This window comes from Cydia pomonella, chromosome 26 (assembly GCF_033807575.1).
Source record: "Cydia pomonella isolate Wapato2018A chromosome 26, ilCydPomo1, whole genome shotgun sequence".
NCBI lineage: Eukaryota > Metazoa > Arthropoda > Insecta > Lepidoptera > Tortricidae > Cydia > Cydia pomonella.
Window position 1 is genome coordinate 6,552,030 of NC_084728.1, and position 120,959 is coordinate 6,672,988.

At 38.1% G+C, this 120,959-nt stretch overlaps 5 protein-coding genes across 6 annotated transcripts; 3 read left to right on the top strand and 2 right to left on the bottom strand.

Annotated features, from left to right (window-relative positions):
* Positions 1-5,161: 5,161 nt before the first annotated feature.
* Positions 5,162-55,466, bottom strand: LOC133531958 (adenosylhomocysteinase-like 1). 2 transcript variants are annotated; one of them, XM_061870412.1, is made up of 11 exons: positions 35,882-37,247; positions 27,531-27,688; positions 25,800-26,002; positions 25,102-25,240; positions 18,767-18,937; positions 17,495-17,627; positions 14,854-14,980; positions 11,774-11,851; positions 9,064-9,243; positions 6,972-7,139; positions 5,162-5,527 (listed from the first exon to the last, which is right to left on the bottom strand). In XM_061870412.1, the coding sequence occupies exons 2-11, from the start codon at positions 27,652-27,654 to the stop codon at positions 5,369-5,371; spliced, it is 1,482 nt and encodes a 493-aa protein (XP_061726396.1). In that variant the 5' UTR covers positions 27,655-27,688; positions 35,882-37,247; the 3' UTR covers positions 5,162-5,368. The 2 variants fall into 2 exon arrangements, with proteins under 2 accessions (XP_061726396.1, XP_061726395.1); XM_061870411.1 differs by lacking the exons at positions 27,531-27,688; positions 35,882-37,247 and adding an exon at positions 54,886-55,466.
* A 188-nt stretch (positions 55,467-55,654) lies between these two features.
* Positions 55,655-84,732, top strand: LOC133531839 (uncharacterized). The gene is made up of 7 exons (XM_061870230.1): positions 55,655-55,875; positions 58,135-58,252; positions 63,450-63,604; positions 64,744-64,847; positions 66,832-69,503; positions 83,796-83,870; positions 84,338-84,732. Exons 2-7 carry the CDS (start codon positions 58,141-58,143, stop codon positions 84,634-84,636), a joined length of 3,417 nt encoding a protein of 1,138 aa, XP_061726214.1. The 5' UTR covers positions 55,655-55,875; positions 58,135-58,140; the 3' UTR covers positions 84,637-84,732.
* Positions 84,733-84,815: 83 nt separating this feature from the next.
* LOC133531961 (uncharacterized) lies at positions 84,816-90,854 on the top strand. The gene is made up of 2 exons (XM_061870415.1): positions 84,816-84,925; positions 85,306-90,854. Exons 1-2 carry the CDS (start codon positions 84,869-84,871, stop codon positions 86,428-86,430), a joined length of 1,182 nt encoding a protein of 393 aa, XP_061726399.1. The 5' UTR covers positions 84,816-84,868; the 3' UTR covers positions 86,431-90,854.
* Positions 90,855-95,752: 4,898 nt separating this feature from the next.
* LOC133532205 (uncharacterized) lies at positions 95,753-115,844 on the bottom strand. The gene is made up of 8 exons (XM_061870770.1): positions 115,351-115,844; positions 114,397-114,464; positions 114,147-114,282; positions 112,280-112,391; positions 112,016-112,175; positions 98,879-98,998; positions 97,497-97,637; positions 95,753-96,682 (listed from the first exon to the last, which is right to left on the bottom strand). The coding sequence occupies exons 2-8, from the start codon at positions 114,451-114,453 to the stop codon at positions 96,614-96,616; spliced, it is 795 nt and encodes a 264-aa protein (XP_061726754.1). The 5' UTR covers positions 114,454-114,464; positions 115,351-115,844; the 3' UTR covers positions 95,753-96,613.
* On the top strand, positions 100,097-102,627 carry LOC133532201 (differentially expressed in FDCP 8 homolog). Its single transcript, XM_061870755.1, has one exon. It carries the CDS (start codon positions 100,445-100,447, stop codon positions 101,768-101,770), a length of 1,326 nt encoding a protein of 441 aa, XP_061726739.1. The 5' UTR covers positions 100,097-100,444; the 3' UTR covers positions 101,771-102,627.
* Positions 115,845-120,959: the final 5,115 nt, after the last annotated feature.

Here is a 120,959-nt window from a genome sequence, read left to right on the forward strand (position 1 = left end):
TGCTTGGAGATTATAAATAACTTTAAAGAATCCAAAGGTCTTGTAAAATAATAAGTATGTAATGGTAACTTTTAATTCTTGCCAAAAAAACAAAGTGGATGCATTTACTTTTAAACAAAAAAATACCTTAAATCATTGGTTTAAAATCGCAATGAACATTCTCAAATAACACTACGTGTGATTTTATACATTTTTATCAGTGTAATTGTTAAAAATTCCGCTAGATGGCTTGACAAACATTTGACAATCCAGTTATATATTCTGACAAAACCCACTTTGTCCGTAGAAAAAGGCCCAAAATTCAAATTTTCTATGGAAGAACCCTTCTCGCCAAATTTTTTTAAATTTGCCGCCTTCTATTGACGAAAATGGCTTGCCAAACTATAGTTCGATTTTTTAAGTGGTCAAAATTGCAGGAAAAGTTCTTAAGTAGCATTTGTGGACCTTAAAAATCCCAACAACATCACAAATTTTATGTAGCCTAATTCAGCAATCTATTCAGCTGCCAAATATGCAGCTACAATATTTTATTTTACGCGTCTCAACATTATTTTGTCTATGGTTTATCTATATATAACAGTTTAAGTACTGGGAAATAAATCATAAAGAACAAATGTATAAAATACTACAATTCCTCCAAATGCAAATGCTGAATTCTAGAACGGCCCAACGAGTTGGTTTAGGCTGCGTTCGACCAGAGATAAGCGGGGATGCATAGCGAGGGATGTGTTTTTGTTTCCCTCGCTCGCTTCATTTGTGTTCAATTGGTTATTAACAGGGAAGAATAGCTTTGCGATCCTAGCCGAACGTACATCACTTTCAAATAAATCACTTTGATTTTAATGTCGATCGCTTCAGCATAATATATTCTAGGTTTATAGGTTTCGCTTGAAAATCACATCAAAATCAAAGTTGTAAAGATTTAGTTCGTGGAAACCGTTTTCTCCCGAAATGTCAATTTCATCTAGTATGTACAGTCAAACAATTAGAATCCTAGGCCACTTAAGAACCTTGTCGCTTTAACTACTCTATACATGACATGCATCACTCAATAAGCACTGTCGTAGAAGTCATTATGACATGGTTCTATAGTGGCCTAGGAATCAAATTGGTTGACCGTACGTTCGGCTAGGATAGCAAAGCTATTCTTCCCTCTTAAAAACACACCTCGCTACACATCCTCGCACATCTCTGGTGGAAACGCAGCCTGAAACGGCCGTCTTAGCGGCATCTTATGAAATGCGAGTTGGGCATGTAAACGTGTGCTTTTCTCAAAAAGTGCGAAGATATTGAAAATTTCAGTGCCGAGAAGTAACAACAATAGTCACGTGGCCACTGACCCCATTACAGAAAAATGTGTACTTATTATTATGTGACGTTCCACTGAAAAAGGTTCCTTATGTCGAATGGAGCTTACGTCGCGTAGCACCGCATTATCATCCGTTTTTCTTTAGCATTAGAAAGAAAGGTAAGCGTTTTTGACGTGCGTTTTATTAGAAAATAAGTTACGGCAAATATGTAACAATTGGGTACTTGACACATGTTGAATATTATAACAAAATATTGTTAGAAAATGAGCCATCCATTATAAAAAAAGTGTAATTCAAAAAATTATATTGAGATTATAAAAAAATACAAGGCTCTAAAGTCTAACAAAAAAGTTTTTTTTGTCTTTCAAAAATGGATTAAATAATGGTACCATACTATTCCATACATTTTATTGAAAAATAAATTTTAATACAACTATACACATAAACGCAATATTTCAAGGTCAAAATGGCAATTTCCCTGATCTTCCATACATTTAGGACCGACTTCATTATCATTTTGTTATAGGCGTTTCAATCGTCGAGTGCGAGCGTCAGACTTTAACTCTCATTTCTGATCTTTGTCCTATAAAGACATTTGATCCTCAGGAAAATCAAAATCGTTTGACATTATTTACAAAAAACTGTCAAGTAACCAATTATACACCGTGGGCTGGTAAAACCCGACAGATTTTAAAACGCATTCCTGAGGTCATGAGGAGCAAAAAAATTTATATTTTGGGAAAATTCGGCAAAAAAAAAATTTATCTGACAAAAAAAAAAAAAATCTCCATACGACACGTTATTTCTTCTTACATCTTATCGAAATAAAAACTAATTAGTTACAACGAATAACTAAAGTTTTTTTTATTTACACTAAAAGTTGGGAGTTTCTTATAAAACGTTTATGTCTGCCAACAGGTATATCTAAACCAAGTCACATAGTGGCAGCGTCGCAGCCAAAAATGCGTTTTTCACTAAGTTATTACAAAAATTGACATTATCTCTAAAACAAGACCGATTTCAGCAAACTTTGTATCACATTTTAGTCTCTAAATGCGGTCAAGAATACACCTTTAAAATTTGTCGGGTTTTATCAGCCCACGGTGTATATCACATACGATCATATACATTCTTTTGCTTTCATACATAATAGTTACTGATTTTTAAAAGCCGTTTTTTTTTCGATAAATATACCTGTCAAGATTGTTTACTTTTTCTAATCCTAAAAATAGGAATATAGTATTGGACAGTGTTGGCCATCTGCTAGGGTCTCCGGTTCACTTTGTAATGGTTAATTGTTAATTCTAATTAACGTTCAGCCAACACTGGTATTGGAGCGTCGTTAATAACAGCGTAAGCGCCCACCGCCATAAGGTCCTTTACCCGTGGGACGTCACATATTTTTTTGATAGTAGATGGCGCCACTTTTTGATATTAAACAAATTTAACACATCAGTGAAAGAATAAGTATCAGAGTCAAATGGCGTTGTAAAAGTTTTAATCATGTGTCGAAAGATGGCAGTAAATTTACTCTGGCTACAAAGTTTACTTTGCCAATCGGCCTCTATTTCAAATTATCTTTGCTATTGTTGACTGGAAATTTCTTAAAAATTAGTACATTACCTATGATACAAGTGCGAAAAATAGGAAATTCGAAACGAGTGGCGATAAATTAAAACACGACCGAAGGGAGTGTTTTAAATCGACACGAGTCGCACATTCTATTCGCACATGTATCGTACAACGTTTTACAGTACATATGGCCTTTTAAATGTTCGACACAGTAACGTAATATGCTAATTTTCGCACTAGTGCGGTAAAGTAGCACCATATGTACTGTAAAATCTGTTATAGGTTCAGTGGCCAAATTACGGAGAAGCGATGTTCCCTCTATTCTAGTACTTATATAATAGGTTTAAAAGGGTCTACCTTGTTGAGACCTAGGTATTCAGCATGCTCGTCCGTGTTTCCAAGGTATGAGAAAAACGTTTTATATTGTCTTTAGTAGTTATTTTTAACGGTTTTGTTACGTCCTAAAGTAAGGCCAATAAAACGAGATAAAAATTGAATACCTGGGGGGCTAACCAAGTTGACAATCGTACATTGACTAATGCCAAACGAAAAGTAAGAATTATGGAAGGTGGATGTAAGGAATGAAATCTCCATGTACCAAAAAGTGTCATCAAAATACCTTAAATAGGTGGCGCTACAATACCTAGAATACTTGAAAATAAAACAAATCATAGACAGCGCACTTCACTCAGTCAATAACGCCTAGGTTCTTAGCTACTCTAGCGCTACTCTGGAGAGATTTGGAACTATTATTTATAGCTGACAGCTGGACACTTTTGCATCAGTTCTGCCTATGGAGATTGCATTCCTTACCTCCACCTTCCATAGTAAGAATGTATCAGGATGACAGATGGCACGAAATGTCACAAGACAATTTCCATAAAATAACTAGAGGGAAGAATAGCTTTGCGATCCTGGTGAAATAACGGTACTTTTCCTATGAAATTCCATTGCGGGAGAAAACGATTGCACTAACTATATCTTAACAAATCACTTTGATTTTGATGTCGATCGCTTCAGCATGGTATATTCTAGGTTTATAGGTTTAGCTATAAAAAAAATTGTATTCCAAATTACGAAAAAAAAGGAAAACCTATAAAGCTAGTTTTTCATTGTGTTAATAACACACTAAAAAGTCATGGAGAAAGGGAAATATTTAGAAGTGTAAAAACATTTTCTCATTTTGTATAGACGATCATGTTTTTTTTTTTTTTGCGAAGCCTATAGACCTAGAATATATATCGGCATCAAAATCAAAGCGAAACCGTTTTCTCCCGAAATGGAATTTCATAGAAAATTACCGTTATTTCGTTAGGATCGCAAAGCCATCCCTCTTAACGTTACGATTCGCCTTTCCTATCAACGATTATTATCTTAACTAGGGCCCCTGAAAGTTTGTTTATCTACACACATATCATAAAACCTCTATAATAATGCCTTCAAAATCCACAACTAATTTATTATCTGTGATGATGTTGTAATTGCTTCATAACTACAGCAAAATCGATGTGGTTATACATTCAAATTTGGAACATCTCTGAAAAAAAGCAATTCGATTTGACCTCTATTCTAATTGTCGAGATGCCTTATTGTTCGAAATGAAATGTCAATTGCATACAATTTTGACATATCTCGCATGTTAGTTTGTATCGAATGATACGGAAATAGGCCCCCGAATCTAGTTTGTCTCTGAATTTAAAAAAAATACCGATATTTGACGTACAGTTTATCTTTTAATTAGTTTTAAGTATAAAGTGAATATGTTTTGTTATTTTTAAAGTAAATAGCAATAGTTTCGTGTAAAATGAGCGATAAAAATATTTCGGTGACGCCACCACATATCCACGAGTTCCGCCAAGAGAGTAACGATGCCCCAACGTTGGCTGTAATTTGGGATAATTGGGAATATATTATAGAAAGTTTAAAATATGTGTGTAGATAAAGTAGTACATGTAACTTTTTTTTTTTTTCATTTATTTTTCAAAGGCACATATACATAATCAATTTTAAAGTTACTCGCCAAACTGCTTATGCGGTTTGTTGGCGAGACAGCGCTCATTTTTTACATTTTTATGCACCTAAAAAGGTACCGTACTTAACCCCTTACCGCATATGCAACCTATATACTCGTATATGGCTGATATAATCTTCTACTCTATTGACAGCTATTTGAGTTCAAATTTAAAACTATATTTTTTTATGACACGTTAAGGGATTAAGTTGCTATCATTCTATGCTTACATGCCCTAAATTATACAAGTACATAATTTTACAACTGTACATAAATAGGCATTAAAACACTCGTGTTATCCTATTTTTTATTATGTAGCAGTCACATAAACTACTATTACATTATATATCTAGTTACATTAGCCTCACTTTAGGTACTGTTTCTGGAAATGTCTTATTTCATACTCTATTGCAATACAATAAGGTCTATTATCGGTTCAGTGGCCATATTACGGAGGAGCAATCTTCCCTCTATGCTAGTACCTATAATAGTTCGGTTTAAAAGGGCCGACCTTGTTGAGACCTAGGTACTTGGCCTGCTCGTCCGTCAGCTCTGTGAGGTGAGCGTCGAAGGTGGGTAGGTGGAGGCTGGCGACGTATTCGTCCATTTTCTTTGGAAGTAGGTATACGTCAGCCTGAAATCAAGAATTAATATTAAATAATTAATGATAGTGTTTTTCAACGCTGAAATTAGAAGTTTCTGTAGACTGTTACACTACTGTGTTACTCTACATCTATTATATATCTTTAAAAATATGCCACTTTTATTAATTTTGTATTTTTTCATAAGTTTTGTGTTAGACCGCGGGCCAGTAGCATATTTCGTCAGCCATTTTACCACTTTATGTCCGCAAAGTACGCGTAATGTGTCAATTGCGTAATCCGTTTATGGCGTTTCAGGCGTTTCACCTGATGAAATGCTACATGCAAAGTTTCATGATTTGTTATTGCTATCATAAAAAGGTAAAGCGTTTATTTTTTCTTACCACCGCGATATAACCGGCTGACGATTTTTTTAACTCACAACAGCATCTGAACTATCATCTGACAAAGTATCAAACGGGAAGCGATGACAATTTTACGTGTTTCGGTGGCTGCCATTCCTCAACCCCCCCAACGGAGCGGCAGCTGACGTCCATGTGGGGTCCTCATACATAGCCGTTAACCACTATACGATTTTTCGCCCGGGAGGCGATTGGTCATGGAAATCTGTTCCTGGCTCGCGGTCTATTTGTTCCACTCAGAATCATGAGCTATTTCGATCCCAATGGAATACAAAATGTCCCAGGGTTTTTTTTCCTATTGTGTTACCATTTCCCCATATAATTTGTATGGCGGTAACAAAAAGGGAAGTTTGAAAAATGTAGCAGTTAGCTGCAACGTACGTCGAACTAAGTTGCTTTAATTCCAAATGATAATTCGGGCTACGGGCAATTATTCTTTAGAACTAAGCATATGCTCATTAAAAAGATAAAATGTGAAAAAAAAATTTTTGAAGACAATTTTAACTGCGTTATTAATTCTTGAGTATTTGTGGAAAATTCTCTGTAACATTTATGCTTGAAATTTATGCCTTAATTCATAAGCTATCGAATGATTATTATTTTTTAAATGTGCGATAGGTAAATGGACAGAAAACTTTGAAGGGGTGCATTTTTTAAAATGGTTTAGATAAAACATCGGTATGGGGGGTGATTTGTCGATTAAATTCATACTATACATGGTTAACGGCTCCACTATAAGTGCACAAACACATTGTATGCTGCGTCAGTGTACGCTATGGCTATATAATGTGGGGCAAACTTACTAACTTCAAATAGTACATTACGATACAAGTGCGAAAAATAGGAAAATCGAAACGAGTGGCGATAAACTAAAACACGACCGAAGGGAGTGTTTTAAATCGACACGAGTTGCGAATTGCCTATTCGCACATGTATCGTACAACGTTTTACAGTACATATGGCCCTTTAAATGTTCGACACAATAACGTAATATGCTAATTGTCGCACTAGTGCTATAAAGTAGCACCATATGTACTGTAAAGTATATTTTGCACCAAAAATATACAAAACTCACCTTGTATCGATGTTGTGGTGCGTTATACAGCTCTATTAAAGCCAGAGCCTGCGTAGCGGCCGTGACAGAGACAACAAATGAGGGAAGAGAGGAACAGCACAGGTTCGCGAGACGACCTTCGGCGAGTAGTACTATGCGTTTGCCGTTTGGCCAAATTATGTGGTCCACCTGTAAAAAAGCGTCAACATTAAAATACAATAGTTAAATACCAATTTTTTTAAGATACAAAATTACGATCACTCGGCTAGAAAATGTTGATAACTTTTGCATGATTACTTGAAACCGGAGATTTCTTCTCTCTGAAATAATTCGTAGTAACTGAAAATAGTAGTGCCCCATATTTCACACTACGCAACCGTTTTATACAGTTTCTCTCACCTGGCTCCTCACTCGCTCCCACAACAGGTCCGGTGTCCGCAGAGCATGCACATCCACTTTAATGTTAGAGTGCCCCATATTGCACACTACGCAACCGTTTTATACAGTCTATCTCTCTCTCACCTGGCTCCTCACTCGTTCCCACAACAGGTCCGGTGTCCGCAGAGCATGCACATCCACTTTAATGTTAGAGTGCCCCATATTGCACACTACGCAACCGTTTTATACAGTCTATCTCTCTCTCACCTGGCTCCTCACTCGCTCCCACAACAGGTCCGGTGTCCGCAGAGCATGCACATCCACTTCAGTGTTAGAGTGCCCCATATTGCACACTACGCAACCGTTTTATACAGTCTATCTCTCTCTCACCTGGCTCCTCACTCGCTCCCACAACAGGTCCAGTGTCCGCAGAGCATGCACATCCACTTCAGTGTTAGAGTGCCCCATATTGCACACTACGCAACCGTTTTATACAGTCTATCTCTCTCTCACCTGGCTCCTCACTCGCTCCCACAACAGGTCCGGTGTCCGCAGAGCATGCACATCCACTTTAATGTTAGAGTGCCCCATATTGCACACTACGCAACCGTTTTATACAGTCTATCTCTCTCTCACCTGGCTCCTCACTCGCTCCCACAACAGGTCCGGTGTCCGCAGAGCATGCACATCCACTTCAGTGTTAGAGTGCCCCATATTGCACACTACGCAACCGTTTTATACAGTCTATCTCTCTCTCACCTGGCTCCTCACTCGCTCCCACAACAGGTCCAGTGTCCGCAGAGCATGCACATCCACTTCAGTGTTAGAGTGCCCCATATTGCACACTACGCAACCGTTTTATACAGTCTATCTCTCTCTCACCTGGCTCCTCACTCGCTCCCACAACAGGTCCGGTGTCCGCAGAGCATGCACATCCACTTCAGTGTTAGAGTGCCCCATATTGCACACTACGCAACCGTTTTATACAGTCTATCTCTCTCTCACCTGGCTCCTCACTCGCTCCCACAACAGGTCCGGTGTCCGCAGAGCATGCACATCCACTTCAGTGTTAGAGTGGCCCATATTGCACACTACGCAACCGTTTTATACAGTCTATCTCTCTCTCACCTGGCTCCTCACTCGCTCCCACAACAGGTCCGGTGTCCGCAGAGCATGCACATCCACTTCAGTGTTAGAGTGGCCCATATTGCACACTACGCAACCGTTTTATACAGTCTATCTCTCTCTCACCTGGCTCCTCACTCGCTCCCACAACAGGTCCGGTGTCCGCAGAGCATGCACATCCACTTCAGTGTTAGAGTGCCCCATATTGCACACTACGCAACCGTTTTATACAGTCTATCTCTCTCTCACCTGGCTCCTCACTCGCTCCCACAACAGGTCCGGTGTCCGCAGAGCATGCACATCCACTTCAGTGTTAGAGTGGCCCATATTGCACACTACGCAACCGTTTTATACAGTCTATCTCTCTCTCACCTGGCTCCTCACTCGCTCCCACAACAGGTCCGGTGTCCGCAGAGCATGCACATCCACTTCAGTGTTAGAGTGCCCCATATTGCACACTACGCAACCGTTTTATACAGTCTCTCTCTCACCTGGCTCCTCACTCGCTCCCACAACAGGTCCGGTGTCCGCAGAGCATGCACATCCACTTCAGTGTTAGAGTGCCCCATATTGCACACTACGCAACCGTTTTATACAGTCTCTCTCTCACCTGGCTCCTCACTCGCTCCCACAACAGGTCCGGTGTCCGCAGAGCATGCACATCCACTTCAGTGTTAGAGTGCCCCATATTGCACACTACGCAACCGTTTTTCATCCTCTCCATGTGTTCGCGTGTGACGACTCCCTTATTGCCTGTCGCTGTTATTACAATGTCCACTTGTCTTATCACCTGCAATGCAAGATGAAATCGTATTACATCTTCTTCTTCTTTATTTGCCATGTCCTAACGGACGTCGGCGACCACCTTTGCCATCTCTTTTTTTTTTATACTACGTCGGTGGCAAACAAGCATACGGCCCGCCTGATGGTAAGCAGTCTCCGTAGCCTATGTACGCCTGCAACTCCAGAGGAGTTACATGCGCGTTGCCGACCCTAAACCCGCCCCCCCCCTCGTTGTGCCATCTCTCTCCTGTTCTTGGCCATTAACATAGCATATATATTATTTATTGGCATATATATTATTATATAGTTTTATTATTACAAGCTTTTAGTTGCCCTGTTAGTATGTTACTTACAAGGAAAGGTACCCAACTGTCCGGTTCCGATTTGGTTTATATTTATATATATTATAGAGTAGTTTAAAATAACGGTCATCTTTTTTTTTTTTGCCCAAACTCAACCTATTGGGAGAAATTGTCATCCGAAGTAATTAAAAAATTACTAAATCTTTTAACTTCTACAGAAAGTGATGAATTGATGATCAAGGAACTTGCAAGTTAATGGCTTGTTTAAGTATATGTTTGAGAGCAGGAAAAAAACTCAAGTTTGCCTAAAAAAATACCCGTCTTTACGTGTATCTTTAGCGATAAGATATTATAAAACTTTTAATGTATTTAAGGAAAAAAATATTTTCAGCCGATATAACAAAACACGTGCTCATTTTTTCCTGCTCTCAAACATATACTCAAATCAACCATTAACTAGCAAGTTGCTTGAGCATCACTTTCTATAGGAATTAGAAGATTTAGTAATTTTTTAGTACTTTGGAGGACAATTTCTCCTAATAGGTTGAGTTTGGGCAGCTAAAAAAAATACGTGTCTGTTATTTTAGACTACTCTATAACATATATAAATATAAATCAAATCGGAACCGGACAGTTGGGTACCTTTCCTTGTTAGTGTGGCTAAATTTGACCCACTTCCCGATTTCTCTGAAATTTTGCATACATATGAAAATCGGATGAGAATGCAATATTATGATGACAATGGATCTGATGATAACTTTGTGATAAAACAACGCAAACTATGTTTGGGGTTGTTAGAATTGTCTCGATGAGTATTAGTTGCCTGCGGAAACAAAAATACAGTCAGCATAAAAGATTTCAATGTAATTATGACGTTCACTGCCTGGCCTATCAAAATCGCTGCCAACTTAGCTTGGTCTATTTCATCTTTTAATTCATACTTTTTGACTTGGATACCTAAAGCCAGCTTTGAAAAATTTAAAAAACGCGGAAAGGATCTGTAAGGCTAAGATGGTCGTTATTTTTATCATCTGTCGTCATGCCTGTCACGTTCTAACAAGTATGTAAGTGCGAAAGAGACGCATGACAATTGATAAAAATGCGACTATGATACCGCCGCTGATCTAGATATCCAATTTTTTTTTAATACGCGCCTTTCCTACAGACAAAGTTCATTAGCCAGAGCATGTGTATAAAACTTTTCAGAACTTTAAAGAGGCGATTATAGTCAACAATATTCATTAAGTCGTTTATAAGATTATTAGTATGGAATGTGGAGGTAAGGAAAGAAATCTCCATATACCAAAAAGTGTCATCAAAAACCTTTAATATGTGGCACTACAATATCTAGAGTACTTGAACAAAAAAATCAAATCATAGACAGCGCAATTCACTCCGTCAATAACGCCTAGGTTCTTAGCTACTCTAGCGCTACTCTGGAGAGATTTGGAACTATTATTTATAGCTGACAGCTGGACACTTTTGCAACAGTTCTATCGTGGTTTTCATGATCGAAAACGGATTGAGATTATGAGTTTCATCTTATTATTATGTTTGTCAAATCTGTCACTGGATTTAATTCGTGTAGCTACCGCTGACCTGGCGCTAGTTGCGCACGCTTAATGCCGCACCACGATACGATCCGACCGGACCGGTACAGACTGGACATTCGTTTCGTCCGTGCAATTTTATTTAGTGTTAAGTATGTTCGTCATGTTTATTTTATGTTTCTTTCCTTTTTTCTGTTACCTTCCGTGACTATTTCGCACTCGATGGTCTCATCGGAAGATCAGCGCTGGAAGTCGCCAGCAACATGCTGAGATGAGGCCATTTCGTGACACTTTACTCTCACTATGTTCTCTTTTATGTCTGTCTATTACTGTTTGTGTGTTTATGAATAAAACAAATTCTATTTCTATTTTCTATTTCTATAAGAGATTTCTCTCCTCTTAAATCCACACTCCATAATTATTAGGTTACCTCTATGGAGTGTGGATTAAAAGGAGTGAAATCTCTTATGGTAGAACTGTTGCAAAAGTGTCCAGCTGTCAGCTATTAATAATACATAGTTCCAAATCTCTCCAGAGTAGCGTTAGAGTAGCTAAGAACCTACGCGTTATTGACGGAGTGAATTGCGCTGTCTATGATTTGAATTTTTTGTTCAAGTACTCTAGGTATTGTAGCGTCACCTATTTAAGGTTTTTTGATGACACTTTTTGGTACATCCGTAGTTACCTCATTTAATTTTACAACTCTGAAGCCATCCATGGCAGCTTGTAGCGCGCAGATCGGGTCTATTTCTGTCACGTACACCTGTAACAGTACATTACGATACAAGTGCGAAAAATTGTAAAATCGCAACGAGTGGGGATAAATTAAAACACCCTCGAAGGGAGTTTTTTCAATCGGCACGAGTTGCGAATTGCCTATTCGCACATGTATCGTACAACATTTTACGTTACACACATTTTCGACATAGTTACGTAAAGTGCTAATTATCGCATTAATGCGGTAATAGCACCAAATATACTGTAATAGTACATTTCGATGCTAGTGCGGAAAGTTAGTCAAGTGGCAAGATTCAGGACGAGTGAAGAATGACATTTCCGCACGTGTATCGAACGATGTTTTTTAATACAGTTGCGAAAAAGGAAGAAAAAATAACAAGTATTTTTTTATGCATGTGCTATAAGACAGAAACAATTGTAAATATGAAACATTGCACTATTATTACCTCAGTATCCTTATTTACAATTATTTGTGTATCGTATATTTGAATTGTATAAAAACAATATCGAATGTTGTCTTTGGAAACTTGAAATATGCTTGCAGTAAGAAAAAAGCGGCCAAGTGCGAGTCGGACTCGCCCATGAAGGGTTCCGTACCATTTATGACATATTAAAAAAAACTACTTACTAGATCTGGTTCAAACCAATTTTCGGTGGAAGTTTGCATGGTAATGTATATCATATATTTTTTTTAGATTTTTCATTCTGTTATTTTAGAAGTTACAGGGGGGGGGGGGACACATTTTTTCACTTTGGAAGTGTCTCTCGCACAAACTATTCAGTTTAGAAAAAAATGATATTAGAAACCTAAATATCATTTTTGAAGACCTATCCCTAGATACCCCACACGTATGGGTTTGATGAAAAAAAATTTTTTTTTTAATTTTTATGACGTATTAAAAAAAAACTACTTACTAGATCTCGTTCGAACCAATTTTCGGTGGAAGTTTGCATGGCAATGTATTACATATATTTTTTTTAGATTTTTCATTCTGTTATTTTAGAAGTTACGGGGGGGGACACACTTTTTACCACTTTGGAAGTGTCTCTCGCGCAAACTATTCAGTTTAGAAAAAAATGATATTAGAAACCTCAATATCATTTTTAAAGACCTATTCATAGATACCCCACACGTATGGGTTTGATGAAAAAAGATTTTTTGAGTTTCAGTTCTAAGTATGGGGAACCCCCAAAATTTATTGTTTTTTTTTCTATTTTTGTGTAAACATCATAATGCGGTTCATAGAATACATCTACTTACCAAGTTTGAACAGTATAGCTTTTATAGTTTCGGAAATAAGTGGCTGTGACAGAATCGGACAGACAGACGGACATGACGAATCTATAAGGGTTCCGTTTTTTGCCATTTGGCTACGGAACCCTAAAAACGCCTCTTTTTGACAGGCGTTTCGGCAGCTATTCCGTTCCATTCAGACAACTTATTAAGAACGGTTTTTCAATATACAATATTAAAAAGTAAACGTGTTATAATGATGAAGAGGTAAATAATAAGATATGAAATATGTATATTTTTATTATTCTTACATTAACAGTAGGTGTTTAAGTTCATTACGACTTTTAAAGGAAACTAATATTAACACTCATCAATAAGTACCTAATCAGGAATTGGAACAAGTATAAATTACAAAAAAATTGAAAAGCACTAGTTCGCGAAAACCAACTTTCCGCACGCTAAACAGCAACGTAAAGAAGCTCTTTTTGAGCGACTGTATAAAAAAAAATTGTTTATATTGTGACATAACTGCAATTTTCCCTCCGGCCGCGATGGCAACCGAGTTTGGTAACCAGTTGCTGAAAAGTATTGAATATTCTTGTTAGACAACCAGTTGCCAAAGACGAATGTCTATTCTTGCTACACAACTATAGTTGCCAACTAGGAATTTGTCAAGTATAGTTACTTAATAGGAATGATCATTCTCGTTTCATAACTAGGAATCAGACGCTAATTAGACGCCATGCTACTAAGGCCCTCCGCTCACGAGGCTACTCTCAAGCGACTTGCGTCTCATACGCGTATGCTACGCGTCGCTCGCGAGCCTGCATACAAATTCACTTCGTTCCGCACACGACGAGACGCGTCTACGACGCGTTTGCTACCAGTCGCACGCGACTGTGCTTGCCGGTCGCACGCTACTCGAGTCGCACGCGTTGCAGACGAAAATGGTCGCGGATCAAAGATTTAACATTCAATTTGTCCAGGAGGTGGAAAATTATCCATGTTTGTATAATTATAAGCTTGTATAGTAAGTTTGTATAACGAAAGCTCTACAAATTTAATTTTTTTTCAATGTACCGATGCACCCAGAATCTTCTTTTACATTTCCGTTTATTTCTACTGTGTGTATTGTTGATATAGCCACAAACTGTAACCAGACGTAGATTTTAGTGCTAGGAATTGATACTAAAACAAATTGTTAATGTAGTGTTAACTACCACACCGTAAATAATTTATGAAATTTTTTCAAGCCGCAATGTACTGCGTATACACTAATCTGACACATATCAGTTGTGACGTTTTAAAGGCAAAGTCATCATGTAGGTAGCGCTACATTGCGTGCTGAAATATTTTATATGGAAAAAAACATGTCGTTAAATTTTAATAAAACATATGAAAGTATGTTTATTAGGGTCTATACTAACTACCCTTAGCGTATGTGGTTATATCAAAAATACACGCTGTATACATATAATACATAGAGAAGAACATTGTCTTCGTCGCTACTGTCACTCGACATTTCCGCACCAATTGAGCGGAGAATAACTTTGGTTGAGTAACAAGATTTTTTTTTCTGTTCCGGCAACTGGTTGCGAAACTACAAGGAGAAAGATAACAGTTATGTAACGGGAACAGTCATTCGTCTTTGGCAACTGGTTGTCTAACAAGAATATTCAATACTTTTTGGCAACTGGTTACCAAACTCGGTTGCCATCGCGGCCGGAGGGACTATTTTAGGGTCTTAATGGGGTCTCTCGCTGTAGAATTGAGGATATTATGGGTCCACTTACCACACACCCCAGTGCCTTAAGAGCTTGACAGCATCCCTTGCCGACTTCCCCGTACCCGCACACTACCGACTGCTTCCCGCCGAACATGAGGTCTGTACTCCTTTTTAGAGCGTCTATTATGCTTTCACTGAAAAATAATAATAATATTATTATTATTTAATAAGCAGGCATTTAGGGTCGGCAACGCGCATGTAACACCTCTGGAGTTGCAGGCGTCCATAGGCTACGGTGACTGCTTACCATCAGGCGGGCCGTATACTTGTTTGCCACCGACGTGGTACAAAAAAAAAGGCAGGCAGTTTAACAACTGATATGACCTGTATCCAGTATTCATAAAGATAGTTATCATGAACGAGTAGTAGATATAATATGCTTGTCTATTTTATTTTTAAACTGGTTCACTTTTGTGCTGAAACCACATCTTCTGGGAGTTTGTTCCAAGCACCACTCGATTGCTGAAAAAGTGTTTGTATTGAATTGAATTGAATTGAAAATATTTATTTCGGATTTTACAACCATCCATATTTGTTAGTATAACTTAGGAACTAATGTTAATTTTGTACTTATTATAATATTACAACTAAAATACCTAACCTATTTTCTAAATTTCAAAAATCCTATAACTTGGCGAATCCAATGCGCCAGTATAGGATTCTCAACCCTCTCTGCAATTACTTCCAGAATGCTGTTGGTACTGCCCCTAAGCCTGCCCATCATCGAGACGATTCGCTTTCGTATAATCGCGTGAAAATCGTCTGTATGGGCCTCGGCGAACATGCGCGATGCACTACACCATGTGGGCAACCCCAACAACATTCTGAGTGCATTATTATATTGCACGCGCAGGGCATTTAAGGCTTTTTTCGAATACTTCACCCACAGGCTGCTCGAGTAAAATGATTGATTGAAAGCTTTAAAAAGCACAATTTTTACTTCTCTTGAGCATCGAGCAAACCTGCGGGCGAGCATGTTAGACCTTACGGCCAATGCCCTGCGCTCCCGCTCTATATCTAGGTCATCATTAAGGTCTTGCGTTATAATATGACCTAGATATTTCACTTTATCCACAAGAGAGAGTGTGGTTCCATGCAGCACACCCGGGGGTACAGAGCTCGGCGTGTAACTTCCAGCCTTAAACATTAGCACCTGACTTTTCTTTGGGTTGTACTGCAATCCATGTGTCTCAGCATACGTCTCACAAACCGCAAGCAGTTTCCTAAGGGCACTGATAGACGGACTGAGCAGCACCATATCGTCCGCATAACTAAGATTGTTGGCACAAACACCATGTATATAGCAGCCTGTATATGTGCTACTCAGTTCGTCTATCAGCTTGTTTACATAAAGGTTAAAAAGCTTGGGAGACGTAAGCCCTCCTTGCCTCACACCACACTCGAGCTTATACTCTGTAGACATACTATCCGCCCATCTCACCTGGTTCAATTGATTTTGGTACCAGTATTTCAGTATATTGGTGTATACCACCGGTGTGCCTGTTTCCTTTAGCTTTTGCCACAGAATGTCATAATTAACGCGATCGTATGGGTTACTGTCAGACCTATGCCTTTCCAGCTTTAAGACGATCATAATAATATATAGCGACTCCGTGAGCTATAGAGCTTAACTTAAAACTGAATAAATTAATAGTTACGCCATTTTGAAAAAAAAAACTGAACAAGTGCGAGTCGGACTCGCCCGCCGAGGGTTCCATACTTTTTAGTATTTGTTGTCATAGCGGCGACAGAAATACATCATCTGTGAAAATTGCAACTGTCTAGCTATCACGGTTCATGAGATACAACCTGGTGACAGACGGACAGATGGACGGTTTATAAAATACCGGTAGGTACCGGTTTTTTTTGGGTTTTCCTACGAACTTTTAAAAAACACGAACGTTTTAAGAACTTAATTGTTATCTAAAAAAGCGGTTTGTTCGACGAGCGACGAAACGGCCGGCCGGCCTGGTGGTGTGCCACGTAAACATAGACACTGACATAGGAATAAACCGGTTAATTTGACAAGAACTGTTCTCATAAAAACCGGTTTAAAATAACAATTTTTCGAGCGAAACCGAAATTAAAAGGTATTGCGCTAAGTACATGATAACGATTTGGAAAAACCTTCACTAACGCTTTAACAGGACTAATAAAACCGTGCGCATTGGAATATCTGCCATGTTGTAACCTAATTCGGTAATAATAATTTAACATTGACATATCACGCCAATGAAATACATGAGGCGGGGACAGATGGAAATGATGCTAAGAATGAAATCATATGATGGGAATACGCCCTTCACAGTGTCGTATTCCAATCATATCGGGTGGGTCGGGAGTTGTTTCAATCAGGTTGTTTCATGCACAGATTTTAACAAAGTACTATAAAATAAACATACTCTAAGATTAAGATTAATTGAGTATTCGTACATTCGAACATTCTTTGCATTTTCTAATGGCTACATTGTTAGACTTTTAATACACGCCAAAACGCCAAAAACACCGAATACAAGTTATCTGCTTTGCCCGAATGTTGACTGGTAGAGAATGCCTTATTATAGCATTAAGTCCGCCTTTTGTACGTATGTATTTTATTTTGAGCAATAAAGAATTTAAAAAAATTAAACAGACTGAACTTGACTCACCGGCAAGAGTAGAGATTATCAAATTTCGTTTTTGTGACAGAATCATTGACATTCATGGCGGGAACGCACAACTTTCCTGCTTTACTTAGCTGGTATAGTCGATGGACGCCTGTCACGCTCTCTTCCACTATGCCTGAAAAAGACGAAAAGTATAATTAGAACATTGAGGTATAGTACTAGAGTCGGCATCTCTAACAAAATGTTTCCGTACCTCAATGAAGTGCCAGCACTTCATTGCGTTTAGTACGTCACCGGCTACTGGCGAGATGCTACGAATGTGACAAAATTAAAAAATAATAATATATATAAAAAAATGCGTTTGTGCATTATGAAAATGCATTCTAATAATATCAAGAAACATAATAAAATTAATATAATAATAATCCAAAGCGAAAAAACTCTTATTTTAAGCTCATTTAGATTATTTTGAAACGTCACTTTAAAGACTCGCGGTGGTACGCCATTTTCTTTGGCGCATAGATTACATTTCGGAGATGTAACACGCAGGTACTAATGATTACCTATCTTATAGTTTGCAGAATATATACACAATAATGATATATTACTCTTTATCTCGTAATTTTTTTAGTGTGATATGACTATTTTTAAAGAGTATATTATGCTATACGCGCGATTTGATCAAAATTACTACGAGTAAGGGAGTCAAATAGAAAGAGTATTATGACTATTTTTATAATTTTTAATGTCGTCCGCGTCACATATGTAAAACAATTTCAATACACTTGTAAGGAAATAAATACACTTTATCTAGATACTTTACAGTGCGTTTGGCAGAAATTGAACAGTTGTCATAGCAGTTTCGCCTCTGGCTAGTTATACAGCTATGCTTATTCTTTAGCTTGGTGACAGATGTCAAATGCTTTTCACGGTTTATAGGGACCGTGCGCGTTGGAGGGTCTGCCATCTTGTAGCCTGAATCGGAACCATAAACATGCACATGTACACGTCACGTGTTTTCTTGTGCATAGTAGGTTCTGCCATCTTGTGGGCCACATCGGAACAAAAAACAGCACATTTACGCCTCGCGCCAAAAATCTGACGGCTCCTGTGCTGCCTCCTACAGTTCATGCACGCTCCCTATCTTATAATTTGTTTAAAAGCGGCGGCATGTTTCTTCAGCATCAGATGAATGGTATCTCCTCTGTCATCGAGGATCATGTTTTGCCAGGTGGCGCTGGGGGCGCGGCATATACGCAATTGGACCATTAACGACGAGATTCAAAATGGCGGCCACATTGAACTATTAAGTACCTTTAATCTGTTTGAAGGCAGCGGCATGTTTCTTCAGCATGAGATGTGTGGCGTCTCCTCCATCGTCTAGGATCATATTCGGCTGCCAGGTGGCGCTGGGGGCGCAGCATTGGTCGATGCACCACCAGAAGGCTTCCTCGCTCTCGCCTCGCCAGGCGAATACTGCGAAACCTGGACAGTGAGAAGCTCGTTACTTGCTTAGTTTAGGTACATCTTAAAATACAACAAGATCTTATAAATTAAACCTAGTAGCTGGTTCTAGCGTAATATTCTTGTAAAAAATATTACGCTAAAACCAGTTCAAAAGATCAATAGGTAATTCCCAGAGCTTATTCGTGTAAAGTGAAAATGGCAGAGATACAACATATTTGTGAAACTTATTTCATGACATTAAACTTATGTTGTTATTGAACCCGAGTAATTTTGTAAAGACTTGAGTCCTTTAAAGAGAACTCACAAACTTTACTTTACATTGTACAATTTTTTTGTAAAACGCATTGTGTCCACATGAAATTGGGTTAGGTACACATCATTCAATAACAGCTATTTTCTTTTGTATTCATTTAAATAAAATCTACAAGAAAAATCGACCAAGTCTTTATCCAAAGCCTTTTAAGTAACGCAAAAAAGACAACAAAGAACTCGACTCGGGACTTAAGAGGCTGTCAATACCTAAAGCGCGCACACTGTCTATTTGTATCGGAGTAAATGAGATAGCACTGTCGCATGTTACTGGGCCTGGGCAAGGGAATAATAAGAAAAATATTTAAATAAAAAAAAGTGGATTATTAGTGTAATATTTTACTCAACAGCGGTTTAGATATAAATGTTTTGTAATTGTGATTTTAATTGCAGACCCATAAGTCAAAACAATAAAGACATAGAACCGTTTAATTGTGATTTTAAGACCAATCTTTGCAATTATTTTCTATCGAGCCGATTTCGTTCAATCATGTATCGAGTACAACCACGGTCTTTGAAATATAATTAATATGAACATATATTTTTCTTACTTGACTAAAACAAATAGTCTTTCTTAAAAAACTGTTTAAGTAACATCAATTTCAAGGACATTGGGTGTTGACAGCCTCTTAAATAATCCTAATTTTTTCCAAGCGCAGTATCATGAAAACAAGTAGTCAAAACTCAAAAGATTCGACTGGACTCTACTGTATTAACTTTTAAGAGAGTTTTATACTTAATAAAGGCTTACTTATTTCTCTATGGTAATATTCAATAATAGTGTCGTGGTACTCCAATATAACCTCAACATACCTACTAATCGATGCCGTGAGAAGTAAACACAATGAGATAGTACAAGACACGCAAACTTCGTATCGTAAACAATAGTTCTAACAACCACTGACCATTTGTAGATCTTATGACATTGGGTTAAGGGTCAGGAATAATCAGGTATATTCTCAGTCAACTGAACCGACAAACACTTGTAGTAAAACGATAATGAAGGAGATATCAATCATGGAAAATGTTACCAGCGGATTCGCTGGAGCTGGAACCTGAACGTTACATATAAACAAAAGCTCATTCGGTCCATTTTTATATCATGTTATGATTTATGGTTGTAATTATTGTATACTAAAGAAATTAAGAACAACCTTACTCACCGGCAGGAACACAACACTATAGTGTGCACCTTACTCATAAGTTTTCTGTAAGGTGGAGGAACTTCCCCAGTTACGCTCTGCTCTAGATCGCGAATGATATCCGTTGTGCTGTGCCCTACCACACAAAGCGAGATGACATTCACAGTGCCCATACCGACCGGTCTAGCCCAGTGGTTAGTGACCCTGCCTATGAAATTGATAGTCCTGGGATCGAATCCCAATAAGGGCATTTATTTGTGTGATGAGCACAGATATTTGTTCCAGAGTCATGGATGATTTATATGTATCCAAGTATTTGTAAGAATGTCTCTATAATATTTATTTATTTATTTTTACCTCTCTTTTGGATGTAAATAGGCAAGTGAATCTCAGTCAAAAAACAGAACTTACCAGCTTCATTATGCGTGCTTTAGATATTGCAGACCAACCATCCGCGCGCGTAGCCAAGTTGTCCATCGTTAATAAAAAAACCAATCGAAACTTAAATTAAAAAACGTGGTTTTTCATTCCGATATATTTTTCAATTTGTTTGGAGTTTGACGATGTTACGGTTGTCGATGTAGGCCCCCAACGTGCGCGATTGAGCGGCGATATGCGTACTTACTAGCGTATGCCAACGCTGCTGTGACTTCATACCAGGGACCGGAAAACCCGTTCATTTGGCTTACCCGTTCGAATGGGTAACCCCTTCATATGATAAGCTAATCGTTTGGGTAACCCGTTCAACCGGTTACCCAACAATAATGATTAACCCGTATTATTCAGATTAACCTAATCGTAACAAGTGGTTACCGCTTACAGGAGCTGATTCGGTTTGTGTTTTGCGTGTACTAACCGGTAACCTTTCGGTTTAGGGTAAGCCTTACCCCTCTCCCGCGCCTTTCCCCCACCGCTGCGGCACCGCGGCAGAGATCGGCATTACGTTATTGATTCGATAGTTATATTGTAACTACCGACGTAAAAGTACTTTTCGTTAATGTTGACTTACTATATAGATGCTTATTTGTATCCGGTTTTAGTAAGATGGCGGCCACACACTTTGTCATAAAAATCATCATTTTTAAGTTTTAGGGAGTTCCGATTTCGAAAATGATGACGATTTTGGAATCCAAGATGGCGGCCATGCAGTAAGTCATAAAAGTCGTCATGTAAATCGGTTTTTAGGTTTATGGGAGTGCAGATTTAGAAAAATATGACCATTTTGGAGTCCAAGATGGTGACCATGTACTATGTCATAAAAATCGTCATGGATGTCGTTATATAGGTTTTAGGGAGTGCAGATTTCGAAAATCATGACTATTTTGGAATCCAAGATGGCGGCCATGCAATTTGTCATAAAAGTCGTCATGAATGGAGTCCAAGATGGTGACCATGTATTATGTCATAAAAATCGTCATGGATGTCGTTTTATAGGTTTTAGGGAGTGCGGATTTCGAAAATCATGACTATTTTGGAATCCAAGATGGCAACCATGCAATTTTTCATAAAAGTCGTCATGGATGTCGTTTTATACGTTTTAGGGAGTGCGGATTTCGAAAATGATGACCATTTCGAAGTCCAAGATGGCGGCCATGCAATTTGTCATAAAAGTCTTTATTGATGTTGTTTTATAGGTTTTAGGGAATGCGGATTTCGAAAATCATGACTATTTTGGAATCCAAGATGGCGGCCATTCAATTTGTCATAAAAGTCGTCATGGATGGAGTCCAAGATGGTGACCATGTACTACGTCATAAAAATCGTCATGGATGTCGTTTTATAGGTTTTAGGGAGTGCGGATTTCGAAAATCATGACTATTTTGGAATCCAAGATGGCGGCCATGCAATTTGTCATAAAAGTCACCATGGATGGAGTCCAAGATGGTGACCATGTACTACGTCATAAAAATCGTCATGGATGTCGTTTTATAGGTTTTAGGGAGTGCGGATTTCGAAAATCATGACTACTTTGGAATCCAAGATGGCGGCCATACAATTTGTCATAAAAGTCGTCATGAATGTCGTTTTATACGTTTTAGGGAGTGCGGATTTCGAAAATGATGACCATTTCGAAGTCCAAGATGGCGGCCATGCAATTTGTCATAAAAGTCTTTATTGATGTCGTTTTATAGGTTTTAGGGAATGCGGATTTCGAAAATCATGACTATTTTGGAATCCAAGATGGCGGCCATTCAATTTGTCATAAAAGGCGTCATGGATGGAGTCCAAGATGGTGACCATGTACTACGTCATAAAAATCGTCATGGATGTCGTTTTATAGGTTTTAGGAAGTGCGGATTTCGAAAATCATGACTATTTTGGAATCCAAGATGGCGGCCATGCAATTTATCATAAAAGTCGTCATGGATGTCGTTTTATACGTTTTAGGGAGTGCGGATTTCGAAAATGATGACCATTTCGAAGTCCAAGATGGCGGCCATGCAATTTGTCATAAAAGTCTTTATTGATGTCGTTTTATAGGTTTTAGGGAATGCGGATTTCGAAAATCATGACTATTTTGGAATCCGAGATGGCGGCCTTGTTTTTTGTCATAATAGTCGTCATGGATATCGTTTTATAGGTTTTAGGGAGTGCGGGTTTTGAAAATGATGAGTATTTTGGAATTCCAAGATGACGGCCACGTACTATTTAATAAAAGTCATCATGGATGTCGTTTTATAGGTTTTAGAGAGTGCGGATTTCGAAAAAGATGATCATTTTGGAATTCATGATGCCGACCATGAAATATGTCAGAAAAATAGTCATGGATGTCGTTGTATAGGTTTGACGGAGTGCGGATTTCGAAAATCATGACTATTTTGGAATCCAAGATGGCGACCATGCAATTTGTCATAAAAGTCGTCATGGATGTCGTTTTATAGGTTTTAGGGAGTGCGGATTTCGAAAGTCATGACTATTTTGGAATCCAAGATGGCGGCCATGCAACTTGTAATAAAAGTTGTCATGGATGTCGTTTTATAGGTTTTAGGGAATGTGTTTTTCAAAAATGATGATCCTCAACCATGTGTATCGTAAAGAACTCGTCATGACATTTAAAATGAGCTTAAACTCGATAGCATTATGGGAAGTCATCGATGACTTCCATTGACAACTTCCGATTTCACTATCAGACCTTCGTCACCGTGTGTATCGTAAAGAACTCTTCAAGACATTTTAAATGAGCCCAAACTCAATAGCATTACTAGTAGTTATCGATGAGTTCCATCAACACCTTCCGATTCCACCATCAGACCCTCGCCACCATGTGTATCGTAAAGAACTCGTGAAGACCTTTAAAATGAGCCCAAACTCGATAGCATTACTTGTGGTTATCGATGAGTTCCATCAACACCTTCCGATTCCACCATCAGACCCTCGCCACCATGTGTATCGTAAAGAACTCGTCAAGATATTTAAAATGAGCCCAAACTCGATAGCATTACTAGTAGTTATCGATGAGTTCCACTGACACCTTCCGATTCCACCATCAGACCCTCGCCACCATGTGTATCGTAAAGAACTCGTCAAGATATTTAAAATGAGCCCAAACTCGATAGCATTACTAGTAGTTATCGATGAGTTCCATCTACACCTTCCGATTCCACCATCAGACCATCTCCCCCATGTGTATCGTAAAGAACTCGTCAAGACCTTTAAAATGAGCCCTAACTCGATAACATTATTAGTAGTTATCGATGAGTTCCATCGACACCTTCCGATTCCACCATCAGACCCTCTCCCCCATGTGTATCGTAAAGAACTCGTCAAGACCTTTAAAATGAGCCCTAACTCGATAGCATTATTAGTAGTTATCGATGAGTTCCATCTACACCTTCCGATTCCACCATCAGACCCTCTCCCCCATGTGTATCGTAAAGAACTCGTCAAGACCTTTAAAATGAGCCCTAACTCGATAGCATTATTAGTAGTTATCGATGAGTTCCATCGACACCTTCCGATTCCACCATCAGACCCCCTCCACCATGTGTATCGTAAAGAACTCGTCAAGACCTTTAAAATGAGCCCGAACTCGATAAAATTATTAGAAGCCATTGATGAGTTCCACCATCAATACAGGAGATGTGCACAGACAGCTAACGATAAAGAAAGTGACTATAATAGGAGTAATAGGTACTAAACAAAAATATACCAAAATCAAATTACCATATTAGGTAATTTGCCTTAAACTTTAGCATGTGTTTTGAAATCTACGTTGTGCGCTACTTGACTTAACGTACACTTTTGTTTGAATTAGCAATATTAGGTCGGCAAATTACAAAGCCTTTGACAAATACCGACTGCCGCCGCGCCGCGCCGCGCACTCGCACGTGCACGTAGGGAATGGAACCGCCGTGTTTCGCGTCGGGCGCTACGTTAATAGACCATATGCAGTTCACGTAAAAGTTAAAACAGCTTGTTCGTATTTAATCAGCGCTTGAAGCGGTAACCCTTTCCCGGGTTTTTAATATCGGTAAGCGCTAACCTGAATTAATTCAAATAAAAGGATTACTTTCTTAACCGGTAAGCCAATCAAAAGCTTACCGAAATGAAGCGGTTTTTGGAACACAGCTTTACAATAACCCGGGTTTTTGAACGGGTTAGGGTAAGCGGGTCCGGTCCCTGCTTCATACTGCGTGGGACGGTGGCACTGTGAGCGGCTAGTGTTTCGATGTGTGCGGGTTGGGGGTCCATATGTGAGTAGGTCTGTAGGTACAGCATATGTTGAAGTACCTGCGTGTGCTAAGGCCGCTGCCACTTCATTCTGCGTACTATAGATGTTGCAGGCCGCCCAACGGACAGTGGCACCTAATGCGGCGAGCGTTTCGATGAGCACTGCTGTTTGGGCGTTGATGTGTGTGCAGCCTACGATCTGTTCAAAGAAAGGTATGCTCGTTAAGATCTGCAACGGAAAAAATATGCTTTCGCAGTGCCCAATTTGAGAAAGTTAACTGATTTATTGAAGCTTCCATGACGATTGCATTAACGATATTCTGCGGGAAGAAGAGCTGAGCTGCTCATTTCATTATCAAAATTCATGCTCTTCAAATCCTGATCCCTAGATTTCCTGTTCAGCTGGCTCTATTCTCTCTCTCTCTCTCTCAAAGGCATGCTCTCTGACATTGACAAGACTGGGACGGATTGTTTTGTGTAGTAACAATGATGATACTGTAAACTTACCTTTGCATCTTTGAGAGGCTTATCTTCCTTTGCCCTTGGTCCCAAAAGTCCCAAAGCCATGATACTAGGCATCTCCTGCTCAACTATCTCTATTCCTCTCCGCCCAAACGCATGCTGTTCCACGTTCCTCACGCAGTAGTTAGGGTTGGAGGTGCCAGCTGCGATGGCATTCTCATGGGGCTGGATGCCTTAGTCTTCTGATGAAGACCCTACTTTCTCTATGTTACCTCATAAGGCTGATATTTACTTACTTTAGCATCCTTAAGTGGTTTGTCTTCCTTAGCCCTAGCCCTTAAAGCCATGATACCAGGCATCTCCTGCTCAGCTATCTCTATCTCTCTCCGTCCGAATGCATGCTGTTCGACGTTTCTCACGCAGTAGTTAGGGTTGGGTGTACCAGCTGCAATGGCCTTTTCATGGGGTTGGATGCCTTCGTCTTCCTCTGAAGATGACCCTGCGGAATTATGGTCATTAGTTCTGGACATAGACGTAAGAATACTAAGATGGGAAAAGTACCGTAAATATTGCCAACTGAACCAGATTTTCCTTGGCTTGAAAACTTAGTGATACTCTTCTATATTATATTTCTAAATAATGAGGGAACGGTGACGGTGAACTTGATAATGTTTACAGTGTGTGTGTGTAAAAAAACTGTCGTAGCTACAAATTGAACGTGGTTTTTGAAAATAACAATATTCTTTTGAATTTATTTTATTTCATTTCTGCTTTTTATAAATTTGGATCACTGCACATCTTCTCCACGTGAGATACATACCATACTTTCTGAAATAACCTGAGTAACTCCGACCGATCCGATTAAGGTAACTGATGGAAGCCCGGTCATTGTCATTTAGCCAACATATTAGTATTAGCATTGGCAGAACGCCACAGGTTGGTTTGTTTCCCAGTCCAATTCAAACACTCAAATAATCCTACAGCAGTACATTTTACTACTAGTACAAAAAGAAAACCATATAACTGAGAAATACGTAGTTACGATATTTATGGCATTTGTCGCAAGAAACGCCCGGCAAACTGTCGCCAGCACATGGCTCAAGAGTTTTTGCAGAATAAAGAGAGTTCGAGTTAGACTTTATTTATAGCTTTTATGCGTACTATGCTTATTCACGACAGGTTGGAGCTTTCCACTAATGTCACTTCACTTACGAATACTGCTCTCTTAATACATATTTGACATTGGTATCGGCACCAGACTTGAGGTCTCGCGCCCAACAAAATGTCATACATATAATTATTGCAGGATTTTGGAATTGGTGATCTTTTTGACCGACTTCAAGATTTCAAAAGGAGGAGGTTAAAACTAATACAATAAAACCCTAACATGAACAGTCCCCCAGGTCTGTCCCCTGCGGAAGGGTGCCCATAAGTTAGAAGGTGACGCCTGGTGTTGCAGGCGTCCATAGGCTACGGTGACTGCTTACCATCAGGCGGGCCGTATGCTTGTTTGCCACCGACGTGGTATTTTAAAAAAAGGTTCGAATTGATAACCTCCTTTGTTGCTTTTTTTTTTAATGTTTCTTACTTCATAACTCCGTCATATCTGCACCGATAAAAAAAAATTAATAACCTCCTTTGTGGTATTTTTTTTTAATGTTTGTTACTTTAAAACTCCGTCATCTGAACTGTTTTTTTTTTAAATTGATAACCTCCTTTGTTGTATTTTTTTTAAATGTTTGTTACTTCATTTCATAACTATAATTTGTTTATATACAGATTGGTCCCGTTTTTGTCAAAACATCTGTTCTGATGATGGGATCCATGAGGAATCGAGGAAACTCTTCAAATGTGAAAGGCATACATATAGTGTTTTTTGTATTTTCATCAACTAATCAAACAAGAGTAGCATAGTGTGGCGAGGATACAGGTACTGAAAAAGTGGCAATTTCAAGCGTGGAACTTGCATGACTGCGCTAAAAGTAACCCTTCCGATGTCATGGTTCTTAGCAAAATAGACTACTTACAAACATCACTCCTCCCAGAGATAACCGAGTGCCGTTTCTTCACTGAAGGCTTCTCTCTTGCGTCCTTGGGCTCTTCGACCACCGTGGCCATGCTCGTCACTTTGAGGATACCTTTCTCGGGCATTTAGTCGGTTTCCCTAACACCCTTATTCATACAACTTTATAAGCCTGTTTTATTAGTAAATTTATGTTCTATCCCTTTCTTACAAATACATAAGTCAAAAATTATAGTTGAATAAGTTGTCAGTAATAAGTTGGAGGGGGGGGGGGGGGGGTTTAAAATCTTCTCGGGTCAGATATATGGGTTAGAGCGGGCGTAGCTTTATTTGACGTTCATGAGCGCATTGCAATATGCCTACTTCCATAATAGACTCGTAGCTTTATTTGACGTGCATGAGCGCATTGCAATATGCCTACTTCAATAATAGACGCGTAGCTTTATTTGACGTTCATGAGCGCATTGCAATATGCCTACTTCCATGATAGACTCGTAGCTTTATTTGACGTTCATGAGCGCATTGCAATATGCCTACTTCCATAATAGACTCGTAGCTTTATTTGACGTGCATGAGCGCATTGCAATATGCCTACTTCAATAATAGCCGCGTAGCGTTATTTGACGGTCATGAGCGCATTGCAATATGCCTACTTCAATAATAGACTATCTTTATCTTTACAATGACAGATAAGCCTTTAAGCCTCAATAAGTTATTAGTTTAAATTTACCTACGACGTTTGAAGCACGGCGTTGTCCCCGTGGTCTCGGGAAAGACTGGCTAAAGTTGACCGAACATAGCTGCGCGAGTTTAGTCGAACTACCCTCACTTGGTCTTGTTTATAAACTTGAACGTTTTGCGCACTAGGGATGTTACTCTGTCGACACACAACACTAACGATATTCGATTTTACGACTGTCGATATTCATTTCCGCTTACATTTACTGATGACTGGATTCCACATGATGATGAGATCGATGGAGACAACGCCGTCCTCGAAACAACGGAGGTACATTAAAAACTTAATACGCGATTACTTCCCGTTATATAATTTAATAAATAGTTCTCATATTACCTCTATGTTCTGCCCACATTAGTCCCGACCAATAAGTGAACGTCCTGTTCCAACTAATCTGCCACAACTGCAGTTGGCATTGCCACTAAATCTGTATGCCATTAAAACGTTAATGCTTAAAGAGCGAATGGCATTATGCAATCGCTGAAATCGGGATTAATATGGATGCAAAAGTATGAGCCCCGATACATATGTCATCGTATAGACGAAGCACTTTTTAAGATTCTCCCATTTCTACAAAAATAATGTTTTAGATTTAAAAACGTAATAATGTAATGTGCATTTAGAGATATTTTACAATAACAACATTTCTACGCAAGAAGTGAAAAATAAAACAATGTTCTTTTTAGGGTTCCGTAGCCAAATGGCATAAAACGGAACCCTTATAGTTTCGCCATGTCCGTCTGTCTGTCTGTCTGTCTGTCTGTCTGTCTGTCTGTCTGTCTGTCTGTCTGTCCGAGGCTTTGCTCCGTGGTCGTTAGTGCTAGAAAGCTGAAATTTGGCATGGATATATAAATCAATAAAGCCGACAAAGTCGTACAATAAAATCTAAAAATTTTTTTTTTTTTAGGGTACCTCCCCTACACGTAAAGTGGGGGTAAATTTTTTTTTTCGCTTCAACCCTAGAGTGTGGGGTATCGTTGGAAAGGTCTTTCAAAACTAATAGGGGCTTTCAAGAAACACTTTTTGATAAAGTGAATATATTCGGAGATAATCGCTCCGAAAGAAAAAAATAAATGTGTCCCCCCCCACCCCTCTAACTTTTGAACCATAGGTCCAAAAAATATGAAACAAATCATGGAAGTAGAGTTTAAGAAAGACATTAAATGAAAACTATAGCGGATATGATCAGTTTAGCTGTTTTTGAGTTATCGCAAAAAGTTTTCCCTTCATAGTAAAAAGACTTATTTTAATTAGTTACTGATTATGCAAATTTGCCTATTTGTTTAACTCAGGTGAAAGGTACCGTTTCATCCCTTGGTTAACAATTTACTATACTTTAAGCTCCAGTTTAGCTTATTGTGACGGAAGAGTAACTACGGAACCCTACACTGAGCGTGGCCCGACATGCTCTTGGCCGGTTTTTAAATTATTTTGAAAAATGCTATATTACTAGGAAAAGCATGACTGCCAATGTACTGACAGTTTTGCTTCGAATCCATGCATGCAGAAGTGCAGTAGGAGAGAGCAATATGATGTGGACGTTTTTTGAAAGTCCATTCTTCTACAATAAAAGTCTCATGCAATTTTACTGTACGATGTGACCCAAATTGAGTTGTTTAATCTACATGTGTAAAAATTATTAGAATAAATAAAATATTTGTTTTTCTCTAGACGAACCCCACTGCATCGGCGCTAAAAATTATGAGCAAGAAATGGCATTTTTTAATAAAGATTAGGTGCCCCTATTGCTCGGATTCAGAGTGATAGTACGCCTTCGGAAACCATGTCTCCAACCTTTACTCGCTTTATGTATTCCTAAAGTAGAAGCACCAAGTGACAAACATAGGAGTCAGGTAGGTATCCTAATCTAAATACCTGTGAGGTTACCCCCATAACTCCAGAGCACGGTTATTTAACCCGTTTACTAACTAAAACAAACTACAGATGGATTAAATCGCCTATAAACGTGGTATGTTGTTAAAACGCTGTCTGGATAATACGGAAGGAATTATGCAATGCTTATCCTAAACATCGTAGGAGCAGCGACAGATTATAGGGATATTACATATTTATAACTTAAGCTAATACTCCTCCTCATTCTAGTGATTTTCATTTTTCCGGTTGCGTGCGTAAGGAGCCCGGAGTCCGAGACACTACCGCGAAAAACGAAATTTGAAATCTCTTTATCTACCTCTCTATCGCTCCAATATGCAAGAGCCATAGAAAAACAGATAACGTTCTTTGATTTTTCATTATTGGCGGTAAGCCTCATGGTTGTGGCAACATTATTCCACGAATTTGCCCAAACACTACTTTTATGAAAGCGACTGCCTGACCTTACATCCCAAAGAGGAAATTACTCCTACTCTTCTTTCACACTAAATATAAATTGAGAAGATCATTTCGTAAATATTTAAGTTAAAAAAACTCATTATTATAATCGAAATTGAAAATTTGAATTTTTCTAGGAACGCAGTTTTTCTAGGCCACCAGAAAATTTAGTTTTAGACTAAATCTTTAAGCTGCCTATGCTAATTTAGAAACTGACAATTGTCTCGTCCGGTACTTTCATTCATTCATTTACTTTTACTATTTCGATTAATCAACATTCAGTATAATATTGAATCCGCAAATATATAAAAAAGTTTTTTCCTGCCATGCGACCAGACCCTCAAAACTAAAAACAACCCATAAGAGTGGCCAAAAAAATACTGTCTTAGGTATATACATAAGTAAGCTTTCTTATTATAACTAAACATGTGCAAAGGTGCAAATAATATCTAAACATGCACTTTAACGTCTTGATAACAGAGCCTTTGTTCAGATATTTGAGACCACCTCGGCCGCTCCGATATATCTGATGGCGATTACAACGACATGAAAGCCGACAACATGTATAACAATTAAAATAGCCTTAACAGTTTATCACTAACGTTCAAGTGAACTTGTCTACTTCTAGACAGATAAATCAATGGCATAAATAATGCAGCTATTGCATAACCCCGTCCACGTTATCAGGTCAACGCGAACTGCATTCACGACGAACTAAATACCTACAAGCTTGTGGTTTTACTCGCATCTATAAAATACTATTGGCACTGTGAGTTAATACATTTACCGCCATGAACCCCCTAGGTGGGTTCATTTTGTACTGGGGCACTAAAAGTGTTACTTAATACTATATGCCATATGAGACTAACGCAGGTCGCGTCTGTGAAAAGTCATCGCTTTTTACAAGCATTTATGTAACTTGCAACGTTTGTATGTATGTTCGGGTTAAATCATGCAAGCTAAATTAGATCCACTTCCCATTATTTTTATTTTCTTTATTGGAGAAACAACAGAAGCAAGTACAATGCACTCCTAAAACGCTCTCACTAAGAAGTATATATCTGGCATTATCTATGAAAAGGGACCTTATTGTCGATGGCGCTTACACCGCACTGCGTCGCGCAGGATTGTATTTGTATCGGAGCATCGTTTATAACGGCGGAAGCGCCATCGACAATAAGGTCCCTTTTCATAGATAACGTCACATATATACTTCTTATACTTTTTTGTCACCTAAATAGTGTTTAGTTGTAATTTTATAAAATGTATATGTATGTTAGTCTGTAAGGTATTTGTAATATGGGCCTTGTTGCCTGAATCAAATTTTAAATAAATAAATAAATAAATAACTAACTATTACTAACGTAATGCTACAGTAAACTAAACTAAACCTAACGCTCTCTAGCGACTAGATGGCAATAAAACAAATTGCATAAAGATATTAAATTGTCTTAGCTAAAATTTCAAGTATTTGATTTGGAAACTTACTCTGCTTGTATTGAAAATGTCTGCGGCGGTGAACAGTTTATTGTATGAATTGCAATTATTCGTTTAATCTAAAACTTCACATACATATGTAAGTCGGGTGACAATGCAATATTATGGTACCATCCAGCTGATCTGATGATGGACATAGGAGGTGACCATAGGAATTCTGTGATGAAACAACGCAACCTAATTGTGTTTGACTGTTTGTTTGTTTAATTGTCTCGGTGAGTATTAGTTAGCTGTTGAAAGGAACGTACAGTCAGTAACAAAAACTTGTATCAAAAACGAAAATTTTGACAAAAAAGTGTAATAAGTGGGCTGCCGTACCTGAACCTGAACTATGCACATACATATTTATTTCTTTAATCTTTATGGCACATTAAAACACATTGTACAAAAGGCGAACTTAATGCCATAACCAAACATAGAAGTTTTTGTGACAAAAACGAGTGCTGGAGAAAATCAAAGACATCAACAAATAACAAAATCGATAAGTCAGTCATAGATTGATAATTAAAAGTTATAAATTCTACTTTCTGTAATTTACCGGGAAATTTCAAGAATGCAAATCAATGACAAATCCGACTATAATTTATTTATTACATAAGTATAGTAAGTATTTAAAAATAAAAACGTAAACTGTAGAATACAGTGTCAAAAAATAAGAAAACAACCTATGGGTGTATCAAAGAAGATATGGAACGTGTTGTGTATTTCGCGTTAACTATATTTTTATACAATGTTAAAAATATCTATAATGCTAAGGTAACATCGATAATAGACATGTCGATATTTGATTTTGTCAATCACTTTATTTTGCCACAAAAACTATGTCTGGCCAAGGCATTCTCTATACCAGTACCAGTCAACCTTTAGGCCAAACAGATATGTGGTGTATCAAACGATCTATCCCTCTATAATAAAAAAAAAACAACTCCCTTGAGTTTCGAAACTACTAGGAAACCGAGCTTGTTATTAATAATGGCAATGCACCGAAACGCCTAGGGTTTCGAGGCATTGTCATTATTAATGACAATCGCAAATACTTTTTATAAAAAAAAATATGATTTATTAATCGCCAATTCTTAAAAAAGTTAATTGATATTATTTTTTTATATGAAAAAGGAAATGACACACCGATAATTTCCAGTAAGTAATCCATCTTCACAGTATGTAAAAAAATAAACAATTGGTCAACTTTGAATAACCTCCACCCAAGTTCTCCCTGGCCTTTTTATAGGTCAGCCTGCAAACAGGAATAAATGCACACACATGTATTATTCATGAATGTGAAAAACTACGTTTATTATTTTACAATACAAAGGTAATTGATTCAGTTCACGGCTCACTAATTGCATTGTCCATAAATAACAGACTTTCTGACAAAAATTTCATTATAAATACTGCCGACTGTACTCGTTTTTAGGACATCCATTTCTTTCTCTCTCTTCTTTTATAATTTTAGATATGGATGCGATTCTGAGTCTAAACTCAATAAGGTTGCAATATTTGACTTAAACAAGCTAAAGAATAATGCAAGTTAAATATAAATATTAAATTAAAAAAATTGGCACTAAATTCATTTTATCCCAATATTCCCATACATCTATTTGGAAAAGAGCTGATACTCTTCAAACTGATATATTTTTATGAAACATAGCTAAGAACCACCGCAAAAAAACTCACTTACACGTAAAAAACCGCATTGAATCGAAAGCGGCCCATCCGTTGGAGAGCTAAGATGCCACAGACAGACAGACAGACAGACAGACATTGGCGTCAACATATAACACCTCTCTGTTTGCATCAGGAATTTAAAAAAAGATGCACTAATATTTAAATATCAAAAAATGTGTAAATTAAAATGAAATAAACCCCAAAATAGGTTCAGTAAGGGTCGTATTGGCGGCGCTTCATGTAGACCCGAACCCGATCAAGTAGTTAAGGAAATTGCTCATTTCCTTTATAAAATGTTCAGTTAAGCTACTTTTTTACTAGACTTGACAAGGGCCTGACAAGGAGGCGAATAATTTAGAACTATCGGTTTAAGTTTCCAATTGAAATGAAAAAAATAGGAGTAGTCGTAACAGCTGCACAATCTTGACTAGTTGGCTGTTGGTTGGATAGTGTTGGTTGTTGTATGCAAAAATAAATAACCTAATATAAGCCACCTTGCTTACTATCCGCTTCCAATAATTTGCCGATTAATAAATGTGCCTGATTTATAGAAGCGTTCCTATAGTTAAAAATTCTAATTCTAATTTTAAATATATTTCAATTAATACTCCTGAATTTCAACCAAACCACAGACGTGTGCGGTATTGAATAACACCGTCCAGCTTATTAATAGGTCAACCTACTGTTGCTCAAACAACAAATGCGAGCACGATATACTGAATAATTCCAAATTTATCCACTTATCGAACGACAAGCTGAAACCACGCGATTAAATATTCGAAATTGATGTTTCTTCGAAACATTATAATGATTTCTGAATCTCTCTGTATAGCTTTTTGAATAAGAATAACAGGCAGTGTAAAAGCTTTTAAGGTCAAAAGAGGGTAAATATTAAAATCTTGCAGCAGGTAGAACCTCAGATTCGAACACCTGATAACAATTCAATACAAATATTCTTTATTGCACACAATACAAAAAATAACCAAAATAACAAATAATACAGCAACTCAAAAAGAGGTAAAAAACAGACGGGTCTTATCTGCTGAAAAGCGACAAACATCGACAAAGTTTATATTTAACCCTCTATGACAACAGTCTAATTTTATTACGATAAAACTGACTGCACTCATTTTCACTATCGCATAATATATGACCACGAGCTATCGATAAATAGAATCATATAATAATTCCCACGCGTTGTTGCATAACACCGTCCGCCGTGTTTATAGGTCAACCTCCATCTGCGCAAACGTAACAAATACCACGATATACTTATATACTTATTAGCTCTGTATTTATCCATTTGATATTGTATATGTCGCTTATACTTTATCGTGGATGTCAGCCATCGCAAGTTTTACCGTTAGGATAAAGCACGACCTAAAGTGAGGTTTAATTAGGGTGGCCAGATGTCCCGTATTTTACGGGTTGACCCGTATTTCAGGCGAGAGGCGTATTTGGCGAAACCAATACAGGACAGTAAATTGTAGCGTAATTTTACCATACGTAATAATACCTATTTTGATATTTTTCTAATTTTCCTTTCCAATTAATAAAAAAATGGTTATGTTTTGTAATCTTTAATATTGTTATTTAAAGTCTGTCATTAAGAAATTGTAATTGTAAAGGTTATTTAAGTTCTCAAAAAGTGCGAGATTACGAAGCAATGAAATTAAATTAGTTTGATTACATTATTTGCAATTTCTATTGAACTTCAATTAAATGCATGAGACTGTAAACTGAAATAGATGTCATAAGTATTTTTTTATTAGTCCGTGTGTCTGCTGGGCAAAGACCTCTCCTCTCCTTTTTCAATCCTCCCTGTGCTGAGCAAAATCCCGTCAATCCCGCTGAACCCTAAATACGGAACCCTAAAAAATACCAAGTCCTCTAGTGGCAGAGGCCGAGTATAAGATTGTATGTAGCCACTTCTAAAACCATTCCTTGACAAGTGCGATACTTTGCCCACGGTTTCGAAGTCAATTTTGAGAACTCTCATACCAATTGTAAAATAATTTTGTGTCAATGAAATGAATAACCACTTAATGGAATGTGTCTTCTATTTCAAAATATGCATCGAAACTTCACAGGAGTCACCAGGAAAACATTAGTACTCATACTTTCAACGGTTTTCAACCGCTTTTACCGATTTGAACCGATTTTCGAACGTAGAACGTATTGCAATTGCAACATACACGGACCATGGTCGCGGTCAGACTAGACTCAAACAGCCAGCATTCTCAATTACATTAACCAACACAATTTAATCATGCAATTATACCTAATATGCTAAGACCTAATCAACAGCGCAAGGGAAGAACTATTCAGTAAAACTAGCAAATAGAGTTTAAAATCGAATGGCTGATTATTTAAAAAGTAAAGGGGCTAATACACTGTCCGTGCAACAACTGTCTAACTGTCAGATGCAAACTGCATTACCGGCCCGAAATGTATTGTATATTAATTGAATCATTATTGTCGTAACACTGACTTCGGTAAATCTTATACCTTTAAACGAGCTTTTTGTATACGGAAAATCTCGGAAACAGAAAATTGCTCATTGGGGGGTTTCGGGGGCGAAAAATCGATCTAGCTTTTTTTTTTTAAATGATCGGCGATTGGCTCTAGTCACACCTGATGGAAAGTGAAGCTAGGTTTTATACGTTCTCCCAGATATTCTACACTGGACTTAGGTAGTAGATATGGCAATCGTTTATCATAAGCGCATTGTAATATGCCTACTTGAAAAATAAACTATCTTTAGACGTCAATCGAATAGCAAATAATATACGAAAACATTTGTTCCTTTAACGTTATAAATCAATATGGTGGGGACTATGTGTTGGTTCTTTGAGCCGCATCATACCCAAATTTAAAATTGGATTAATAAGTGTAACTGTACATTTGTAAGAATCTTAACATTAAGCATTTATTTTACTTGCAAAAGTTATATTTGTCGGAACTGTACGGCTACCACGACTTTGACACTGACATATATATAATTTCTATAGATCTCGCTCGCACTAATATGCCACTACGAGTGACATGCGAGAAAATAAGTTACGCAGTACGCACTCGCTAGCGAATATGTCAGTGTCAGGTTACTGTCATGCTCGTGGTAAGGCTACTGAATTAATGAAAAATCGAAATCTGCACTGCTATTGTCAAGACGTTCATGTTCAGATATTTTTGGGCACCTTGGCTGCTCCGATATCTCTGATGGAGACTACAAGGTCGATAACTTAACAAAAGCGGCTTACTTAACTAATACATATACTGATAATTAGACACATCAGTATTTGTTTAATAATACTAACAAATCGGTATGAAGAAATTAGCTATGGTATGTTACGCTTTAAGTCCTTCACGGATTTTGACACTGGCAAAGTCAAAAAGTAGGTCTACACATTAAAGCAATGGAAACGGGAATTCATATTATTTTCATCACACTTGCTCGAAAAAGATCTTGTTTCATGCAGGTGTACTGAAGGTCAAAGGCCTATATATTCCCACGGGAGTTATAGCTTTTTCTTTTAATTTTGTCACTCATCTCTTCATACGAACCATGTAAGTTTACTTTTAAAATAATAACGTTTATAATTTTATATTTTTGTTTATGTTTAATATTATCTAATTCCATTAATTTAACAGCCGTTTAAAATATTTTTACATAATTTCCAATCGTGGCTGAATGCCGAATAGGTCTGTGCCTTCGATACCTAACCTGTCAAGAAAATACAAAATGGCGGACGAATGTTTGATATCTCACCGTATTTAAGAATTATTTCGCTTAAAATTAAGTTTTTTCTTCACAAGTGTGATGAAAAACATTGTGTGGAACTCCGGGGGTAAGAATATTGCAAACTCGGGTATTTAATTCCCTCCAGCCTGCAGCTGTCGGGAATTACCACCCTCGTATCCAAAATTTCACTTACCCCCCTTGTTGCACAATGTACTATTATATTATGGCTAAATGATAATCTTTTAATTCATATCAACCCAACAACTCCGCAGGGAAGAGGAAGCTTAAAAAAATACAATCTGTATATTCAGTAAAAAAAATTACCCTCTCTTTTTAATCGGTTAAAAACACAAAAAATAAGAAGCCTATCGATCCTCATAACACCACTTCTTCCTGTAAAAATCCAAATAATTCAACCATTAAACCTCAAAGAAAATAACAAACCAGCACAGCTCAATAAAAAAACCGCAAAACACGACACAAATAGATTTCCGAGAAAAAAAAATCGATACACAACACCGCAGTCACATCACTCGCGTTCACTTTAAAAAAAGTTTGCGTTTTAAAATCTTTGTTCTTAATTTGAAATTGAAAACGTTCGCCTCGCATAACGAGCGCCCAAAGTGTGACCAACAGTTGATTTGCACCGCTGTTAAAACTATTTGGCGAGGTTAGTGTGGCGTAGGCTTCTGATTGTCAGAACATTTTTCGATTGTACAGATACAAACAGAATGGATTGTAATAGAGAGGTAGTCTATGAAAAAAACGTGCCTCTTAGTTTGTCATCCATCACAAATGGCGCTATTGGGGCTGTACTGCGACATATGTTTTGCGGTCACTGTCACCTGTCAAATCCGAAGCACGAAATTGTCTTAGATTGCATCTTACTCAATCAATGTATCTTTTGACAGAGAAGTAGAACCATAAAATGTTAACACTGGCCGCTGCTCCTTTTTTTAATGATTAAAACATGGTTTTGGCGTTTTTACTACTACATATTTTCATTATTATAGAAACATTTGGGTAAGTAACCTAATTACGTTTTATACAGTGCCTTATTGGCAAAAGCATTAGCTATTTCATCGTCCAACCTTAACTGAAATTATAATAAATAATAATAATAATAGATTATTTATTGTGCACACATAATGAAAAGGGAATACAGAAAAAGAACACACATTACAATATAGAAATTATTATAAAATTATTATTTATTATGAAATAAAATTTCACATAACTTTCGAACTATGCCTACTAAAACATACCTGAATTTTGTCGTGTAAAAAGCAAATACATCTAAACTGAATAATGAAAAAATTTAATACTTTAATACTTAATACTTAAAGTCAAACTCAACTACTCACCTAAATCTACGGATTTTATTTCTTCATTTTTCCCCATTTTACAAGCGAACAATTTTAATCGACGTCCAATAAACTACTGTCAATCAATTGAACTACCTATCATAGAAAAAACAACGGATTCCTATCTTATCCACTATCGCTCTATCTATGAGTTTGATGTTATTGTGAGTTTACTATACACCGAGTCATACATTGCTTAATTCTTTATTTAGTAAAAAAAGTTTGGACTAACTTCTTAATTTGATTTTGAAAATCAGATATATATAATTATAGGTACTAACACTCCTAACTAAATCGGTCTTATAAATCAGGGGTCACTAAATGGCGTACCGCGGTCAGGATCCGGGCCGCCGGCCTTTTTTGTGATGTACATTACTTATACATTTGCTTATTTAATAAACTCGAGTAGAAAAACGGATCACGATGATCATTTTATTTTAAGAACCGGACCCCTGAAGAAACTAAATTTAAGTAAGTTTTGTTCTGAAGAAACAAAAATAAATTGAAAGCAGTAGGTTAGAGACGTATTTTCATTAATTTCGTTCCAGTCGTACAGTCGCCATCAGATATAACGGAGCTGCCGAGGTGCCCAAAAATATCTGAACACGCACTCTAGCGCCTTGACAATAGAGGCGTATTAAGATATTTGTGAGCAACTTGGCCGCTCCAATATATTCACTGTACCATGTTTCATTCTATTCGTGTGTGTCAACTCTACGCTGCAGTATTCAATGCTGGTGATAAAAAAGACCCCGTAGTAAAAATGCCATAAATCGGCACATTTCGTAAAGGGAATCGAATGTCGTGAAGTTAACACAGTGTGCGTTTTAGCTAAAGTCGATAATCTATAAATGAGGCCAGACCCCACTAAAACAACCATTCTCTGTTTCAATGTATTATTTCTTAAGACGTGACCAAAAAGGTCGCCAACAAAGCTTCCGATCAAGGTGACCTTGCTGGTTCCGAAGCCGGTACAGGCACTTTGCCACTAAAATTAACTTTCCACTGCGGCAAGCAACAGTCTACGCAGTTATATACTAACTAAAATACTTTGCATTCCCCTGGTTCCCTAATCAATAAGCATAACAGGCGGTCAAACTATAGTGTTATATATGTACGTATTAATTGGGATAACTTTACAAATGACAGCCCGGAACAAACCCTATAATTTTAGAGAAAATTAAACCAGAGACACGCCATTGACTTACCAAGTGTAAAGTCAAAACTTCGCTACGTTTAAAGAAAATAAAAGCAAGTTTTTAAGGAGTTGAACATTCTTAGATTCCGTTTTCATAATTTTCTTTATAAATGGGGACTAAGAATTAAATCCGTGTTAAATTTTAACTCTACCGTTAGTGGAAGTAGTAGTTTGTTTTGATGATCGATGAGTCAGTGAATAATAAAAATACATAACTTAGTAAAACAATAGTAATGAACTGTAAGTATAAAGCATAAATAACTTTGAGAACAAGGATGACTGAAAATTCAGGCAGACACAGGGAAGTTACAAGTGCCACAAAAAGAGTGATTTAATGATATGGCTGTTCGGCTCAACTTCACTCTACTGGCAAAATCGAAACGTGTCAAATCAAAACACGAAGAGACACACGGACATTTAAATAAAAATTAACACATTCTCATTTTGACGCACACAAACATATCACACGTGGAAAAGTCTGTGTCTGTATACGATTTTTTGCAAATTGTGCAAGGTTTTTCACAGAGGGGTAAGTTACTTAAAGGCTACTCCAGTTATTGTATGCTCTAAATTTGATCCGGACTGTACAAATTTGATATTGTAAGCATGTTTCGGAGCCCACTCATATCCGAGGCTAAGAACCACTTCAGGTCGCTCAGCCATAGTAAGTATGGAAATGCATTTTGGGATATACGCAATTTGCGCGACTTAGCACTCAATAATATCTGACACGAACTTATATGAGGCACCAAGATTGTGTTACCATGTCACACATGGAAATGTCTGTGTCTGTATACGACTTTTTACAAAGTGTGCGAGGTTTTTTACAGAGGGGTAAGTTACTTAAAGGCTACTCCAGTCACACAATACAAAGAGCAAGCTCTTACATGCAAGTGAAGTTTGATTTCATTTTCTTGCACCTGTCATCAGAATGTCAGTCAATACCTTCAGAGAGAGAAGGAGCGTTGGTTTGCCATCGAGTTGTCAAAACCAAGCTTCACAGACCAGAGCTAAATATTTCAAAAATTAAGAAGAACTCCATACAATACATCCCGACCATGAAATTCAAGAATAACAAATATTTAACGAAACATAATATTTGCGTTTTCTTTTATCACTGACGTTGCAGGTCATTGGCTTGACGGTGTCAAGATATAAGAATCTGTAAAAGGTTCTTAAGATTTGATAAAATAACTAGGTATATAATTGCTGAAGCCATCTGGAAATTGAATTCTACTCTTACATCAGTATGGTACAACGTGCTCACGAAGAACCCGAAAGATTAACAGTGTATTCCTTATCATATTTAAAGACTAAAATATAAACTTTTCTGTAATTCGCCTAATTTTCAGAATTAATACCAATTAAAACAAGATCAAAGTGATGCCATAAGTATTCCGTGAACAAACTTATTTTTATTGTTACTTAATTCAAAACGCCTTTTTGATGGCCTGGACTATGGGGCTTAGTATAAATAATAAATAGCCTTATTGTAAAATATTAAAGTGAGAAGTAACCATTGCAAAAACTTAACGAAAAATTAATTTGGTATTATTTATTATCTACCTACTTATGGCGGCATGTATTGCAAGTGCAACCCTATGAGGTACAGCAAATTACGGCCCAAAGAATCTGGACCTTCCTGGATTCAACGGGCATTAATAATGAACTTTCAAGGGCCGTCACAATAGATCACTGTTTGGTCGACGTGGCACTCAAAGGCCCGCAACACCTCAATAATATTAATCGGCTTTATATACAGGGTCACTACCCACTAGACCAGCTACAATACGGTTTCCAAAAATTTATTTTGCAATCTTAAGGCCGTTCTCCAGTAACTTTATCTTTTCGAACCCTATTTTTTTGACTTTCACTCCATATAAAAAAAATCACGAACATAGGTCTAACCCACTTTAAAAATTGTAACATTTTTTACACAAAAGCTAAAAATATGAAAATTGCTTCTAAAAATGAGCAATAAAAGCTAAAATTGATCGAACTCGTTACTTTGTTTATGTTAAAACTTAAAAAAAAAAAAAAAAAAAACATGATACCATACCGGGCACGCACAGCGGGCCTTAATGTGGTCAGTCGGTCTGAATTCATATTGTCCACTGCCATGGACATTTTGATAAAATGCAATGAAGCTGTCTCCACAGTCTTCGTCTCCTAGGACGACAGAAAATTGTTTTACAAAAAAATAAAAATACTTTATAGTCAAGGTTAAGATATCAAGGTCTTAAATATCGACACGGACCAAAGTGCCTTAATAAGTGTACACGACCTTATTGCCTACATTTCTGTACGGTACAGCTACAGATATTTTTCCTGTTTATCTGTATCGATATTTTAACGCTTGACTGTACTTACATCGGCTGCATGGTATAACTAGTTTTAAGTACCTAATTATAATCAAGCTAGTAGCAGTAAATTGATTTAAACCGAAACAAAAATAGTAGATAGTAGCATGTAGTAGATATATCAGCTGGTTTAACGAGCTCTAATGAAGTATAATGAAGCCGACTCTATAGTGCGCGAGCCTGCCTGCAGCGGACTGCAGAAAATTGATTGGTCAAGGCGCGGACAGGCGCCATACTTGGATTATGTACTGCACCTTAGCGCTTAACTTAATAAATTGAGTTTTAATTGCATTTTGATTTATTTATTAAGTTTTAAATTTTAGCATTTTACCATGTTCTGCGTCTGCGACAAACACGTTAAAATATATCGGAAAATATAAACCATAGACTACAGAACTCAGAATTCTAGAACGTATTTCAAAGAAAATTGATTAGGCAAGGCGCGGACAGGCGCGAATCGCCATACTCGGAACTCGGATTAAGTATGTACTGAACCTCAATCGCGTTTTAATTTTAATTTTTTCATCAGGTTTCAATTCATAGAAAAAATATTTTGAATGGACTATTGTCAATTGTATCATATTCTACAACAAACACGGTAACGGGTTTAACTACAGAACTCAGAATTTAGGATCTAGAACCTATTTGATATCGGAAAAGCGGACAGGCGCCATACTCGGATTATTTACAGAGGACCTGACGCGAACCACGTTCGAGGTGTTGCCTCTCTGTCGCACTTGTAAATTCGTAAGTAAGTGTGATAGGGAGGCAACACGTCGAACGTGTTTCGCGGTAGGCCCTCTGAACCTTAGCACTTAGGGCGGTTACAGACTAGCGATTTTTTCTGCGCGTGAATGGTCGTTTCAGCGTTATGCGCCGATTATGTCGTCCGATACCTCCCTGAAGGGAGGTATGAGAGGCCGTGTCCGCCTTTCGGCTATGACGGCTGTGGCGGGTCGCTCCCCACCGATGTGGGGACGTCAATCGTCGTCGTTTTGGGGACGACCTTGCAACTGTAGTTGGCCAGCTCTTCACTACCGATCGTTACCCAACCCTATGACCCTTAGCCCAGTAATACCGTTTGAGCGGGTCCGGGCAGCTGGCGTGAATCGAAACGCGCCTACACGCGCTTCCAAAAACGAGCTTATAGGCGCGTATATAACGCTATAGTTTGAAACTGCCCTGAATCGATCGCGTTTTATTTGAATTTATTACTTTAAAAAAAATCTTTAACAATCGTTTTTATAGCAAAACCGACGTCTATAGTTTAAGTTTGCGGCATCAAAAATACACACTGTGTTGCACTACAATAGAGCAACAGCGGGAATAACCAAACCAATATCCATCCAATATTGATAGGTACGTACGAGTATATGGGTCAGACCGTTGGCTAAACAAAACAGTTCTAAAAAAGCTTTTTACGAGCGTACAGTACACAACACTGGCCTCCTGCCTTCCGACGGTTTCGTAACTGAAAAGTTTTGCTGGACTGTCATTCTGACTTCCACCGATGAACAGTTGCCAGAAACAGTTGTAAGATCGTTCAGAAGGCTATTAAGTTATACGAGGTTTAAATATAGATAGATAGATAGATAGATAGATAGAATACTCTTTATTGGCACACCTCAGTAAAAGATACAGCTTAAAGAAAACCAATTGATTAGTGATAGAGGCAGACAACAGGCGGTCTTATCGCTAAAGAGCGATCTCTTCCAGACAACCTTTGGGTAGCGGAAATATAGGTTCTGGACTAGACTGAAATTGTGATGAAGACCAGATGAACTACAAGCTCACCAAAATACTACAGAAAACATCTAGACACCGACTACGTAAAATAGTTAATAAAGTTAATTACAGGACTTAACACACTAAATAAACACCTACACAATATGGGTAAAACTGACAGCCCCATGTACAGACCGTGGAAGAAGAGGAAACAACAAAATACATTCTCCTACACTGCAAACAGGCAGAATGCACTCTTGAAATTAATGGAAAACAAAAAACTATGGCTACCTTGGTACCTTTAAAACTCCCTGGCCAGAAATAGATATTTATGTTTCAAGCGGTAAACTGCTACTTTAGAGCGCGAGGCGATGTTAAATAATATCTTGGGACAACTTTTCTTGGTTATTACGAATCGATTTCTATTGCAAAATAAATCATTCATTTCCTATCTTACTTCACAAGTTATTAATCATACAGAATCAGTCATTCCCAGGAAATAACATTTAAAACTTGTTCTTACACAATTTTAATTAAAAACGTTTCAATCTACGCGTTTCGCAATTGAATTCTAGGTTTCATCAAGAGTCTTAATCAAGAGACCTAACCGTTATGTTACAAAAGGTCCTAAATGCCAATACATTCCAATGAACTTAGGCCCTTTGAGGGCTCTATACTCTATTCCTATTAGAAGGATAACTTTTTTTTTGTTAGTCTAGTGTCCCACTGCTGGGCAAAGGCTTCCCCTCGCTTTCTCCACTCGACCCTGTCATCGGCATTTTCCCATTTGGAATTTCAAAATTTTACAAACCTACGTTATGATGATGTAATCCTGTTATACCTCATTAGGGACATAGGGCTCGCAGAATTCTCCATTTGTCGCGATCCTGAGCGGCTACTTCCAGCTCTTTCCAGCCGAGTCCAGTTGAGCCAGCCTCCTCAACTGATCGCCTCCATGTGGTACGAGACCTACCTACGTTATATGCCTCAATAATCCATTTTATGCCAAAAATGCCTCACATCATTTTGGCAGAGCTGATACTCTTCAAGCTGCTGGATCGATTTCTATCAAACATAGCTAAGAACTACCGCAAGGAAACTCGCTTTCACTTAAAAAAAACCGCATCGAAATCTGTCCATCTGGTTGAGAGCTACGATACCACAGCCACACAGACATTGGCGTCAAACATATAATACACCTCTTTTTACGTCGGGGATTATAAACTGGTTCCTTAAAGACCTTTTTTAAGGAAGGACCTTTTTCGTTGAAGATTTGAAGAAAAACATCTCCAGGAAACCGGTCCCCACCCCTTTGGGTTAAAAAACCTCTCTTCTAAAAACCAATCTTTCCCGATTCATATGATTAGGTTGTCAAAAAGTGAGCCCGGAATTTTTGGAGGCAACCCGGAAAGCGGACAGCTAAGGAGCATTCCATAAAATAGTGTACAGTCTAGGTATTAATTATCGATACGGACAAAGTGCCAAAAATATGTATACACGACCTTATTGCCTATATATATATTAAGGTAGTGTATACATATTTTTGTCACTTTGTCCGTATCGATATCTAATACCTTGACTGTACCGTTGTCCCGTACAAACGTGAATTTTCTGAAGATTTGCAGGTACAAGAGTTTCCTTTTCTGTGACTAATGGTCAAAAATATGCGCAGAAAAATAATCGCCTGCTTTAAACGCCGAAAAAGAAGTCGCAACACAGGAAATGAAATGAGTCCGTACGGGGCACAAGTGGAATGCTCCTAACGGTTCCTATACACGATGGCCCAGCTGGACCAGCGAGATGGCCATGCGATGGTTGAGAGCACGCACTATGGAATGGGCCACATGTAGATGTGTACGCACCATCGCTGGTGCACCATTGATGTGCGGGCGAAAAACCGACACAGTGGCCATCCGATCGCCACCCGCCGCGCAATCAGCCATCACCACTACCTTCTCTACACGCTGGCCCATCCTAATGGGCCAGTATGATGGCATTGATGGTCCATCGTATAGAGGAGCCATAAGATGAGAACAGGAAGCTAGCACACTTTTTAACTAATACAACCTATGTGAAAACAAAGTAAACTTTAATTGCTGATCCATTTAAGGTTCAAGCTAATTTTAGTGTTGGTAGGAACTCGAGTCTTTTGAGTCTAAATTGGAAAACTCGACTTGTTTTTAGGAGACTCAGAGCTTAAAAAACTTCCAAGTCTTTTAAGTCCCGAGTCGAGTCCGAGTTATTGAGTCTTTTTTGAGCGCAACTTAAAAGAACTCGAGTCTCCGAATAAAAACTCAGTCAACAATATTAAAGGTTTTACCTAAACAACAATAAAGGAAATTGGCGTTATTGTATGATTTATGTTATGTATATCCATGAATTTTACATAAAGACAAGGCATTTCGAAGTTATTTGTAAAAAAATTACAAGTTCCCCAAAAAGGACTCAAGTCTCTACAAAAGACTTGAGTCTCTAATAAGTTGAAAAGAACTCGAGTTTCGTCTTAAGAGTCTGAAAAACTGAGTCGAGTCTTAAAGCAGAGGACTCAAAAGACTCGAGTCCATACCGTATAGACAACCAACTAGCTAATTTGGTTGTCTATACGGTATGAAATGGACAATGTAAAGTAAACCCCTAGCTCAGCAATCAAAGTCCGTGACTGTACGTAACAAGAACAAGTACAAAAAGTATAAAATACAATGGCCTTTGAACAAACTTATGGCATTCGAAGTTTCTAGAATCCTGAACAATCACAAAAGGGCCAAGAAGCCCTTCTGAACAAAGTTTGGCCATTCTTTATATACACGATGGGAAAGGTCAGCTTTAGAAGTCACACGAACACTCCGCCGCCCCATACAGTAAAGTTACGCTTTCATTTTAAAACGATATGCTTAAATTTGATTAAACTTGGAATAAACATTAATGTAATATAATCTGTCTGGTCTACGAAGCCTACAGTCAACGGCGATCAGTTCGCGGTGGCTATTAATGCCAAACGCGAGCAGCGAGCACGCGCGGGCTCGCGATTTCTAGTGGACAAGGGCCAGTGCGATTTCAATTCTCGCCACGCGTCGTCTCGTCTCGCCCCTCCATAGAAAACCAGCTTAACACTCCGCATGCTTGGTACAGTCAAGTGTGAAAATAAGGGCGCACTTACAGGGTGGAAGGAATAACGGTCAAGGTTTGCCGCTCGCTTAATCACATGACTAGGTATAGATAGTTCAAGACTTCAACTCGAATCGTTGGTAGGCTTAGTGTAGCAATCATGATCCTATTACGTGTACCTACTTAGTAATATGTCACTTTAATATACAGAAAATTACATACAAACTGACCGGATCGGCCTAACTTAACTTTCTATAGAAATATGACGTTTGATAGCCTGGGTCGCAACGTATTTTTGTCCAACGCAATAGCCAACAGGCAGAGTTTGGTCAGACTATTAGACTATGTGCGGAAAGAGAAGATTCGTGGAACTCGTGCAATATATGTAAGTACATATAAGGCCTGCTTAAACCGGCGGAGCGTAGCGCAAAGCACATTAAATCATTAAATTTATCAATGTATATTAAATTTATCAATGTTTATTTATTATGTGTGTATATTTCCTATTTGAATTACAATACCTACAATATCTGGGACACCGAGCTTTGCACGGAAAACATATAAAAACACAAAAATGCGCGTTTTCCCAGATATAAAGACAAGTAGGTAAATTTCTACTCGAGAATTGCTCGTTTAAAGGTAAGGTAATAATAAGATTAAAGCCTTTAAGGGAACCAATACATTCCGACTCTTCTCTTTCCGCACAGACTCTAGTAGGTTTTCAGTTCAGGTAGAGATAGAGACAGAATAGGGGAATTTCATATTGTTTAATAAATAAGAAGGCACCTACACTACCTACTTAAATACTTACTTACTTACTTCACTGGCTCAGTGACCCAAACAGGATCTTGGCCTCTGACAAAAGAGAGCACCACTCTGCCCTATCCTGCGCCACTTCAGGCCAGTTGGGTATTCCGAGGGCGAACAGGTCTTTTAGGACTTCGATATTAACCTGAATAAGATTTTGGCAAAAACGACATTTTTGGTACAAGCTTTTATCGCTGACTGTACTTTTGTTTCCACAGGCAAATAAAAATCATCGTAATGCTGACCATACAACATCCTTCCTAGATATCGTCCAATCGGCACGACGCTGCCGATTGGATAAGTTAGAACTGACCGTGGGTGGGAGTGGATTGGCATGACAGTTATACTTGATGCCCTTGATGGCATATTCAAATTGGACCGTGAATGGCGGTCGGCGATCGTCAGTTCAGTCAGGTCAAGATTTTTAAATAATTGCAATAATCTTTTGACGTTTTCTTTTCATTAACCACTATTTGCACCACTCTGCTCTTTCTTTTTTTGTTTCATTTCCACGAGCCAAATGCCCAAAACGGTTAAAACATCGTTGTCTGTCACCGGGGACGCCATGGCTTCAACTGAATGTCGCTGCCGATTGGACAGTTTAAACTGATCGTGTGTGGTGTATAATATACATATTATAGACGAACTGCAGATTGGATCAAGCCTGCAGCGTCATGCCGACTGGACGATAGGAAGGATGGTGTATGGCCAATTGGCCACCATTACAATTTTAAACATTGTTTGCATTGTTTTATTACAGAATCAGCTGCATGTTATCAAAATATTACATTGTCATCCGATTTACATATGTATATATACAAAATTTCAGCTCAATCGGATATTTTGAAGTGGGTCACCCACACTAACTAACATAGGTACTTAGGTGTAAAATAGCCAAAAGTTCTTGTAAACCATAACGGACCACATAGCCCTAAGCTAAGATTTGGCCTCAATAAATATAAGAAATGGACAGATGGACACCCCACGTCATCAAATCTACATGGCGCCATCTTACCTACCCACTTCAAAAACAGATTAACCGCCAACATAAGCGACGGTTCATAAGACCTTTCTTAACAAACATGTCATAAACATGAAAATATGAATATCACTTGAGACGTGAGAGACGATGAATAATTCCAATATAATAAACGGCCATAAATAAAACATGGCGCTCATCAAATTAAGTATTTTGAGGGCGTTTTGGGGTGAAAACAGTTATGGTTTAAGACATTTATTTCTCAAACAGAATACAATTCACTTGATATGAGAAATACAAATTACATTTTACAGTAGCTTACACAGTAACATGCAGAGAACTATCTACAATTTCTTAACACTAAAAGCATATGAGTAGCAGGAAAATATTAGCAAATTATTTTATTATAACAAAGTTAGGCAATGAGAATGAGGGTAAGGCATATTTTAGGTTGGAGGTAGATCGATGCGGATGACGCTTATCGGCCGGTTAATATTGTCATGGCGCGGGATTTATTACGTGTGCATATGATAGCAATAGTAATAAGGTACTACTTATAGCAATTAGATATCTGTACTTGAAAAGCGATTAAGGATGTTATGTTTGAGAACTTTTTTAAATAATGACTGTGATTTTATGTCCTTAACATCACTTGGCAATCTGTTATATATTTTAGCTCCTTCGTACAAAATATTCCTTTTGCCGTAATTAGTTCTAGGTGATCGGAGACAAATATTATTTGCGCGCCTAGTTAGTCGTTTTTGTATTTGGGATTTTTTTGTGAATGATATTTGTGTATGAATATGTTTATTTAATATTTTTCTGACCAGTATGCATGTTTTGTAGTGATATAATTGAGTAAGTGACATTAATTTTGTTTCTTTGTAGATTTTTGTAGTAGGAGTTAAAAAGTTGTAGTGAAATAATATTTTTACAATTTTATTTTGGCTTATTTGTATAGTTTTTAGTAAAGTTTTACCTGCTGTGCCCCATATTTCTAATAAGTACTCTAAATGTGGTTTTACCATGGAATTATATATAATATATCTAACTGCTTTTGGAAAACAACGAACGGTGCCGTGAAGTGAACCCATAAGAGATGAAAGTTTGGACCGCAATTTTTCAAGATGTGGTTTCCAGCTTAGCTGACTGTCAAGATAAAGGCCAAGATATTTCTCAGTGTCTACTTTTGTTATAGGCTGATTGTTGATTACTAGTGGTTGGTGGGATCCAATTATCTTGTTTTTTGCGTGAAAAATCATATAGTTTGTTTTGGCTACGTTAATTGTTAATAAGTTATATTGAAACCACGTGTTTAAGCTAGTTAGATCCTCTTGGGCTTGTTCAATTATTTTATCTATGCTATTATCATAATAAAACAAGCAGGTATCATCAGCATATAGTGAAATGTCTCCCTTTAAGCCGATTTCATGTATATTATTTATGTAAATTATAAAGAGTAATGGCCCTAAAATCGATCCTTGGGGAATTCCACATGTGACTCTTTTCAGGGTACTCACTGTGTCGGAAATTTTGACAACTTGTTGTCTATCCACGAGATATGACCGAAACATTTGATGCGCTGTATCTTTGATGCCAATATGATGGAGTTTTTTTTAAAAGTAGTTCATGGCTTATCGTGTCGAATGCTTTTTTCAAATCGATAAAAACACCTAGGGCTATATTTTTGGAATCAATATTAGTTTTGAGTTTTGTAATTAAATCTATATTTGCCGATAGAGTGTTCGATCTTGAACGGAACCCATACTGTTTTTCAAACAGAAATTTAATGGAGTCGAGATACGCGCATAGTCGATTATACAGCACTTTTTCAAATATTTTTGAAAGCACGGGAAGTACTGAAATCGGTCGGTAATTGCTTGGGTCAGTCTTGGGTCCGGATTTAAACACTGGGGTTATTTTTGCAATTTTTAAGGAGCTGGGGAAGGTTCCGCTTTCTAGGCAGATATTGATACTGTTAGTTAGATTGTCTATAATTGAATTTTTTACACACTTGATTACTTTGCAGCTTATTCCATCTATTCCTGTACTAGTGTTCGTATTTAAATTGTCTATAATTTTACTGATTTCGTCGGTGGTCGTTGGTTTAAATTTAGCAAGTTCGTTTTGAGTGTTGTCGTGAGTGGTGTTATATAAATATTTATATGTCGTCGTACTACTGTTATGACAATAGGCTGGTATTTTGTTTGCCAGTTCATAGCCCACGTTGGCAAAATAGGAGTTAAAACACTCGCATACGGCTTCCGTCTTAGTAATGAGACCCAAGTCTGTTTCAAGTTTTGGAATAGTGGAGTCTGTAGTTGTTTTATTTTTTGCCAAATCATTAATAAGCTTCCACATTTTTAGAGGTTTTCTCTGACAGTTTTTAAACGCTTTAAGGTAGTATTGGCTTTTAGTAACTTGAATATTATTTTGAACTTCTTTTTTGGCCGCCAGTAGTTTTTCCTTCGCGCCGTCGATATTGCTATCACCGTTCTTCCTCTTCACAATGCTTGACAATTGGTTCCTTTCGTTTATCGCTCTTATGATGTCTTTGTTAATCCAGTCGCTTCTAAGTGGATTTTGAATCTTAGTTTTAGTTATTGTGCTAGCTTCAACAGCACTTTTAACTTGGCGCTCTAAGTTGGTGTAGTTAATATCCTGGTCCTGTTGCTGTATGTTACGTTCCATTGTTATTAACTAAATAACCAAATTGACGCATAAAAGTACAATCTACTCGTATAAACTTTTATTACACAGATAAAGTTGAAAAGTGGGGAACACGCATGTGGTGCCTCTGGCTTAGCAGGCGTCTTGGAGCTACGGTGGCCGCTTACGGCCACAATTTCACTATTCGCCCGAATACCGAATAGTGGCATAGTATTCGGCTGAATACCGAATAGTACATTAACACGTAGATAACGAACGGTATAAAACGGATAAACGAGGGGTATAAAAAGTAACAAACTACAAGTCAGACTACCTTTATATTCATAGATAGTAATACAAAAAGATGAGAAAAATAATACAAAATATTTTTTTTACACACACGACTAAATCTAACGCACCGCAATGTCGTGCATAATAAGCGCAATTTCTATCAAAGACTCCCTACAGCGAGAAATAAATTGCAACTTGCACAGCACATCCACGCGCGCGTTCGAATTTACTTCATTTTAGGTAAAACTTCTTGCCGATTATTCGGCTATTCGGCCGATGGCTCCGCCGAATATTTGGTATTCGGTATTCGGCCAAGCCACTATTCGTTGCAACTCTAGAAATTACACTTCCTACAAAACAAAAGTTTAACAGCGATTCAGAGCGAATCATTCTGTCCCTTCCCAAAGTATGGCATTGTCCCTTTCGGCTATAGGGTTGCCAAAATTCAAGTCATTATCTTTTATCTGTGGTCGTGCACACATAGGGACGTCAAGTTGTGCCAACTCTAATAATTGCTCGGAGCAATGCCGAAAATGACCGAAAGGAGGAGTGTCGCCCCACTGCTTAAGTCTAACCTCTTACGTTTATAGGATTGGTTAAACCAGCGGTTTTTTTGAAAGCGAAATAACTGACGTAGCCCCGAATTAAACACTTTCGTTTGGGACTGTGGACCAGACATACCTATAGAAGAGCTGGGTTTTTTTTTTGGTATTACAAGTATTCTCGCGGAGCCCTCACAGAGGCTTTGCGGAGCCCTAGGGCTCTGCGGAGTACACTTTGTAAATGGCTGGGTTAAACGATGTGTTTGAAATATTTAAATATATTACATGAAAAACTAATGTATCTGTCAATTACAAACTACAGACTACAGTTATGTCTTATAGGAAAGATGTTGGTGTGTGAAGGAATGTTCGTTTGTCAGTGAAAATGATAAAATCTGTTAAATTAGGAAAACAACCATAATAGAAGATTATTCCCAGAGAATCCAAATACTCAAATGGAAATGGACAGGGCACATGAAGAACACATACTTACCTAAAACAGCATATGGATCATCATCTACGCTGTTAACTAACAATAAACCTTATACCATAGGTATAAGGTAGATATTTGGGTACTTGTTGCTGTTATTATTATAGTGAACTCTAATTCAACTACATAAAGTATATATTTCTATGTTCGGTAGGAAGTTACATGAATAAAACCAATTAAAGAGTGAATGTTAACAAAGTTGCGTGAAGTTTAGAACATTTATTAAAATAGAAACCTTAATTTTGTATCATTAAAGTTCTTTTTGAGTTACACCACTTATTAGCTAGTTTGTTAAAGATACCTATAAAAGGTAGATAGATAATGCTATAAAAAAAAAGAACTAGGAACCCCTGACACATAAAGTAAGTAACAATTTACTTTACATATCTATTATATTAATTAGTATAAGTACATCTCTATATATTATCGGACTTGACTACAGTCAACCATACCAAAATGTGTAATGTGTAAAAATAATATACCAGTCAACTATGTGTAAAATAGGAATATTTAGGTCTTATAGCAAACACATCAGACATTTATGGACTGCAGATCTAGGATAAAAGTTCTGATATAGATTTGTATAGTTTCATAAATATGGACAACAGTTTTTTTTTAAGAGGGGAAATGAATTACGCATACCATCTAGGCGCGGGACGGGCCTAGGATGGTTATGTGGGACTCCCATATTGGCTTATGAGACCCATAGTTTACCCACTAAAACCCTCTTTTGCTGCCTCAGTGCTATAGGGCGAGATCCTAGGAACGCTGAAGTACTCTTCCGCAACCTCGCCAGTGGCCGTCCGGACTCGAACTCGACTTGTGGGGAATATATATCACCTCTCCACCTCAGTGGAAGTGTTGATCATGCGTCACGCCCGCCCTCGCAGGTACCATTGTGTAGGCGGCAGACGTCCCCGAGCCTGCCGCCCACAGGTACCATTATGGGGGCAATCGGCGGTCGTATGCCAACCGCCACCGCCCCACGCGCTTGGGCGCATTGATTGAGAGAACATGGACTACTGTGCTCAACTTTGCCCAGCATGACTTTGGCATGTTTAAGGTAACTATATACCCAAACAATTCATTTACTACCCAACTGCCACATGAGATGACTGGGTCCTTCTCTGGGGGGCAAAGTAGCGCTGTCTAAAGCCAAAAGAAGGAATGGGAAGCGTTAACAAGTTGTCATCTTCCTCGTGTTGTACTGGCTTTTTGCCAATGCTCATGGGAACCTGAGGTCCAATGGGCAGAATCCTAAGAATTGGTGTTGGCACTAGTTTTTATGAAAGCAACAGTCATCTGACCTTTCAACCCAGAGGGATAATTAGGTCATATCTTATTGGGAATAGACCGGTTAATTTAAGACTCTCATATTTTTCTGTAGAAAAATTTTTTGTACTCCTGACTCGTGTCCAAATTTTACCTAGGTACTTAGTACTTACCATTCGCTGTCACCTCCTTATCTAGGGACTCATCATTCATTGTGTAATTTATCCAATTAAGTTCAAAAAATTGTCTGATTTGCAAGGTTTGTATGCCACCTAAATATGTTTGATTTCACATTTGTTTTTTTAGTTGCCCTAAACTGGAAAATATAATAATTCCAATCCACAAAAAACATCAGAAGGAAACAGATAAAAGCCACTCTATGTACTCAAGTACTTTATCAGTCTAAGAAAATATAATTCAGGAGAAACTTCACAAATTTCCAAGACTCCTGACTTAAAATGTTTTCAGAGAAATGTAATTAATATTCATCTCGGAATAAACTAGCTTCAAAATACAAAAGGTCAACAACACAGCAAGCAATTAAAATAATTTGAATTCCTGCCAACACTACAAAAACAACAGTAACTTTTTAAAACTCACCAGTGTAGGACGTAGAACTGTATGAATCCGCCGACGATGCCGACAGCGATCTACTTCTATATCTTGCAGATTTTTTTAGGGCTCCAGACTTGACTCTGGGGCCTTCAAACTTCCCAGCAGCCCCTTCTACTGTGGAACCCCCTCGCACTTGCCCGGGGTCTGTTACAGGACTATCACTGGCCACATTCGCCGCAGAAACACTTTCTTTCCGATGCTGATTGGGTTCTCCATGGCCATCAGACATTTTTTATTTAAAAAATTGTATAAGTATTTTTTATTGCGGTTTTCGTGACTTCTTACTAGTAGAACGGTGGGTTAAACTATTTAATCATTAAATTATAAATGTACTAAAAAATAATACCGTTTTATGTAAGCTCGTAAAATAAAAATATCAATAATAACACCACAATTTAGCCGCAACGGCTATACTTCTTTTATCCTAACGAATAAACACGAATTACGGTAATAAATAAATTCTTTGGTTTAATTAATACAGTTATTTTAAAGCTTTTTGCATTTTGGTTAAAATAAGTAATACTATATCGGAAAAATCGTTTTTCCAGCTACACTTCCGCCCGTAGTTATATGCCCCTCCACTTCACCCCCTGAAATGACTGAAATGTCATTTTTCGATCGGCCCAAGATCCGGCGACGTAAGATGTCCAAACCGGTATACATCGACGTTTTCCTGAAAGTTCAATTACCTTTTTATTAACTAAAATGATTCAAGAGTTAGTGGTTCTTGGTAACATATTTTTAACAAGCCTTTAAATTACGTTTTGATATTAAACTTTACTTTAATGGCTTTGTAAACAATTTTGAACAGAAATATAAGTTGTCAATTTATAAAACCGGCTTTATCGTAAACGCACGTAAACCGTTTCGGCACGTCACTAATCTTACCAATATGGCAGTGATACGTATGACAACTGCAACTCCTCTACACAACTAGGAAATAATAACTTATTATTTGTTCATATACTTTATTTGGTGAGTAAAACTACGAGAAATTACCTTAAGTATAATATAAGTAAGCGATGGCTGGTAAAAATATAGTTCGATTTTGATTTATAAAACGTGTCAGAGCTGCAAGAGAAGGTCAATTTTGAAATCTGTCGTGGTTTTTACCGGCATATATTTGCATTTACGTGAGAAATAAGCAGCACGTATGTGTAACGTGTGTGTTAGAAGTGTAGGAAAATAACTATAGTAAGATTCGGATACTATTTTCATTGATTCTTGTGAGTATTACTTGATTTAGTGGAAAGCAATTTGATGCTTCACTCAAATCTATATAGACGTATTTCCCCAAGTCGTGTCTAAAATGCAGTTTTCTTTGTTCCATCCTGCTGCCTGTTACCGATTACGGAGTTGCGGTGTTTCTTAACTAATCGTGTCACATGTTTACGTCCATATATGTGATTTGTTGCGATTTCATAGGCATTGTTTACATATGACATTAGCCAAGGCTAATTCGCAAGTTGTTATTTATCTAAGCACACTCTTCAAAACAATCATATTTGTGACTCATATTTTATGGTTTTAAGTTAAATTATATTGCTCTGCTATTGTTCATATTTATGTTAACCTTCGTTTGTATTTCAACATATCTAATAGCAATCTCATTTGAAGAGAAAAAATTAAACACAAGTTAATATATAACATTCTCTTTACATGTGAAAGTCAACACCAACATTGGTGAATTTACCCTGTGCAAATTGGCAGGGAGTAAAAGCCAGAAAAAAGTTAATATATGCTAACCAGATATTACCATACATTTTTGATCCCAAGTATTCCTAGTACTTGATTAAAATGTCCAGGAGTGAGCATGCTACGGCCAGGTCTACTTAGGGTGTCCAGGTAAAATCTGGACATATCAGGCATTTTATGCCCCTGTATAGTGAAATGTTCATGTATTGAGCCTTCTAGACTGTAACAAATTAGCTATGGCTAATCATTGTATTTCTGGATTTAAACATGTGTTGACTCTAGGCCAGTTAATGTGGTTTTGCTATACTATATATTTATAAAAATGGTATAATGAATATTAGATTGTATAATTAATGTAATGTATGTATTATATTTTGCTCACATGTAAGGAATGCAATAACCGGTCAAATCTTATTAACCGGATTTGGTTATTTTTGACAAAAAATGATAAATTTACAATAACACACACACACACATTAACAGCTAACTAAACAAAACATCTTATTTTTACTTTCATTGAAAAATGAAGACTTATACTCCATTGCCAACATTGGTCCATTTTCCAATTATTTGATTATAAATTTATAATTTTTTGTCAAAAATAACCAAACGGTTAACAAGATTTGACCGGTTATTGCATTTATATGTAGTCATTTATAAATATAATAATGTATATATGTCACTTTGTTGCATATAAACAGGTTTACATAAAACAGCCAAAACAAAAATAAAAAATGTTATGTCCAAAGGCGAACCTATCCCTAAAAGGAATCTCTTCCAACATTTAATAATTGATTATAACTAATTCGCGTTCCCCAGTCCCATGACATAGTTGATGTTTTTGTGTAAACCTTGACGTTCAGAAGAAGAGTAGTTAATTGCTTAAGGGTCACCAGCCGACAACCCACCACGCAAAATAGGCGCGATGAAATGACGTCGAGTTGCTATAACCTATAGGGTCCCCAGCAAGCTCAGTTCGCCATAGAAACATAGTTACCCTCTCATTTTAAAAGAACTAGCTAGATGGCTCTGAAACTCTGCACTTACAATGAGATATTAAGGTATATCTAGTCCTGTGAGGTAAAGTGGGGTAAGACTATCACCGGGGCAAGACAACTACTTGTATGGCATCCTCATACTGTTTGTCTTGCCACAAGCAAAATAAACTATCTTCGTCTTACCCCACCTTACCATAATTAAGCTATATCTATAGTAATTTAAATTCAATTTTTTCTTATTTAATGCATGTTAATTATAAGATGTAACGTTTTGAAAAGATGTATACCACAGAGTTTCTTGCCGGTCCATATTGGGTTACCTCCAATTGAGGGGGGATTTAAATCTTCTACTGGCATTGCTATGGTTAATATTATACAGCGACATATCCAGAGAGGAAAATGGGGAGTACGTTAGTATGAGGAAGCGGCCCCCCCTTTCCTCTTAATTGTTCTCTACGTAACACGCATCTTTGACCCGCACCTTCTACCACTCATGAACCATTGTATATATTATTAAATAAATAGTGTATGTATGTTATAGCACATAATGACGACCCCGGGGCGCGGGCGCGGCTACTCGGGCCGCCACCATCTGCGCTCCCCTCGGCCCGGCGACGACGATGCACGCGCCTTGGCTGAATTGAGTCCGAGAGCAACAGGTACATACTATACAGCTATACACATAATCCTCCTCTATCTGTGCTGTGAAGAATTGTTTGAAATGATGCCAACGGCCACTTTCTATCACCGCACCGCTCGCCGTCGGCAGGGTGTTCATCCTACATTTAGGGTAACGCAGGTGGTGTCCGGACACGGTTGTTTCGGGCACTACCTGCACAAAATACAGAGGGAGCCGGGGCCCCAGTGCCATGAATGTGGTGCGATGGACGACACGGCCCAGCACACTCTAGAAAAGTGCAACCGCTGGGCCGTGGAAAGAGCGGCCCTTAGGGCGGCGACGGGGGTTGTAGACCTCTCGCTACACAGCATAATAGCGGCGATGCTGGGTAGCGAGAGGAATTGGGAAGCGGTGGCCTCCTTCTGCGAAGAAGTCATGTCGCAGAAGGAGAAGGCGGAGAGGGAGCGAGAAACGTCTGCTGACGCGATTCCTCTCCGTCGCAGGCGGCAGGGCCAAAGGCAGAGAGCGCATGCTCGCCTCGAGCCTTAGGGCCAGCGGGCACTGGACCCGCATTGCATAGACGTCGTCGGGGGCGAGGATCACGCGTTTCTGATCCCCCCCTCCATTGTGAGGGTGTCCTGGCGTTAAGCCGGGGCTGCCGGAGGGCGCCATGGTAAATGTCATCATCGATCCCAGTGCGCCCTCATGAACGGCAAAGAGGGTGAAACGCCGGAGTGGGTTTAGTGGGTAGGGCTAGTAGGGCTTCTTCCCAGGAGAGGGGAAAGGAGTGGCGAGTCCCACACACCGTGCGTAAATGCATTCCCACTCCGTCAAAAAAAAAAAGGGTGTTCATCCTCACACTCTAGAACCTCGGTCGCGAACTGTGCGGTTTAAGAGGAGTTTCCTCTCGCGGACGTTCTGTTATGCAGAGGTTTTCCCAAGAGGCTACAGTATGGGGTTCAAAAAAGGAGTGTACAGGTTTGACTACGCGCATGTAACATGTCTGGAGTTGCAGGTGTCCATAGGCTACGGTGACTGCTTACCATTAGGCGGGCCCTATGCTTGTTTGCCACCGACGTGGTATAGAAAAACTTTTAAACTCCATGCTACACAGTTAACGACCAAGTTTCCGAAGGTGCAAGATCACCGTCTACACGGTTGAAATTTCGCAGTCACCTCGACCGGAAGCTTTGTTGGCGACCGTGTACAAGTTTTAAGGCCCATGATTACAGTCTGGTCGAAAATATCGACACGGATAAAGTACCAAAAATATGTATACACTATTTTAAGGTGCTCCCCGCGGTTTTCATCGTTTTTTGACAAGTTTTGAATCGTCTTTTTTCGTTACTGATTGTTGTGAAAGATCTTACATACTTATACGAAATCTACTTAATTGGGTTCGTCTTTGAAATCTCTAAAAACTAGTCAGAAATTTTATTTTGTCAGAAAAGCAGGTTTTTGGCCTAAAATTGTTCAACTTTGATGCCAAATATCTCGATCAATTTTGAAGTAAATATGGGATAGTATAATGCTCAAATAGCTGCTGTTATATGATAAGCTACAAAAAACATTAAAAAATTAAGGGATTCAGATCGAAGGTCATTAGCCGGGTCCACACTGAGCCCGTTGCCTCGGCCGAGGAACGTCTACACTGGCCGTATTGTGCGTGAGGAAATTGCCTCGCGCGTATGCTCGCTTTGTGTGGACCCGGCTATTGGCGCCAGAGAGCCCCTTAATATATGCGCAATAAATTCGTGAATACGTATAGTACCAATTACCTAAACCTGGAGTCGTCACACGTCTGCTTGCGAGCCACATGTAACTCTTTTAACCTGCAATTGAATTGAAAGGGGACGATAGCGTCTACATACAAACGTGGTCCTGATTTTCCTCTCTGGATATTAACATTTTAGTAAATATTTTCACACAGTTTGATGTATGTTAACCGCAGCTATGCTCCCGTTTTGATTTTTTGTAGATTTTTCAATTATTATATGACATAAAAGCTTTTAAAATCTTGTATGGATTTTGTTTTTCGTTCCTAACTGCTAACTAATAATAATAAAACAACGAAAATGCAAAGGAATGGGCTATAACATCAATAACATCAAATTGTGAAAAAACATTTTCCATGTCAGTATCCAGAGAGGAAAATGAGGACTGTGTATGAAGAAGTGGTTTTACACTATCCTCTTAACCCTTTGAACACACCTATTGTCGCGCAACCTTGCCATTGGCACAGAATAAATAATAGTACTACCGCACATACAGAAAGTAAACTTCCTACAAAGCCGAAGTTTGACTGCGATTCAGGGCCGAATCATGTTGTCCCTTTCTAATGTATGGAACTATCCCGTTCGGCTATTAAGGGTTGTCAAAAGTCAGGTAATTATTTTATCTGTGGTTGTGCACGCAAAGGGACGTCAAATTATGCCAACCTTAATAATTGCTCGGAGCAATTCTGAGCCGAACGGAGCCGAGAAAGCCCGAACGCTCTAGTTTCCTCCCCCTGCCATTTAGTTGGAGTCGCGCGGGGCAGTTGACGTATTTGGTGGTAAAAGAGGTTAAAGACAAACTATGAACAGAGGATCTGTCATCTTATCTCTGTATCTGAATTAATTTTTGTGCCTTGTCAGCATTACTAAAACTGATGATTGCCTAATCATCCACACTGAGCGAGCATAGGCGCGAGGCAATTTCCTCGCGCACAAAACGGCCAGTGTAGACGTGAGTCGGCCGAGGCTCGGGCGACGAAAACGCGCGCCCATAGTATAAACTTTACTTTGGGGCCAGGTCGATCTGTGTACGAGTGCCCGAATAATTATTTATTTATTATTCATTTCACATGTGGTGTTTTATGTTAAAGACGTTAATGTTAGGTAGCCACCGCGGTGCTGAAAAGAAACAATGCCTCTTGTTTTAAGTTTCCTCTGGGTTTAAGGCGAAAAAATCATCTCAGATAACTCATACTATAGGTTGATGTAGGCAAAGCTGACGAAATAAACTGCCTAACCGTTATTATTTACCTATCTCAATTTGATTGTTGGCTCTCAAGGGATTTTGCACAAATCATGCGAGGTTTTTTCGGCTACTTTTTGACCCCCCCTGATCTGTCGTCACTTTTCCGTGGATTACTTTTTTTCCTGTCCTCAGTAATAAAACTATCCTCTCAAATGTCGACTCTATTTCTAAATCTAGAAGATTCAAATTACAACAGCAGAGCCTGCAGGTGCAGCCAACTTTAACAATGATGTATTGTCACCACCGCACCGACCACACTGTCGCAAACCAAACTAATGACTGGGGTTGTAATACTTCTTACTCAAACTTGCACAGTCGTAGCAGGAGTGAAAGAGATGGTAATATGATCTCGCTTATAACATTTCGTATACCTTATTGCAAAGTTATAAGGTTCATCGATACTCAATTAACGATTTACCTTGTAATAATATAGGATGTCTCAATAAGGGTGCATGATTTAAATTTCGTGTATGTGGCAACAATTTGACGTCTGTCACCTATGACTTTTCTAATTAATTTAAAAAAAGAGCGTTACACAAAAAACGTGTTAGCATTATGAAAACGACCATGAAACAATCGATTTATGCAGCAACGATTTTCAGACCGAATCATGTCACGAAATTCAGATGTCAACTGGCCAACAAGATCATGCAATTTAACGCTGTGCTATTTTTTCTTTGGGGCTTTGAGAAATTTCGGGGTTAAATCAAATAAACCAGAAACAATTCCTGAGTTCAAAGCCGAGATCCAACGCGTTATCAGTGACAATGCCACATATTTGTCAAAAAGTCATCAAAAAATTAATGTGACAAGAAACAAGAATGAATGGCCTGTCATCAGAGACGTGGGGGCCATTTGCGGGATATTTTATTCCATACATAATCGCAACATGTCTTGTTTGGCTCATCTACACGATGGGCCATAATACTGGCCCACTGAGATGGGCCAGCGTGTAGTGAGAGTATTGGTGCCGGATGGCTTATGGCGCGGCGGGATGGCGTGGCGATGGCATAACCATCACGCTGGTCCAGCGCTGGCCCATCGTATATAGTCCGTTTTTTTTTTGCATTAGAAAGAAGGTAAGCGATCTTGACGTGTCTTTTTATTGAAAAACACTTGAAAAATAAGTTAAGACATATATGGAACAATTATATATCATATACGATCATTTACATTCTTTTGCTTTCATACTTAATAGTTACTTATTTATAAAAGGCGTTTTTCAATAAAAATATTAACAGGTATTTTGTGTTGTTGCAACAATGTTTACCTTTTTTCCAATGCAAAAAAAAAACGAACTATAAATGAGCCTTTATAATGCAATATAAATATCACAACTTACTCAGAAGATACGTGTTTTTATTTGGAACGGAAAAGTGCACTCTTATTGAGACACCCTTTATTACCCACTTACTACCTGTAAAGCTACCTGTCGTAGTTGAAATACAATACCCACCCTCACTATTGTATCATTATGTACCTGTACGATCAGTCGTAGTCATAATTTGGCCGTCCATTGTGGTGTATCTGTTCCCTGCATTCGCGTGGCAATAGTGATTTATTAAATTATAAAAATGGGTGTCGAAAATGAAGTTACGGATCCTGATATTACTGATACGATAGGTAATATGATTATAACTGACTACAAAACTATAGTATTTTTATGTTGAGTTTATTTATTTTTACGTTTTTTATAACCATTTTGGAAAATAAAATAAATGTGATATTATTGATGTTGATTGATATCTGCAACATATTCCACATCCAGAGGTTGTTAATTCACAAAATCTAGTGTAGGTCTAATTTTGTACCCCGTGAGGTTATAAGTTTGGAAAACTAGGCATAATTAATAAAATTCCAATAATAACAACATTTCATTTCATCAATTATTAAATCATTCTCATTTGTTCTCAAGCAACCATTATTAAACGCAAATTGATTTAACTTTTTCGACGCCGTGTCAAACAAAAGCTGTCACTCGGACGCCATGTCACTGAAATTGAACTTTAGGCATATGCACGTAGGTCTATGTTGCTATGTGGTCTGTGACGGATTAATCCGTCTTCGACGTTGGACCTACGGTGCTGATATATCCGTCATTGGCGGTAAAGAGGTTAATAAATTAAATAAAAAATAGAACAAATGAGAACCACCCGACATCATTCACTCATCATCCCATAAATAATCGAAACAATTTAAAGCTTCCATGTTCACAGACAAGCCAGAACCTAAACAGGAAAAAGAGAAGGAAGATGTGGAAGACAAGGAGAGGAAAAGAGAGGAAGTGAAGTATCATGTAAGCGGGGAGGATGAGGCGGCCTTGAAGGAGCTCCTGCTGATTGAGGAGCAGTACACTCCGCTTCTGACATTGGTGAGATTTGATATTTACTAATATTATAAACAGAAAGAGAAAGATGTGGGAGACAGGGAGAGGAAGAGAGAGGGAAGTATCATGTCAGCAGGATGAGGCGGCTTTGAAAGAGCTGCTGTAGATTGAGAAGCAGTACACTCTGCTTCTGGCATTGGTAAGTTTTGACCTTCAATTATTAGACACAGAAAGATAAAGATGTGGGAGACAGGGAGAAGAAGAGAGAGGGATGTATCATGTCAGCGGGATAACGTGGTTTGAAGGAGCTGCATCAGATTAAAGAGCAGTACACTCTACTTCTGACATTGGTGAGTTTTAATCTTTAATTATTATCAACAGAAAGAGAAAGATGTGGGAGAAGCGATAGGCAAGTATTAAATGATATTGCGTACATAGTTATATTTCAATAAACTCAGTATAAGGGTATTGGAGCCTTATTTAAATTATTAAAATCTTAATTTAAAAAGCAAACAAGCGTTGACAGGTGGTTTGTTCGCGTTTATGTATTTATAATCAAAATAATACTATGCTTTTTTTTTAATACTACGTCGGTGGCAAACAAGCGTACGGCCTGCCTGATGGTAAGCAGTATCCGTAGCCTATGTACGCCTGCAACTCCAGAGGAGTTACATGCGCGTTGCCGACCCTAACCCCCTACTGTTTTGTTTGCTTTAATTTTTTCCATGGATATTTATTTTTGTAATGTTTTAATATTTTTCTTTATGCGTTATCGCGCTCCCAGACTACTATGCCCAAGGCACAGGGGGCCTACCACGAAAACCGAAAATCACAAATTGCGGGGATCTTTCTCTTTTACTCTCACTAAGACGTAATTAGAGTGACAGAGAAAAATGCCCCAATTGACGAACTTCGATTTTCGCGGTTATAGCCCAGAATCGCTGCATTCCGTGGCAGCTTTCGTTACACTGCCGCGAAGTGCTGGAATAATCTTCCGCCACCAAATAATCAAATGTTAATTTTATCAATTCATTATACAATTATTATTTATTATATTCATTTCATTTTAAAACTGTAATCTGGAAGAGCTAAAAGTCTCCTGACATAATTACTCCATACCTAATAAGAGGATATGACCAATATATACTTACCAACGAAATGATTATCTTATCTTACGTTTTTAGCTGGAACAGTTCTCGCCGGGCGAGGACGGCATCGCGTTTAACAGGAAACTAAAGAATTTCGAGACTACAGTGTCCAGCATATGTCCTGATGAGGCGCGCCTGCAGTAAGTTTTTTTAGGTTTATCTCTGCAGATAGAATGTTGCAGAAGTTATATAACAATATGATACTGTTTTTATACATTTCACACATAACGAAACAATTTTCAAAAGAGAGATTTTTTTTTTAAACCAAATAAGAATGTTGTTTGCAGGTAAGTATGTATTTTTATCAATGTTACTTTGTATTATCTATGGCGAAATTGGCGGATGTTTAAAGAATAATGATGCGTAATAAAAAAATATTATATAAAACTAGCAAAGCTGACCATAGATGACAGATTATGTTTGGTTTTTAAACAGTTGGACCAATATTATCTGTGGGTTTTTTTAAATCCTATAACACCGTAGGATCATAGTTCTAGCACGTCATCTGTGTTGCATTGTTACTTTTTTATCTACTACATTACCACTACTATCTAATCTTATCTATATAAATACTGTTTAAATTTCATCAGCTTGTTAGAATAGACGCGTAATTTTAGATAGCCCCACAGATATAGGAGCTGCAAAATTTGGTGAATTTGGATGCCAATCACTGTCACTCTGTCTCGAAATTAACCAAGCAAACAACACAAACATTTGAGAAATAATTCGACCGGAATATCGTTGTCTGAATACCCACAACACAAGCCTTCTTGAGCTTACCGGGGGACTTAGCATAGTCTATTTGTGTAAGAACGTCTTTATGTTATAACATTTGTTTATTTATATTAGTATCTTTAACCGACTTCAAGATTCCAAAAGGAGGAGGTTCTCAATTTGGTTGTATGTTTTTTTTTATGTTTGTTACTCCATAACTCCGTCATTTCTGAACCGATTTTGAAAATTTATTTTTTTGTTTGAATTTATATATATACAGATTGGTCCCGTTTTTGTCAAAACTCAGTTCTGATGATGGGATACATGAGGTATTGAGGGAACTCTTCAAATGTAAAAGGCATACATATAGTGATCTTAGTATTTTCATCAACAAATCAAGTATTTACATTTGTAGAAGTGACATTTGATGAAGTGGAACTGCTGATGATGATCAGAATGGAACTCTTCAACGACGGATAGTACACGTTTGACGATTTGTCCTCTTCGCTGTGTTTGTTAAGCAAATTACATTTTCAAGACACATTTTTGTCAAGTTCGAGTTCTGACGATGGGGTCCATGAGGAATCGAGGGAACTCCTCAAATGTTAAAGGCATATATATAGTGATCTTAGTATTTTTATCAACAAATCAAGTATTTATATTTGTAGAAGTGACATTTGATGAAGTGGAACTGCTGATGATGATCAGAATGGAACTCTTCAATGACGGATAGTACACGTTTGGCGATTTGTCGTCTTCGCTGTGTTTGTTAAGCAAATTACATTTTCAAGACACATTTTTGTCAAGTTCGAGTTCTGACGATGGGGTCCATGAGGAATCGAGGGAACTCCTCAAATGTTAAAGGCATATATATATATAGTTATCTTAGTATTTTCATCAACAAATCAAGTATTTACATTTGTAGAAGTGACATTTGATGAAGTGGAACTGCTGATGATGAACAGAACGGAACTCTTCAAAGATGCATAGTTCACGTTTGGCAATTTGTTCTCTTTGCATGTTTGTCAAGCAGTTAGGTTTTCAAGGCACATTTTTATATTTCTATCCTATTTAGTTTTTTTAATAATTATCTGGTGCTTTATTTCATGCATGGTGTGAAATAATTTATCTTAAATACAGTCGAATACCCTATTGCGGGTATCTTACCAGTCAACCATAGGGCAAATCTGATATGTGTCTGCACCCAGTGACAAAAAAAAAACATTTTACCTCCTTTTTTACATAATTAGGCGTAGGACGCTGTCTTTTTAATTTCATTGTATGAAATCCAATATCAACAATAATCGTTCTTTCACCGGTCTCCCTCATTGAAGTCGGTTTTTTTTTTCTTAAAAATTATATTTTAGTCAGTAGGGCGGTGAACATGTAATGGTTGTGTAAACTTTGCAGGCAAGCTTTCGGCACGTTCCGCGCGGCGGCGCTGCAGTCGGCCGTGGCGGCGCGCAAGCTGGCGGCCGTGGGCGCCTCCTTCACCAGGCAGTCGCGCCAGCAGCTACTCCGCGGGGCGCTGCTCAACGTCGTCATGCAGGGGACCTTCTCCAGTAACTATCTATCTTCTCCTACTCCTTGCAAGCTGGCGGCCGTGGGCGCCTCCTTCACCAGGCAGTCGCGCCAGCAGCTACTCCGCGGGGCGCTGCTCAACGTCGTCATGCAGGGGACCTTCTCCAGTAACTATCTATCTTCTCCTACTCCTTGCAAGCTGGCGGCCGTGGGCGCCTCCTTCACCAGGCAGTCGCGCCAGCAGCTACTCCGCGGGGCGCTGCTCAACGTCGTCATGCAGGGGACCTTCTCCAGTAACTATCTATCTTCTCCTACTCCTTGCAAGCTGGCGGCCGTGGGCGCCTCCTTCACCAGGCAGTCGCGCCAGCAGCTACTCCGCGGGGCGCTGCTCAACGTCGTCATGCAGGGGACCTTCTCCAGTAACTATCTATCTTCTCCCACTCCTTGCAAGCTGGCGGCCGTGGGCGCCTCCTTCACCAGGCAGTCGCGCCAGCAGCTACTCCGCGGGGCGCTGCTCAACGTCGTCATGCAGGGGACCTTCTCCAGTAACTATCTATCTTCTCCTACTCCTTGCAAGCTGGCGGCCGTGGGCGCCTCCTTCACCAGGCAGTCGCGCCAGCAGCTACTCCGCGGGGCGCTGCTCAACGTCGTCATGCAGGGGACCTTCTCCAGTAACTATCTATCTTCTCCTACTCCTTGCAAGCTGGCGGCCGTGGGCGCCTCCTTCACCAGGCAGTCGCGCCAGCAGCTACTCCGCGGGGCGCTGCTCAACGTCGTCATGCAGGGGACCTTCTCCAGTAACTATCTATCTTCTCCCACTCCTTGCAAGCTGGCGGCCGTGGGCGCCTCCTTCACCAGGCAGTCGCGCCAGCAGCTACTCCGCGGGGCGCTGCTCAACGTCGTCATGCAGGGGACCTTCTCCAGTAACTATCTATCTTCTCCTACTCCTTGCAAGCTGGCGGCCGTGGGCGCCTCCTTCACCAGGCAGTCGCGCCAGCAGCTACTCCGCGGGGCGCTGCTCAACGTCGTCATGCAGGGGACCTTCTCCAGTAACTATCTATCTTCTCCTACTCCTTGCAAGCTGGCGGCCGTGGGCGCCTCCTTCACCAGGCAGTCGCGCCAGCAGCTACTCCGCGGGGCGCTGCTCAACGTCGTCATGCAGGGGACCTTCTCCAGTAACTATCTATCTTCTCCCACTCCTTGCAAGCTGGCGGCCGTGGGCGCCTCCTTCACCAGGCAGTCGCGCCAGCAGCTACTCCGCGGGGCGCTGCTCAACGTCGTCATGCAGGGGACCTTCTCCAGTAACTATCTATCTTCTCCTACTCCTTGCAAGCTGGCGGCCGTGGGCGCCTCCTTCACCAGGCAGTCGCGCCAGCAGCTACTCCGCGGGGCGCTGCTCAACGTCGTCATGCAGGGGACCTTCTCCAGTAACTATCTATCTTCTCCTACTCCTTGCAAGCTGGCGGCCGTGGGCGCCTCCTTCACCAGGCAGTCGCGCCAGCAGCTACTCCGCGGGGCGCTGCTCAACGTCGTCATGCAGGGGACCTTCTCCAGTAACTATCTATCTTCTCCCACTCCTTGCAAGCTGGCGGCCGTGGGCGCCTCCTTCACCAGGCAGTCGCGCCAGCAGCTACTCCGCGGGGCGCTGCTCAACGTCGTCATGCAGGGGACCTTCTCCAGTAACTATCTATCTTCTCCTACTCCTTGCAAGCTGGCGGCCGTGGGCGCCTCCTTCACCAGGCAGTCGCGCCAGCAGCTACTCCGCGGGGCGCTGCTCAACGTCGTCATGCAGGGGACCTTCTCCAGTAACTATCTATCTTCTCCTACTCCTTGCAAGCTGGCGGCCGTGGGCGCCTCCTTCACCAAGCAGTCGCGCCAGCAGCTACTCCGCGGGGCGCTGCTCAACGTCGTCATGCAGGGGACCTTCTCCAGTAACTATCTATCTTCTCCTACTCCTTGCAAGCTGGCGGCCGTGGGCGCCTCCTTCACCAGGCAGTCGCGCCAGCAGCTACTCCGCGGGGCGCTGCTCAACGTCGTCATGCAGGGGACCTTCTCCAGTAACTATCTATCTTCTCCTACTCCTTGCAAGCTGGCGGCCGTGGGCGCCTCCTTCACCAGGCAGTCGCGCCAGCAGCTACTCCGCGGGGCGCTGCTCAACGTCGTCATGCAGGGGACCTTCTCCAGTAACTATCTATCTTCTCCTACTCCTTGCAAGCTGGCGGCCGTGGGCGCCTCCTTCACCAGGCAGTCGCGCCAGCAGCTACTCCGCGGGGCGCTGCTCAACGTCGTCATGCAGGGGACCTTCTCCAGTAACTATCTATCTTCTCCTACTCCTTGCAAGCTGGCGGCCGTGGGCGCCTCCTTCACCAGGCAGTCGCGCCAGCAGCTACTCCGCGGGGCGCTGCTCAACGTCGTCATGCAGGGGACCTTCTCCAGTAACTATCTATCTTCTCCTACTCCTTGCAAGCTGGCGGCCGTGGGCGCCTCCTTCACCAGGCAGTCGCGCCAGCAGCTACTCCGCGGGGCGCTGCTCAACGTCGTCATGCAGGGGACCTTCTCCAGTAACTATCTATCTTCTACTCCTTGCAAGCTGGCGGCCGTGGGCGCCTCCTTCACCAGGCAGTCGCGCCAGCAGCTACTCCGCAGGGCGCTGCTCAACGTCGTCATGCAGGGGACCTTCTCCAGTAACTATCTATCTTCTCCTACTCCTTTCCTACTGTTATCTGTCATTTAAACATCCATCAACATCCGAAGCCAAGAAAGAAAAAATAGAGCAAGTATTCAAAATAACGCTGGTGCCTCAGCTAATACAAAAATTACAGACTATTTCCCTATTATTGGCAAGGATAATCCCACTAGCACATAGTGATGGGTAGGACATCAATTTAAAATGAGTTTGTATGAGTACCTCATTCTCTAAAATGAGGTGTTACAATGTCTTACTTCAAATGAGGAGAGGTACTAGCACTTTTGCAGCATCGACTATTCCATCAACTCCAACGGCAGCAAACCATATTTAATGTAAATACATATTTAGGCATTGCTAAACTTCCTTTTAAATATTTACTTGGAGTGCAATTCTGGAGGTTTAAAACAGAACTTTAACAACAGAAGACATACATTTAAGAATCAAACTAAGGAGTTAAAGTACATACATCATATTGCAACTTAATTTGATGCTTTTATGAAACTTGTTCTAATTTAGCAGTTTATTATTTTTATTGTTAGATTGTTCAGTATCAATCCTTGCTACTTGATATAATTTTAAGTTTAACATTCATATATTGAAATAAATACTAACCATAAACTACCAAACAAACAATTAACAAACTAAGGAGAACAAATCCAATATTTTTGTACCATTATTATTATATAGAAATTACTAACTTACCACCTCATAATTTATCAGTAATAATAGCATTGTAATATGATAACAAACGAAAGCCTCAATAACGTTCGCGCGGTAATGCCACCGGCGTGTAATATACACTTGATTTTTGTATGCAAAAGACACAAAGAAAGACCCACAGGTATATTTTATCGCGAAAACAATGTTAATATATTGTTATTTTGGTATAATTATAAGAATGGTCACTGATCACTATTTATAAAACACAACTAAAGATTACGAACAACTTTTTCGAGTATCTCGTACTATAAATATGTCAAAATCATAAATGATCGAAATACTATACGAAGCACGTTAACAAAAAGTATTACAAATTCAAATCGTTAAAATGTATATGTTTATTTCACCTATACAAATTATATTTACTTTTTTATTAATAAACTAATGTAAAATATCATATTTTGTGTACGCCACTATATTATATTTCAATAATTTAAATAATATTTTGGTCTCTTAAACGATAACTGTTTCTAAGCTAAGCTAGCTTCGTAAATGCCCAGTGAGACTTGGTTGGCATTTCAATCGCTTATCAAGTAACCATTTCACTGTCCAGTCTAATTGATTCAGATTATACATGACACCAGCAATATGAACCTTGAGGTCAGGTTATACTGGTATGCGCGTTAGTACAATAATAGCTAACAAATATGGAGGCCTACCGCGAACCACGAAGTTTTGCTTTGCTGTCGCACTTACGTATGAAATTACAAGTGCGACAGAGAGAAAAAACTTTCTTCGGTAGGTTCTTTGATGACTTAGATTTTTCGCTTTTGACAAGTAACTTAGCAATGCTAGGATCAAAATGGCGTAATATGTATGTAAGCTTGCGGACGCTTACGCTTGTTTTCTTTCGTGTTTCATTTTTAACGTATTTTCGATGAGGTGTTATTGAAACACGGCGCGTGTCTGTCTCACTCCCTCTTTCGGTAAATCTAATTCATTGTTTCATTTTGAAAGGATTTTTGAGGGGATGTCACAGTGAGGCGAGTGAATGATACAAACACAACGCATTTCTCGGTGGACCTTTTGTCCTTGCAATAAGGTTTGTAGTTGGGCAGTTGATAGTGTGAGCGATGAATGCGATGACGTCAATGACTCATTTCTTCATTTGAATGTCGGCGAGCACCGAGCGCCTCGCGACTCTCTTGCGAGTTGTGAGGAACGCGAGTGAGTTTGAAAGGCTGAGAGTTTTTTTTCAAATTTGAAGTGTTTGAATGGTTTGAGTGGTAAGAGCTGTGTGTGATGCGCGCGAGTAAATGAGTAAAATTAATTGAGGAGTGATGTATGACATTTATGCGGTGTGAAGTTCTGCGACAATTTAACTAAATGAGTGGTACAAATGAGGTGCCTCACGAGTGAGCAACTCAACACTACTAGCACACTCACTCGAAAAGTTTCGCAAAATACTACTTCCAACTCAGCGTCAACCTTTTTTCGTGACTAACACTCTCACATTGCTTCACCAAAATATTTCAGGACTTATTAACAAGAGTGATGAGTTAATAATTAATCTAGATGAATTAGGAAAGCGAGATCAGGTTGATGTGCTTTGTATAACTGAGCACAACATGACGACTGACACTGAAATGTTTTTCACGATACCAAACTTCTACCTAGCAACTAGTTTCTGTAGAGATCAAACCAGGGGCGGATCTTGTATTCTAGTGAAAACTGGCCTGCAATATAAAGTACTAGATAACATAAAAAAATGTCTATAAAATGTATGATCGAATGCTGTGCCGTAGAGCTGTGCGAACACAATGTGTTAGTAATTTGTATATATAGAGTTCCTGGTACTTGTTTAGATACTTTTCACGAAAAACTTGAATGTATTCTTAACTATGCATGTGACTTAAGACAGGCGCGGATCCAGCCCTCAAAAAAGGTTGTGGTCACAGCACAGCCACCAGAAAATCGGCCAAGTGTGAGTCGGAGTCCGAACTCGTTCATGAACAATCATGACTCTCTACCGATTTCAATAGACTGAAAGTGTGACGTCACAAGGCTATTAGGGGGCTATCTTATCAATTTTTCGCAGATACCCGATTCTCAGACAACGTTTCGCAAGTCAACGTTTCATAGAGGGATTTATTCGTAGATCTAACTTTTAGTCGACATTTGCTAGTCTTGGTTCACATACCGTTCAATTCGCTTTTGTGTTAATTAGCAGAACACTGGCAGATCAATAAAATTATTGTATGAATTTCGTTTGGCAGAGTAATCTTTTCGTTTAATGAACTACTCGTATTAGTAGAGTAACTTTTTTTTAATATTTTATCCATTTTTTAAATATTTATTTGAGTAGTCTAGTTGACAAGTTCAAAATGGTTAAAAATAGAAATAAAAATACTTGAAAAATACCTCATTGGAATTGAAACAATGTCTAGAAAAAAGGTATTCGAATTCGAATCGTTTATTAGCACAAAAAATAGCAAAAGTTATAAAAAATATGGTATTTTGTTTTTTGACAATATCTCATAAACTATTAACATTTAACAAATGAAAACAAAAGATTCCTATAGTATTTTTCAAAAAGGAAGGGTATGCGGATAGATTCTCTTTCTCGCAAAATTGTATGTCATCTCAATACAATTTTGCGAGATGTGAAGTTTTTAGGATATAAATTGTTTGGAGATGATATCTATCAGCGTACCCTTCCCGTTTGAAAAATACTATAAAGAAGAGAAAATTTTACAATAAAAAATCCAACTCTAGGTACTCTAAACTCTATTCGTTATAGTTTTAATTTAACGTTAAAAATAGCCCTCCGCGCCTCATTTTTGGGGTTGCGCGCGCGGTGTGAAAAAGCGAGTAAGTACACAACACAACACAACACATATAATGCGTAACATTAAATATTATTTTAAAGGTAGATTTTTCAACAAGATAGACAATTATTAATTAACACTTTTTTTTCGAACTTTCGTCTTCATTGTAAAGTTTAAAAAATGTTATAATAATTGGCGTAAAAATATTTCGCTTCGTGGAGCCCATCTTATTTATACACCAAGATCACGTCACAAAAAATTTAATAAAATTAATATTTTGTGTAAAATTTCAGAATAGTAGTGAAAAATAACAAAAAATAAAAAATCTGGGTAAAATTGTTAAATATAAAACAATATTATAACCAAAGTATTGTTTTTTTTTTATAGCGTGATATTGCTTAGTATGTATATAAGAAGAGCACCGATAACCAAATTATTTGAAAATTTTTTTTGTTTACATTTACGATAATGACGTAAGAACGAGATTTTTTATTAAATTAATGATTCCCTAACTTAGGGCGGTAAATGAAAACTACAATGCATAGAGTTATAGTACTTGGGATTTTTTTAATTGGAAATTTCCACTTCTTTAGGAATATTTTATTTTCATTTCTTAAATGTATTATAAATAAATAAATAAATATTATAGGACTTTATTACACAAATTGACTAAGTCCCACAGTAAGCTCAATAAGGCTTGTGTTGAGGGTACTTAGACAACGATATATATAATATATAAATATTTATAAATACTTAAATACATAGAAAACACCCATGACTCAGGAACAAATATCCATGCTCATCACACGAATACATGCCCTTACCAGGATTTGAACCCGGGACCATCAGCTTCGTAGGCAGGGTCACTACCCACTAGGCCAGACCGGTCGTCATAGTTAATAGTTTATGAGATTCGGTTAAAAACGAAATACCATATTTTTTCATGAATATTAATTTAACTTTTGCAATTGTTTATGTGCTAATGATAAATATACGCTTCGAATACATTTTTCTAGACATTATTTATTCCGAATCTAATCAGGTACCACATGTATTTTTAGGAGCAGTATCAAAATTTTTCAACTTGCTGACTAGACTAAAGTTATTTTCGAATAAAGTGACAATTTAATTAAACTTTAACTGACAGTTAAATTAGTAATTTAGCAATTGCGGTAGGTACTTACAACATTGGGATCGGCAATATATCGAAAACAATTTATTGCAGTCTATGGAGCACTTTTTATACATACGCTACGCTAACTACGCTAAAAAAACTCCTACAGCTGTAAATTAAAAGCTTATTTATAGCTAAATTTTAAATATTGTACTAATATTTGTGAATGTTGAAGATTTCTAAGACTTCATGAGCTAAAAGTAATTGCCCTTGTTAGTAAATAATCTTTTTTTTTCTTTTTTACAAATAATTAGGACTCGTGGTGGCGAGAATTTCTAACCGATGATCTGTTTTCGACTTGGGTAAGCGTGACAGTTATCAAACTATCAATTTACGAAAAGTAAATCCGCGTATCAATGTTATGCCAACCAACTACTCTGTGTAATGAAATTTTTACAAAGATTCCTCTGCCATAGCATCTGCGAAACAAAAATCGGCATAATTTTACTCGAGGAATCATTAGGGCATCCTATTCGGGTTGTGGGCATGCCCATCGTGCCCACAACGGTGGATCCGCCCTTGACTTAAGAAACAAACGAATAATCATTTGTGGCGATTTTAATATTAATACATTGGAAAATACGCCTAAAAGCAGGGATTTCATAAACCACTTAATGAGTCATAATTTAACGCTTGAAATTAAAGAAGTAACTAGACCAAGTAGTGGAACATGTCTTGACAACTTTGCGCACAATATAAAAGGCTCAATGGGCGAAGTCATTGAAATGGGTCTCTCAGACCATGCGGCGCAAATTCTTAAATGCCCTACAAAGAAGACATGTAACATATCCTCATGGCGCATTAGACGTAGAGACTATAGTAAAGCCAATATGGATTTATTTGAAAAACATATACAAAGTTTATCATTTAATGATGTATTAATTTCCACCGACCCTAATAAAGCTTATAATAATTTTTTCGACATATTTAATTGTCTATATGAGCAATGTTTTCCCTACATGACTTTAAAGAAAACCCTTAAAACGAAACCGCGATGGATGAGTAAGGGAATAAAAACATGCTGTCGAAAAAAGAGAGAAATGTTATGGCTATACAGATCTAGCAAAAACAGTAATAAAGAGTCCAAGTATAAAAATAAAGTAGCATTTAAAATGTATAGCGCTAGACTACGGAAAGTTATTAGACTTACCCAACGCTCACAAAATGATCATTATATAAAAACTGCGGACAACAAAACAAGAGCGACATGGCAGGTTATAAATAAGTCTAAAACTTTCCTTCCCCGCGAACCAATTCATAGAATAAAAGTTGATAATATGTTTATAACAGACCCGACCAGTATAGCGACGGCTTTTAATGAGTATTTTATAACAGCGATAAAAAAATCTAATGAAAATAAACAGCCAAAATACCACCCCTTAAATATAGAACGGAACGCAAACACAATATTTTTATCCCCAACTACGGCTGATGATGTACTTAAAGTAATAAAATCCTTGAAGAACACAAAAAGTGTAGGACTTGACGACATCAGCACAAAAGTCATAAAATATGTAGGCTGTTCTATTGCAACGCCCCTGAGCCATATAATAAACTTATGTTTTGACACAGGTATATACCCAAACAAATTAAAATCCGCCATTGTTATACCTGTCTACAAAAAGGGTGATAAGGAATGTCCAGAAAATTACAGACCCATTGCATTATTGTCAGTGTTTTCAAAAATAATTGAAAAAATAATGTATAATATTATGTATAGCTTTTTAAATAAATATAACATATTAATCAAGGAACAGAAAGGATTCCGTAAAGACACTTCCATTAACGTTGCTATTTATGAATTAGTTAAATTAATCATTAGTAGTTTAGATAAAAGGAATCCGACATGTGCCATATACATGGACATGTCTAAAGCTTTTGATCATGTAGATCACAAACTTTTAATTGAAAAATTAAGTAGATTTGGCATCCGTGGTAACGCCTTAAATCTCTTAAAATCTTACCTTAGTAATCGAGACCAGCGTACTGCACTAACTCAGATCTGTACTATTACTAGGGAAGAAAAAAGATATCTATCAAAAAGCATGACAATGGAATATGGTGTACCACAAGGAAGCGTTTTAAGGCCCTTGTTGTTTTTAATTTATATTAATGACATCACCAGTAGCACCCAACATCCAATGATACTTTTCGCAGACGACAGCACGGTATTTATAAAACATGATCAAGACTGTGACTTTGAACTTGACATTAACACAACTATTTATAATATTATACAATGGCTTGTTGATAATAATTTAAAAATTAATTTGGAGAAAACGAAATTCATGCAATTTACTCAAAGGAAAACAGTTCCAGACATAAGAATTAAATACGAGGGACACACTATTAACAAAACCCTAACACAAAAGTTTTTAGGAATCCACATAAATCATAATATGTCGTGGGAGTCACACTGCACAGAAGTATGCAAAAAAATATTTAAGTTTTCCTATGCTCTATATCGATTAAGGAAGACAGCCGATCGTAGTACTGTACTAACAGCCTATCATGGTTTTGTTGCATCCACCTTAAGATATGGTATAATATTTTGGGGCAACTCAACATATAAGAATGTATTATTCCTAGCGCAAAAGTGATGTATAAGAGCAATATGCGGATTACAACGCGTGGAAAGTCACCAGACTCTTTTTAAAACGTTAAGTATATTAACATTGCCATCTCTCTACATATATGAGTGCTGCGTATTTGTTAACTCTAACCCTGATCTGTTCCAAAGGAGAGAGCCACCACAAGATTTCAATCTGCGTCCTAGAAACCCTGGTGTGCACCTAGAAACGTGTCAAACTAGCCTTATGCTCAACAGTATTGTGACAATGGGCCCAAGGCTATATAATAAACTGCCTTCTGACTTCAAAAGTACTGGCTCGAAGAAATTTAAAAGGTTGTTGCGCAAATTTCTTTTGGAAAAATGTTACTATAATGTTCAAGATTTTCTATGTGATAGTAGTATATAAATATAGTGACATCGAATTTGTTATATTATTCCTAAATGTAATTTAATATTAAACTGGCTGTACATTCTTATTAGTAATTGTAGGTGTAGTATGTAAGGTTTATTGACATTTTTTTTTTTTTTTTTGCTTTTTTTTCTGTTTGTAACATGTATTTTAATTGTAAATTAATTTATTTGGGTAGTTATGTTTTAAAATGTCGTACGCCGGAAAGGTACATCATAGTTGCTACATGAAAAACACCCTATCACCTGTACTAAATGTATTTCACTCCCCTCCGGTCTCCGCAATGAGCGAACGTGTCCCCAAATCCGCGCTCGTTTTTTCGCTAATAAAATAAAATTAGAAATTCCTATTGGCTTAAATAAGGCGGGACAAATGTGCTAACCTCTTCGTGGCCATAAAAGTGCGTGAGTGCAAGTGCGACGAGTGCATTTCGCGTTGTTTTACCTGTTATTGCGACCATGCTATCGTCTACGTAACATCTAGCAGTGCTACGAATTTGCTACGCAATCTCCGCTACCAAACTTAGCGGTGATTCCTCCCATCTACTACACGTGCTACGGCTTACGTCATCTTAATTGCGCCGTGTCTTAAAAAAAAAATAACATAATTTTATCTTGTAAACTAGAATAAACCGCGCCGCGGGTGAAGAAGCGGTATCGGCTACGTGCTACCTACCTGTGCTACGGGGCTACGTTCAGAGGTTTTAACTACATGGTACTACACGGTTCTAGACATCTGCTACGCCCGATTATCGTAATAAAATAATACATCTCCTCAAAATATCTACTATCTGCACATAAAAATATCATCAGAAAGTATGGGAACACCTACGAGGCCGCTGGCAGAGAGTTGCTCAAACCCTGATTTGAGTACAAACACAGGCAATATTATGGAATCCAACAACACTGCCTTGTTCCGAAAACGTAAACATTCCGATGATAACCTCTCTAGCCAGATGGCATCGCTTATGGCAATGTTCAAGGACTTCAAAACAGAGCAGGCGGCTAATTTCAATAAGATGGATGAAAATATAGTTAGCTTAAAGCAGCAGAGTAACAAAATCGAAACTATGCTGACAAATGTGACTGAAAAATATACACAGTTAGAAACACGAGTCGAGGCACTTGAAGTGAACGAAGCCGCGGCCAGCTCATCTATCTCCAACTTGAGCGGACAGGTTGAAAACCTACAGAGGAAACTGCTTGAGACCACCGTGGAAATTCGAAACATTCCAACTGACAGCAACGAACAAGCGGCGGACCATCTCAAAAAAATTCACCAGGCCTTGAGCCTAGACTTTGAGTCCCACTTTGTGCGTTCGATTTATCGGGCCAGGGGTAAACCGAACGCGCCAAGACCAATAGTAGTTGAATTTTCAAGTGTGAGCCAAAAAATAGCCTTGCTGCGCGCGTTGCGCAGTTATAATAAGGAAAATATTACAGACAGCTTTAATACGTCTTTGATTGGACTACCAACAAAAAGCACTATCTATATTGGAGAGAGACTTACTCCAAATTGCAAAAAGCTACAATACCTAGCTAGGATGGCAGTGAAAAAAGGCCAATATAAGGCTTCGTGGACATCTGCAGGGCGCTTGTACGTCCGCAAAGAAGAGGGCCAGCCAGGCATCGAGATAACGGACTCTAATCAACTAGCTAATGAATCCTTATGACTTGTCGGGTCTGTATTACTTACCGTGGCATTTGGCCTAAAATACCTATATTTTTCGTTTCTTTTGTTATTCTTTCCACTAATTATAGATTTTTGCGATTTAATTTATATTGGATATGTATTTTCTAACTACAATTACTTCCTTTTGACACACACACAACACACCACAAACTATCACACACACCTGCACACTAATAAACACTATATAAAGCAAAGATCCTTATATCAAATCAACATAAAAAGGCAAAGCAAAACATACCTAACAATAATAGTGTTGTGTTGGTCGGCCCGTGACAATACTCTGACAATATCCGCGATGATTAAAAATAATGTTCCTTTTGTGCCTTATTGCCGGCACTATAAGTAGAAAATAATATGTCCTTAGACGTTTTATCTGCGGATATCGATAAGAGTGTTGTTATTGGTGACTCACATCTATTAAAAGACCCTACTCAGTGTTTTCACTTATTAAACCGACAATCAAATCGAGGTCATCTTACTATCATTACACAGAATATAAGAAGCCTAAACTGTAACTTCAATAACTTACAAATATTATTATCTAGGTTCCATTTTGAATTTGATATTATTATCTTAACAGAATGTTGGTTGTCTGCAGATTCTGTTATACCAAGTATGTCTAATTACCGAAGTTATTCTACGCAAAAATATCTTAATCAGAATAGTGGTGTGGTGGCCTACATAAGAGAAGGACTCGACGCACAAGTAACGGAACCGGATCTGGACGAAGCAAACTGCCTCCTTATTACACTTAGACATAAATTTGTGATTTTAGGGGTATACAGACCACCTTGTTTTAGAAATATTGACCCCTTTATCACAAGCCTAGACCTCCTACTCCAAAGCATCAAGCACTATCCAAATATAATAGCCATAGGTGACCTCAACATTGATATAAAACCACAAACTAACGATAACAGAAGTTGCGACTACTTGAATACTGCGGCTGTTCATGGACTTATACCAAGTCACTACCTCCCAACGCGCCTTGACAACTGTCTGGATCATTGTCTTATTAAATCTCGACTCACTGCACTAACCTTTGTTTGCGAAACCACCGTTACCGATCATTGTTGCGTATTTACATCCATTTCCAATTTAGGGGCTTTTGCTACTAACAAATATAGGGTACAATCTAAAACTATGTTTAAAACCGCATCTGAAGAAATATCAACCGTCGATTGGGGCCAAGTCATGGAGTGCTATGATGCTAATACAGCAACTGATTTATTTATATCCTCGATATCAGCTATCTTGGATAAACATACTGGTTCCCACGTAGTGCCCAATAGAAGAAAGACCCATAAGCCATGGATTACACCTGGTCTCCTCCGTTGTATTAGGTTTCGAGACCGACTGCACATAAAGCTTAGAAAACAACCTCATAATCAAATTCTACAAGTTTCATACAAAAGATATCGTAACACGTGTAACCGTATTCTAAACAATGTAAAGCGTAATTATGAACGGGATTTGATAAACAAAAATAAAAATAATTTAAAGAAAACTTGGGAAGTAATAAAGGATATATGCCACATTAATAAACAAAAATCTCAACCCTTTGATATTCGGAAATTAAAACAAAATCCTCAAGAGTCAATTAATTTCATTAATGAATACTTCAGTAACGTAGGACAAAATCTTGCTGAGAAAATTCTGTCAAACCACCATCAAAACAATCAACCTGCCAATAATTATTATGCAAGCCCTGTCAACTCCATTGTCCTACTACCAACCGATGCTACGGAAATAAAAACCCTTATACTATCCCTAAAAAAACACCATTTCTATAGGATGGGACGGAATTTCATCTTCATTCCTTAAGCTATGTGTGGATTCCATATCTAAACCTATAGCTCACATCTGCAACCTGGCTCTGGCAACTGGTGTCTTTCCCGAAGCACTTAAAAAGTCGATAATAATTCCTATTTACAAATCGGGTGACAGGGGCATCATAAATAATTATCGTCCAATCTCCCTCCTCCCAACACTAGGGAAAATTCTGGAAAAGGTTATGAACAAGCGCCTGTTGCATTATCTCGAATCAAATAAGTTTATTTCACAAAATCAGTATGGCTTCCGGAAGCACATCTCCACGTCAGACGCTTTAAATCACGTCATTAGCTTAATATCTCGTAAACTTGACTCTAATTATAAATGCCTGGGCGTGTTCTTAGACTTAGCAAAAGCCTTTGATACTGTTTTTATTCCATCGCTTGTAAATAAAATGGAACATCTTGGTATTAGAGGAATTCCACTTCAGTTATTTAATAGTTACCTCAGCGGAAGAACACAGACTGTCGAGCGACGAGCAGCCTCTATCTTTCGGGGTGCCACAAGGAAGCGTGCTCGGTCCAACCCTATTTCTTATATTCATTGACGGACTGTGTCACCTACAACTACATAATGCGGACATTACCACTTTTGCTGACGACACAGTTTTAATCTTTCATGGATCCACATGGAACGAGGTTAAAAACAATGCGGAATTGGGCTTAGCTAAAGTCATGGAGTGGCTTAACTTGAACATCCTCTCTCTGAACCTTGATAAAACTAAATATATTACCTTCAGCATCAGGAATTCTACTCAACCAGATAATACTTTCAGTATCAAGGCCCACTCGTGTGGTTATCCCTCCCTATCTTCTTGTAGTTGTTATAAGCTAGAGTCTACAAGACTTACTAAGTACCTAGGACTACTTATTGACCAAAATCTCAATTGGATCTCCCAGATCAACTTACTTACAACACGCGTTATAAAACTGATCTATATTTTTAAAAATATTAGACACCTCGGGGAACCACTAGTAAAGAGTATTTATTTTGCTTTGTGTCAATCCATACTAACATATGGTATTGAAGCCTGGGGAGGAGCCAAGAAATCTCACCTGATAAAAATTGAACGCGCCCAGCGTGCGATAATCAAGGTCGCCACTTCTAAAAAAATAAGTTATCCCACTGGTCTCATCTATAAGGAGTTTGATGCCCTGACTGTTAGACAGCTATTCATTGTGGCTCTGATTTCCAGACAACACAAGGATACTTCTGGTGTAAGACCTCTACAAAGACGACGGGATCGAGTCTTTAGCATACCACCTTGTAAAACAAAATTTGCTCATAACTTCCAATTCTTCTTAGGGCCCTTCCTGTACAACCGTTTAGCAAAACATATTGACCTGCAGAAGTATACCAACAGAGGCTGTAAAATTGCTGTAACTGCGTATCTCAAGCAATTAAATTATGAAGGCACAGAATCACTATTCCAGATATCATCCTGATTGTTGGGATGCATATGTACCGCAACAAAGACCTCAAATTGATTTATTTAATGAAGTTTTTTTTTTTGTGCACTGTTGTACTGTCTAATGCTACGTTTTTGCCGCCCTTTAGGATCTATTTTGCGCTTTTATACATATACACATACCACATATTAGCACACACACACACACACACACACACACACACACACACATTGACTTCACATACACTTTGTATCCAAATCCTTTTGCATATAAAAGTATAGTACTTAAGTTATAACATAGTCTTGTCATACCTTGCAATAAGCCTTTAATTTATTTCTTCTTTCTTTACTGTATACACTCAAACACATGGGATGTCCAACTATGACATCATGGACCGCGGGCTGAAGGGGAGGAGGATACCTTGCCGTAATACAGTATAAACTAGTACGGAAGGTAGCTTGCTTTCGCTATACCTTGCACATCCATACGAGTATAAGTATAAACATATAGATCCATATGTATAGCAATTTATGTACCTAAGCTATGTTCCTATGTAACAGTAAGCAATAAAGATATTGATTGATTGATTGATTGATTGATTTTATACCTATGATGACGAAATAATAAATGATTGATTGAATGAAATGATTGATTGATTGATTGATCAACACTAATATAAGAACATACCATCAGGTTCAAATTTGCATGGACAATTTATGAATGAAAAAATGTAATCTTATATTATGTTTTTCTATGAAGTTTTAAAGCATTTGTAATGGATTCAAACTTTCAACCCTATTTAACCCTTTTAGGAGAAGAATTTTTAAAAACGCTGAATTTTTTTTTGTTTTATTCTAATAATATGTCTATATACAAAGTTACAAGTCCCGCACTCAAAAAAATGTTTAACCTCCATACAAACTTTCAACCCCTTTTTCACTACCTTGGGAGATGAATTTTCAAAAACGCTTAAAATTGTTTTCTTCTCTTTTAATGAAGTACCAATTTACGAAGTTTCAAGTTCCTAGCTTCATTTTATGACGTCAGTTGGTCTCAATTTGTCATAGCCTCTGGACGTCATAATTCGAAGGAAAAAATACGTCAATTCAAGACGTTAAAAGGATCACAGGTCGTCATAATGACGGCGTAATAATGACATCCTATTACAGTTATATCGCGACGTTATTAAAGCTGGGTTTCAATAAGTTATTAATCAGTCTCCGAGCATCTCCCGAAAGAAAGTAAACAGAGCATCTGATACTTCGCTTAAAATAACCGTGACTCACTTATCGAATCTCTTTAAATAAACAAAAATCTAACTTAAAACTTAATATGACGTCAACATAACGACCTTATGAGAGACCAAAATATGTCTCGCCTTAATATGACAACCATATACGAGACCAAGATATGACTGACCCTAATATGACGGCTGGTTTACCCAAACGTATTTAGAGGTGCACATATTTCTAAGCGTCAAAACTAAAAGATTATATAGATTATCAGATTATCCTTAGAGATGTAAGAGACAAAATCTTCGCTTCGGCCGTTATTAACTTTATAATTATTTATTAAATGTATTTACAGAACTAGATGTGCTGGAGCGAGCCAATCCCCTGTTCCTCATAAATGCTGCCAACCTCATGGGGGATTATTTCGCAGGTAATATTCTTGGTATAATTTAACCTCGTAAGGCCCAAGGTCCTACCTATAGGACTTATTCAGTTCGGTGAAATTTAAATCATATTCAATTACAGACAGAGTTGCATTTGTTTTGTTTCGTGCAATTTTCAAACAAAATAAAATCTACTGTATTCCGTGCACTATAGGTTCAAATTCCAGTGGTAAATTTTGGATTTTTCATTTCTATAGCTGGGCCTTAAGAGGTTAAGTCATTAACTCTATAATATAAAAATAAATATAGATTAAGCTAAGTAGGTACCTATTAAGCTAAAACATCGTGAGGAAACCGGACTAATTCCATGTGTTCCTCTGGAGTTGCAGGCGTAAATAGGCTACGGAGACTGCTTACCATCAGGCGGGCCGTATGTTTGTTTGCCACCGACGTAGTATTAAAAAAAATCGTGATTTCCGTAATTGACACGGCATTTTGTTTGGCTACATTGCAGAAGCGCGGCTGTGCAACGGCAACAAGGTGCACATCCTGGCGGCGCCGCTGCTGCAGTACATGAAGGCGCTGCTCGCCAGCGGCGACCTGCGCGCGCACCGCAGCCTGGCCACACAGGTAAGCGCGGCTGTGCGACGGCAACAAGGTGCACATCCTGGCGGCGCCGCTGCTGCAGTACATGAAGGCGCTGCTCGCCAGCGGCGACCTGCGCGCGCACCGCAGCCTGGCCACACAGGTAAGCGCGGCTGTGCGACGGCAACAAGGTGCACATCCTGGCGGCGCCGCTGCTGCAGTACATGAAGGCGCTGCTCGCCAGCGGCGACCTGCGCGCGCACCGCAGCCTGGCCACACAGGTAAGCGCGGCTGTGCGACGGCAACAAGGTGCACATCCTGGCGGCGCCGCTGCTGCAGTACATGAAGGCGCTGCTCGCCAGCGGCGACCTGCGCGCGCACCGCAGCCTGGCCACACAGGTAAGCGCGGCTGTGCGACGGCAACAAGGTGCACATCCTGGCGGCGCCGCTGCTGCAGTACATGAAGGCGCTGCTCGCCAGCGCCGACCTGCGCGCGCACCGCAGCCTGGCCACACAGGTTCTAAAGCTCTACTTTCCACTAACATCTCCAAAACATTGTTTCCTAACTTTTCCTTACAGTCTGAGAATTTCCTTTGGCATGAAATTTTTTTCTAACGTCCCTGTAATTTGCTGGTTACCTGCTTTAACTAAACATTTTTTAAGCATTCTTGACCTCCCCTGTGGTAGCTCCTCGACCATTATAGAGTACCCACAGCTTAAAAAACATTGTGCCATAACATACAAGATGGTTTTCCAGTGTTTGGCCATAATTCTTGGTGGCAAGTTTTTTCCGCGATGACAGGGTTGGATAAAGTTGTTCAATCCTATTCGCCTTGCAGAATATATCATTAATCATTCTTTAGACATGTCCTAAGTATGTAACCTTTTTATTTCCAGTTAATGCAGAATGGCAGAGAACTTCTGTCAGTCTTATCCCAAGAATTAGATGAGCTGTCTATATCCATCCGTCTCCGACTTCTCTCTCCGCCTCCCAGCAGTATCATCTGGCTCCTGCTGTCTGCAGACCTCTGTCTCAACAAGTTCCTCCCACTGCCCAACACGCTACAACAGTTCTACGCTGCACACCTAGACCTAGCCTCTGAAGATAACTACAGCGAAGTTAGCTATGGATCGTGGAAGAAAAGCCCAGAAAAAGAGGAGTATAACCGAGCTGATGTCAGCTCAGACTTAAGCGACAAAGTCTCTCAAAACATCTCTCAAATAAGCCTCGACGGAGACGGAGAAATGAAACCCAAGCTTAGACCTATATTAGGGGCTGGTGCCGGACTATTAAGACAAGAACAAGCTTTATCCGTCAGCCAAGATAACTTCGATACGTGGACTAGCAAAAACAGTCTTACCAAGAGATATGATTTGAACTCTTGGCGGCAAGCGGAAGAGGAAAAGAAAGAGGAAGAACCTGTGTTCAACCCTACCGTTCTACCCCCGAATCTACAGCAGAACTATCCAGTTACTGTCCCAGATTACCCGCCTCCAAATGTACCAAATGTAAACAGATTCAATAACTACATGCAAGAGAATTATCCTAATTACTTACAACAAGGCGACGGAGCATACATACAAAACTCGTACACCGGGAACACCAATTTCAATTCTCAAGGAGACGGTTTCGTTCAGCAGTTCCCCAACGACCGACCAGCGCCGGAAAGAGTCAATAATGAAGTCCAAAAAAGCGCCAGACGGCCTGTAGAAAACTGGAGGAAGGAAAAGCCGGAAATTGAAGATCCTAACAGAAATAGACCGAGGAATTGGACTCGACAGCGCTCTAAAGATAACATAAATGATGAAAAGGAACCTGAGAAAGAGGAGAGATACCGGTCAAACTCTAGAAATTCTCGAGAAAAAGTCCCCGGTAGATTCCGGCGCAACAGCACGGAGAACCCTGATGGAGTAGTGAGCGGAACTGGCAAGACTCCTCCGAGAAGACATGTCTCCGATGTCCCCAGGAGTCAGAAATATTGGGACCACGATGATAGATGTGACAAGGACTATAGCAGTTAGTGATTGACTTTAAATATAAAATAATTCTAGTAAAATTTTAAGTGACTGTGAAATTCATGTGGATTTTGTGGTAGCGAAGATTTCTGATGTTTCCTACGAAAGCAATATGTGACTACAAATAATATAATCAAGTTATTTCCATAAATCAGGGAGGAATAAATTAATAAAGAGTGATAACCTCAATACCAAGGCTCGGTAACCGGTTAAATTTCCAAACCGTTATCATGTACTTGATGCAAAATCTTTTAATTTCGGTTTCGTTTGTAAAATCGGTTTTTAGGAGAACTTTTCCATAATGTTCTTGTGAGATTAACCGGTTTAGAACATTAAAAACCGGTTTCTTCCTATGTCGGTGTCTTTATATACGCGGCACACTACCAGGTCGGCCGTCTCGTCGCTCGTCGAATAACCGGTTTATTTAGGTTCCAATAAAGTTGCTTAAACGTTCGCGGTCTTATGAAAGTTCGGGGTAAAACCGAAATAAACCGGTATGTACCGCAATTTTTATAACCGGTTCAGAGCCTTGTTCAACACAAAAAGCAGAAACGAGAAAGCTCTGAAACAAGGGGATTTGGTTTATTAAAATTATATGGCGTTGTCACGTTATATTTATAACAATTTTATTATTTTCTCCTCCTTGATCATTGATCACAAAAATTCGGAGATTTGATTTTTGTGTTGTCACTTTCTTGAACACAATACATTGTTGTTCACATCTGTAGTGCTGCTATTTTTGCAATGGGTGTACTTCTTTTACACACGTAAAAAAAGAAAAAGATGGATGCCTCAGAAACAGAATAGTGGCAACTTTGCCCATATATAAATCAATAAAGTTTCAACTTTGCCCACGACAAAATAAAAGTGGCGCCAAGTCTCTTAAATTCTGTTCTCAGTTTCAATTTGCTGCCATCCCACATATCGTGGTGATCCTTATACAAATGTAATCTTCAAATATGTATAAAAAAAGCGAAAAGTTATCTTGATGATGGGTTTAAATTGATCACGTTGGTAAGGTAGATAAATGAAGTTAATAAAATGGTTGCTAAAATATTAATTTTGATTAACAAACAACGGATTTAAAGTGTAAGTCCAAAAGTAGCATCATAGTCTTAATAAATATTTAGGTTAAAACAAGGTAACCTTCGTGTAAGTCAATTGGGCTGTTACTGATTTTGACTAGGACTATCCTATCAAATCAATATGATAACATTCAATCTGAATTCTTGCCCTAACCATAAAAATAAACTCATCAATTTTCATAAGTATTTCATTTTTTTTTATCACAAGATATTTTCAAATCTACATCCCGGGACCTTTGTCCCTTTTTATTATTTGCTCAATTCTCTACAGTACCTTAATTCATGACAAAAGTAGAAATATTCCAATAGATACAGGATTTAGATATTTATGATATAATTCACGTTTTTGTACCATCAAATCTGTTTACTTATGCCCTTTAATTTTTTTGTGCAAAAAGTATGCAAAATTTTGGCAAAGTCAACAACTTGATGGTAACAAAATTGCAGATTATGTCTGTAAATTTTAATATAGTTATAATTTTAAAATAAATGAGGGTTAATTTAATATAGAAATGAATACACTAGACACTCCAATAGTTAAACTCTAAAACGAATACACATATTCTAAATTCGTGTTGTATTTCATAAACAGTGCTCATATTATTTCCATTCTAACATTAATGAAATGCATAATATTAAATTAATTTGTGTAATTAGTTCATAATCTAGAGGTTTATTTAAATGATAGTTATAGTTTTTATATGTAAGTTAGTCTGGTGCATTTATAACAAACTAGAAACAAGAAATGGGTTGTCTATCGCAGAATAATGACAATCAAAATACTTTGAATAAAATGCTCAGTTTGCATAATGTAATAATTAATCAAAACTAAACGTAGGGCAAATTATGATAATGTATATTCCATCCCTAGCGATTTCTAAGCTAGGCACATATTTGCCTTAAAACTCAAGTAATAAATAAATGGAATTAGGTGTGAAATCCTGAAGTACTTAGTGTTAGTTAAGAATTTAGGAAGTATTGCATGGGCAACCCAAAATAGGCTCCTAAATTACATAGGATAAATAAGACTAAAGAGCCTAGAGCTACAGGTTTAAACTTGGCAAAAACTCGTAATACCTACTAGGAATTAAATTTTATTGGATAAAATACCAATACAATCCAAGTAGAACTTTTAAGGGCTTGCAATTTCGCCCAACTTTATATAACTTTGCCCACATAGTTAAATGGTCCTAGAACGTCATTTTTGAGCAAACATTATTTAATGATTTTCTCAATAATTTCATTTCATTTATTTCAGTTTTAGGCAATGTTCGTTTTGGCCACCAGAGCAGGTTACTATGAGGTCCATATTTAATTGTTAACCCATCATCATTGTTCCCCTAATTTACGTTATTGTTTCTACGGAAATTGCAATATTTAAGTAGTTGTAGTAGTGGAGTTTTTGCCAAAGAACATTAAATGATTAGTACCTGTATAGTAAATACTGCACAATCTTGTTTCAGTACACAAACACTAGAGTAATCTATACGCTTAGAATAATTGACGAATAGGATTTCTTCACAGTGGGTTACATTATTGCGAGAGTGAACCAACTGGACAGATTTTAGGGAAAAGCATTTTGTACAGTGACAATCAGATATTGGTCGAGGTTTCTTGTCAATGAGTGCAAGTTCAGATATTAATTAGTGCATTGGACGATTGGATATTTGATGGCTACTGTGCAAAGACAGTGCAATAGCTACGGAATAAGTATCGAGATCATTTATTTGAAACGCGTGAAAGTGATAGCATACACTGGACTGAGAATAATTATAGATATATTATTAAGACACAAATAATATTTCAAAAGTATGTATGATACCGAACATAATGGGTATTTAATACTATGCAAAAATATTGCATGATATTGATATTCGACGATTGCATAATATTGATTTTTAGATTGAAATTTGGGCCACAACTCAAGCTTCGATCTTGTAGCATTCGATTATGTTGTGGTCTTACCAGAAAGATACTTTTCGACACTTACTGGCGCAACGAACTACTTTTGGATAGAGAAAACTACAAGTAATTAAAAAAATCCAGTGTATGCATTGCCTTTGAAGAATTTAGAGTAACATTCAGTTTGGTTTCGCCAAAGTAGTCAGAGATGTAGATTTCTTTTAATACTTAGGAATTAATTATGAGTACGAGATAGTGCTAAGGTAACGTAAGGGTGCTGTGCCTAACAGCGATCTTGGACTTACTGTACTTTATGATTCTTCAAATCAGTTTTTCGAAATTCTCTGCTCGATTATTGCAAGAGCGATAGAGACGAAAAATAATTGTGCGGTTACAATCCAAGCTTCTACATATTTCATTAATATGATAATTGTCACCATACACTGACTATTGTAAAATCGTAAAAACCTTGAGTCAAGGTCCTTGACCTAGAAATGTATGGAAAATTAGCAGTTAGTTGGTAATTGTCAGATGATATTAGGGGCGAAACGGGGTATGTGGGTCGCGTATGAGAAACATCACTTTTACCCTAACTGACAATGTTAATTGTGTATTCTATTTTATAAATATCGGAAAATGTATGTCATGTTTAGAATGACTAGGACGTGTGAGCGAACTTAAAATATATTTTAATGGGATAAAAGCGCAAAATTGCTCGCGGCATTGCGATAATGTAAGGTAAGCTTGGATACGACGCGTAGATTTTGTAAGAATTGCTATAAAATATTAGAATTATAAAGTTTCTTAGAATGCTCGGGAACGATTTGTATAAATTTTGGGTTTCACAATGGAAACAACAGTCGCGCATTAACATATATCTAAGGACGGGCCTTACGGGCACTAAGAATGGGGCCAGTACAGCGGTGTCACGCACACGAATTCGAGCTAACATGCAGTCTAACGCCACAACGCGATTGGTTGATGATTTCGCAACACGCGTGTTAGACTGCACGATTGGCTCGAATTCGTGAGTGACACCACTGAACTAGCACCATTCTTAGTGCCCGTAAGGTCCGTCCTTAGATTTATGTCAATGCAGTTGCGTCACTGATTCTGTATAAAAATATTAATGAATATTGTATTGTATGTAAAATATCTGTTATCAAAAGAGCGAAACAACATGACTCAAATATGTTTTCGCTGTTAACAATATTCTTTAAATATTTTATATGTTACGGGCATAATTTATTTAATTGAAATCTTGTGTAAAAAGTAACCATGTTTGTATATTTTCAATGGAATTGTAGAACAATTGGTTATGAGTTTAGTTTAAATAAAACAACTTACGTTAGTATGATTAATTTTATTTCTAATTACATAGAAATGGCGGCGGCTGCTGCATACAGAAATTATGTAATCTCGAATAAATTGAAATTTAATTTCCTTGCAACGTTTTATTTTATTCTACTCCAGTATCGGAAGCAATTGCAACTTTTTCGAATATTTATTTTTCTGGACAAATATGTAATACGCATTTAATATTTGTCCGGGGAAATGAGAATCATCTAACTGTTATACTATGCCTACTAGACCTATATCAATGTTTAATCTCATCTCTTCATTCAGTGAACAATAGCAGAATAGGCAAATACCGTACAACTGCAGAGACGACAGGACGGACATTCAAGAATAAAAGTATCGCTTATCGTTAAACACGTTAAACTTTTTCTAACTTATCGAATTACTTCTCTTACTTCTGGGGGGAAAGTGCTTTTATTGAACACATTATATTTACAAAACAGGTATAACTAAATAAGAATTAAAATAACATTAAATATAACTATAGTATTAAGGCAAGTCGCACCAACCACACTTAACAGACTGATCAACATCACTCAACAGAGTACTATGAAACTTTCCATTACAATAAAAAAATCGGCCAAAAGCATATCGGGCCATGCTCAGAGTAGGGTTCCGTAGTTACTCTTCCGTCACAATAAGCTAAACTGGAACTTAAAGTATAGTAGATTATTAACCAAGGAATGAACTGTGGATAGTAGGTACGTCTTTTTACTATGAAGGGGAAACTTTCCGATAACTCAAAAACAGCTAAACTGATCATGTCCGCTATAGTTTTCATTTAATGTCTTTCTTAAGCTCTACTTTCACGATTTTTTTCATATTTTTTTGACCTATGGTTCAAAAGTTAGAGGGGGAGACGGACACATTTTTTTTTCTTTCTGAGCGATTATCTCCGAATATATTCACTTTATCAAAAAATGTTTGTTGAAGACCCCTATTAGTTTTGAAAGACCTTTCAAACGATATCCCACACTGTAGGGTTAAAGCAAAAAAAAAATTCATCCCCACTTTACGTGTAGGGGAGGTACCCTAAAAACCAAATGTTTAGATTTTATTCTACGACTTTGTCGGCTTTATTGATTTATATATCCATGCCAAATTTCAGCTTTCTAGCTCTAACGACCACGGAGCAAAGCCTCGGACAGACAGACAGAAAGACGGACATAGCGAAACTATAAGGGTTCCTAATTGACTACGGAACCCTAAAAACAGTAACGGTGACAGACCGTTTGGTGCATCCAACCCTAAATACAATCTCCATTAGATATATCGGAGCGACCAAGGTGCTCAAAAATATCTAAATGTGCACTCTAACATCCTGACAATAGAGGCGTGTTCATATGTTTGTGAGCACGTTGGCCGCTCCGATATATCTGATGGCGACTACATTGGTTATTGGAATTTAATACTTTGGAAAACTAGTTACGAAAATAAACTATACTACTTTCAAAATAATTATGAGATCGCACTTCTCGAGTATTACTATTTAGTAGAACAAATTTAGTTCTCACTTAATATCTCACTCTAATTATGTATCATTTTAACCTATACATAATACTTCACATGTACGATAGTAGGTACGTGCTTTATTCTGATTTACAATAGATTATTTTCTGAGATATTCGTACTTATTTACCTATATTTTCTCCGTATTAATGTAAAATCAGCGTCAAATACTTTGTAGCAACCAAAGTAGCCAAATAGTTCGGTACACCATATATTTAGTATGGTGTACCGAACTATTTGGCCCCTTTGGCTGCTACAAAGTATTTGACGCTGACTGTACCTACGCATACGTTTTCTGAGAATTCATCAATATATATATTATAACTGCAGTTACAATAATAAATCGTAGAATATTGCTTTATTTTTCGTCTACAATAACGTTTTAGTAGTTACTTAAAAGTCTAGTTAGTGCGCTTTCATTTTATTAGCCTACAATTATTCATCTAATATACATACAACTTGCAAGAATTAGGATTAATCCAAGGCAAATTATTCAATTCTTAATAATATAAAGGCAAGAAATACTTTAAATGTAATGTAATGTTTGTATGTGATGTAAGTCTTTTGATAATATTACAATAAGCAGTCTGTTTGATTTAGGTTATTTTTGGTCAAAAATTAACAAATATTCTATTGTTTGATTGTTAGGCCTTTTGCCTTGACTAAACCTGATAACAAAGAAATTAACTTTGCCCACGTGGGCAAACTTACCAAGAGTTGGCAAAGTTGTCAATCCACAGTTTACTTATACATAAAGACGAAATAAGAGCATTAACATCTATATGCTTAAATCAATATTAGTATTATATTGACTAATTAAACCCCGACCAGAAATATATGATCATTGTCAAGAGGGCGCTGTTATTCTTATGTATTCACAGTTACAATAATATATATATAGTTGTGTGTTATTGTTATGTATTGACAGTTCAGTTTAGTATGAAAAATTTAGTTCCAATGAAATTCCGCAATATGGCGCGTGATCATATATTACTGGTCAGGCTTTACTACTTTATTGCACTTTGAATGACCTTAAATACTTAAGTATGAATTAAGCACCTCTCGACGTGTCTACAATGAATCACTGGCAAAATTGTAGGCATTATAGGTACCACCTATTTCAGGGATCAGCAAAATTTTAAGCTAACTCTAAAAATTGACAAAAAATCCATATAAATTAATATTTAACCTTCCTTACAACACGAGAATCGGTTGAGAAATGCGACTTTGTAGAGAACTTCGGGCCTGTCATCACTCATCAGGGGGCCTACCGCGAAAACCGAAATTTGCCAATTGCGGGGATCTTTCTCTTTTACTCTCTCTGTGACAGAGAAAAATGCCCGCAATTGACGAACTTCGATTTTCGCGGTAGGCCCCCTGACCATAATGTTTTCGCTCGTCGCGACATCTATTGTCAAGTAGCAGTACTGATAAGTCCGCTACTTGACACTCGATGTCAACTACGAAAATAATAATCGTTTTGGTAAGAAAACTGATGTATGGAGAAAAAAGACAAAAAAAAGCGGCCAAGTGCGAGTCGGACTCGCCCATGAAGGGTTCCGTACATTTATGACGTATTTAAAAAAAAACTACTTACTAGATCTCGTACAAACCAATTTTCGGTGGAAGTTTGCATGGTAATGTATATCATATATTTTTTTTAGATTTTTCATTCTGTTATTTTAGAAGTTACAGGGGGGGGGGGGCACACATTTTTTCACTTTGGAAGTGTCTCTCGCGCAAACTATTCAGTTTAGAAAACAATGATATTAGGAACGTAAATATCATTTTTGAAGACCTATCCATAGATATCCCACACGTATGGGTTTGATGTTTTTTTTTTTTTTAATTTTATGACGTATTAAAAAAACTAAAAGTAAGAGTAAATTTTTAGAAGTGGAACGAAGTCAGAGATGTCTGCTAAAAGTTATGCACCAAAAACCATATCGCTATCCAACACAAGAACTTTATAAAATTAGTGAACAGCTTACTATGAGAAAATTATATACAGTAGAATCCGTTTATAATGACTCCGCCTATATTGACCAACCGGTTATTATGACGTAATTACACCACGAAGTTTGGTTTTCATATAAAATTCTTTATAAAAAAGTCGGATATAATGACTTCCCTTACAGTGACATGTCGCTTATTATGACCCATTTTTAATAAATTATGTCCGGTTATAATGACCGACATGATTCTTTACACCTCCGGTAATGTTCGTTGATTCCCGACGACGTTCGGGACGTGGCTCGTTTTTGTTTTGAATCTCAGTAATTGACGCTTGAAGGTTTAATGAAAAATTACAGATTTCTTACAGTAAAAAATACACTTGTATGTGTTATAATGTGCTGATTATGTACAATTTTGATTTTGATTTAATATGTATGTAGACATATGTATTTACTATGTTTCTGTATTAGAATACTTAAGTACATACATATTTACATATAAAAGGTTTTTCATTTCACAAAACGTTTTGTATGACGTCCGCTTATTATGACGTGTTTGTCAATTCCTTTCGATGTCATAATAAACGGATTCTACTGTATTACAGCGGCGGTATTACGAGTACATAGAACTGTAAAGTTTGATACAACGATCTTATCACGTAGACGTAAAAAATCTGTTATCCCTCCAGTGAACTGTAAATCTAAATTTGGAAGAAGACAATATCAGGCATTATCAATACACCTTTATAATATGATAAACGAAAAAATTAATATCTACTGTTTGCCTTGGTATGAATGTAAAATAGCCCTATAAATTGGCTAAAAAATATTACATACGACGAAACAGAAATTCTATTAGGATGACGAGTACGATAGTAACTGAAACATACACATACACACACACACACACACACACACACACACACACACACACACGAATTGTAAGCTAATCACTTCTTTCTTTCTTTTTGAATATAAGCAGAATTTAAAATGTTAATAATTATACAAATATTGAAATAGTAATAATAGTATTATGTAAGTTATTATTTTCTTTTGCTTAAAATAATAGCCGTTTGCACAATGTTAGACTTCATTGTCGTTAACCGTGTACAAATGTACTAGACAAATGTAGAAGAGCGGGGCTTCCTGTCACAGGTATTATACATACTTACTAGGAAGTCCCAACCATGAATGTGTTATGTTGTATACTATTTAACGAAATAAATGCTTTTTGTTTTTTTTTTTTTATTAAAAAAACTACTTACAAGATCTCGTTCAAACCAATTTTCGGTGGAAGTTTGCATAGCAATGTATATCATATATTTTTTTTAAATTTTTCATTCTGTTATTTTAGAAGCTACAGGGGGGGACACACATTTTACCACTTTGGAAGTGTCTCTCGCGCAAACTATTCAGTTTAGAAAAAAAATTATATTATTAGAAACCTCAATATCATTTTTAAAGACCTATCCATAGATACCCCACACGTATGGGTTTTATGAAAAAAGATTTTTTGAGTTTCAGTTCTAAGTATGGGGAACCCCCAAAATTTATTGTTTTTTTTTCTATTTTTGTGTAAAAATCCTAATGCGGTTCATAGAATACATCTACTTACCAAGTTTGAACAGTATAGCTCTTATAGTTTCGGAAAAAAGTGGCGGTGACATAATCGGACAGACAGACGGACATGACGAATCTATAAGGGTTCCGTTTTTTGCCATTTGGCTACGGAACCCTAAAAACAAGACTATGGTTTCAACCAAAAAACTACCGAACCTTTGTGTCCAACCGAAGTTCCGGTTTCGGCGCAAAAATCATGCCTAGATTGTATAGCGAACCTTCGGTCGAAACTAGAGCAAAATCGAATGTTCGGTTTTGGTCGTATACTAATTGAATTGCCCAAGCTGAAATGGAGATGCTTCGTGCTTGATCGGTCAATGACCAAGTCGGTCGGCGAAAGCCCGATAACCCAGCTGGTCAGGGGGCCTACCGCGAAAACCGAAATTCGCAAATTTCAGGGATTTTTCTCTTTTACTCTCACTAAGACATCATTAGAGTGACAGAGAAAAATTCCCGCAATTGACGAACTTCGATTTTCGCGGCTGTAGCCCAGAGGGCCTACCGCGAACCACGTTCAACGTTGTTGCTTCCCTGTCACATTTACGTCCGAATTTACAAGTGCGACAGAGAGGCAACACGTCGAACGTGGTTCGCGGTAGGCCCTCAGGGTTAGGGCTGTTACCGCGATAAACGAAGTTCGCCAATTGCGGGCATTTTTCTGTCACTCTAATTTCGTCTTAGTGAGAGTAAAAGAGAAACATCCCCGCAATTTGCGAATTTCGGTTTTCGCGGTAGGCCCCCAGATACGATGTTTCTGTTCTACTGGATACAGCAGTGGAAAGGATGGGTTAGCAAATAATTGAGGACTATCGGCGTGCCAGCTGCCACCTGCAATCAAAATTATTACGAAACTGAATAACTTTTATTAAAATTTCAGGTGTAAATTAGTATTGAATTAAAGAGCCCGTGTGTCCAGGTTTTTTTTAACCTTTTGAACGTCACGCCTATCATACGCGGCGCGTAATCGTGAACCTTGTCGGTACGTATGAAGTTTTTTTTTTATGTAATAGGCTGCAAACGAGCAGGCGAGCCGCCTGATGGGAAGCAGTCATCGCCGCCCATGGACATAAGCAACATCGGGGGAGCCACTTATGCGTTGCCAACCTTTGAGAACCCTAAATACCTGCTTCTTAAAGAACCCCATGTCATAGCGCAAGGGTAACACCTTAGAAGGGTGATATTGGGCTGTAGCCGCGCGCGTCATATGACGTCTTTGGCGGTCAAAAGGTTAAAGGTGCATTGGTTAAACCAAATGGTATGCGTGCAAAGTCATATACCTGCCTATACCTTTTCGCGGTAGGTACTATTACTTTAAGATGTCCCTTTACTTATAACTATAAGCAAAATAAATGCGTAAATCTCTTTATAAGTGAACAAATTCCTTCAATATAAAAACTTCTCTCTAGCTCGAAGGGCGCATCGGGTTCTGGGGGCCTACCGCGAAAATAGAAGTTCGTCAATTGCGGGAATTTTTCTCTGTCACTCTAATTACGTCTTAGTGAGAGTAAAAGAGAAAGATCCCCGCAATTGGCGAATTCCGGTTTTCGCGGTAGGCCCCCAGGCTCCGTATTATCGGACGCGTTGTCCGATAATACGGACTTGTCTCGGTGAAACTACTGAACAACTTGCACCTAGTACCTACCTCTAGCTCGAGATGCGCGTCGGCTTCAGGTTCCGTATTATCGGACACATTGTCCGACGAGACGGACTTCTCTTTAGGTTCGTCGGCATCCAGCAACATGTCCGTCGACGCGTTGTCTGCAGGCACAGTATCGATAAATACCTGTAAATAAGCAATTCGTAATTTAAAATCTCCCGAATAATGCAACAAGTTAACAACTCAATCACTGTAGATAAGACCACATACTTACCTATTACTAATACTCATAAATCGTTAACCCTTAGATTTTTTTTAATGTCTCTTCACGTCTACAGAAATACCTATTAATATCTGCATCCCAAAAACCAAAGTATATTGCAAAACTTTTTATTATACCAAGTCTGTGACAAATAAGCATACAGTCCGAAGTTAATTTATTTTTAAATTTGCTTTTTTTACATTGTATAATTCGATTGTGTTGGACCTAACGTCTTAAATAAACGGATTTATCATTATAAGTGAGCGGTTACCGTAGTCTATGGACGATTGAGACCCCCAAGGGTATTTATCGCATGTGCGTTAAGTTTTGTACGAAATCATTTTTTGATAAAGGCCGCGTTTCCACCAGAGATGTGTGAAGATGCGTAGCGAGCTAACGAGGAATATGTGTGTTAAGAACTATAGAATATTGTCCATTAGAGCTGCGCTGAGCGAGGATAGTTAAATTGAGTGATTCTATTGGTTTTGATCACACAAATCCCTCCCGGCGCATACTCGCACGTCTCTGGTGGAAGGAAACGCAGCCTTTATTTAAGTTTTGACATTTTAACTAAATTGGACTGCGCAACCCTTTGAGTGTTTTAACTTTAATTTTAATCTTTTAATAATCAATTAATTTTATTATTACATTTATTACCTATCAATGAATCGTCACGTTATTTTTATTTTATCAATTATCAAATGCTCAATTAATTTAATTTTAATTTTAGTCAAGAATTTTTCTGTTATACACCTAATTTTATTTATTTTTTATTGTAAATGTAAATGTATACCTATGAATCGATGTTGTCTGGAATTTTTTTTTTATACCACGACGGTGGCAAACAAGCATACGGCCCGCCTGATGGTAAGCAGTCACCATAGCCTATGGACGCCTGCAACACCAGAGGCATTACATGCGCGTTGCCAACCCTTTAAAAACCTATACACTCCTTTTTTGAAGAACCCCATACTGTAACCCCTCGGGAAAACCTCGGCAGGAAGCTCATTCCATTTTATTTATTTAAAAATATATACAAGAAATATTTAATGCACCTTTTTCAATTTAACTTTCTAATGTGAGTCGTCTTTATTGGTCGCACGCTCCACTGTTTGAAATCAAATTTATTGTCTGATAATAATATTAATGATCAATATGATCATACCTCGTCATCATCATCATGCTGACACTTGTTTCTGACCTGACTCGCGTAGAGAGCGGCGTAATACTCATACTCATCATCTTCCGAGGATTCCTCGTCCTCGTCGCATTCGAAGTAGCGGCTCTGAAATAATAAAACATATTTCAACTTTAACACTAGTGTTCGCGAGTCTAACGCCATCTAGCGGGCATCACAAGAAGAGGCGGAGTTCCAAGCACGGCCGCGCGGGGGCGCGGCGATAGCCATCACTTTACGACCTCATACGACACGGCACACAAGCCGCTCTCGCGATTTTTTTGCTTTTTTATATAGAATCGCCAACGTTCCAATTTTTGTTAATTTCATTTAATATAATTTAAAAATTAAAACAATTTGTAAAATTAAAATATAAACAAGTCATTGAAGAGACCCGTCTGCTGCTCCTGAAAGTAATTCAGATTCGCTAACCTCCCAAACAACTAGTATTTTCTATTATTTATGTTTTATTTTAATCAACGTTAGCCTAATGGAGAGCGGTCATTCCAGCCCATGGACGCCTGCAACAAGCAGAGATGATTCACTTGCGCGTTTATGAAAACTTTTGGAATTTGCCCGCAAATTTGCGAACTTCGGTGTACGCGGTATGCCCTTTGTACAATACTTTTTTCATCCTACAATTTCTAGCACCCATGATTGACATACTGACATAGTACCTATCGATTGGTATGCCTAAATAAACAATATCCAGGTACCTAAACCTAACCCAGCCTGCATAAAAACTTCTTTATATTACAATACAGCTATTGTACAAAAATATTTACTCTGCAATGAACATGTTTATGTTCCGTGTTCTTGACCTAATAACATATTTAGCTCATTTTATGTATACATAGACGTCGTGAGTCATAAAAACGGAATAGGTACATGAATAATTTAAATTGTTTATATTCTTGAAGCCGATCAAACCTGTTTTCAAATAAGGCATCAATGTGCGCTGTTTATTATTACGTTATGTTGGCATAAATACGTTCCGTTCCACAGACTACAGTCTCGATTTGTACATTGAAATGAAATCAAATTTTAATCTTTTACTTAACAAATACTTTACATTAATCAATTGTAAATATTAAAATCATATATTAGTTGTTTATTTAAAAGCTATTTCCGTTTGAACTTTAACTCACATATATAATTTGGTGAAACGGAACGTATTGAGTAGTTAACCAACATAACGTCACGAATTATTCTGCATGTCAAATCATATAATGACGCCCCTTTTCGTCTAAATTACCAAAAATTACTTTGCATCTAAATTATATCTTATTCTAATAGCAGTAAAGATGTTCAATTGTTGACTTTATCATGTAATGTAATAGAAAATAGTAGAAATAGTCTCATTCGTAGTAAAAAATGACGACACTACGAAAATATTTTCAATTGGTCAAAACAAAGGGAAATACGATTGAAGACGCATGAATGAACTGCGTTGCGTTACGTAGTGTGTTAAAACTAGGCGGACGCCCCACCAGACTGTAATTGTGCCACAGAAACAGTTAAAAGTTCTAGTTAATGTGATTAAAGTGCTCAACAATGGCTGCAGCGTTCGACTCGCCCAAATACCAAAACAGTTTAATTTGCTGCAGCCCACGAACGGCGGACGCTTACTCAAAATCCTCCTCGTCGACCTCGGGTTGTGTGTCAGCTGATGAAAGCTACGATTCCTTACATCAAGTACCAAAAACGATAGCTATTAAAAAACTAAAAATCCACAGCACAGCAACGAAAGAAGAAGTCGAAAAGGCAATTAAACAATGCAAGGAATTAATTTTAAATAGCCAACAGTGCTCCGATGAGCGTAAGTGGCTTGTTAGATATCTAGTCGAACTGCGATTACGTTTGGAAGATATTAAGGACACTGACGGACAGCCTAGATTAGGTGTGTGTATAAAAGGTCACCATTTTAAGCAACAAACAACACCTCAGAACAGAAAACAGTACTGCGACCATTGTAGTGGTGTAATATGGAGTATTGTACAAAGCTCATACATTTGCAGCGACTGTGGCTATTTAAGTCATTACAAATGTGTAGACTACATTTGCAGAGTCTGTGCACATGTTGTTATGACTGACAAGGGGCAGTTTGAGATGGATATCTGTCCGGAAAAAGGTTTAGCAGCTCAAGACTATAAATGTGCGGAATGTGGAACAGCGCTGACCTTTAAAGATGCTTGGAATGAGCCAAGGCTATGTGACTACACTGGCTTGTACTTCTGCACAACATGTCATTGGAACGATCAATCGGCAATACCTGCCAGAGTTGTACATAATTGGGACTGGGACAAACATTACGTATCACGACTCGCCTTCCAGATGTTGAACCTAGCTTGGAATCTTCCTTACATAGATCTAGAGAGCATCAATCCGAAGCTTTTTAATTTTATAGCAGAACTAGAATGGGTGCATAAGATGCGAAAAGACCTTGAGTGGATGAGGAGATACTTATGTGCCTGTTCAGAGGGCTCAACTCTTCTTTCGCCTTTGTTTATGCAGTTAGGAGATATTAATAAGAAGTACAGTATGGCACATTTGCAAGCAATTAATGATGGGACTCTAGAGACACAACTAACAGAGTTGACGGAAGTCTGCCGCACTCACATTACCAAATGCAATTTATGCTCAGGGAAGGGTTATTTATGTGAAATTTGTAGTAATGATGAGATTCTCTATCCATTTGACAGTGGGGCCATAATGTGTAACAAATGTAACACCATGTTACACCGAGTCTGTTGGCTCCGCAAAGGACAGAAATGCCCAAAATGTGTCCGTTTAGAAGAACGAAAGAAACTACATGAAGTTACCGACGAAGCTGATACAAGCGCTGAACATGAATATGACATAGACAAATTTGTTGAATGATTTGACATTTATATTTTATTTTGTACATTATTTTTGCCAAACTAACATTTAAGTCATTGGACTTGCAAAATAGACATGCAATTTTGTAAATTAACATTATAAATGGTGCTGTACATTTTAGCAATAATATATGATCAAAGCTTTAAATAAATGGCTTAATTAATTATGGAAAGTGGTTCACAACTTGGCATTATGTTTAGCTTCCTCAAATATAGGTTAAACTAAAATATTAACTCACTTTTATATTTTTTATTATAATCAACTACCTATTTAATGATCTAAACCTCTTGTTAATGGACATTTTAAATCTTTAATTCATGTTAATTGACTTATTTGTGTAAGTATAATCTTTTGACCACTAATTTGTATTGACTTTCTTTTGACATAAAAAATATCTATGGCCTGGCGGTGATCTAAAAGTCCTCATCATATCAGACTGAACAAGATGCTCATAATCATCTGAACATGATTATTAGCAAGGATTTATACAGCATGTTCATTATGTTCAACTATTTTAGAGCATCTGTATAGTACAGATATATTTGATGATGGTAACTATAAACTAAAGTCAGCCTTCAAATTATATGTAGATTTAAAAATTGGACTTCCAAGTAAGGTTGACATGTAGAATGTAAATATATACCTATACATAGTGACATTGTTGTGTTTATGTATTAGATCATACAGATGTCAAGGGAATAGACGGCCTGTGATTTTGTATGTTGTTCCATTATCTTGTATGTTAATGTTAAGTTAGATATTTGTCAAATTTATATTTACAGTAAAATATTAAAACTATTACATTAAAATTGTATTTAATAATTTAATGAGTCAGTACAACCAATTCTGCGTTTAAACATAGTCCCCATTTTATTTTATACAATTTAATGCATAGATCGTGTTTTTCACAAAGTCGTGTGCCTTCACTCCTATTGTCATGTGACTAAAGGTTAGATTTGACTAATCTGCGCGTCATCGTGGATGACACGAACACCTATTAACCATAGCTATGGGCCTTAGTTTGACTTTTTTCGAACTGTCATCTTCATGAACTAGTTGACATAGAATATTTTTTTTAATAAAAATAAAACACTACCTCTAAGGGCCTCTACGCATCTCACAGATAGGAGTTTTCAGAAAATAGTGTACTTACCCAATTAACGCGAGTTGTTAAGAAAAGATAATTACTGTCAGTTATGTGACAATAATTAAGCATGAAATTTTAATAAAAACTTGGTATTGGTGTTTATTTCATAAACTATAAGGTCTATAAGCGATATTACAGTGAATAAAACCGGCCAAGAGCATGTGGGGCCACGCTCAGTGTAGGGTTCCGTAGTTACTCTTCCGTCACAATAAGCTAAACTGGAGCTTAAAGTATAGTAAATTGTTAACCAAGGGATGAAACGGTACCATTTACGAGAGTTAAACAAATAAGCAAATTTGCATATCAGTACCTAATTAAAGTAAGTCTATTTACTATGAAGGGGAAACTTTTTCCGATAACTCAAAAACAGCTAAACTGATAATGTCCGCTATAGTTTTCATTTAATGTCTTTCTTAAGCTCTACTTCCACGATTTTTTTTATATTTTTTGGACCTATGATTCAAAAGTTAGAGGGGGGGGGGACACATTTTTTTTTCTTTCGGAGCGATTATCTCCGAATATATTCACTATCAAAAAATGATTGTTGAAGACCCCTATTCGTTTTGACAGACCTTTCCAACGATACCCCACACTAGGGTTGAAGCAAAAAAAAAAAATTACCCCCACTTTACGTGTAGGGGAAGTACCCTCAAAAAAATTAAATTTTTAGATTTTATTGTACGACTTTTTCGGCTTTATTGATTTATATATCCATGCCGAATTTCAGCTTCCTAGCACTAACGACCACGGAGCAAAGCCTCGGACAGACAGGCGGACATGGCGAAACTATAAGGGTTCCTAGTTGACTACGGAACCCTAAAAAATGCAAAAATTTGATTCCCAAGGAGATTTCATGCTTAATTGTCGTCACAAAACTGACAGCGATTAACTTTTCTAAGCTATTCACGCTAATTGGATACAATTACAATATTTTGTGAAAACTCCCAGATAATTGCATGCGATTTACGTTAAGTACATTGCAGCTTTTGATGGATCGATACTCAGCAACTAGGTATTTAAAACTATGCATGCATCGGTGAGGAATTGAGGAGAGTAGAGGCCCTAGGTCAGCGGTTCCTAATTTGGTAAATACCCCGTAGGGGTAAAACTAGTATTATACGGGGGCACTAAGCTTAACTAAATATAACAAAAATTATACCTGTAAGAAAGAATATTGTTAATTATTGGGAGGAGGGGTAAAATCGGGTCCCTAGTTAGTCATAGGGGTGACAGAACTGAAAAGGAACACATTGAGTACCGGGAATCCGCTCGGCGGGTTCTCTGTTCGTAGTTGCTTTTCTCTACAAAGCGGGAAAACGCTAGCGCTACGAAAACGTTGGTAGCGAATGTGTTAAGATTAAGAACCCTAGGTTTTATCTGTTCTAAAAATAGGTCACTGGGCCGCTTGCACGAGAATATTCCAATCCCGACGGGCACTCAACTCGGTCAGACCTTGTCGACACGTGCTAATCTGAAGGCCGATAGATAACCCGGGGCGTATCATTAAGTGCATATTGCAGTTAAATCAAGTTTAACGTGCAGTAGGTACAGTACCCCTAGTGTAAATTTAATCGACATCATAACGTGACGAACGCGTTTGCGTTTAGTCTCATTTTGTATAGGATTTTGAGTTTCCAAAACGTCCCGCTTGGCGCGCTCTTTCTAAATCCAATACAAAATGAGACTAAACGCAAACGCGTACGTCACGTTTCGAAAACGAATTTATTTACACTAGGGGTACAGTAAATTTTATGTCAAACTACATATTTGATAAGAAATGTACAATTTAAACTTGAAAATGTAAAATTTGTAAACATTGTCTGAATAAATAGTACATTACTATAGAGGACGGGAAACGAAGGGTTGCAGGCCAAGCAGATATAGACCAAAATATAGACGGCCGAGCGTATCGAGGTCGAATAGGGATACGCGGCCGGCAAACGCGTTTCTCGCCGAGATTTGTATAGTGCTTTTCTCAAACTTGCAATGAAATAATTTAAATAACCGGCCAAGAGCATGTCGGGCCACGCTCAGTGTAGGGTTCCGTAGTTACTCTTCCGTCACAATAAGCTAAACTGGAGCTTAAAGTATAGTAAATTGTTAACCAAGGGATGAAACGGTACCTTTCACCCGAGTTAAACAAATAGGCAAATTTGCATAATCAGTACCTAATTAAAGTAAGTCTTTTTACTATGAAGGGAAAACTTTTTGCGATAACTCAAAAACAGCTAAACTGATCATGTCCGCTATAGTTTTCATTTAATGTCTTTCTTAAGCTCTACTTCCACGATTTTTTTCATATTTTTTGGACCTATGGTTCAAAAGTTAGAGGGGGGGGGACACATATTTTTTTTCTTTCGGAGCGATTATCTCCGAATATATTCACTTTATCAAAAAATGTTTCTTGAAAACCCCTATTAGTTTTGAAAGACCTTTCCAACGATACCCCACACTCTAGGGTTGAAGCGAAAAAAAAATTTCACCCCCACTTTACGTGTAGGGGAGGTACCCTAAAAAAAATTAAATTTTTAGATTTTATTGTACGACTTTGTCGGCTTTATTGATTTATATATCCATGCCAAATTTCAGCTTTCTAGCACTAACGACCACGGAGCAAAGCCTCGGACAGACAGACAGACAGACAGACAGACAGACAGACAGACAGACAGACAGACGGACATGGCGAAACTATAAGGGTTCCGTTTTATGCCATTTGGCTACGGAACCCTAAAAAATAGGATGATGATGATGATGATTGTTTAATGTCCTAATGTGATAGGTTATTCAGTGCGTGGGGTATTGAAGGGGAACAAAAATTTAATTATTTTGGCGCTACGACGCACGCCATTACGCTTTTTTTTTCTTTCTTTTTTGTGTTTTTTTATTCTTACTTTGGGGTTATTAAAGGGGTACGAAACTTTGATTATTTTTACGCTACAACGCACGGTTTAGGCCGTGCGTCGTAGCGCAAAAATAATGAAATTTTGTTCCCCTTTGAAGCCCTGAAATAATATTTAACAAACACAAAAAAGAAAAAAAAAGATAATGGCAGAATTTTGCTTATAGGTTTTTTATGGTTGAATGCCAAGAGTCAAGACGTGCCATAATTTGACGTTTAAAAACAAAAGAAGGTTGCCTTACAGGCCTAGGTGTGTAAGGCTGTATGAAATGCCATTACATATCATCTTCACTCATCGCACCTGATATGTAGTATTTCCGGACCTTTTTTTTTATACTACGTCGGTGGCAAACAAGCATACGGCCTGCCGGATGGTAAGCAGTCTCCGTAGCCTATGTACACCTGCAACTCCAGAGGCGTTACATGCGCGTTGCCGACCCTAACCCCACCCCCCTAATTTGAAGCAAGTCATGTCAACATTTCATTACAAGTTTGAGAAAAGGCTTATATTATATTATTAGGTACAGAAGGCGGAGTATTTGATTAGTTGTAGAGTCGAACCAAGATAAGTTGGCAGTGATTTTGACAGCCCAGACGGTGCAAGTGTCAAGTAAACATCATAATTTCATGGAAGTTTGACGTTTAAAATAAACCGTGCACCGTCTGGGCTATCAAAATCGCTGCCAACTTATCTTGGTTTGACTCTAGAGCTTTTTAAGGTCACGATACGGCTGCCAAAAATTTTATTAGCAATCTTGAGGTCTTCTCGAGGGATTTCAGCGAATCGGATTCTGAGTTTTTGACTTTCGCTTAATGGAAAAAAAAGCACGAAACAGTTCTAAAATGCACTTTAAAAAATTATAACAAATTTTGCACAAAAGCTAAACATGTGATTATCGCTTCGCTTCTAAAAATCGGCAATATCATGTTTGAGGATACTCAGCGATTACCAGGCATCGGAGTTTTTATCGCATGGTAAGACTTACAGAAAACCGCAGCCAAATAACATTAGACCCTACTCATAGTGTTGTGTTCCTACCGGTGAGTAAGGTTGCCAGAGCTCAACGAAGGGAGGGAGGGGTGTTAGGGTCGGCAACGCGCATGTATCTCCTCTGGAGTTGCAGGCGTACATAGGCTACGGAGACTGCTTACCATCAGGCGGACCGCATGCTTGTTTGCCACCGTCATGGTATAAAAAAAAAGATAAGCAATATGTCCCAGTCCAACACCCACTAAGGGTGGCGCCACAGTGCCACAGTCATGCACGGACCGCCTATGGACGCCTGCAACTCCAGAGGTGTTACAATACTATCTGGCAGTTGGCAGCTGCCAAATAGTAAGATGTCCCACGAAAGTTCATATTTTCACCACGTCATGCGTTGTCGTCGCTTGTATTTACCCCACCACCAACTTAGCACACCACCAACACGTAGTAGTTTGAAGCCTTTGAAGGCCGTGAGATAACCCGCGGGGACCTACCGTAAAGTAATGCCCCATTAAATGCATAATAAATCTGTGAAACAATTTTCTCAGTAGAAAAAGCCGCGAAATTCAATTTCCTATGGAACGATAAGCGATGGAATCTGCTGACGGAAATGGCTTGACAGACTTTATGTAGGTACAAATCAGAAAATAGGTAATTTGGAATAGTTGCATTGCAATAGGTAGCTTAGGTGCCCATAATTTCCATGCTAAAACAAAGAGGTCCAATTTCGTTCTGTGTAGGTACTTTTCTATACATTTTATCAAAAAAATCTAATAAATATACCTACTTAGTCATAGTCAAAGAATATACTATGTAAAAGGCAAACAAGTATTTTTTTTATTTTATTAAAAACTGATCGGCGATTGGCTCTAGTCACACCTGATGGAAAGTGAAGACAGGGCCTAAGATGGAGCTCACCGGTTCAGTAGTAGCCTATTCACTCTTGCTTTAAAGAGACCGAGTTAGCCTTAGTAAGCGGTTACCTCCGCCCACGGACGCATGTAACTCCGAAAGTGTTACATTACAACACTTACGCGTTACCCTTTCTGGAAGAACAATATTCGTAATTAATAGTTACTCATTTTACTTAACTTATTCCTAAGGGCCCTTTTACTGCGGAACGACACGTTTTTTAATGTCAAATTTCTATAAAACATGACGTTTATAATGACACCCAATACTTTGTTCTGTTCAAATCTACGCAGAGTTTGCTTAGACAGAATCCATATAATATATCTTAGAGTCTATGCGGACAGAGAAGAGTCGTGTAATGTATGGGGCCCAATACATTCCACGACTCTTCTCTTTCCGAACAGACTCTATCAGTTCTACAGGTTATCACACACGGCACGTGTCTGGTCGCTGTCTAAGTGTCATATTAACTGTTTATCTAACAATTACATGATGTATTTAGTTCATATTATATCTAGGTACAGTAAGACCCAGGAGATGGCGAGACGACTTTGAAACCTTCATTTACAACTGGCCGGAGGAAGCACAAAATCGGGAGTTATGGATAACCAGAGGGCCTACCGCGAACCACGTTCGACGTGTTGCCTCTCTATTGCACTTGTAAATTCGTAACACGTCGAACGTGGTTCGCGATAGGCCCTCAGGCCTTTGCCCAGCAGTGGGAAACTAATACCAAAGATACATTGATTGAGTAACATCAATAAATTTTTCGTGTTATGGCTCCATCAAGGTGTTGATGATTCTGCCAATGTCGAGGTTGGATTTGGATAAGACACTTGCATAAAATCTAAGACAATTTCGTGCTTCGACTTTGACAGGTAAACGAGAGTGCGCTGAACAGCTCCATACATTACCATTTACTCTTTTTCTTTTCGTGCTGTTCGGTTGTGGAATGCTTTGCCATTAGACATTAGACGTGCTAAATCCCTTCCCGTTTTCAAAAATCTTTTGAAGACCTTTCGCTGCCTTAACTTGCCTTTATTTATGATTGTATAATATATAATGCATGTATGTATATAACTAACTAACTAACTAACTAACTGCTTTGGCTCAGCGATCCAAAAAGAATCTTGGCCTCCGAAACGAGAGAACGCCACCTGTCCCGATCCAGTGCGGTTTCCTGCCATGAATTGGCATTCAGCCGACGCAGGTCGGCCTCCACGACATCACACCAGCGGTACCTGGGGCGCCCGATCGGACGACGGCCGGTTGGTCGCCCCAAGTACGCGTCCTTGACTACGCGATCCTCCCCCATTCTGAGTAGGTGACCGAGCCAGCGAAGTCTGTGGGATTTAGTTACGCCGATGATATTGGGCTCAGCCACCAACTCTTCGATCTCGGCATTTTTCCGGATCCTCCAGGAGCCGTCGTGACTTCGGACAGGTCCCAGGATCTTCCTGAGCACTTTTCTTTCCGGTATCAGGAGGTATGTATGTATATATGTATTTATTTTATTAGTATGTAGGTATGTATTATATTGTTTGCGTCTTCATTTTGTTGAATTATATGTATATCGGCACTACCCGTTCAATGTTGTAAGTTCATAGTTTCCTGCTACCCAAAGGTTGTCCGGAAGAGATCACTTCTTAGCGATAAGACCGCCTGTTGTTACCTAACTTTTATGTGTTTTTTCATTTCCTGTCTATTTTTAACTGTATGGTGCACAATAAAGAATATTTACTTACATTTTGCAGTAACTCTGATTGTCATAAGTTGACGTTTGACAATTCAATGACCGCAAAACATACGGCGCAGTACAGCGCCATCTGTTTTGGATGTCAAACTGAGATGCACGCTTTTATCAATTCTCTTTGCTAATACGTAGGTACTTATCTCTAGGCGGTAGGCGATTGGTAAATTAGGGCGGTGATTTTCTAGTATTTAGAAGGTATAATAGCTGCATTACTTTACTAATAATACAATCGGCTCAGCTTGCAATACAAGCGGCTGCAAACAAATTTATATGGAGGGGGGTCAGTTATCTCTGCAGCTGACTGCACTCAGACTGTACCTGACCCAGTGGCGGATTAACCGAACAGCAGAAAAAGCATATGCTAAGGGCCCCGCGCCTAGGGGGGCCCCGCGTTCCGACCCTGACCATGCGATTTCGGCACGCGGAACCGGCCAAGTTCAAAAAGTAGAACTCGCACTCCGCGGATCCTGTACCACCACATTTTATTTACAATGTATTTTTTTTCGTAAGTCAGTAACAATATTGATCAATTATTATTATTTGTTATTATCCTGTCTATTTTTCTTTATGACGATACCAAATTTAAAGAATTTTTTGGCTTACGCAAAGACCAAGAGCAGAGTTTAGCATAAAACCGAAGATGCAGAGTGTCTCAAAACTTTGGTGCATGGCTAAGCTGCAGGAAACAGCAGAGCTCGGAAACGAACAAAAGAAGATACTGTGTTTAAAAACATACTAGTGAAAAGCAAGGAAGGATGATTTATTTATATTACTATTTTAAATAACAAATTGCACCTTACAACTAATGCCTAATGATGATCATTGATCAGCTTTGAGCCCGTAGTTGGCCAAATGACGCGCTCCTCTGCGGCTCGCCGGACGCCCAAAATATGCCGAGTTGCTGCAAATCCGTGATACATATGATCTATACCCAAAGCATCCCAGCAAGTCGCACTTTCGAGCAAGAACTAAGGCCGAGCAGCAGGCGCGCCGAGATCACATTGGTTCCAAACTCTGTTCTCCTACAATTCAGCCTTTGCATGGTGGCGCGCCGCGATAGAACGCTTCGGGTCTATACGGAGCTCGGCCTACGGCCTCGTTCACACTATGGCATTGGTTTCATTCTAGGCTCTGCTTTCCTTGCAAACTATTTTTTTGACCATTTGTCAAAATTTGGCAAAATCGACCTGATCTGATGATGAAAGCCGAAGGTAAGGAGGAAGAAAGGAACTGTGATAAAATTAAAAAAAGGCCAAACGGGGGCTATTTGTAAGTATCATTTACATAACATTACAAGCATAACCTTTGCAGCGCTTTGTACGTCTTTTTAGTAAGAAGAGAAGATTTTTTTGTAATAACCCAAAAGCGACTAAACCGATCATTTTCGCTACAGTTTTCATCTAAAGTATTTACTAAGCTTTTGTTTCACGATTTTTTTTTTCATATTTTTTGGGCCCATGGTTCACATATTTTTTTCTTACAGAGCGATTATTTCCGAAAATAATAACTTTATAAAAAAAGATTTTTGGAGACCGTTATTCGTTTTGAAAGACCTCATCCAACCATACGCCACACTATGACACTATCATCAAAGCAAAAAAAAAAATCAAATTAAAAACATTTTGTATGGGAGGTACCCTAATTTATTTTTATAGTTTTTATTTTACCCGTTCTGTCGCAATGCATGATTTATGTATCCAAGCCAAATTACAACTATCTAGTACTAAAGATAACGGAGCAAACCCTCGGACAGACGGACATGGCGAAACTACTTAAAGCCCGACCAGAAATATATGATCATTGTCAAAAGGGTGCTGTTATTCTCTTGTATAGGGTGACAGTTCAGTTAACTATGGATTTTTTTTTTAATGAAATTCTGCAATATGGCGCGTGATCATATATTACTGGTCAGACTTTATATAAGAGTTTCTAGGTGACTACGAAACCCTAAAACATACACTGCATAAAATGTTAAAAACTAATCGAGAACGAGTCGAAAAAAATTAAGACACCGTAAAAACTTTGTGATGGTACTGAATCCTCGGGGTGCGAGTCCGACTCGGACTTAATCTTTTTTTTTTTTCAAACCAGGGGGCCCCGCGAGCTATTGTGCTAAGGGCCCCGCGCCTTCTTAATCCGCCCCTGACCTGACCATAATAATTTCTTATCAACCACCTCTGTAGCGACGACTGTAAGAGCGGGACGTTATGTTGGAGCAAGACAGAGCTATAGCGTACCTGACACTCCAGTGTCCTGACACCGGCTCAAGTCCCTGTAGGTGCACGTAGTGAGGGCGGCCAAGTGTTTCAGGTAGGTGTGCGACTGTAAGCGACGTTTGCGACAGACGACTGTAAGAGCGGGAACGCTATGTTGGAGCGAGACAGAGCTATAGCGTACCTGACACTCCAGACACCGGCACGAGTCCATGTAGGTGCACGTAGTGAGGGCGGCCAAGTGTTTCAGGTAGGTATGCGACTGTAAGCGACGTTTGCGACAAGCAACTGTAAGAGCGGGACGCTATGTTGGAGCGAGACAGAGATATAGCGTACCTGACACTCCAGACACCTGCACGAGTCCCTGTAAGTGCATGTAGTGAGGGCGGCCAAGTGTTTCAGGTAGGTGTGCGACTGTAAGCGACGTTTGCGTCGCGCGAGTGATGTTATTGCGTTGAAAAAGTTCACGCGACGGCCTTTGGATTTTGGAGTGTCACTGTTAACAAAAAATTAAAGTATTTCTGCTAAAATTTGGTCATGTGAAAACCATAAATATGTTAAACGGAGCAAAAAATAAAAAGATAGTTGTCAACTTGTCACCTGTCGTTAGCATTGCCGTTCAGCTGCGCCGGTCTCATGTCTTCGCATAGCGCTGTCTCGCTCGGTCTTCGTTTGGCTCTCCTTTTCACTCCAGTGTCTTTGTCTTCGTTTACTACAACAATCACAAAATTAAATTAAAACACGAACCTAACAACCTACGCTCGTGGTTCAATTTTGGAATCTTTCGCTTGCTCGGGTATAAATACTCTTAGTTTTAAATTCACCACCTACAATATTTTCTGCTTTACCCTAAGGTTGACTGGTAGAGAATGCCTCTTGATATTAAGTTCGCCTTTTGTACATTAAGTTTTTCTTGTGTGCAATAAAGTTTAAATATATAAATATTATCACGAGCGGTTAAACAACAACTTTGCGCTGTTGTAAAACAAATAACTATTGATAGTGTACGACGACCGGTCTGGCCTAGTGGGTAGTGACCCTGCCTACGAAGCCGATGGTCCCGGGTTCAAATCCTGGTAAGGGCATTTATTCGTGTGATGAGCATGGATATATGTGCCTGAATCATGGGTGTTTCTATGTATTTAAGTATTTATAAATATCTATATATTATATATATCGTTGTCTAAGTACCCTCAACACAAGCCTTAATTGCGCTTACTGTGGGACTTAGTCAATTTGTGTAATAATGTCCTATAATAATAATAATATTATAGTGTCAAATCTTGGAAGCTAAATTTGACCCACTTCCCGATTTCCGAATTACCGAATTACCGAATTGATAGGCTTAAGCGTAAAGAGGGGTTTTCCGGTCCTTGCCCACAACACAAGCCTTATTGAGCTTACCATGGTACTAGGTCGATTTATTTATTTAAACTTTATTGCACAAAATATATACAACAATGTACAAATGGCGGACTTAATGCCAAACGGCATTATCTACCAGTCAACCATAGGGCCAAACAGAGATACCTAGAATTGAAAGAAATATTATGAATGAATGAAAAAAAAGCAAACCATACTTATAAACTACATACTTAAAATCGATTTTTGTACGATTTCCCATATTTACCTATTTATTAATTATACATATGCCTTAGATATATACAGTAGAATTCATTTATAACGACGTCGCTTATAACGACTAACCGTTTTTAGCGTCGATATTATTTACTCAAGTTCGGTTTAATACATAATTACATACATATGTAAATAGTATCCGTTTTATACGTCATCCGGTTATTAGTATTACGACATAATATCGCCGGTCCCTTGAAGGTCGTTATATTCGGATTCTACTGTATATGCCGATTGTATCGTTGAACCGCTCGTTTTTCTGAGAGTCCGTGTCGGGCCAGAGAGAGCTGGCTGTAGAGCCAGTCTGCGAAGAGTTCCCGTTTTCCATGTCGAAGGGACATAGTACAAATGTAGTGAATAATCCTTTCCAATCTTATTTTCACGGAAACGCACGAACGTGTTTTGCTATTTCAGTCAGTCCCAGTACAAAAAGTACTAAGGTTAACTGAAGTGGCAGGACAAACACGAACGTTTCCGAGAAAATACGATGGGGAAGGATTGTACACTACATCTGTACGGAATTAAGTACCGTTAATATCGTTGTTTTTACACTATGGCTCGTTTTTCTGTGAGTCCGTGTCGGGATAGAGAGAGCTGACTGTGAAGCCAGTTTGAGAAGTATTGCCGTTTTCCTCGTCAAAAGGACGGTCGGGTCGGGGTACAGTATTAAGTACCGTTAATATCGTTGTCTTTATACCATGGCTCGTTTTTCTGTGAGTCCGTGTCGGGACAGAGAAAGCTGGCTGTGGAGCCAGTTTGAGAAGAGTTCCCGTTTTCCACATCGAAGGAACGTCGGATAGGTTGAGTAGGGATATAGTATAGTATTAAGTACCGTTAATATCGTTGTCGTTGCACCATCGCTCGTTGTTCTGCGAGTCCGTGTCGGGCCAGAGAGAGCTGGCTGTGGAGCCAGTCTGAGAAGAGTTCCCGTTTTCCACATCAAAGGGACGGTCGGGTTGATTAAGGACCTTAAAATTTTCGAACGCGTTTTATAAAGTTCAGTATGATTGGCATCTTAGGCATTTAATTCACGTAAGCGAGATGCATAGATACATATTGACATATCATTTAAATATACCTACCTGATAATGTGCTCTTGTCCCTAGGAAAAACACCGCTCCAGAATTTCCGCCGTTCATTTTAATTATCGCTGAAACAAACATATACAAATTATAATCTTCTCTCACTCTCACTGAGTGTAAGTAAGCGAGATGGATGTGAGTGCTCTATTATTATGGTTATTATACTAACATGTAATAATATTATAAATAAATGAATATGAGTATGAAATTCTTGCATGTTAGTTTGTAGGTTTTGACGATCGTGAAGTGATTTCTTATAATTTTCGGTTAGGCAAATTTATAATGTAATTGATATCATGAAATAAAATAACTTTTTTTAATAACTTTCAAACCACAAGTTCAAATAATAAAATGTAGGTAATGAGCTAATGAGAATACATGTACCTAACTAAGTTTCACTACGTCCTGAGGGCCTACCGCGAACCACGTTTAGCGTGTTGCCTCTCTGTCGCACTTATAGATTCATACGTAAGTGTGACAAGGAGACAACACGTCGAACGTGTTTCGCGGTAGGCCCTCTGGTCACTCAAAATTTAAGGTTAATATTTAATAACTTTATCCATAACAAAGTTATAAGAGTGTTGAAAATGCCCTAAACAGGACAGTTCATTCAGAGAAAGCACACAATACGGATCTTGAATAGTTTGTTTGCATTTGTTTATAAATGAATTTGCTCGTTATTCGTTTTTTCCGCATACTTGGCGAGAGCACTACCGTGCCACCAGGGGCATATTGCTCCAAATAATATTTATGGTAATAATTTTGCATTCTAAATCTAAATACCGAATAAACATTAAAAATCAAGGTGGCGTGTCATTTTAGGCAAATTATAAAACAATTATGATGAATATTAGAAAACACCCAGAATTATTAACACTTTGTCGCATGAAAATCTAACCAAACATTTAGTGTTGAAATAAAAGTAAAATAACCTAGTAATATATAGGCACTTACAGTTTATTTTTCGCTATATTAATTATTGACATACGTCTTAATTACGTAATATTTTAATATATTTTTGTTATTCCAATATATTTGGGCTTTGTTGACAGATCGACTGACTCACTCAACTCACTGACGTTTGAAATGCGCGCGCAGGATATGCATTATTTACACTTACCAAGCTCCGGCAAACGTCATCACATAAAAACCAGTGTATGATGATATTCGAGTACCCGTAGGTTTCACGGGTTTCGTTTATGTTGGATTTATTTTTGTCAGTATTACGCGGTTACTCGCCTCTGATTTGCGCGTTAGGAATAACAGCTCCAGTGTTACCAGTAAATTAAAAGCCTACCCTTGTCAGTGGTAAAAGCATAAATTTAATTATGTATAAATTTCCAAAAAATAATGACACGACAATCCAGTTTTAATACAAATTATTATTTTGTATAATGTATAAATCCAGAAACAATAAAATTACAATACAATACTTACACACACTAACACTACACACACTAGTTTCAACAAATACTCTAAATGTTTTTTAATGTTTATCCATAGGTACAATATTCAATGACAACTGCGTTACTACGAATTAATTTACTTACTTGAACATATAAACGTTGAGTTTAATCACGTTTTAAAAAAAATATTAACAATTGATAATAATGCATTAATATTGATAATATTTGACTGTTTTTAATTCTACGAGGTAATAATGTATTGCGTATTCTAATGAAATTTAAATCAAACTATGCTTAAAATAAGAAATATGGTTATAAACGTAGACAATTGGATTGGATTAAATAATATCTCTATCTTTAGCGATATGAGGTCCAAAAAAGGAGTCAAATCTACCACATCAGTACTGTAAGCAGTCGTCCTCAAGTTCAAGCATTCGTCATTCTACAGCGTCGCGGGTATCCAAATACAGTCTAGCAATTTCTTCTAGTCGACAGAATGGCAAATGTTGAAGTCATGCAACATGAGACAGGGTCGGATTTTGGGTGAGTGTGCAATTACGTGAAGTGGTTGCACAGGACCACTTTACTGTGAGGTACTGGACTCCCCGAACTGCTTGGCTCGAAGCTGTTTTATATACGAAGTGAGCTAAGAAACTTCGATAGCGCGATGTAGAACATCAGGTTAGGGTTAAAAAACAGAGACATCTTAAACTTGTACTACCTTAGTTGTGTGTTGAGTATTATTTAATTGGATACCAACTTTGCAACTTGTTACGTAAACTATCTTGTCCAAAAAAACGGAATACAAATATTGAATTATGTATCATCGTTGACTACTTACGTGTCAGGCAACTAGATCCTAAAATAAGCAAGAAAATCTGGATACCGATACAATGCCGATAAAGTATTGATATCCTAATGAAAGTTGTTACCGCTAAAATAACAGTCTTCAATGTTACGTTTGGATGATAAAACAGCATAAGTCTTAAAGTATTGATAATTATTTATTCATTGCATTCATGTGATTACAAGTTTTAAAGATGAATACCTATGCAGCTCTCATTTCAGCTAAGTATCAGATGTGATTATTTATAATTTACAGATGTTGGATCTGGTTTACTCTACTCTGAGATATCTGTGTGGAGGGGTTGAATCAGGTTTCTTCAATGCACCGTTAAGGGGATTGTCTATAGCTAATAAAACGTCTTGCTGTCTAGAATGGACTCAGACAGGCTTTGCCCTATTCTGAGTATTAAGCAATCTCAACGGAAACTTACTTAAGTTTATAGTTTACGAATTTTATATTGGATTTTATTATTAATGATTAAACTTTTGTACCAAACCCTACATGATAAAATCCTTGTGTTTATGAAGTTTTTGCTATGTGCTTATGTAATGGTTATGGACTCTAATTTCCGCACTTAGTCCGTAACGTAAGTATTGGGTTGGGTCACTATGCGTGACAAGTATGGTAGCTAATGGTCTAGCCTGGGCTCCTTCTGGTATCGCCGCAGGTTTTCCGAACTTTTCCATCGCACTTATTTTTACATTTATATGATTTCATATGCACATTGACATACATTTATAAGGGCCCCAATTGTGGGATGGTACAAGTTACAAGTTTACAGGTTTATTTATACACTTTATACATGAGGCATTTATGCGGTCACAATTTGATCATGGATTTTGTCAATTTAACTTATTTCTAAACCAGCAAATTAGTAAATCGTTTAATAGAACTAGTGGCATTATATTATATTACTCATGTTAGATGCCATTAAGCCTAATTATACATTTTAATCATTTATTGCCATCAGATCAGATCATATTGTATTGCAATTTGTTTAGATCTACTGCTACAGTTCAGTTTTTGCTCTATATTTTAACTTAAATGATAGTAAGTTTGCAAAATACAAATTCGCAGTGTAGGTAACTAAGATTAATATAGAAAGAGTAAATATTGATTACGACAACAGCTAAGTGTTATTTCAAGAGTAGATGAGCCTTAACTGTTTACGGTAGTTGGGTGCATCGTGCATCCGTGCATGCGCAGAAGTAGAACAACAAAAACTATAAAAAGGTACTATAGTCACCTGGGACTAAGAGATTATTTCGGCATTTTTACTTTTACCAGTGGCTGTAACGCATGGGTTGCTGCATCCGGTTTATTGATCAATAAATATATGGCGTTATTGGGCTTTCGGTAAAATACAATGTGTTTGGAACTTATTTTAGAAAGTTATCGATGCCAAAAAGAAAAAAAATTAAGAAACTTGTTTACTTTTTGGACTCTTCTACTTTATTTGTATGGTCAATCAAAGATATATTTACTTTATGGGTCAATATATTCTTAAACATTTTATCTTGGGATTAGTTGTCAAGCGGACCCCAGGCTCCCATGAGCCGTGGCAAAATGCCGGGACAACGCGAGGAATAAGAAGATATTCTTAAACATTTCGAGTATAACTGATGAGGCATCGTATTGACCTGATCCCTGCTAAACTATTTTATTCCTCTGTCCTCTTTTAAACACAACAGTATGAAAGACTAGACAAGGTCAACCAGTTAAACGTAGCTATAACCATTATTCTATTAGAAGCACTCAAGTAGAACGAGGAGTGACCGTGCAGCCCAGTTTATAAACATAACAGCAATAAACACCTCATCAAAAATCTTTGCTTTGATGACTTATTACTTTATACAAGGATTTTGTCGGTGATTACTCATTATTGCTAACCACACTAATAATCAACTGTTATTAAATGTGCATTGTTTATTGTGATTGAATTTATCACTAATGTACAAATTATATCGGTATAATACTAAACAAAATTGATTTGGATTCAGTATAACATGTAACTCAATTAGCATAAAATTGACGACCATTGACCATTAAGAGTAATTTGACACGTAATGAAACGCATGAGATATGTAGTGTAAAGAATTCAGCTATGTGACAAATGCAAGTAACTATTATCTAAACTATGATAACTAAATCTAATAAGGAGTACAGTCCAAATAATGTTGGATTAGAAGTGCAGGGTTTATATTTAGATGATAATCTATTCAAGTTCGGATATGCTTCTGCACAGTATGGATTAGATTTCCAAATCGTAGATACTATTTATAAAAACATCGATTCCTTTTACGTTGCATGACGTTGAACTACGTTTACGGTGCGTGGGTGGCAGTCGTAATTGGTTGGATCATGAAACGAAATTGGTAATAAGGTGATAAGAAACTATTTAGTTAAAACTCGTTATGCTGCTCTTTTTATTTATAATTAGACATTTATATATCCTTAGTACCGTCACCGCTTAGAGAGTTTATGTAAAAAGGCAAATTATGACTATGACCACTCTAACAAGAGTGCATTAATAAGGGGAGAGAGAACATTATACCAAATTAAAATATTTTTGCTCTTGCATAAAAATGTAGAGCGGGATGGTAAATGCAGTATATAAGCCTATTTATGCTTGCTTAAAAAAACTCGCTCCGCTATAATTGATTGCAAGCAAGTACTCAAAATTCTTTTAATATTATAAACTCTACATTTACATATCCCCCCATCAAATCCGTTCATTGACGTCAAAGTCTATCATATTGCAAAATGTAACAATGAAACTTATACACCTTTGCTCACCGGCAGAGCGTAACCCACATTACCACGAAACTACGTCACACAAACCGACCAATCAGATTGCTGGGTCTACATCGCGCTTACGAAGTTTTTTGACTCGGCAGCATAAATACAAAGCGCGTTTCTAAGTGCATGGGGAGTCCGTTGCTACACGGGAAACCGGTCGTGGTGGAGGGCCGGCTTAAGCCTCCACCATCTGAATATGTCGCCTTGAAGAAGTCGTCATGTATGGGTTTAATATAAAAATGATTAATAAAAATAATGTCAAACAAAACAGCAAAATGAAATGAGACTTGTCTCACACATACCGGTGTAGCGTCTTTGACTCTCTTTTTTGTTCTTATCTTTTACACCGTATACAGTTAAGTAACTTATTCATGTTTTTTTTCGTTTTTTTCGAAGATTTTTTTCCTACATCATCATTATTTCTCTATAAACTATTAACATTTTTTATTTGGTTTGGCTTTTCTAGGTGTTTCACCACTTTTAAATTAAACAAAAGAACTCTGATCACGTTTCGTATCCTTAGAAATGAAAAAAATCAATAGTTTAATCTTGTTAAAAAGAGAAAATTAAAATATCGATATAACATTATTCATAAAAGAGGAAGTCAAATCAGCTACTTCAGTATGGGTGAGACCAATGTCTCTCTTTATCATTTTTCTTGACAATTAATTGTTTACCATATATGAATTGCTTAATACGCTTCAACATATCTGATGGCAAGGAATTAGACCGGCTCCCTGCCGACACCGGCTCACTGAGTAGCTACGGACCTCCCAGAGCAAATTCCTAAAAGCTTGCTTATATAGAAACGGAGGTTAAAAACTTCATAAGTGTGATGTAGAACGAGAAATTTGATATTTTATAACGTCAAAACCAAACATAAACTGGGCAATAAAACTAGGTTTTCATATTTAGAAATTTAGACAGTTTTTGCTAAAAAATTTTAACTCAACATTTTTTGTTTGTAATGGACAATAAACGCATTTGTAGGTTTTTTGACGTTTGCAATGGCGTTTTGTGTAAGTGCGAGTGAAATGGCGCATCCATGTTTATAGTTTAGGATCGCAACCAATAGGAAGCTGGAGTCGTCAAAGTTACACAGTATTATTGATTTTATGAGCAGGATAGAAGCCCAGTCCTCATGATGTAGAGTTCTTAAAATAGTATAATGTGTACAAACGGTAGTTCTACAATTGATAAGAAGAAAATATCCCATACTACTGAACAATACTTCATTCTTCTCTCGTTTTATACTCGAACGAACCTCCTGAGAAAAAGTATATCGGCAATACTTTCTTTTATAAAATAAAAGGACAGCTTTAGAATAATTGTCCAGAAATAACAATAGTTTATTTTAGTTTTTTCTCTAGTATTTTTTACGTTTGCAAAATGCAAATATCTAACGTAACAAGCTATTTTTATTACCAAGAGATATGTAAGTATAACACAGAGTTCTATTTATTACTTTATATATAAGACCTAAATTACGGTAACCTGTGTTCCACAAATAA

Excerpts from the sequence above, each read along its gene's own strand:
- LOC133531961 (XM_061870415.1), top strand. The coding sequence starts at position 84,869 with ATGAAGGCGCTGCTCGCCAGCGCCGACCTGCGCGCGCACCGCAGCCTG. Across the intron at positions 84,926-85,305 it reads ACCGCAGCCTGGCCACACAG|TTAATGCAGAATGGCAGAGA; the intron begins GTTCTAAAGCTC and ends TTTTATTTCCAG.
- LOC133532201 (XM_061870755.1), top strand. The coding sequence starts at position 100,445 with ATGGCTGCAGCGTTCGACTCGCCCAAATACCAAAACAGTTTAATTTGC.
- LOC133531839 (XM_061870230.1), top strand. The coding sequence starts at position 58,141 with ATGACGACCCCGGGGCGCGGGCGCGGCTACTCGGGCCGCCACCATCTG. Across the intron at positions 58,253-63,449 it reads ATTGAGTCCGAGAGCAACAG|ACAAGCCAGAACCTAAACAG; the intron begins GTACATACTATA and ends CCATGTTCACAG. Across the intron at positions 63,605-64,743 it reads ACACTCCGCTTCTGACATTG|CTGGAACAGTTCTCGCCGGG; the intron begins GTGAGATTTGAT and ends TTACGTTTTTAG.
- LOC133532205 (XM_061870770.1), bottom strand. The coding sequence starts at position 114,453 with ATGAACGGCGGAAATTCTGGAGCGGTGTTTTTCCTAGGGACAAGAGCA. Across the intron at positions 112,392-114,146 it reads CAACGACAACGATATTAACG|TAAACGAAGACAAAGACACT; the intron begins GTACTTAATACT and ends TGATTGTTGTAG. Across the intron at positions 96,683-97,496 it reads ACGCGCATCTCGAGCTAGAG|GTGGCAGCTGGCACGCCGAT; the intron begins GTAGGTACTAGG and ends TTTTGATTGCAG.
- LOC133531958 (XM_061870411.1), bottom strand. The coding sequence starts at position 55,129 with ATGTCTGATGGCCATGGAGAACCCAATCAGCATCGGAAAGAAAGTGTT. Across the intron at positions 25,241-25,799 it reads AACCACTTAAGGATGCTAAA|ATCGTAGGCTGCACACACAT; the intron begins GTAAGTAAATAT and ends TTCTTTGAACAG. Across the intron at positions 7,140-9,063 it reads GGGAGCGAGTGAGGAGCCAG|GTGGACCACATAATTTGGCC; the intron begins GTGAGAGAGAGA and ends GCTTTTTTACAG.